The sequence below is a fragment of the Balaenoptera musculus genome, chromosome 9, assembly GCF_009873245.2.
Source record: "Balaenoptera musculus isolate JJ_BM4_2016_0621 chromosome 9, mBalMus1.pri.v3, whole genome shotgun sequence".
Taxonomy (NCBI): Eukaryota; Metazoa; Chordata; class Mammalia; order Artiodactyla; family Balaenopteridae; genus Balaenoptera; species Balaenoptera musculus.
This window is the reverse complement of record NC_045793.1, coordinates 91971599-92075780: the sequence shown is the minus strand read 5'-3', so window position 1 is coordinate 92075780 and position 104182 is coordinate 91971599. Positions and strand designations below refer to the sequence as shown.

The following is a 104182-nucleotide window of genomic DNA, read 5'->3' as shown; positions in this document are numbered from 1 at the left end:
TGTGGCGCATGGGCTTAGTTGCTCTGTGGCATGTGGGAACTTCCCGGGCCAGGGATCGAACCCGTGTTCCCTGCATTGGCAGGCAGATTCTTAACCACTGAGCCACCAGGGAAGTCCCTCTTGTGTCACTTTCTCATGACTCAACATCCCTAGTAGAAGTGCCCAGTTGGCTGAGCCTTCTCATGTGCCCTGGCTGCCAGGGAGTGAGAAGAGAGAATGTCTGCCCCCTTGGGCTCTGGTAGTGGGAGGGGAATTTTGCCTCCACCTACCTTGGACTCTTCCAAGGTAGGAAGGATTTTGCTTCCAGGCATCAATGAATGACAAATTTCCATTCTAGCCCACCTCTGTGACTTCCTAATATCATAATACATTCTTCATCCCATCTTTTCTTCTAAAACAAAAACAAATGTTTCCACCAAAACACAGTGTTGCATTCACTCAGCCATCTGAAAGCATATCCCCGGTCTTCAGGGGAACCAGCCTAAGATCCCATCACTCACTCAGTGCATCCAGCTCTCAGGTGGTGTCTCCAGCTGAACTCTGTTCCTTTTCTACTTCTGTTACAAGTCTGTCTTGATGTACTGAATTCATAAATCAAAATGATAAAGTTCACTACCAACATATGCTAAGTACAGAATAGCAGTGGGGAAAGAGATTAAAAAGTTAAATATATTTTCTATTTCATAATAAAAATAGAAGTACCTATAAAACATCACATATTGAGAAACACAGAGTGAGGTCGCAGACTTCTGTAACTTCTCTAGAAGCTGTAGTTGGGATTTCTGATCTTTATATTCTGTCTTCAGCAAGCATCTCTTTGCCAGGTAGAGTGACCCAAACCTTCTTTCCTGAGGATTCTGAGCCTTGGAAGGTCCTGCACGAATGGAGGAGATTGCTCTTACATTTTTCCCTGGGACATGGCAAGACTAGACTGTCCGGATTCTAGCCGCTGTGCACCAGCGGCTCTATTTCCCTTTAAAAATCGAGATCAATTACCCCAGACAAAATTATAATTTACCCCCACCCCCCCATTTTTTCGTCTTGTTTATCCTTTAGCATGAGAAGCCTGAAAAACTGGGAAATGGTATGTATTCTAGTCAGTGGAACAACTGTTGTGCTGTCAAGTGACGAGACTTCCTTAGAGACAAGAGCCCAGAGTCATAGGTACAGGAGGTAAAATTTTGCCTGTGAGTCATTTGAATGTAAGTGTGAGCAGCATCACACATATTTCCACTCTTGGTTTTAGATCCATGTATTCTGCCTATACGATGCTTCATCAACTTTCCTGGTAGAAGGCATGGCTCTGCCTCCCATCTAAGGAAGATAATTTGATGTAAGTAGCTAAAAAGAAGAAGAATTAAATGAATTAGAGTATGTAAAGCGCCTATATATGATAGTCAACAAATAATGTGATTAGAAGATACATTTTAATTCTTCCTATAAATACTTACACACGTCAACATGCATCCATTTCCTTTGCCTCTATTATAATTATTCTAATAGTTTCCTAAATTTGAGTTGAGTGAACACTACATCAACTACCCAGCACTGGGAGGTCTGCTGAGGCATGAGAGACCAACACAGAGAAGGGTAGACTGAATTCTGACATCTCAGGGCAGGGGTTGAGGGAAGGGTAGGAGCCAGGAGCCAAGGTCACTGGGAGTAGTGACCAGGCTGGTAGAGACTGAGACTGGAAGATTCGATAGCGGGGGTGGGCAGATAGAACCTAAGACACTGACTGTGGAAGACAGAGCAAGATGGTGGACCACGGGCTGGGTAAGCCACACAGCAGGTGTGTGGGCCAGTAAGTGTGGAGAAACCCTGTTACCAGAGACCAGCTAGAAACATTTGCAACTTATCTCTGAGTTCATTATGAAGATCAGGAAAATCATTAGAGAAATTATGAATATCAGGAGACAATCGATGATGAGGTAGCTGGTGTGGTCCATTTAGGAAACAATTCTATGTCTTCTCCTAAATTAGAAACCAATCCCAGGTGAAAGGTGGCTCAGGGGCAGTAGGTGAGTGCAATTAGCCAAAGCCCCAAGGGGGCAAAATGAAGTGAAGGGAAATGGAAAGTAGATCCCGGCAAGAGCAAAGGAGCCTGATGGGGCACAGGCTGGAAAGTGCTGCTCGATATCCCTCTTCTTTCTTTTGGTAATAGAACTCCTCCATGGTTTAACCAGGCACACGGCTGCCTACTTAGACTCCATTTCTCAACCTCCCTTGCGGTTCAGTATGACCACGGGACTCAATTCTGACCAGGATGTTCGTGAGAGTGTTGAGTGTAACTACAAGGGCACAACCTTCAAAGGAACCTGTTTAGAAATAGACTCAGACACAGAAAACAAACTTATGGTTACCACAGGGAAAAGGGAGGAGAGGGAGGGATAAATCAGGAGTTTACGATTAACAGATACAAACTACTATATATAAAATAGGTAAACAACAAGGACCTACTGTATAGCACAGGGAACTATAGTCAATATCTTGTAATAACCTACAATGGAAAAGAATCTGAAAAAGAATATATATATATATACACATATATGTATAACTGACTCACTTTGCTGTACACCTGAAATTAACACAACATTGTAAATCAACTCTACGTCAATTAAAAAGAAAAAGTAAAAGGAAGCTGTTTGCCCTTTGTGGTAGGCAGAATAATGGCCTCCAAAAGATGTCCATGTCCTCATCTCTGTAACCTGTAAGAATAGGTTATATTACATGGTGAAGAGCAATTAGGCTTACAGGTGGAATTATGGTGCTAATCTACTAATCAGCTGACCTTGACGCAGGGCAATCAGCCTGGATTACCCAGGTGGGCCCAATGTAATTATAAAGGTTTATAAACGTGGAAGGAGGCGGCAGAGAGAGACGCCAGGCTGGGAAGGGTTTGGCCGATGCTGGTGGTTTTGAAGCTGGAAGAAGAGGACCCTAGAAGCTGGAAGAAGCAAGGAAAAGGATTCTCCTCCACTGGTTCCACAAAGAGAGCACAGCCATGCGACTCCTGGACTTCAGCCCAGGGAGACCTGGGTCAGACGTCGAACCCACAGAACTGTAAGGTAAAGTCATGTTGTTTTAAGTCCTGTGTTTATGGTGATTAGTTACAGCAGCTATAGGAGACGAATCCACCTTCCATTTGTTTTTTCAGCCTTCAGCTGGGCCAGAATATGGTGAGTCAGATGTAACCATGTAGAAGAGGATGACACTGGTGAAACAAGGTAAAAGCAGTACGGGTCCCTGGACGGCTGTACCGGTGAGGGTTCTGGCAGGAGACAAGGGCATAAGCTGGACAGTTTAATAAGGAACTGTTGACAAAGATGTGGACAGGGAGAAGGAAAGCCATAAAGGACAGCAGGCCAGATCCAGCACCAGGCAGGGGGCTATTGCCACCGTTGGACAGGGGTGAGGAGAGAGGGTGAAAACAACAGACTAAAGATGGAGTGCGTAGAAGGGGCATTCAACAGGACCTGTAGGGACTTCCCTGGCCGTCCAGTGGTTAGGACATGGTGCTTTCACTACGGTGGTCCGGGTTCAATCCTTGGTCGGGGAACTAAGATACCGCAAACCGAGAGGGGCGATGAAAAAAGAAAAAGCAACCTGTGATCTCTGGTTGAGGGATGTAGCCAACTGTGACCACTCTGCGGAGAGTCTTGGGGCATAAACACCCTGCAGTCCTGCCCCCACCCCAGGTCTGATCTCTTGCTAGTGCTTCCCATTAGCTGAACCAAGGAACTGGGTTGATGTGTCCAAGTAGCTCCGCCTCTGGGGGCAGGGGGAGCGGGGGCACGTCGGTCTCGAGAGGTCCAGTGACCTTGTGGTTTAAAGCTGTCTGTGCCTGACTCCCCTGGACTACCTGCCAGCTTGAACTTGTATAAGGTAGAAAAGCAAACCCCTCCTATTTATGTCACTATGATTTTGGTCTGTGTCAAAGCAGCTGAACCAGCGTTCTCACCAGTATCTTCGCGGTGCTAAGGGGACTCTAAACCCTCTCCAGACTGCTACAGCAGTCCCCTCTCTGCCCCGCATTAGGGGGACAGGGGCCCAAGGGTCAGGTGATAAGTGCAAATCCTGGTTTGTCCCCTACACGATCTCAGGTGATTCACAGTCTCTCTGAATCTTAAGTCTTTATTTCCTTCAGCTGTAAAATGCCAGTGAATAGACCTGGGCTCCCCACCAGGATCACAGAGCCAATTCGAGTGAAAGGGCTTTGAGTAGAGTGAGGTGTTACTGAAATCCTTTAAGAAATAATGACTATCCCGTTGTAATTGGTACACCTGTATTTCCCTTCCACCGTCGCTCCTGTAGTGTTGTCCTCCGTGAAATCCTAACTGTTATCTCTCCTCCAAACCAGCCCTTTCCTTAAGGGAAACCTCACTTTACCCTGCAGTCCCCTCTCTCTGGCCTGGTTCACAGCCCTTTCTCTGAAGCTCTCTCTTCTGTTGCCAATTGGCTGATAAACCTTCCCCGCCTAACCCGAGAGTAAGTTCCCTGAAGACAGAGTATGTCTTTGGCCACATCAGTGTCCCTTTTAGAACTCGGCACAATGCAGAACCCGCTAAATATTTGCTCTCTTACACATTAGTTTCATAAATCGACTCCAAAGTGTTGGAAGTCGGGCATTCTTTGGACCACTGCTGACTTAGAAGTTTTTCCACTGTAATGTGAAACCAGCTCACCCTATGGGTCAACTCTCTAAACATGTATTCGAGAATAATTCAAACCTCTACTTCCATATTTGGAGGAAACACTGCCACATGGGAAGAATACATAAGACAACAGAAATCCTCTTCCGCGTCTCCCTCCCCCTCGGTAACTAACCCGCTCCAGAGCAGCTATTGCAAATCCTTCCCCCCACCACCTTTTTCTGGAAACTCCTCCCCCACTAAAAGCTCCCCCCAGGCCAAGCGCTTCACTCTCTTGTGTTGCCTCCTCTGCCCTCAGATCTAGTGTCTTTGCTTTGCTCTTGCTCGCGCTTGCTTTCCCCTGGCCACGTACGTGTGTTTATAGGACTGTTGACGTTTTCCAAGTCACAGGGCATACACGAGGGCAAGTCACTCCCCAGCCAAGGACGTCCTCACTGACAGGTGACAGCGCGCTTCCCAGGCAGAGCCCACTGAGCCGGGGGAAGCACGGCCTCTCCTCTCCACTCAGTCAGCCTTTGTCTAGAAAAAGTGACTGCGGTTAAGTGACTAAGCATAGAACGCTAAAGGACACGTTTGAGAACCTACTTTTATAAATATTAGATGTATAACGGTTTATATATTTATGTATACACTTCAAGATATATGCAAAATTTGTATAAATGCAACTAGAATCGGTAGGCTTCTCAGTAACCCTTAGTCATTAAACAAATCAGTTTAATCAAACTCTCCTGTGTAGGAACCGTCCCACTGCCCTCACCACCCCTTGCCCCCAACCTCACCCACCCTTCACAAACATGCCACACCCCTCCCCAAGCAAGCTTGACTAGAACTTTCTTTTTTTTTAACTCACTTTATGCTTGTAACTAAAAGTTCTTTCCCAGCCCTGATTCTCGTGCTTCAGAAAAGGGAACAACTTTGAAACGTGGACCGAAGTACTCACCGTCTTTTTCCATTATAAGCTTTAAGGCTCTTAGTAACGAGCTGCCTGCTTACAATTTCTCAGGAGTCCCCTGTTTCTTCTTTCATGTTCCGTGCCCTCAGCCCTCTGTTTCTTCTCTTGTGAGAGTAGAAGAAGGAGGATATTTTTTCCCTCTTCAACATAAAGCAGCCAAAGCAGACCTGCTCTTAGCACCTCAGACATCAGCACCTAGCTTTGTCTCTTCTGGGGAATAACTTGAACCGACATATAATCTTTTTTTTTTTAGTTGAAGTGTAGTTGATTTTACAGTGTTTCAGGTATACAAGTGATTCAGTTATATGTATATATGTATTATTTTTCAGATTCTTTTCCCTTATAGCTTATTACAGCATATTGAATGTAGTTCCCTGTGCTATACAGTAGGTCCTTGTTGTTGATCTATTTTATATATAGTAGGATGTATCTGTTAATCCCAAATTGCTAATTTATCCCTCCCCGCCTTGCCCTTTGGTAACCACAAGTTTGTCTTCAATGGCTGTGAGTCTATTTCTGTCTTGTAAGTTCATTCGAACCTACATATAATCTTTAACTTATCAAATTCTGAGTGCCATGGCAGAAGGCTTCTCCTGCTCTACCTACATGTCTCTGATTCAGCCTGCCACCTGAACGAACTTTGTTACATGAAGCAAGCTTACTACAATCTATATTAAACATTAATCTGAACATATAGGGATTTTGATCAGAGATACAAAGTGTCTTCTTCACTGTCATGGAATTTGTGATTTTTTTTTTTTTTAAACACTCAAGTGTTTGATTTACAGCGATATCTGACATAGTTCCACGTGCAACCATAGCTCTGTTGATGACAAGCACCAAAGGCTAGGGTTAGATGGTTGGTTGCATTTTATCTTACATTCACTAGGTAGTAATAGATTAAGGATACTGCATTTCAGAGCTCTCTCTAGTCATCCCAACGTGGCACCAAGAATTAAAATCTAACCTTAATAGTAGTGGTACTTTCCTGCAGTGAAGACTTTGAAATATTTAGCCCACAAAACGTTCTCAGTGGTGTAAAAAACCAAACAAAAAACCCCAATAATAAAATCCACCAGTGGAAGAGGTTACCTCTCAAGGGAAAAGATATAAAATGACTGTCAGAAATACTAGATGCAGCTGGGCAAACCCTTAGACACTAGATGCAGGCATCTCCGGAGCTCTCACACCTAATATGCTCCCTGACCCTGCCTCTTGCTCAGGAAAGAGGTTTAAGAAATCCCAAATGCAAGAGATCTAAACAATTGTCTGGTCCCATCCCCTCATTTTGTGTAGAGCACCTAGGTTAATTTAGCCAGGGTCACACAGCTAGTCGGCAGAAATGCCAAGGCAGGTGTGATAGGAAATACATCCCTCTCTCTCGCCCTCTCTTTCAAGACCACTTGCTCTTTTAACTGGTCTTAGGCTCTACTTAATGGGCCATCAAATCCAGCAAAAGTGGCTTGTCTTAGAAGTTAAATATTTTTAACGTTAATATTTCACAGAAAGTCTTCCTTTCTGCTTGGAAAAAAAAAAAAAAGGTCAAAGTAGCTAACCAAATAGAAATACTTTATCCTTAATGTGTGAACAAAAAAGTATACTCTTTTCAAACTAGTATGTCTTTTGAGAGAATATCCAACTCCATGAGCATATCATTGTAGTTATTAAACACAATCGACTGAATTATTTTCAGTCCTCAAAACTCTCCATGTAGTTTAAAAAAGAAATAGGACTACAATGTAACATAAGTACAAGATAGGCCAAATTTTAGGTATGAAGCTTTATTATATCTAAAATTTATTACAATATATATTTAACAAATTCATTTGATCATGTAGGAAAAGAAAATAAACCTAACTACTAAAAGAACTACTTGTTTGGGAGCATTAGTTCTATATGATATAAAAATTTCTAGGACTCTGTAATAACCAAACAGCCATCCAGATTATTACTTCTGTGAAAGTACATATCTAAATTAGTCCATGCTTTTTTTCCTAAAGTATAGTTGATATACAATATTGTGTTAATTACTGCTGTACAGCAAAGTGATTCAGTTATACATATATATATATACATTCTTTTATTTTTTCCATTATGGTTTATCATAGGATATTGAATGTAGTTCCCTGTGCTGTACAGTAGGACCTTGTTGTTTATCCATTTTGTATATAAAAGCTTATATCTGCTCACCCCAACCTCCCAATCCATCCCTCCCCCAACCCCCTCTCTGTTGGCAACCACCAGTCTGTTCTGTATGTCCGTGTTTCTGTTTCATAGATAGGTTCGTTTGTGTCATATTTTAGATTCCACATGTAAGTGATATCATACGGTATTTGTATTTCTCTTTCTGATTTACTTCACTTAGTATGATCATCTCTATCCATGTTGCTGTAAATGGCATTATTTCATTCTTTTTTATGGCTGAGTAGTATTCCATTGTGTATATATACCATATCTTATTTATCTTTTCCTCTGTCAATGGACATTGAGGTTGTTTGTATGTCTTGGCTATTGTGAGTAGTGTTGCTATGAACATAGGGGTGTATGTATCTTTTCAAATTATGGTTTTCTCTGGATATATGCCCAGGGGTGGGATTGCTGGGTCATATGGCAACTCTATTTTTAGTTTTCTGAGGAAGTTCTGTACTGTTTTCCATAATGACTGTACCAACTTACGTTCCCACCAACAGTGTAGGTGGGTTCCCCTTTCTCCACACTCTCTCCAGCATTTGTTATTTGTAGACTTTTTGATGATGGCTATTCTGACTGGTGTGAGGTGGTACCTCATTGTAATTTTGATTTACATTTCTCTAATGAGTGATGTTGAGCGTCTTGTCTTTTTTTTTAATACATTTATTGATTGATTGATTTATGGCCGCGTTGAGTCTTCGTTGCTGCGTGCAGGCTTTCTCTAGTTGCGGCGAGCAGAGCTACTCTTTGTTGCGGTGCAGGCTTCTCATTGCAGTGGCTTCTCTTGTTGCAGAGCACAGGCTCTAGGTGCACGGGCTTCAGTAGTTGTGGCACATGGGCTCAGTAGTTATGGCTCGCAGGCTGTAGAGTGCAGGCTCGGTAGTTGTGGCACACAGGCTTAGTTGCTCTGTGGTATGTGGGATCTTCCTGGACCAGGGATCGAACCCGTGTCCCCTGCATTGGCAGGCGGATTCTTAACCACTGCGCCACCAGGGAAGTCCCTTGAACATCTTTTCACGTGCCTACTGGCCATGTGTATGTCTTCTTCTGAGAAATGTCTATTTAGGTCTTGTGCCCATTTTTCAGTTGGGTTGTTTTGTTGTTGAGTTGTATGAGCTTGTTGTGTATTTTGGAAATTAAGGCTTTGTCGGTCGCATTGTTTGCATATATTTTCTCTCAATCTGTAGGCTCTCTTCTTGTTTATGGTTTCCTTTGCTGTGCAAAAGCTTGTAAGTTTGATTATGTCCCATTTGTTTATTTTTGCTTTTATTTCTATAGCCTTGGGAGACTGACCTAAGAAAACATTGGTATGATTTATGTCAGAGAATGTTTTGCCTATGTTCTCTTCTAGGAGTTTTATGGTGTCATGTCTTAAGTCTTTAAGCCATCGTGAGTTTATTTTTTTTGTACGGTGAGAGGGTGTGTTCTAACTTCATTGATTTACATGCAGTTGTCCAACTGTCCCAACACCACTTGCTGAAGAGTCTGTCATTTTCCCATTGTATATTCTTGCCTCCTTTGTCAAAGATTAATTGACTGTCATTGCTGAAGAGTCTGTCATTATTCATATGCTCTCTATTCTGTCCTTTTGATCCGTATGTCTGTTTTGTGCCAATACCACACTGTTTTGGTTACTGTGGCTTTGTAGTATTGTCTGAAGTCTAGGAGGGTTATGCCTCCTGCTTTGTTCTTTTTCTTCAGGATTGGTTTGGCAATTCTGGTTCTTTTATGCTTGCATATAAATTTTAGGATTATTTGTTCTAGTTCTGTGAAAAATGTCATGGGTGATTTGGTAGGGGTTACATTAAACCTGTAGATTGCTTTGGGTAGTATGGCCATTTTAACAATATTAATTTTTCCAATCCAAGAGCATGGGATAGCTTTCCATTTCTTTGAATCATCTTCAGTTTCCTTTATTAATGTTTTATAGTTCTCAGTGTATAAGTGTTTCACCTCCTTGGTCAGGTTTATTCCTAAGTATTTTATTTTGGGAGGTGTGATTTTGAAAGATATTGTACTTTTAACATTCCCTTTCTGATATTTCATTGTTGGTGTAAAGAAATGCAACCGATTTCTGTATGTTAATCCTGTATTCTGCTACCTTGCTGAATTTGGTGATCAGTTCTAGTAGTTTTTGTGTGGAGTTTTTAGTATTTCTATATATAGAATCATGTCATCTGCATATAATGACAATTTTACCTCTTCACTTCCAATTTGGATAGCTTTTATTTCTTTTCCTTCTCTGATTGCTGTGACTAGGACTTCCAATACTATGTTGAATAGGAGAGGTGAGAGTGGGCATCCTTGTCTTGTTCCAGATTTTAGCAGGATGGCTTTCAGCTTCTCCCCATTGAGTATTATATTGGCTGTGTGTTTGTCATAAATAGCTTTTATTATATTGAGATATGTTCTCTCTATACCCACTTTGGTAAGAGCTTTTTTTTTTTATCATGAATCAATGTTGAATTTTGTCAAATGCTTTTTCTGCATCTATTGAGATGATCATGTGGTTTTTGTCTTTTCTTTTGCTTATGTGATGTATCACGTTGATTTTGCATATGTTGAATCATCCTTGTGAATTCGGGATGAATCCCACTTGGTAGTGGTGTAGGATCTTTTTTATGGGTTGTCGGATTTGGTGTGCTAAAATTTTGCTGAATTTTTGCATCTTTATTCATCAGAGATATTTGCCTTTGTCTTTTTTGGTGGTGCCTTTCTCTGGTTTTGGTATCAGGATGATGGTGGCTTTCATAGAATGTCTTTGGGAGTGTTCCCTCTTTAATTTTTTGGAAAAGTTTGAGAAGAATTGGTATAAGTTCTTCTTTGTATGTTTGGAAGTATTTGCCTGTGAAGCCTTCTGGTCCTGGACTTTTTTGTAGGGAGTTTTTAAGCTACAGATTCTATTTCACCTCTAGTGATCAGTCTGTTCAAATTATTTCTTTTTGATTCAGTTTTGGTGGGCTGTATGTTTCTGGAAAGTTGTCTATTTCTTCTAGGTTGTCAAATTTGCTGGCATATGATTGTTCATAGTATTCCCTTATGGTTTTTTGTATTTCTGTAGTATCGATTGTTATGTCTCCTTTTTCATTTCTTATTTTATTTGGGTTCTCTGTTTTCTTGGTGAGCCTGGCCAGAGGTTTGCTAATTGTGTTTACCCTTTCAAAGAACCAGCTCTTGGTTTTGATTTTTTTCCTATTGTTTTTTTAATCTCTATTTTACTTATTTCCTCTCTGATCTTTATTTCCTTCCTTTGGCTGACTTTAAGTTTTGTTTGTTCTTTTTCTAATTCTTTTAGGTGGTAGGTTATATTTATTCGAGATTTTTCTTATTTTTGAGGATGGCCTGTATTGCTGTGAACTTCCCTCTAAGGACTGCTTTTGCTGCATCCCATAGATAATGTATGGTTGTGTTTTCATTGTCATTTGTCTCAAGGTATTTTGTAATTTCCTCTTGGATTTCATTGTTGACCCATTGGTTTTTTAGTAGCATTTTGTTTAGTCTCCATGTAATCGTTTTATTCTCGTTTCTTTTTTTTTTTTTTGCAGTTGATTTCTAGTTTCATGCTGTTGTGGTCAGAAAAGATGCTTGAGATAATTTCTATACTCTTAAATCTGCTGAGGCTTGTTTTGTGCCCTAGTACATGGTCAATCCTAGAGAATGGTCCATGTGCAGTTGAAAAGAATGTGTGTTCTGGTTTTTTGGATGTAATGCCCTGAAAATACCAGTTAAGTCTAACTGTTCTATTGTATTATTTAGGATCTCTGTTGCCTTATTGATTCTCTGTCTGGAAGATCTGTCCATTGATGTGAGTGGGATGTTAAAGTCTCCTACTATTATTGTATTCCCATCAATTTCTCCCTTTACGTCTGTTAGTATTTGTTTTATGTATTTGGGTGCTCCTATATTAGGTGCATATGTGTTGATGAGTGTAAAATCCTTTTCTTGTATTGATCCTTTTATTATATAGTGTCCTTCTTTTTCTTTATGGCCTTTGTTTTAAAGTCTATTTTGCCCGATATGAGTATTGTGACCCCTGCTTTCTTGTCATTTCCATTAGCATGAAATATCCTTTTCCATCCCCTCATTTTCAATCTATGTGTATCCTTTGCCCTAAGGTGGGTCTCTTGTAGGCAGCATATTGTAGACTCTTTTTCTTTTAATCCAATCTGCCACTCTACCTTTTGATTGGAGCATTCAGTGCATTGACACTTAAGGTAATTATTGATAGATATGTATTTATTGCCATTTTAAACCTTGTTTTCCCATTGATTTGATTATATTTCTTCTTTGTCTCTTTTTCTTCTTGTTTTTCTTTTTTTGGTTTGATTTTCTTTTGTATTATATTTATGTTGTCGTCTTTTTGGTTTTTGTGAATCTATTGTATGTTTCTGATTTGTGATTACCCTGTTTTTCAAGTATATTAACCCCTTCCTATCTTTACTTGCCTTCGACTGGTAGTCATATAGGCTCAAACACATTCTAGGAAAAAAAAAAATCTACATTTTCTGGCTCTCCTGATGTCCTCTTTTACATCTTCATATCCTTTTACTGTTCAATGTCTTTTTTTTCTTGATTCTCAGTTAATTGAGCCTATTAAAGTTATCACCATACTGTGAACATTCTTAAAAGGAGTAGAAATGGAAGTTAAATGGAGCCCAAAAAATCTAGCAAACAAACTAGTGTTTGAGGATTCCAGGGATTCATACCATGGGAAGAAGCTCAAATCTTGGAGAAGCTGTATAAACATTCCATATCTAAAGATAAACACTTAGGATCTTATGACCTTCAGGTTTAGCTTTTTGTTGGCCATAACTGCATTATGACTCATCTAGGAAAGGCAAGATATGAATGGGAAAAACCAAATATTCAGGATTAAGGGAACAATTGCTTTCATTTGGAAAGAGGAAGTATAACCTTTCTTATGAATAAATGTAAAAAAGTCAATCTATTTAGATATGATTGATACGTTACAATTTTTTATTTTTAAAATCCCAGCTCCCTGGTGGTCCAGTGGTTAAGACTCCACACTTCCACTGAAGGGGGCACAGGTTTTATCCTTGGTCAGGGAACTAAGATCCCACATGCCGCACGGCCAAAAAAAAAAAATCCCAGTTCTGTTCTTCAACTCTCTAGACCACCATCATACATGCTAAACAGCAGATACAGAAAAATATGTATACTAAATTTTCTACTTAAACTCAATTTTCTTTCAACCTACTATGGGAGGCACATTTAATAATACAGACAATCTTAAAGATTTAAATTTTGACATAAACACACTCTCTAAGAAAAATCTACTTTTAACTGTGAACACAGCTTACCATATTTTGATTAGAACATAGGAGCAAAGGAAGTGGTTAAAAAATTAATCATGGCTGTTGTAACACTGCATTCAAACCCAGATAGACCATGACACTTCCTACTGAACTCAAAGTCAAGTTTCTATGGGAGTACCTGCATATTTTAAGGAATATCTGCAAGATTGATTTGTTTTTCCTCAGTCTCGGCTGGCCAGAAGACTGACCCTTTTCTTAGAGATATGAACATTGTCCAATATCTCCGTCTAGGTTGTAAAGTCTGTTAACGTGACCTTCACTTCTAAACAGAGAGGGTCACTCTTTTATGCAACCACAGGAATGCAAATACTGGAAGCTATCTTAATTTTGATTTTTTAGAACAAGGGCTATATATGTTCATTATGGAGAAAAAAGAGGAGAACTATCATGTAATATTTGGGGCTGTACACACAGATAATTCCTGGGTGACACCTCTTTTTAATCTCAAGAAATATGAAACATATACTTTTTTCATAATTGGAGCCTACTTTTTCCTTCAGTTGTATCCTAGAAATAGGTCCAATCTTTTTAGGCAACGGAGTATCCCATTACAGGGGTCTAGCATGATTACTTAACTTATCCCCTAGTGAGGACCTTTTAGGTTATTCCCAGTTTTTCTCATTGCAATAGTGTAAACATCTTTATATGCTTAATTTGACATATTTTTCCAGAGTCAATTTGATGTATATATTAAATTTTAATACATTGTTCAGATTGCCCTCCAGAAAGGCACAATTTTACCTTCCCCATAATCACTTATACTAGTGCCCTCATGAGTTTGATTACAGATAAGACTTGGGGACATTGACTTAACCATGTCATCACCACCTCGCAGCTTCTCACATGATTGTGAAAGTGTAGTCACTTCTTGGTTATCCTTGTGTAGGTTTACATTCTCCACATAATAGTACAGAGCAAGTGTATGTTAATACTGTATATTGATTAATCCTTCATGTATCTAAATCAGAAACTGTTTACTTTTGTTTATTTCCCATGGTATAAAATGAAATGTACTATATGCTCTTTTAAAGTACTAGTGTGTATTGAGTATGACTCATTTTGGCTAAATAACTACCTGGGAATGATTTCTCCCCAAGAAGCACAATGGACATAGTGCCAGGTGTTTACTGAACAAATGCATGCAACAGATACCTGCTGAGGGTTGTGCTCAGTGCTGGGGAAATTAGGATGCTCTGAAGGTACTTGGAATTCAACCCACACAGAATCTAGCCATGCACTAACCATTTATTTCCTTAATACCCATTATACACCTACAGTGTGTTCTGTGCCGTGCTGGTGTTGGGGGTACAGCAGCGAGTGGGAGAGAGGGTGTGCATGACCTCATGAGTGGCACATCTGTTCTAGAACAATCTAGCAAGGGCTTCTCCAATAGGTGTATGTCCAAGTATTGTACCTGGGCAGTGGCATTGAGAAGCTTCCACAGGTGAGGTATCATCAGAGGTAGACTTTGAACATAAGTAAAAGCTGGCTTGGCAGAGAAGAGAGAGAGGCATTCCAGGCAGAAGCAACAGTCTGATCCATAAAACAGGGTCTGGGTTTGGGGACTGGTGAGTATACGGAGGCTTAGTGGGGGTGGGAGACTGATATCCTGAGAATGCAGAGATGAGAGAGATTGTATTGGAGCCAGATTACAAAGAGCCTGTTTAGTGTGCTAAGGCACCTGAACTTTTAAAAAATATTTTATTGAAGTATTTTTGATTTACAGTGTGTTAATTTCTGCTATACAGCAAAGTGATTCAGTTATGTATATTCTTTTTCATATTCTTTTCCATTATGGTTTATTATAGGATATTGAATATAGTATACAGTAGGACCTTGTTGTTTATCCATCCTGTATGTACTAATTTGCATCTGCTAATCCCAAACTCCCAGTTAAGGAACCTGAACTTTGTACTCCTTTTACAGATAAGGAAACTGAGGCACACAGAAATGTGACTAACATGGTCCCAACTTAAGAGCCTTGTAATGTTATTCATTAAACTCATTAGTGACTAGAAACAATGAATTTTAATTCTGTAGGTCTTTGAATTTATATTTCAAGTTAAGAACCCTGATTTCGTCAACATTTATAGCACACTTCATTCAAAATATAACATTTTATACTTCAAAAAAGACTTTTGGTTCTGTTTTTTGTTTTTAATTATACCAGTTGTACACAAATAGTCTCCTTACTTAAAAAAAAGTTAAAACATTACAGATAAGGCATAAGTTCCCTTTAACTCCCATCCCAAATACAATCCCTGTACTTTCCTTCAAGTTACCCACTATTATCTGTTTGCTCTGTCTCCGTCTAGAACTTTATCATTGTCTACTCGTGTGTATATGTTTTCAAAAATAGAGAACTGTAATGTTCTTCCTTCATCTTAGACTTTACCCCTTGCTGATCTTTACCAATAGCGTGTACAACTAAGACAATCCTGGCCTCCTCAAAATGTAGAATATACACCATTAGTACATAGCAGAGCTTGGCACATAGTAAATGCTCAAGAAATCTTAAAGAATAAGAGATATATGTCACTGCTAAGGCTTAAGGTACTAATTAGGCAGATGGGGGAGTTGCCAGAGTCAAAGGTCAACAAAGTAGTAGGGATTGTCACCACCTGGATTAAAACATCCTCAGAGTAGATGACTCGATTGTCAGCTCCGTATTCCATGATTTCCAAATAGGATCCCTGAGAAATCATGCAGTCCTCGAGGTTGATGGCAGCATTTTACTAGCCATCTTGAAAAGGGCAGACACATGCTCCAACTTCTTTGTCTGGCAAACAGCCCAATATATGAGATGGCACTTAATCCTGGAGTGAGACCTAGTGCTGACTTGTCTCTGATGTGATAAAAACACAGCCATTGTGCTCTGGGTGGGCTGGCCTTCCTAAATCTGATTAGCAGCCTTGGCGGCGGCAGTACAACAGCCATAATGAAATAAATGCTCTCTTTCCAGAAGTGCAGGCTTATTCCTTTAGAGGAACTGCAGTCGTGGCGTTAATGCGTCTAGAAAGCCAAGGGCGTAGTGGTTGGGGGAGATGAGGCAACACTGTATCTCTTTGAGAGTGGAGATGACTTTCACTAGCATTTCCATCACTTCTGAGATGTGCTCAGAGCAAAGATCCCATTTTCCCAAGGTAAAATTACTGGATTGAGAACTAGAACCTGTTCCTAGTACAAGCCATGAATATTAGTGGAACATTTAACTTGCTAATTAAATCCAGTTTCCTGGATCACTCTATGTAATAATTAACAACCCAGAACTATGAGAGAGGTTTGCAGCCAGCAAGTAGATTAGACTATCGCTTCAAGCCTCTGGTACAAAGATATTGCCTGAACCTTGCTAGGTTCAAAATATAGACTAAACAAGAAGTGCTTTTTCATTCAATAAGCATTTCCTAAGGACCCACTAAGTGCCAAGTATGGGAACTCACAGGGAGATGCAGCAAGGACTTCAGAGGCTCACTAGGAGCTGAACTTGACATTTCAAATGGAGAAAGAGAGAATCTGAATTTTTTTTTAAAAGAGTAAAGGAGGATTTAAAAAATTAAAATATTGGAATACAGAAAGTCCTTTTTTCCCTCCTGACTAGTGCTGAATTTCAGCATCCTTAAAAAGCTGAGGACGTAACACTACCAGCTAAGATAAAATTTTCAAGATAATCTTGAAAATACAATTTTAGGTGGATTGCTATAAGAGATGAACTTCCTTTTAATTAAGGAAAGTTTTTCTAAAACTTAGTAACCATCAACCACTGAGTGTTAGTTGCCTACTCAATTTGACATTGGTGACTTTCAATAAACATTTAAAAAAAAGCAGTCTTAATACACTTCATTTAAAAAAATTTTTTTTAAATTAATTTATTTATTTTTGGCTGCATTGGGTCTTCATTGCTGCATGCGGGCTTTTCTCTAGTTGCAGCGAGTGGGGACTACTCTTCGTTGCAGTGTCTGGGCTTCTCATTGTGGTGGCTTCTCTTGCTGCAGAGCATAGGCTCCTCTACCGTGCGGGGTTCAGTAGTTGTGGCACGTGGGCTCAGTAGTTGTGGCTTGTGGGCTCTAGAGCGCAGGCTCAGTAGTTGTGGCTCACGGGCTTAGTTGCTCCGCAGCATGTGGCATCTTCCCGGACCAGGGCTCGAACCCGTGTCCCCTGCATTGGCAGGTGGATTCTTAACCACTGTGCCACCAGGGAAGTCCTACACTTTAAGTTTTAGATGTCAATGTGTTTTTGTCTAAGTATCTTATATAAAATATCTTAAGTATTTCTATAGTAAATGGTTGTAGTCATTTCTTAAACTTCCAATTATACAAATAAAAATGTTTGAATGTAACTATTATAGGTGACAAAAGCTAACCAGAGAAACAAAAGCCTTTACTTTTGAAGGCCTTAAATCTTACCTGTGAATTGGCAAGTATTTGTATTTTTTTTAATTCTTACTGCCCTTCTTTAGTTAGGGCACTCATGAATGAAGGTAAAGATAGGATACGCCAGAAAAATGAAACTTGGGCTCATGACTAGTATTCAAATCTTAAGGTGTTTAATTGACTACATTTAAGTTAATCCTGCTATAAATCTAATTTTTTTTTAATTGTAAAAGCTTTCCTGAGGCTCTCTAGCCCAACCTCAGACATTAATCTCTCCTACTCATTTTTAAATGAGGTTAGCAACCAGAAGTTAAAAATCCACAAACAATGAACTGAGAGAGCTTGCCCCATTTAGGGTGTTTCTATGGCATTCATGTTAAATATAGGTTAGAAATTAAAGAAAAAAAACCTTGGAATTCATGGGCATAGATAGGGAGGCACTTTGTTTCTACCCATCTCCTGTTGGATCTAAACTATCATCTTGCTACTTACTGGGAGGTGAAATGCAATGTGTGTGCAGCCTTGCAGAAAACCTGTAAAGAGCATGGATGAGGCCTGCCTACACCTATTTTAGCGACTATCTTACAACACTCAAATATTGACTTGGGTACTCTCTCACTTGTGACATTTCTTTTTGAGATATCTAAGAATAGACAGGTGACTATTTTTTTTAAAAATTAATTAATTTATTTTTGGCTGTGTTGGGTCTTCGTTTCTGTGCGAGGGCTTTCTCTAGTTGCGGCAAGTGGGGGCCACTCTTCATCACGGTGCGCGGGCCTCTCACTGTCGCGGCCTCTCTTGTTGCGGAGCACAGGCTCCAGACGCGCAGGCTCAGTAGTTGTGGCTCACGGGCCTAGTTGCTCCGCGGCATGTGGGATCTTCCCAGACCAGGGCTCGAACCCATGTCCCCTGCATTGGCAGGCAGGTTCTCAACCACTGCGCAACCAGGGAAGCCCCAACAGGTGACTATTTTTAAGACCATATTGATAAAAACCTGCCGGAACCAGTCAGGATAAATTAGGTTATGTTGCAGTTAAAACAGAAGACAAAAACCTCCCAATCTCAGGCTAAAAACAGCAAAGATTTATAACTCTCTTATACTACATATACAGAAAAATTTATTGGCTAAGGTAATATCTGCTGGCTTCAGGCATAGCTGGATCAAGATAATCCAGGGTGATCCTTAAGGATTTGTCCTATTGCATCCCTTAGTTCTGCTTTCCTCTGTGTTGGCCCCAATCTCAAGCAGCCTCTACTAGTTCCAGGCAGACATCCATATAACTCCAAGTCTAGGGAGAGAGGTATTCTTCTCTCCCATGAAAATTCCAGTAATTCCCATGAAAATCCCACAGGTCGGGCTTCCCTGGTGGCGCAGTGGTTAAGAATCTGCCTGCCAATGCAAGGGACATGGGTTTGAGCCCTGGCCTGGGAAGATCCCACATGCTGTGGAGCAACTAAGCCCGTGTGCCACAACTACTGAGCCTGACCTCTAGAGCCCGCAAGCCGCAACTACTGAGCCCCCGTGCCGCAACTACTTAAGCCTGCACACCTAGAGCCCGTGCTCCGCAACAAGAGAAGCCACGACAATGAGAAGCCCGTGCACCGCAACAAAGAGTAGCCCCAGCTCACCGCAACTAGAGAAAGCCCGCGCACAGCAACAAAGACCCAACACAGCCCCCCAAAAATAATAATAATAATAAATCTATTTAAAAAATAATCCCACAAGTCACCCTAACTGGAAATCTTGAGTTGCATACCCATCCCTGAACCCATTACTGGGAAGAGGGAGATGGAAATGCACTGATTAGCCTGGAGCCCATGGAGGGATGAGCCTCATCCAGTGATGTGGGTTGAAAATGTGGAAGGACTAGTCACCTCAAATCTAGGAGCTGTTTCCTGATTAAGGGATGTTAATGCAAGCCCAAGCAGCAGTTTCTATTGTATGGGTCCCAGACTGAAAATGCCTGACTCAGCCCCTGATGTTTTCCATATTATATTACTAGTGACAGTAATAATCCTATGTGCTCTCTAAATGGCTATAAGTAAGGGTTATTCAATTTTAGTTATTCATCCAACAAGTAGATATTGAGTGTACAGTACACCAGAAACTCTGCCACCTTATGGGAATACAAATTCCACTAAAATACAGTCCTCGCCCTCAAAGAGCTCCCGGGTATTGGGGCAAGGGGAGGACACTCAAAACTACAAATGACTCTCCTGCATATTATAAGTATGTAGAAGGTACTGTGACTTTTGTCCTGAAATTTACTAGTCATCGAACCTACTTTTCTAGATGAATTCTGAAGCTTGCAAAGTACACTTAAATTTAATTTTCAAAACAGCAAAAACCTAGTAATTTTCACGAGAACAGTGTTAAGTAAATAGCCAGGTTTTAGGACCTAACGATCGAAGTCTAAAATGTGATGTCCTTGTTTCACTGTCAACCCAAGAATTTAAAATGAGACACATAGGTGGCATTCTAAGATGATAAAGGTGATCTTTTTTTAAAAATTTATTTATTTATTTATTTTTGGCTGTGTTGGGTCTTTGTTGCTGTGTGCGGGCTTTCTCTAGTTGTAGAGAGCGCGGGCTACTCTCCGTTGCGGTGCGCGGGCTTCTCATTGCAGTGGCTTCTCATTGCAGTGGCTTCTCTTTGTTGTGGAGCACAGGCTCTAGGTGCATGGGCTTAGTTGCTCTGCGGCATGTGGGGTCTTCCCAGACCAGGGGTCGAACCCATGTCCCCTGCATTGGCAGGCAGATTCTTAACCACTGCGCAACCAGGGAAGCCCTGATAAAGGTGATCTTGAAAGCACCTCTTGGATTTTTTTTTGAACAAAAACAATGCCTCAGGGCAACAACTGTCACACATTCTTTTGAGATGGAACAGCCAACAACTGGCAATCCCATCTGCCATTCAGAACTGCTGTAGAACTGTCCAGTAAAGACTGCCTTATGAAGCACATACTGCCAAGTAAGTCAGTTCAGGTATGGGACAAGAGGCCCCTGTCAGCAGGAGTAAAGTGTTGATAGCCTTCACTAGCAAAGGGGATTCATTCCTCCTAAACTGTAATATCTTCAGAAATCAGAGGAAGTTGAATGAAATATAACAGAGAGAAAGAATTTGTTCAGCAGTGAAATTGGGAAGCATTCCTAAAGTGAACTCAAGTCTGGTGGTGATAGCCTTTTGTCTTGGACTGGAAATTTGTTAGGCAAAAGTAGATATTTAAAGATTTAAGAAGGTTTTTAAAACATGGAGACAAGTCTTGATTTACGTTGATTCCAGAAGCATTTATTGAGCACCTAAGATGTGCCCCATGTCACATGAGACAATGTTTATGCACAAAGGAATGTTACACGATGATGGTATTTGTCTCACTGTCTACTGGGGGAGATAAGGGTATAAACAAATAGTTACAGGATTATGTCACGTATGCTGTAACAGGCTTTTACAAGGTGTTGGTAGACAGAGTCCAGACTGGAGAAGAGAGAAGGGAGGAAGTCATGTTTAAGTAGAAGCGCTGAAGATGTGTGGTAGCTCACTAAGTTGATAAGGTCAAGGAGGGTCCAAGGAGCAGAGAAATGAAGGTATAATATAAGGAGCATGTCTAGGGAACTTCAGGAGGCTAACGTGGGCAGGGGGAAACCATGGAAAGCTTTTGAACGAAGGAGTGATGTGATCAAATTGTGCCTCTGAAAAATCCTTCCGGCAATGTTATAGAGGGTTAGGCTGGACAAGGGAAGAGTTTGGCAGTAGGAACACAAGCCAGGAGGTTCCTGCTGGCTTTCAGATCAGATGTGAGGAGAGACTGAACGAAGGCAGCGTGATGAGGTTGGAGTGATGGGGACATGATGGCTAGTTGCCACTAGAGTAGAAATGATGGGACCTGATGAAGGAGATGGACATGTTCAGTGTGATTCCCAGGCTGAGCTGACTTCAAGGGTGTGTGATCCGTGCAGCCTCACAGGGCCTCCCGCTCAGAAGAGTCCCTACTGGCACCATCTTGAAATCACTGATAATTTTTGAATAAGGGGCCCCACGTGCTCATTTTCCTTTTGTATTGGGTCCTGTGAATCGTATGGTCTGTCCTGTCCCCAGGTTTCTGCGTTCAGCTAAGGCGGGGATCATGGTACTGGTAACTGCAGCTGGAAGCAGAAGAGATGGGTGGAGGGATGAGTTCAGTTTTGCAGCCCATGTGCCTATGGGTCATCAAAGTAGTGATGGTCAATAGGCTGTTAGAAATTAGATGTAAATCCCAAGCAAGGTACGTGCTAGAGTCATCCATGTGGGGCGTACCAAGGCCAAGGTGGTAGAGCCCCAGGATGTGGATGAAAGGGTGTAGAGGAGAAAGAAGCTGGAAACGGAACCTTCGGGGGCAAAAATGTGTAAGGGATCAGAGAGGGAGAGAGAAAATGGGGGTGGGGGGAGGAGTCAGAGTCCTGTGGGAAATTTTTAGAGGGAATTGTGTCCTGGAAGCCAAGGAAAAGTCTTAAGAAGGGAAGAATCGTGAGGAACACATGCCACAGAATGATCAAATAGGGACACTGTCTATTGCATTTGGCAATGAGAGGGTTGGTGGTCATTACGGAGACCAGTGGTGGAGATGGAAGCCACATTCCAGTGGGATGGAGGAGAAACCAGGAGGAAACAAAAGTGAGTGCAGACTCTCCTTTTAAGAACCTGGGCTGTGAAGTCAAAGGGAGGAAAGGAGGAGAGGGGTGTGGAGAATAAAGCTTTTTAATTTTTTTTTTTTCCTCTTAAGACGGGGGAATCGAGCAGGTTTGTGTGTGAGAGAGCATTGCTCTCAGGAGGTGAGATGAGGGCGCACTTTCCAGCGCAGAAGTACAAAAGGTAAAGGTGGGAACTGAGACGGACACATTCATAGATGGAGTGGTCAGAATATATGCACGCAAAAACAAACAAAAACCAACAAATCTAATTTTTTCAGTAATGGTAAGTTTACCACTGTAGGTGAAGTGTTAAGGCCCACAGGGGGCTTTAAGAGAGTGTTGAAGGTGCTTGCCCTCTGGGAGAGGACACTGACCGGCGACAGATAGAACTGCCAAGTAGCAGGGAGGGTTCAGCTGCTGTGAGAGCAGAGGCCTGTCTCCCAAAAGAGGCAGAACCGAACGCTGCCTGCAATTTGTATGCATGAAAAACTGTAATAAGCAACTTTGGCCCAGGGTATCAAAAGTTCCACAAAGGGAGAAGACATTTGCTTGTGAATCTTTTTTAAGTTCGGAAGACCCTCCATCACAATATTAGACCGTGGCAAGGGCACCCGCTTTCTTGGTGTTCAGGGCTGCCCAGACAGCACCAAGGAGCCTGAGCATCAGGTAGAGGCAAAAATCTCCAGAGGCTGCAGCAGGGCAAGCCTTGATTTGGTGAATAATTAATGTATCACCGAGACCTAAGGCCTCCCTCCGTGGAAAGGATGTAGATAAACTCACAAAGCAGCTTACTCTATGGTCTAATGATTAAACTTCCCTGGGCACTATTTTATTGCAACTAAGTTAAAAGCTGACCAGCTGGCCACTTAAACGCTTCTCTCTGGGGTGATTAATTAGGAAACCAAATCTCCTGATTGGACTAACAACTAACTATACTCCCCTCATTCCAGGGAGCACTTTTGCCGGGAGGACTAAAGACAGCTCAAGGTCTGATTCCAGCCATTGCTAAGGCAGCAGAATTGGGTTAATGCACAGGAGGGGTGGCAGAATCACACCACCAGCCTCTCTTCCCTCTCCAACCCCTACGAGATGGGTGAGCGTGTATTTACCCCTTATTTAACCAGACAGGTCACACGCAATGCTGCTGGAGACCCGACATTAGAGGCTTGCTCGCCCACCTCACCATTTGTACACCATGGAATTCCTCTCTGGAATTTGCGAGGTTGTGCTTTGTGGAGATTGTGGACAAGTGCGTCTCATGAGAGACCTCCAGCTTCGTGGCTGAGTCGACCTTTTCACGGTAAGATGGGAAAAAAGCGTCACTACCAAGAGCGGCGTTCGAGAAATTACCTGAATTCGAGCCATACGTCTGGATTTAGGTAAAAAGTAGATTTAAAAGAAAACAGAATTAGATGGGTAATTCAATGCTGTGGCCACCTGGGTAGCAGGGACTCCAGGCAGGTCCTGAGTTGGTGCGCAAAGGCAGCGGAGCGAAGAGCACTTTCCTTCGAATGAAGACATCAGAGGTGGCGCCCAGCCCGGGCTCAGCAATACAGGGGGCTTCTCTGCTTTCTCAGGAGCAAACCTGCCAGGTCGACCCTCTTTCTAAAGGGTTTAACCGGCCCTCCCGGGGCGCTGGGTGCCGAGAGTTTATAGCCTTGGGCACCTCTTCGTGACTCACTCCTTACAAATGTAAATGCACGAACGCCCCGTAGGTCCCGACCCGCCTCCTCACCCATCGATCTGAACACCTCCCGCCCCCGCCCTGCGCACCGCTCGGGACGCGCACCCGGCGGCCGCCCCGCAGCTCTGTGCTGGGAACGTTAAGAGCCACAGCCCCACCGCGCCCACAGATGCGCCTTAAAACAAAAGAGGCGCCGGGGGAGGGTTGGACCTGGCCCTCACCCACTCCCCGCCAAGTCGGGGCCGCCCGCCGCCCGCCCCCTCCGCCCCGGCTCCGCGTGTGCGCATGAGCAGAGGCGCCACCCTCGGTTCCTCCCAGGGCGAAACTTTCTAATTCCCTTCTTTGGGCTCCGGGGCTGCCAGGAGCCGGGAGAGCGCTCGCCCCGCCGGGTGAGGAGAACAAAGTGGCGGCGCGATTTTTCCCTCCCCACCCCCCCGCTTCCGTGGGAGCGGCAGGAAATGCGAGGGCCCCTCTCCTCTCCCTGAATATTTGCCTTTTTTTTCTCTCCCCTTCTTCAGAAAGGAAGACGGCGGAAAAGAGCCGGCGGCTCGGCGGCCGTGTCCTCCCCTCCTCTGCCGTGTCCTCTCGGCTGCAGGGACTGGCCATGGGTCGGCTCCAGATGTTCGCGTTCAGTTTCTTAGGTAATTCCGAGGAAACGGTGGGGGAAGGGCGTGGGCTTGGACGCGGGGAAAGAATAAACCAAGCCGTTGGTCCCAGCTTCGGGGGAGCCTGGGGGATCGGGAGAGGGACCCGGTGGAAATTCTGCGCTGGGATTAAACGCCAGCGCCCTGGGTGGTAGCCGGGGACGGCGTGCGAGGACCGCAGGCGACTGCATCGCGGGGGACTGTGCCAGAGCTCCGGGTGCTCCCGCGGCTGCCTCTCTGGGCTTTGCATCTCCGGCCCTTTCTCGGTGGGTCTCTCCGTCGCTGGGGTCAGGCTTCGTGGGGTGGAGGGCTCGCCGGGAGCCCATTTTCCGGGAAAGTGCCCCGAGCTGAACGCAGGCTTCGTCCTGGGAACAGATTGGGGCCATGTGGCTTTAATTAACCATCGCGGTTTGCCCCCGGATGGCGCCAGAAACAGCTGGACCGGGAGCGTCCCTGGAATGACGAATTGTTGAAGCCAATCCAAAGCCGCAGGGACTGTCCACCGGCCCCTCGCTCGGGAAAGTGGCGTCCCCCGCGAGCCCCACCATCCCCCGTCCCCCGGCGAAGCGCCCGCGTCCTCGGAGCGTGCATGCACACACACTCACGCGCCCGCACGCTCGCAGATTTCCGCGCACACACTCGCGCTGTCACGCCGAGGATACGCAGGCTGCCGCGTGCACGCGGGTTCACAGACACACACGTGCGCGAGTACGGGTGTGCGGCGTTTGGCCACCTGCCTCCCTGCGCCCAGGTCCAGGCGTGTCGAAGTGCCCGGAGCTGCTTCCCGGGCAGATTAGGGTGGGCGCGAGTGTCGGTGGGTTTCTTGGGAAGTGATGCTCTCGGCTGCTGGACAAACTTGGCGTCTCTGTTTCTGTCTGAATCCTCCTCTCCACGTCCTGCCTTCCCGGCCTCGCTCTTCTCTCCATTGTGTCTCTTTTCTGTGTATCCTGCTTTTTTTCTGAATCTCCCCTCTCCCCGCCCGCCCCTGCTTATTCCCTTTGCTGGGGCCCGCTCCCTGCTTGTGCCCTCCCCTGTCGCCTGACCCTTCCACAGCCCTGTGCGGAACTGAAGTGAGTGCCCAAGAACCCGAGTTCAGCTACGGCTGCGCGGAGGGCAGCTGCTACCCGGCCACCGGCGACCTTCTCATCGGCCGAGCACACAAGCTCTCGGTGACCTCGACCTGCGGGCTGTACAAACCCGAGCCTTACTGTATCGTCAGCCACCTCCAGGTGAGGGGGTGAGATGGCTCCAGGCTCTGCGCGCGCCTCCTCTAGTCCAGACCGAAGGGGGAGGCCCAGGGGACTCTGCATCCTGCCAGCGATCCAGATAGGAAGCGCCGCAGCCAGGGAGTCCCGGGATTAGGCTGGTAGCTCACCCTTTTGCACTGTGGTGGCTCACAGTTTGCACAGTTGCATCCGCCAAACATTTCCTGCCGCTGCCACGGTCAGTGTGGAAAGGCAGGGCTGCAGACAGGTCTGGCGGCCCCTGCCCCCAAGCCCTGACCTCTAAAAGACCCGTGTCTCTTTTTTTGTTTGTTGGTTTGTTTTTTAATCCTTTCCTGTTTGGAAATGTATATAAAAGGTGGTTTAACCTCTTCTTTTTTATGTACTGAGTGGTGATCTTGGGTTTTTCCCAAATCTTTAACTTGGATAAAGAGTATTCCAGCACTGATAGACACCTTGCAAGGTCACTCCAGTCATGGAGAAAAACACTCCAATGTTTTTCTCTCCTCATTTGGTGCTGTTCCCATCTACTTCCATTAGATAGCAGGATCAGATGCTTGCTTTTTCAAAATGCCCTGGTTGCCATGGTACCCGATAGAGGAGGACCAAAATGAAATTTCTGAGTGTTATCTGTTTCTAAAAGTAGACCCAGATCTTAGCTTTCAAAGGTCACGTTTTTAATAAAACTAATTTTAAAAGAAGACACAAAGCATAAACGACCCGGAATCAGAATCCCTTTCCTTGATTTTGAAAAGGGAGGCAGGTATCTCTGGCCTCTAAAGCCAGCATAGGGCTTAGTCTCCTGCGCAGGGCAAGTGCCAAGCCACTTGCTCTAAACTTGGTCACTGCACCCACCTTCAGATCTGCCCTTCAGGAGTGGGACAGAATACCGTGTGGTTTGCACACAGATGCCTTCAAATGGAGTCACGTTTACAAAGCAGAAGGAGAGCCCATTCTGGAGACCTGATAAATTAAACCAAAGGAATGTGGTAAAGTGGATTCCACTTACTTGCTTCCAGGTTTATACGGAGATGTCTAGACTGCTTCCTCCTGATTAGAAGGGAGGCTGTAATTAAACTTTTTTTAAGTTCTGGTAATTGTTCTCCAGTATTAGTTTCCTTGGCTACAAGTTACTGAAGGCAGTTGATGTTACCTTTTCTAATATTAGCATGTAAATTTTACCTAAAATATTATGCTAACATTTACCTCCGAGGCCAGGACATTCTGTAAATAAATCACCAGATCCTGAAACCAGCTTTGACCAGAATGAGAATTGGACTATTTGCCTTAAAAGCAAGTAGAGCCAGACTCTCTGGTTTATGTGATTAGCCATGAAATTGTGGAGCACTCTTCACAGATATTAGAGCCTAAAGAAAGGCACTGGGTGTGTACTTCTCTCAGACGTTGAACAGGTGAAAAATTGAGGCAGGAAGCGTAAGTATTTTGTCCAGGGTCCCATTGTATTCCTGACTTCTGGCTTCTATTTTCTAGTTGGTACATCTTGCCAGTCTCTAAATCCTTTTGGGAGGAAGGTGATAAGTAATAGCTAGCTAAATAAATACAGACATAAAAAGTACAGTCAGTTGATACTGTCCTTATAAGAATATCACCCTTGCTTAAATGTTGTTTGTAAGATGTGTGTGGGTCTCTATAGATTTCCATCTCAGTGTCACTTTCAGACCTAAGAATAATATGCATTTCAGAAAATCTTAGAGAGCAAAGCCTTATGTGGAAAAGGGAACTTTAAGTGATGCTGTTATTCACTGTGATGGAGTGCAAAGAGGGCTCTTTTGGCTGTGACCCCCATTTTAGGGAAAAGGAAAATGACAAGAGAGAAGTTCAAAGCTGCTCTAAAACCTAAAGTATATTTTCAGTTCGGGTCCAATTTGGTGTTCTTTGAATTGGTCCCAGTTTTCAGTGCTCTCAACATGAGAGTCTGGTGTCCTTCCTGAATATTCTGAGCAGTTTGTAGGCTAGCCTGCTCGCTGCCACTGTGAATTCACTGCTGGAGCAGAGGAGAAGAAGCTAAGAAATCTTTATGTGTAGTTCCCAAAGCTTCTTAAATACGTCTGCCTAATACTTGGTTTCTGCTTTATATAGGTTTTCGAAAATCAGGCCAATTGAACTGTTCTCTTTTTATTTTCAGTTTGCTTTATGTCAGCAAAAATTCTCTAAAACTTCCTCTGCAGTTTGCTTCAAGAGTAAACTTCTCCAGCTGTTCACTGAGATTAAGACTTAAGCCTAGAAGTTTCATTTTGATTAAATTAATAGCTTGTGGAAACAATGCCTTCTTCTACTTTTGACCTTGAAGTTGCAAGAGAAGAGGAAAATTTCAGGAGTATTTCATACTCAGTTAAGTTAAAAAGTGAAAGACATATGACAGGTCATTTAAGTAATTTTGGCACGTGCATTTTTCTTGAAGCAAGTAGGATGGGTTTTTGTATTGTGGGCTTGATTTTTGGCGTGTGTGTGTGTGTGTGTGTGTTTGTGTGTGCGCGCGATTGCTTCCTAGACTCATAGAACTGACTTTCCTTTCAGGAGGACAAAAAATGCTTCATATGCAATTCACAAGATCCTTATCATGAAACCCTGAACCCTGACAGTCATCTCATTGAAAATGTGGTCACGACATTTGCTCCAAACCGTCTTAAGATCTGGTGGCAATCCGAAAATGGTACGTGGTTGGTATGGGGTTAAGTTCCAAGGAGTGTGATTGGTCACCTGGAAGGGGTTTACGGGCTCCTGGGTGTTTGTAATTACGATTGGTTTCTCTATCCTGGAATTCTGGCCTTTGACAGATTTACTGCCTGAAGCACTAACTTCTCTTGGTAAAATCTGATCCTTCTTCCTGAAGTATGCACTTCCTATAAGAAAGAAGTCTTTCATGCGAGACCAAAGGAGTATTTCATAGTCTTCATCCTGAGGGGGCCTTGGGGAGCGTGGGCATGGGCCGGGGGCAGTCTGGGGAGGGCGTGGGAAGGCCCTGCACTATCTCAGGCCCTTATTCCTCCACAAAACAGCATGTTTCATTTTGATCAACCCCAAAGGAAAGGGCAGAATCAACACCCACCACCTTCCTTCCATCTAGAGAACATTTAATCATAGTACTCTGAATACACACTAGATGTAGTTTTTCAGACTCAACGTGGATAATGACCCCAAGTCAGCTTTTCCAGTGAGTGTGTGAATCCCACCGTTTTTCCTTTCTTTGCCTCTTGGGTTTTGGTTTAATAAATTCATCAAATATGATGTTACTGTTGTGGTACAACTAAGCCCAAATTAGTTTTGCATTTGTTTCAAACTTGAATGCTGAAATTTGAGGACTAAAGGTAGAGTTAATGTGTTTGTCATTAACAATGTTACCATTAGATCTTTTGTTTTTAATTTATTTATTTTTGGCTGCATTGGGTCTACCTCGCTGCGCGTGAGCGTGAGCTTTCTCTAGTTGCAATGAGCGGGGGCTACTCTTCATTGTGGTGCGTGGGCTTCTCATTGCGGTGGCTTCTCTTTTTGCGGAGCACGGGCTCTAGGCGCGCGGGCCTCAGTACTTGCGGCATGTGGGCTCAGTAGTTGTGGCTGGAGGGCTCTAGAGTGCAGGCTCAGTAGTTGTGGCGCATGGGCTTAGTTGCTCTGCGGCATGTGGGATCTTCCCAAGCCAGGGATTGAACCCGTGTTCCCTGCATTGGCAGGTGGATTCTTAACCACTGCACCACCAGGGAGGTCCTGACCATTAGATCTTTTTTTTACAAAACATTTATGAGAAAGGACTCTCAAAGAAGTGAATCTAAGCCTGGGCAGAGAAAGCCTGGGACATCTGAAACCACATAGAGCTTATGACAAATGTGGGACGTTTCTGACTGTCCACGTTTTCCCAGTGAGACCGAAAGACAATTAGAAGAAGGATGCCTCAACATCAGTATCAAGTTGATAGCCAGTAAAATAGTTCGTCACGTGCTGTTGTTCTAGAGGAGGGTTTTTCTTGGTTACATCAGGAGTTAATCAGTCTCTACAACTTTGAGTTTGTGGGACAAAAGAGGCCAAATGCCAGAAAGAAGGGATTTTCAAATAGAGGGGTTTGAGGGCGCTGTCACTCTGTCACAAGAGATCAGGTGAGATTAGATGGATGGAACTTAGTTTTAGAAAGTCAGACTGTTACTGTCCCGTCTCATCTCTCTGCTGTCTGATAGGTCACAACTGAAGACTTTCTTTATGAATGTGATTTTATCTATTTTCTGTATGTTTTGTCCAAGATGAGCTTTACGTGACGTGTTAAATTATTAGTGCTCAGGCCCAGAAACAGTCTTGGAATGTGCAGCTACTTTTAACTTACCCCTCACGATGCTTTATTCCTAGGTCCGACAGAAATCAAGTACACCATAGAAGAATGATCTCATTTCTTTTCTCCATGGATTTTTCTTCCCATATTAAAAAAAAAAAAAAAAACAAACCTGCAGTGCTTTGTCAGGTTAGGAATCTAAAATGGAATGTGCTTTTTAAGCCCCCATTGCCAGATACGTTCTTATGTTACAGAACTGGTCCTAGTCTTGCTCGTACTTTACACTATTTCGTTATCTCTTCATTTTAAACAAATAGTGCAGGTTTTTAAAAGCCTGGGAAAGGAGAGGCAGATAGTTGCTTAGCTAACCTTGTCGCTCAAAAAGAAAGGCGGAGAGTAGGTTTGTAGTACGGTTCTTTCTAATAAGTTAGATAAGGTTAGTTAGCACGGCTATAATGTTTTTCTTTAACATTCCAACTAACTCATATCCGTTCCAGTGACCACTTCCCCCCCACCCCCATCCCCAACTGACTTGGCATTTGTCCAGTGGGAGAGCTTATTTCAAAAGTTCTACTGATTTCCTGAAAATACACCAGCCTGTGACATGATTCATCCCGACACATTCCTATCTTCCTGCATTTAAGACTTCTTTTGCTTCAGAAGATGGACCCCCAAAAGCTCTCTCGAGCACAGGAAATGTGGAAAGGTCTCCTTCATTAAACAGGCAGGCTTGAGGGCCCAAGGGATTGGGGAGGAGGTGCTTTCCGTCCCTGGAATTCCAGTGGATTGACCCCCAGGGCATAGTGCAGAGGCTCATTTGTTTGTTCAGGCTTTCCCCTGAAAGGGAAGATGTTAGTATTTGTTCTGGGCCAGTTTATTTATTTGACCCATTCTTTGTCTCTTTGGCATTGTTTCTCAGTTGTGGAAATGCACCCAAAGGCTTCTCCATCAGGGATAGGTTTTTCTAAATTGTAGTGTAACTCACAAAACGTGGTGGACTCTTATTTGTTTTCTTTGCTGCTGCACAGAAAAAAAGGAATATTTGTGTTTCGACTGGAAGAGGATTGTGTTCCTGGGCTTCAGACAGCAAAGCTGAACCCCTACTGTGCACAGGAAGTGCCCACTCTTGTTTCCCCTTTGAGAGTCCCTTGGCTTAGTGGGTTGGGGAGACTTTTCATTTTTTTCCTAAGCAAAAGATGTCTTTCTTGACAGCAACTAAAGGCTGTCATTCTGACATTCTGCCAGATGTCTTGTTCCAGGGAGCACATTCAATACGTTGAACTCCAGAATGATTTATGAACAACTGAAGAATCATTCTGAGATGTGCTCCATCACCTGAATCAAGCCAGAGTTTTGTCATTATTTATCTTATCTTCAGCTTAAGATGGACTGCAGAGAGAACTTCTATGAGGAGCCTAAGGATACTTGAAGAGAATAGTCTCAATTGTTCACAGATGTTCCTGTTTACCTTGCTGTTTCCTTTTGTCTTTTCAAAAAAATCTATAGGCGTGGAAAATGTAACTATCCAACTGGATTTGGAAGCAGAATTCCATTTCACTCATCTCATCATGACCTTCAAGGTAAGGAATCCCTAACTTTCTCACAAATTCCCCTTTCAAAATGGATGGCTGTTGCGAGTTGGCCTCAGTGGGAACCTAAACATTATTGTTGCTATAAATTGGGATAATTGAACAGCTTTTCAACATGGACATGAAGAACTATGCTTAACAGATAGTCTCTCTTCATGGCAATAAGTAGAGAGAGCCACTGTTCTAAGATGATTGGACTGTAAACTTTTAATTAGATATCTGTTTATTTCCGCATGGAGACAGGCAGCTTTGACTTGCTCCCAAATCACAGTAAGACATCTGGAGAGTAAGTCCCTGCTCCCTTGGGTTGATGTTTTAATGCTGACTTTGGTAAGTGAAAAGGAAGTGTATTATCTTTAGTTTTCAAGGTTTTGCAAAATATGTGGGAATGGTTTTTGAGTTCCTTAAGAAATGTGCCTGCCTTCTTCAACGTGGATTTTTCCCATCGTTTTTCTTTGAGAGATGTAAAATGACTCCAGGACTAGGGAATGTCTGTGTACAAAGTCCCTTTGTTTCTTCTTAAGCAGCTGCCTGGAAATGACAGGCTTCACATGGCTTAAAGTACATGTTGGTGCACACAAAACCTATAATTTACTTATTGCTTCTCAGATTAAAATCACTTTTGAATCGTTTTCAGTTGGGGGCCTTATCTACACCTTCTCAGGTTTGGAAAAGGTGCCAGGGGTAGGTTTACAGTGTGGGCGGGTAGCCATGAAAGTCTTGCTTGTGTCCTCTGCCTAAGTCTGGGAGGCCAAGGGCCAGGGGTGGGCGTGGAAGTCACATCGTGACTAGGAGGGATGCTGGGCTGCTGGCCCCCAGGCCTGAGCTCTTCATCTCCTTGCTCCTCCACGGGAACGTGCTGTTGCTGGTGGGGGTGGGCGGGGGGCAGGTTTACACTGTGGCACCTGCTCCTGCGAGGGATGGGGAGGACTTTCCCTGAAGCACGCCTCGTCCCTTAATTGGCCACGTGCTCAACCTGGCAGTTAGAATTGAGACTCAACTTCGGATGTTGCCTTCATGTTATGGGACACCTAAAAATACTCAGAATCGTCTTTATTAATGTTTATGGTCCTATCTTTTACTTTGTTCGTTTTTTCCTTTTAAAAGGTAAAACTACCTTTTATGGGTAGTTCGTTTATATCCAAAAGTCGGGTGGGCACATATCCTGTAGTTGAATACTCATTCAAGTGAATACAATGGGCCACAGATGAAATTCTGCGCAGAAGTGCTGAAAGACAAACAGAGGAGGTGGTGATTAAACTGAGACCTAAAGAATGGGTACAAGTTGGCAGAACTCATCCTTTGGGCTCCTAGTTCACGTGTGAAAAGCAACATCTACAGCGTTGCACAGACTTGGGTGTGACTCCCCATTCTGCCCCTTGCTGGCGTGTGTGGCCAGAGCTTCTCCTTCCTCTTTGGTAAAATGGGAAGAAAAATAACGCCTGCATTATAGGTTGTGTGGCACACCCCTCTGCCCTGGGGGTAGGGATGATCGTAAGAAACTGCCTTAGATTTTAAAGATAGCATGTTCCTGCTCTGCGCTGTCCGGAAGCTCCAGTCTTGTAGGGGAGAAATACGTACTTGCAAATAACTTAGGATACAAGGTAGGATGTGCTCACTGCTATAGCAGAAGTTCAGATAATGTACATCGGCAGGGAGGAGAGTGAGATTCATTTTTGCCTGGGATAAAGGAGAAAGCTTTACGAGGAGAGGACTGGGATTGCACTTGACCTGGGCCAGGAAGGGTGAGCAGGATTTTAGGGAGAGGAGGTAGAAGAAAAACCCTTCTTGGCAGTGTGAGAGCAAAGCTCTGGTGGTGGGACAGCTCGGGCAGGGTTTGTTCAGCACGTACTATGTAGACGTGCCTTGAACTTGGGCTAGTGAAGGGAGGAACGGGAAGTAAGATTACAGCCAGAAGGACCTTGCTTCCTTGCTGAGGAGTGTGAACTTTATAGAAAATGGGGAGCCATCAGCAGGAAATGAGACCTGTGTTTCAGGAAGGGAGCCAAGAGGAAATGCAGAGGAGGGCCCAGTCCCACGTCTCCCCTTGCTGCCCTCTCTGCTACCCTCTGCTACCGTTGCCTTTGAGAGTCATTGCCGAGAGGAGGAGCCCCTGTTTTCTAAGGGAGTCCGTCGGACCCTTTAGAATCAAAGGCTCAGCCATGAATTGGAGAAGGATTAGAAGCAGAACAGCAGAAGGCAGGGATGAACGAAAAATTACTGAGATGTCCAAGCTGGGGAACTAGGAGGGTGGTGACACCATTGAGTGGTGAGGACAGGAGCGGGGTGAGGATGAAGAGTGTGTTTATTCCTTTTTGTTTTTAAATTTATTTTATGGAAGTATAGTTGGTTTACAATGTTCTGTTAAGTTCTGTACAGCACAGTGATTCCGTTATGAAAACAAATGTATATATATGTATATTATTTTCCTTTATGGTTTATCACAGGACACTGAATATAGTTCCCTGTGCTATACAGTAGGACCTTGTTGTTTATCCGTTCTGTATATAATAGTTTTCATCTGCTAATCCCAAACTCCCAATTCCTCCCTCCCCACCCCCCTCCCCCTTGGCAGTCACAAGTCTGTTCTCTATGTCTGTGAATCTGTTTCTGTTTCGTAGATAAGTTCATTTGTGCCATATTTTAGATTCCACATAATAGGTGATAGCATATGGTATTTGTCTTTCTGTTTCTGACTTACTTAGTATGAAAATCTCTAGGTCCCTCTGTGCTGTCGCAAATGGCATTATTTCATTCATTTTTATGGCTGAGTAGTATTCCATTGTATATATTTACCACATCTTCTTTATCCATTCATCTGTTGATGGACATTTAGGTTGCTTCCACGTCTTGGCTTTTGTGACTAGTGCTGTTATGAACACAGGGGTGCATGTATCTTTGAATTATAGTTTTGTATAGGTGTATGCCCAGGAGTGGGATTTTGCTGGATCATATGAGAGTGTGTTTATTCTAACTCGTGTTTGCGTGGACATGGCTGTTTACTAAGTGGATTGGATTTTCTTAGGGTAGCAAAACCCAGTTAGCATATCCACAGTCTGTTTTTGTTCATAGCCAAAGGCTTCCAAACTCACAGCTCTTTTGTTTAGTATAAATTCAGAGGCAGCTATGCAGCAATGTGAGGCCTGAGAAGCTCAATGACTCAGCAGTGAACCTGGAAAGGCTTCCCTTCTGTAGGTAAAATGTGTTGTCCCAGTTTCCAGCAGCTTCCTAACTTCACAGGAAATTGGATAACTCGTCAATGGCCTTTTGGGACTCAGAAGGTTCCAGAAGGGAGAGAGAAGGAAGCACAATCAGGACTGGCTCTAAGGCTTTTCCTCTCTGCTGTCTTGTGCCACAGAGATATCAGGCTAGTCTCTCTCCAAAGTGTTGCCACCCACGAGGCAGGTCCCCTGGGGACTTTGCCCTGGTTCATTTATTGGGTTTTTTCCCCCTTTGTTTAAAATTTTTAGTTTAATACTCTCTTGGGTTTAATAAAGTATCATTTTCTTATATTTCTGAAAAGGTAAAAAAAAAAAACCTGAGCAACTAGTAAATGTATAAGTCAAGGAATCTGTCGAAATGTGACTTTCCATTTCCTTACCCTTGTCTCCTTTTATCTGCGAGAAAGACCATCAGGGTTATGAAGGATGGTGCAAGGAGAGCTGGGCATGTACTACTTTTCACCCTTACTTGTCACCCAGATTTCTGTCAAGCATTTGTTTTATTTTTTTTTATGGTCCTGTTCAAGTTCTTGTATTGGTCGTCTTGGCCCCCAACATTTACTCTCTTTAAAAAATTTTTAAATTTTTATGTAATTTTTAAAGGTTACTTTCCATTTACAGTTATTAGAAAACATTGGCTGTACTCCCTGTGTTGTACAACACAATACATCCTTGAGCCTGTCTTATACCAAGTAGTTTGTGCCTCCCAGTTCCCCGCCCCTCCATCGCCCCTCCCCCGCTCCCCACTGGTAACCACTAGTTTGTTCTCTGTATCTGTGAGTCAGGCACTGGTTTGAATTCAGAAGTGAGTGCCTCTGTTGAGGTTCCGTTTGCTGAGTTGCCTTAACTTTCTTGATCTTCCTCCATCGTCATCTGACTGCCACTTCCCGAAAGGCACTTACCCTGTTCATCGCTGTTGAAGCTTTTGCCTATTTTTAGTGCTAATTCTGCTTCATCTCTAATTTCCTGTTGCCCCTGTTCACCACACCCGCCTAAATCTCCATCCTGCCTCCGTTTCCAGAATTCTTGTCTTTTTCCTCCTTCCTCTCTGACATCCATTTTTCAGGCTTCTATTACACCATTAGCCAGTGAGGCAAAAAAGATCTTCATTCAGCCTGGATTTGAAAGGTCTTCATTCAGTCTGGATTGAAATCTCTCTGCCAATAGCTGGCGAGTTAACTAATGTCTCTGAGCCTCGATTTCCTCATCTGTCAGACAAATGTGTTGTTAAGGTATATTAGTTTGCCAGGGCTGCCATAACACAGTAGCACAGACTGGGTGGATTGAACAACAGAAATGTATCTTCTAGGATTCTCAAGGGACAAAGTTTGAGATCAAGGTGTCGGCAGAGTTGGTTTCTTCTGTGGCCTCTTTCTCTCCTTGGCTTTTAGATGACTGTCTTCACCTGGTCTTCTGTCTGGACCTGTCTGTGTCCTGATGTCTTCTTCTTAGAAGGACACCAGTCATATGTGATTAGGGTCCACTCCAGTGACCTCACTTTAATTACCCCTTTAAAGACCCTATCTTCAAATACAGTTATAATCTGAGGTACTAGGGATTAGGTCTTGAACATCAGAATTTGGGAAGGACACAGTTCAGCGCGTAATGGAAGGTTAAATGAAATAATGTGATTGAAGTTCCCAGCACCCCTCTCTTGTCTTCTGCTAGCCCTTTGTTGATGTTGGAGCACTGACTTGGCTCTCTTTTATCTTGTCCTTTTCTTTTTGAGGGGAAATTAAATATTTGGAGGTTTCAAATACTGTATGTATACAGTGCCTCCCAAATCCATGTTTCAAGTTCCATTCTCATAGCTGAGTCCAAGACCACTGTTTCCAGTTCTCCAGTGGGCGTCTCGATTCTGAGACCTTGCACGTAACTAGACCAAAACTACATGCCTTTGCTTCTCTTCTGTATCTTTGTTAGCAGTAGCACACATGCCCACCTACCTAAGCTCAGGGGTTCCTGTTTCTTTCTTCTCCCTCCCTTTCCACTGGAATCAAATTGATCACCAAGTGCAATTCAGCATATTTTACTTCCAGTAAATTTTCAGAGCAGTCAATCCCATCCCTTTATCGCTATCCACACTGTAATGCTTGAGTTAAGACCTTCATCTCTTTTCTGTCACTTGGTTCCCTTGTCTCTTGTTTTGTCCATGTCCAATAACTCTGCCAGAGTTGTTTTTCTGAAGTGCAATCTAAGCATTTCATTCTGTTCACTTAAATGTTTCAGTATTCCCCTTCATTGCATAAAGATAAAGTAAACCCCTTAGCATGGCAACAAATTCCTTCCCAACCAACCCCTCCTGCCACCTGTAACCATCTCTACCCACTGTCCAGAAAACACCCAGTTACCGTTTTAAGATAAGTTTGATGCCATCTTCTCTCTGAAGCATTCCCTAGGGGTGTGTGTGTGTGTGTGTGTGTGTGTGTGTGTGTGTGTGTGTGTGTGTGTGTGTGTGTGTATATGTATGCGTGCGCATGCTAAAATATATGTAGCACAAAAATTTGCTTTTTTAACCATTTTTAAATGTGCAGTTCTGATGGCAGTAGGTATATTCACAATGTTGTGCGACCAACACCACTATCTCCAGAACCTTTTCATCACCCCAAGTAGAAACCCTGTACCCATTAAGCAATAGCTCCTCATCACTCCGTCCTCCCAGCCCCTCTTAACCTCTAATCTATTTTCTGTCTCTATGTACTTGCCTATTCCATATGTTTCATATAAGTGGAATCACACATTCTTCTGTGTCTGGCTTATTTAACTTAGAGTAATGTTTCCAAGGTTCATCCATGTTGTAGGAAGTATCAGAATTTCATTCTTTTTTATTGCTGAATAATAATCCATTGCATGTATATATCACCTTTTGTGTATCTGTTTATCCACTTGAGTGGTTTCCACTTGTTGGCGATTGTGAATGATGCTGCCCTGACTGTTCATGTACAAGTGTCCATCTGAGTCCCTGTTTTCAGTTCTTTGGGGTGTGTAGCTGGAATTGCAGGATTCTCTAGCTTCTCGAGTTAGTAATTCCTTCCTCTTGTTTTCCCAAAGCACACCACATGTGACTCTATTATAGTGTGTGACGAATTGTTTTGTAAATAATTTCTGCCCATTCCTGTACCTCATTGGACAGCATTAGTTGCAACATTTAGACCCCTGTCTGGTACCGAGTAGCTGTCATTACACATCTACTGACTGATTAAACGAATGAATGAAAGAAGGAACACTCAAGCTAAGCAGTCATGTCATGGGCATGGTGGCTAAATGCACCAAAACTTGTATGCTATTAAGGCCTGTTTATAATCAGCTTCTAAAGAGAAACAGCTTACTAGTCTCTGGTAGGGTGGGAGAAAGTGCAAAATTTAGAGGCGAGACACTTTCCTGTGAAAAGAGGCTCCATGGAACAGCTTGAAATATTTGAAATCCAGCCACAGTCTGAAATACCAACCACATGCAGTCAGGGTTTGTGGCACACAATTGAATGATACTTTCCTCTGAGATTTTAAAATACAGATTACCAGTAAAAACGTCCAATGAGTCTCTTCCACCTTGCCTTTAGACATTCCGTCCAGCCGCTATGCTGATAGAACGATCGTCCGACTTTGGAAAAACCTGGGGTGTATACAGATACTTTGCCTATGATTGTGAGAGCTCGTTTCCCGGCATTTCCACTGGCCCCATGAAAAAAGTCGATGATATAATTTGTGATTCCCGATATTCTGACATTGAACCCTCAACGGAAGGAGAGGTTTGTTTGTTCTATTTGTTTTCCATTCTACTTACAAATCTAGTTTTTGATCATTGCAAAAATACCAATTCCTCTTATATCTATTTTTAGGTGATTTTTCGTGCTTTAGATCCTGCTTTCAGAATAGAAGATCCGTACAGTCCAAGGATACAGAGTAAGCTTGTTTTCAAATAAAAGCTTTGATGAAGAACAGCAATCATGGGAGAATGCTTACCCAGAGCACTGCTACCCAGAATCTAAATATCAAGTGCTAATTCCACCCTCTTCATTTCCTTCTTTCTTTGCAATGCTCTTGAAATTGGCAGTTATCAGTCCTCACTGAAGGGGAACACGTTTTGATAAGAGTAAAAGGTTTGTGTCATAAGACCCCAAACCATTATGCTGGTCATAATACCTTATTTATTGCTCAGTATCATATATATATGATGTGTGTGTATATATATATCGCATATATGATCTATATCATATATTATGCATACATATAATTATGTATATAAAGGTACAGATTAGGCCATTGTAACAAGGTGTCCCCAAAAATGCAGTGTCTCAGAAAAGTTGACTTCTCTCTTACGAAATCACCAAGAGAGATTTACAGATAAAGTACCATTCACTTGCCGCAAGCAGGCTTACCAGATAAAATACAGGATGACACCCGGTTCAGTATGAATTTTCAGATAAATAACAAATCATTTTTTTAGGATAACTGTATCCCATGTGATATTTGTGACTGGTACGAGCCTATTCCATGCAATATTTGTGGTTAGTATAACCATGTGATATTTGGGACATATTGCTACTGCAATGATTAATTGTTTATCTGAAATTTAAATTTACTGAGCACCTTGTATTATTATTGCCAAATCTGGCAAGTGTAGCCATTAGGTCACCCAGGTTCCCAGGTTCCCTCTGTCTTGCAGTCTGTATCCACGTGGTTAGACATGGATCAACCCCACCCTATCCTTGTCCCAACCTGTGGGAGGGGACAAGTAAAGAGCAAGCGACCTGAAGCCATACGTCACATCCGTTCACACCCCATTGGCCAAAATTAGTCCCCTGGCTACACCGCAGGAGATGTGAGATGCTCTAGCTGGTGGCTGTGTGTGCTCTCAAACTCTTGGCTAGGGCTCTTATTGTCAAAAGAAGAAGAGAAGAATCCTGGGGGAAAATTTGAGGTCTCAGCCATATTCAATGTGCTCATTAAGGTGAGGGTTGCAGTTGCATTTCACAGGTGAGTCCGCTGAGGCTCAGAGTTGGACTCACACGCATAAGGTGACGGGGCTGTTTAATGAGAGATCCTGAGCGCATGTGTTGTGATTCTTAGATCAGAGTGCTTTCCAGCATCCAGCAACCAGGCTCATGTCTTTACACAAATACATTTTGATCTTCTTGGTAGGCAGAATGGGCTTTGGAGTCCGACACAGCTGGCTTTAAGTCCCAGCTCCAGCATAATTAGAGCTCTGTGACCTTGGGCAAGTCATTTACTTACAACTTTTTTTTAGCTTCTACTTTTTCATCTGTAAATGGAGATAGTCATATTGACCTTCTGGTTGTTGTGGACGGAAAATGAGTAACGTATATAAGTGACTCACCAAGGTGCCCAACGCATAGAAAATGTTGGGTCCGTGAAGCTGCTGCCACTGTTGGTGTCGTCACTGCCATCAGCTGTCACTCAGGCCTTCTGTAGACCGGGTCCTGCACCTCAGAGTGAGGATAAGGCCCCCTCTCCAGCTACTGAGGTGCAGTCAGTTGAGCAGAGGTGGGGTGAGGTCTTGCTGGTCTTTCTCAGTGGAACATGGCCCTCCTTTGATCCAAAGCCCTGTGGCACTTCCCGGCTCACAGCAGGGGAGAGTAGAATGGAAGGAGTCCAGGGAATATTGCCAGAAAAGTGCTGTTTCCCCACTTAAGTTTACATATGGCCCAGACCGTGTCTGGTCTGTAATTTACTCAGTCATTCTGTTATCAAACAAATATTTATTTATTTTAAAGTTTTATTTTATTTTTTAAATTTTATTGGAATATAGTTGATTTACAATGTTGTGTTAGTTTTAGGTGTACAGCAAAGAGATTCAGTTACACATGTACATATATCTGTTATTTTTCAGACTGTTTTCTCATATAGGTTATCCCAGAATATTGAGTTGAGTTCCCCGTGCTATCCAGTAGGTCCTTGCTGGTTATCTGTCTTGCATATAGTAGTGTGTGTGTGTTCATCCCAAGCTCCTGATTTATCCCTCCCCCACCCGCCGCCATGTTTCCCCTTTGGTGAGCAAAAGTTTGTTTTGGATATCTGTAAGTCTTTCTGTTTTGTAAATAAGTTCATTTGTATCATTTTTTAAAATTAGATTCCACATATAAGCGATATCATATGACACATTTGTCTTTCTCTGTCTGACTTACTTCGCTTAGTGTGATATCAAACAAATATTTAATGGTATATCCAGCCCTGTGCCATTTCTGAGTGAGCTCTGGGAGGCCTGCCCTCCCCGCTCTCAAAATCCAGTTGCGAGAAATGTCCACACAGTCTCCATGACCAACACCTCCTGGGTCCGTAAAAGGACTCACGGTCTGTTCCTTTTGGGTGAAATTTGTGGGACTTGGAGAATGTGCTGCCATTATAATTCTATTGTCTTTGGCTGTTAAATGGCGTCAGAAAACCTATTCCTATATTAAAGAAGCATCCACTGTAACAGATCATGCTTTGGATTTACTTTGTAATCAAGGGAACAATATCTCTTTAGTTTTCCCTATTGTTGAGGCCTCCGAAACTCACTTCAAAAGTGATTGTGCCTCTTATAACAGCAGTCAATACGAGGCTTAGCTGTTGTTAAATATGGCAGGAGAGAGCGAGGGAGCTTATTTGCTCTGCTGAGGGCTTCCACAGAGATCACTCAAGGGCTTCTAAATACTCCAGCTGCTCTTCAAGTTTGTTGTTTGGCCTCTTGTCAATAGGCGCTTGTGCTCATATTGTGCAGGAGGAAATGTTGGCATTCAGAAATTCCGTTCAGTGAAGTAGTACCACAGTTTCTCTGTTTAGTTTTTGATTTTACAAAGAGCCTAAGTTGAATGCATGGACTCATGGGCTTTCTCTTTCAACCCACAGCTATTTCTATACTCTTCATTGTAAGCTATGCATATATTATAAGTATTTAAAATTGTATGTGGGCTTTGAAAGTATCTGATGCATTGGGCCAATGCCCCGTTGTCCCGTGTTGTAAATTTTAAGAATCTATCAGCAGAAATGAACGTAAAGCTTAGGAGCAATTTTAGGCTACAGAGCTAAAAGGGGAGGACGGGTGGACTAATCAATCTTTTGGGGTCCACTTCAGCAAGAGCCACTTAGTGATTAATGAAAACACTGATGGAAGAAGATTGAAGATTGAATGACTCTTGGTTTATCAAGTTATTAGAGAATGTAATTGACAGCCCCGCTTCTGTAATAAGCATAGGCCTATAGACCCAGGAAAAGGAAGAAAAGATCAAATAAGAGACACTGGTCTAGAAGTAACTTCTATTTAGGAAAAAATAATTTGCCTCAACATCCCAATACTAAGCTCCTTTATCTTCACGCCACTGTATTATATTGGTAATTATATTGGTAAACTGTAAAACTAAGACCCAGAAAGTTGTAGATTGTAACGGTGCTTCCAAACTTGGTTGAAAAGTCAGGTCCTGGATTGTGGTTATTCTATCGTGTTAAATCGATTTTAGTAACTTGGACTTCACCTAAATGGTGGGAAATTTCAGATAGCATTTTCCTCTCCAAAGATAAACATGTCTCTAACTATCTTATAATAATAATGAGAATTGGAGTGGTTTGATAAGCTCTTTCCCACCTGAATGGAATTTTCTGATTTTGAGACTAATTGCTGTGGGAACCAGATGGTATTGCAATAGTTTAGATTACTGTGTGTTCAGTGGCTTCTGGCAATCATGCAACCGCATTTTTAAATTTCTCCGCCTCCACACTTCTTCCTGAGACATCAGTCTGCCAACAAATCCATCACAGAACATATGTTCTTGTTAAACTGATGAGAAGGGAATAACCTTTCTTCGAGAGACTGTCACATTATGTTAACCTTTATCATTACGTGCATCTAGATCATGCAAGGGGGGGGTGGGTAAGCTTAAGCCATTTTTATTTGTCATGCCTTTCTATAAAGAGAAAAAAACCAAGTTGTCTAATTGCAAAGGAAGTCTTGCTTCTTTGATCAAACTTTTCATATTCTTGGTGACCTTCATAGATCTCTTAAAAATCACCAACTTGAGAATCAAGTTTGTGAAACTACATACTTTGGGAGATAACCTTTTGGATTCCAGAATGGAAATCAGAGAAAAGTACTATTACGCGGTTTACGACATGGTGATTCGAGGAAACTGCTTCTGCTATGGCCACGCCAGCGAGTGTGCCCCGGTGGATGGATTCCACGCAGAAGGAGAAGGAATGGTAAGTACACGTTCCAGGCAGCTTCCTCCTTCATACGGGTGATTCTAAAAAGCAGATGGAAGCTAGTAGTATTACCTTAAGCCTTTTTATTTGGGATCTTATTTTTCCAGACTGCTATTTAGTCCTTTGTACCATTCCAGTGGCTGATTTTTTTTCTTTTTCCTTTTCTGTTTGCTGATTTTCTTGGACTACGAGAATGTAAAGAATACTCATTTCGTAGACACCGAATTTTTGGAAATTGTCCCTGTGGGCTGCTGCTACAGTAGATACTTTAGTCAGTAAGGATTAAAGAGTTTTCTACATGACAGTCACATCTTCCTTTACTTGAGGGAATATTAAAAACCACAAGCATTCCAGCCTGCATGCCAGAAGGCATAAATTGACCCCAGGCCAGAGAACCTGGAAATTTGAACCTAGAACCACGGGACACCATTTAGGAGTCAAATGGACTTTGTTTCTTGATCTTCTAGTTTCATTCTTTTCCCACTTTTATGCTGTGTTTTCAAATTATGTAATTTTAAAAATAGGGGACTTGGGTAACTTGCCAAATGGGTAACGTTAGGATATTTTACCAGTTTCTAAGTGAATTGTTAATTCTTGTTAGAAGAGACCAGAGTTTAAGTAATTTGCCAAAGGGCCTTAAGTAAGTACATGGCAGATGTGAATTGAAATCTCGCTCTCCTGACTGCACCAGGGCCTCCACTGGACTGTGGGCCTTGCTTCCTTTTTTTTTTTTTTTTTGAAATTAATATTTTTATTTATTTTTTTTGAATTTTTGTATTTTATTTTATTTATTTTTTTATACAGCAGGTTCTTATTTGTCATCCGTTTTATGCACATCAGTGTATACATGTCAATCCCAATCTCCCAATTCATCACACTACCACCACCACCCCCCGCCACTTTCCCCCCTTGGTGTCCCTACATTTGTTCTCTACATCTGTGTCTCAATTTCTGCCCTGCAAACCGGTTCATCTGTACCATTTTTCTAGGTTCCACATATAATGCGTTAATATACGATATTTGTTTTTCTCTTTCTGACTTACTTCACTCTGTATGACAGTCTCTATATCCATCCACGTCTCTAGAAGTGACCCAATTTTGTTCCTTTTTATGGCTGAGTAATATTCCATTGTATATATGTACCACATCTTCTTTATCCATTCGTCTGTCAATGGGCATTTAGGTTGCTTCCATGACCTGGCTGTTGTAAATAGTGCTGCTATGAACATTGGGGTACATTTGTCTTTTTGAATTATGGTTTTCTCTGGGTATATGCCCAGTAGTGGGATTGCTGGGTCGTATGGTAATACTATTTTTAGTTTTGTAAGGAACCTCCGTACTGTTCTCCATAGTGGCTGTATCCATTTACATTCCCACCAACGGTGCAAGAGGGTTCCCTTTCCTCCACACCCTCTCCATCATTTGTTGTTCGTAGATTTTCTGATGATGCCCATTCTAACTGGTGTGAGGTGATACCTCATTGTAGTTTTGATTTGCATTTCTCTAATAATTAGTGATGTTGAGCATCTTTTCATGTACTTCGTGGCCATCTGTATGTCTTCTTTGGAGAAATGTCTATTTAGGTCTTCTGCCCATTTTTTGATTGGCTTGTTTATTTTTTTAATATTGAGCTGCATGAACTGTTTATATATTTTGGAGATTAATCTTTTGTCCGTTGATTCGTTTGCAAATGTTTTCTCCCATTCTGAGGGTTGTCTTTTCCTCTTGTTTGTAGTTTACTTTGCCTTGCAAAAGCTTTTAAGTTTCATTAGGTCCCATTTGTTTATTTTTGTTTTTATTTCCATTACTCTAGGAGGTGGATCAAAAAAGACCTTGCTGTGATTTATGTCAAAGAGTGTTCTTCCTATGTTTTCCTCTAAGAGTTTTATAGTGTCTAGCCTTACATTTAGGTCTGTAATCCATTTTGAGTTTATTTTTGTGTATGGTGTTAGGGAGTATTTTAATTTCATTCTTTTACATGTAGCTGTCCACTGTTCCCAGCACCACTATTGAAGAGGCTATCATTTCTCCATCATATATCCTTGCCTCCTTTGTCATAGATTAATTGACCATATGTGTGTGGGTTTATCTCTGGGCTTTCTATCCTGTTCCATTAATCTATATTTCTGTTTTTGTGCCAGTACCATGTTGTCTTGGTTACTGTAGCTTTGTAGTATAGTCTGAAGTCAGAGAGCCTGATTCCTCCAGCTCCGTTGTTCTCCCTTAAGACTGCTTTGGCTATTCGGAGTCTTTTGTGTCTCCATACAAATTTTAAGATTTTTTGTTCTAGTTCTGTAAAAAATGCCATTGGTAATTTGGTAGGGATTGCATTGAATCTGTAGATTGCTTTGGGTAGTATACTCATTTTCACAATGTTGATTCTTCCAATCCAAAAACATGGTATATCTCTCCATCTGTTGGTATCATCTTTATTTTCTTTCATCAGTGTCTTATAGTTTTCTGCATACAGGTCTTTTGTCTCCCTAGGTAGGTTTATTCCTAGGTATTTTATTCTTTTTGTTGCACTGGTAAATAGCAGTGTTTCCTTAATTTCTGTTTCAGATTTTTCATCATTAGTATATAGGAATGCAAGAGATTTCTGTGCATGGATTTTGTATCCTGCAGCTTTACCAAATTCATTGATTAGCTCTAGCAGTTTTCTGGTGGCATCTTTAGGATTCTCTATGTATAGTATGTCATCTGCAAACAGTGACAATTTTACTTCTTCTTTTCCAATTTGTATTCCTTTTATTTCTTTTTCTTCTCTGATTGCCGTGGCTAGGACTTCCAAAACTATGTTGAATAATAGTGGTGAGAGTGGACATCCTTGTCTTGTTCCTGATCTTAGAGGAAGTGCTTTCAGTTTTTCACCATTGCGGACGATGTTGGCTGTGGGTTTGTCGTATATGGCCTTTATTATGTTGAGGTAGGTTCCCTGTCTGCCCACTTTCTGGAGAGTTTTTATCATAAATGGGTGTTGAATTTTGTCAAAAGCTTTTTCTGCATCTATTGAGATGACCATATGGTTTTTATTCTTCAGTTTGTTAAGATGGTGTATTACATTGATTGATTTGCATATACTGAAGAATCCTTGCATCCCCGGGATAAATCCCCCTTGGCTCTGCACTGGGGCCTCCACTGGGCTGTGGGCCTCGCTTCTTGACGAAAGGTGTGCCTTGCTTAGTTGATGTTGGCCTTTTCAAAAATTGTTAGTCCTCATCTAAGAAGGTGAAGGTGCAGGACTGACTTGCATTCAACAGTCTAAAACTTCTGCCTTCCCTTTACTCTATATAGAACCTTTATTGCACAGATAAAGTTGAATTTTTAACAGAGCCTGAAGGGAGAATATGTCCTTCTAATCTTTTTGCTCCATGTTTCAGAGAATGCCAGGTAGATGATATTTACTTCTCAGAGTAACAAATCCTGCGTGTAGCTAACCTCATGTAGTCATGTCACTACCATGCGTCTCACAGTACGTTGTACTGTTGATTCAGATGCCGTAGGGTCCTGTGGTATGGGCTTTGGGACTGGTTTTCAGGCTACGTAAAACCACCTTGTAATGAGAGGAATTTAGTCTTCTGCTAACTGCACTCTTGTCAAGGTGGATTCAGAGTGGACCTGTCTGTCCTGTTTCTGAATTCCATCCTGTACAAACTAGTGTTAAGGTGAGGGATCCATGTACGTGCATATTTGCTAGACGGAAAGAATTGATTTATCATTTATGTGCCTTGGGCTCAAGTGTGACTGGTGGTGTGGTGTAAAAGAGCACATCGTGGTCCGTTCCTGAAGCAAAATAATCTGTATCTTTTTCCGACATTTTATATTTCTTTCCTTAAAAATGTAAATGTGGTAACTGATTAATTCTTAAAATCTCATTTTGGGTTGAAAAAACATTTTTAAGTGCTGAGCCGGAAGTCAAAAACCAAACAAAGCAAGCAGAGAAAACCTGTCTTTTGTATGGCATGGGGTAAAGCTTGCAGTAAATTGAGTTGGTTCCTGGTGGTGTGTACACATTTAGTTCTCCATTATAACTTTTGTTGATTTCTATTATAATAGATTTTTTTTAACTGTTAAGTAACTAGTTTGGTTTTTAAAAAAATTTTTAAGGGACTGATTTTGTTCTTCTGTGTTTTTCTCATCAATACTTCAATAAGAATATTTATCGAGTACCCATTATATAGCAGGAACTGTTCCTAGAGTTGGGAATTACAGCCATCAATAAGACAGGACTCAACTGGGGGGAAGGGACAAAATAAAAACAAACCCTCATTGTGGTGTGCTACAGATGAGGATTAGTATCAGAAAGGGTTGATATTTTCCATTGATTGTGGGAAAGGTCTGGCCGTTAGTATATCTCTTCCTTTGCTTTTTTCTGTTTTCGTAACTTTCAAGGTTCACGGGCACTGCATGTGCAGGCATAACACCAAGGGCTTAAACTGTGAACAGTGCATGGATTTCTACCATGATTTACCTTGGAGACCCGCCGAAGGTCGAAACAGCAACGCCTGTAAAAGTAAGTCTCAGGCAAAAGGATGTTCTGAATCAACTCAGACCCCGGTATCCATTTTTGGAGTAGAGATGCTGTAACGGTACACTGGTCTGCAAAAGGAAGAAAAGTTACTACCCTTTTCCCAGCCTCACCCTGATAATGCTAGGAAGCCACTATCCAGTCTATTAAATTAATCAATTAGTATTTGACCAGCACCTATGTGTTTGGCAGATTTAGTAGAAGACAGAGATGCCATCCCTGACATTGTACCTGTTTTTTTTTTTTTTTAATTAATTAATTTATTTTTGGCTGTGTTGGGTTTTCGTTTCTGTGAGGGCTTCCTCTAGTTGCGGCAAGTGGGGGCCACTCTTCATCGCGGTGCGCGGGCCTCTCACTATCGCGGCCTCTCTTGTTGCGGAGCACAGGCTCCAGACGCGCAGGCTCAGTAGCTGTGGCTCACGGGCCCAGTTGCTCCGCGGCATGTGGGATCTTCCCAGACCAGGGCTCGAACCCGTGTCCCCTGCACTAGCAGACAGATTCTCAACCACTGCGCCACCAGGGAAGCCCCAGTTGTACCTGTTTTTAAGGCAAGATGACCACGAGCGAACAGTGAATGAAAACAATCGTGTGGTGGATCAATAAGGTCTAAAAGAGATGGAGTATTTGTCAGCCTTGTTTCTGTGCCAACCCAGCTGCAACCTGTGGCATCGTTCCATCCACCCATCCCTCCCGGTGCTATTCTCTGGGTAGAGGGGGAGTTTGAAACACCACCACCGTTCTCCACACACACAGTGATTCTGATAGACTATCATCCCTGCGAGGCGTGCTGTCTCTGCCCCCACTGAGGACTGTTCTGGGAGCTCAGAAAACAGTGAGGGCTGGAGTGGTCAAGGTTTTGTTAGTAAGGACGACCAGCTGGCCCTTAACAGATAGTTAGGATTGTTTAGGTAAAGAGAAGAAAGCGCAGGGGGGCAGGGGGGAGGTGGAAGGGAGTTCAGATAAGGAGAACACAAAACACAAGGCTCTAAGGACATTCTCACGACACCAGGGTTTAATTCATGATTCTGGGGTTTAATTAAACCAAGGTATCCAGGGCACGACGACACAGTCCCTCCCTACAGGACGGATAAGGCCAGTGTGTGGAGCCCCGTGAGGGCCCCAGTGAGAGAAGCTTCATTGTGAGAAGACAAGAGTCGTCGATGGGGGTTGTTGAGCGTGAGAGAGAGATGGTTAAAGCTGGGTTGGACCAAGAGGACTCTGCTGAATGGGCTAGAGGAGGGACAGAATGACCCAAGAAGGCCAGCTGGATGGCTGTTAATGGGTCTGATTAACAGAACCTGGCCCGCTGTGGTGGTGTGAATGAGGAGCAAGGGAATCCGGCCTTCATACCATGTTCCTCAAAGCTGGCCGCCCAGACAGGCTTCCCCAGGAACATATCGCCTAGAAACCCCTCTGGAGGGATGTATTCCCGTCCCACCCTGAGCATGACCCAAACGCTTTTCCGTGCAGTGTGGCCTTCCTGTGAGTGAGCCTCCAAGGGGACTTCCCCCAGAACTTTTCAACTTTTTATAACCCATTCTCTTCCAAAGAGGGCAAGTGAGGTTATTTCATAAAGGTCACACTCGGAAGGTTTCCAGCATGGCTTAGGATTTACACTGATGTCGTAAGCAGATGCGTCCTTTTCACCACCAGCGCCTTCTTGTTAATTGCCATTTTGCCTGAACTTCGTCCCCAGTTTCCAAAATGAGCTTCCTTCCGACCAACCCCATCCTCCCCCGGTAAGTAGATTGAAAAGGCTTTTCCTGCCGTCGGTCTTGTCTCGCAGAATGTAACTGCAACGAACATTCCACCTCTTGCCACTTCGACATGGCGGTCTACTTGGCCACTGGCAACGTCAGCGGAGGGGTGTGTGATGGCTGTCAGCACAACACGATGGGGCGCAACTGTGAGCAGTGCAAACCGTTTTACTACCAGCACCCGGAGAGAGACATCCGGGATCCTAATCTCTGTGAACGTATGTGGGGAAAGGTCACGGGGGGGGACCTGTTTAGGTCAGCTTTCAGCTTGAATAGTCTGGTAGTCACCATCCTTCTCTTGGGACTCAGATCCAGCCTCATTTTAGCTGCTGTATAGGATGCCGGGGGTGGAATTTACTTAGTAGTTCAGCCTTTTTGAGTCTTATTTTGTGACATTTGGAGGGATGAAGGGAACATGTGTATTTCTACATACACACACATTGTGTTACCTGATGCTTCTCATTCTCCTTAGAATGTACCTGTGACCCAGCTGGTTCTCAGAACAAGGGAATCTGTGACAGTTACACGGATTTTTCTGCCAGTCTCATTGCTGGTCAGTGTCGGTGTAAATTACACGTGGAAGGAGAACACTGTGATACCTGCAAAGAAGGCTTCTATGGTTTAAGCACTGAAGATCCATTTGGTTGTAAATGTAAGTACATGTGTTCAAAAAGTTTGGGAGTTCTCATGTGCACGTAATTCCCATTTTACTTTGCAATTCTTAATCCAGTCGACTACTACAGACTCACTTGGTTTGTGTTTCTTTACTTCATTTTATCTTTAATGAAGCTTGTACTTGCAATCCTCTGGGAACAATTCCTGGCAGGAATCCTTGTGATTCTGAGACTGGTTACTGCTACTGTAAGCGTCTGGTGACAGGACAGCATTGTGACCAGTGTCTGGTAGGTAAATCGTAATTACATGGGAGGGGTGGTTTGTGAATATGACGTTTCAATAGAGAACAATTTTCACAGTTGTAGGTTCTACCATCACCCTTTTATGTAAATATTAATATTAAAAGCCACGAGTAGACAATTCACAAAAGAGGAATTACTAATGAATAATTTTGACAAGATATTCACCATCGCCGTTAGAGTTGCAAAATAAAACCACGGTGAAGTACCATCTTTACAGACAAAACTAACAAAAGTTTTTTTTAAAAAATAGGAATGCTGACTATTAAGTGAGGACATAGTGAGGGGCAGGTACTCGTGTGCTACTGACGGAAATACAGACTGGTTCATACTTTGTGAAAAGTGTTTTGGAGATGTGTATCCATAGCCTGTGGAAATGTGCATCCCCTTTGACCCAGTAATCCCACTTCTGGGAATCTATCCTAATGAAATAATCAGAAAATTGGACAAAGATGTATTCACCAGAAGACTCATTGCATCTTTTATTAATCATAACAAAAATAACTTGGAAGCAACAGTAGGGAAAATAGTTAAATAAATTTGGGTGTTTCTATGCAGTGTGATATTTGGTTGCCATTGAAAATGATGGTAACATGAGGAAATGCTTATGCTGGTGTGAAAAAAAAAATAAAAGAACACAGGATGTGAGTAGTATCTTGACTAGGGAAAAAGTTCATCAAGAAAAACAAAATCTGGAAGGAAATAGACCAAAAAGTTCACTGTAGTGATTCTGGGTGGAGTAATTATGAGAGTAATTTTTAAAAGTTATATTTTATATCTTTTAAAACATTTTTGTGATTGCTTTCATATTACTGTCTCACTGCCAGAGTAATTCCAATGAAGAAAATTGGCATGTTTGCTGCTAGCTCACGTTAATTCTTGGATGAAGGCTATTAGCAGGGCGAAGAAAGTGCTCTGATCTGGGGTTACCATGTGGGTATGTGCAACCCTCTCTGACCCCAGTGACCCAGAGCTTGGGTTCTTTATGCTAGAATACTCCTACTCATACCTATTGTAGGCTTTCTGCTTTCACGGTGCAGATAAACGTTTGGTGGAACATCCAAAACACGCCATAACTTGTCTCTTGCTGAGTCTATTGTGTAATTACAGGAACCCCCCTTTAGATGTTTAATCTTTTGTTCTGCAGCCAGAGCACTGGGGCTTAAGCAATGACTTGGATGGATGTCGACCTTGTGACTGTGACCTTGGGGGAGCCTTAAACAATAGGTGAGTGGAGCTGCTCTGACACTCTTGCGCTCAGTCACCCCCAGGGTCCTTGCGACCTCTAGGACGAGGGTGACGTTCGGTGTCTCTTAAGAAGATAGGCAGAGTGCATTCACCTTTGCTTTGAATGCCTGATAATCACTTTTACCTGTGCTCTCAAGGTTTTCAAAGGTTTATTCATTCCAAGAGTTAGCTTTGAAGCCTTCTCTAGTCTTTATGTTTCTTGGGTTTTTTATTTTGGTTTTTTTTTTGTTTGTTTTTTTAAAAAAAATTTATTTATTTATTTATTTTTGCTGTGTTGGGTCTTCGTTTCTGTGTGAGGGCTTTCTCTAGTTGGGGCGAGCGGGGGCCACTCTTCATCGCGGTGCACGGGCCTCTCACTGTCACGGCCTCTCTTGTTGCGGAGCACAGGCTCCAGACGCGCAGGCTCAGTAGTTGTGGCTCACGGGCCCAGTTGCTCCACGGCATGTGGGATCTTCCCAGACCAGGGCTCGAACCCATGTCCCCTGCATTGGCAGGCAGATTCTCAACGACTGCGCCACCAGGGAAGCCCTTTATTTTGTTTTTTGATGTTTCTTTAGTTTTTGTCTTTTTTTTTAAATTGAAGTATAGTTGAGTTACAATATTGTGTTATTTTCAGGTGTTCAGCACAGTGATTCAGTTATATATGTATATATTCAGTTATAATAGTGTATATTCAGTTGTATATATATGTTCTTCAGATTCTCTTCCCTTATAGTTTATTATAAAATATTGAGTATAGTTCCCTGTGTTATATAGTTGGTCCTTGTTGGTTATTGTTTCTTGGTTTTTAATAGTGTTATTTGTTTTGTATTTTACTTTTCGGTATTTTTTAGATTATGGAAACAGTGTATGCCCATGGTTTTAAAAAAAAAATTCAAACAGTTCAGACAGGTGTCCTGCCTTTTTTCCCCACCAAGTTCCATTGCCTTGAAGTGCCACTGTTAACAGTTTCTTGTGTCTCTCTAGAAATTAATAATAGTGCTCAAAATACCTGTGAAAATGACAGTTTTCTTCCTCTCATTTCTTTTGAAATAACATGTTAGGTGTTACTTTTTAAACAAGTACAAAGGAATATAGTCCATGATTTCCTACTCAGCTTAACAGACTTTAAAGTAATGTATGTATGTACATTACTCTGCAACTTGTTTTTTTAATCTAAAGATTTTTTTTTTATATCAGCATCTATTCATCTACCTCTTTTTTTTGTATTCTATCATGTGATAATGCCATGATTTATTGATTTCCGTTTTTTGGTTTTTTTTCTTTTCAAAAATGTTGCAGTGAATATCCTTATTGGTAATCTCGATGAATGTTTGTAGACATATCTATAGATTGGGTTCCCAGTGATGGAAGTGCTAAGTCAAAGTACATGTGCATTTTCTATTTTACTAGAGGATGTCAGATTGTTCTCCAGACATATGGTGCTAGTCTATTTTCTTCCCAACCAGTTACAAAGTACCTTTTTCCCCAATCCCCCACCAGCAGCTGGTATCATCAAAACTTTTATTTTCACCAGTTTAAAAGACAGAAAATGCAGTCCCATTTTGATTTGTGTAAAGGCTCTTCATTTTGTTCTTCACTATTTCATTTTTTCCAACTTGCCGGTACATTAATGAAAATTACATACAATAATTTTAGTGACTTAAATATGTTGGTATTCCTTGAATTGGTGAGACATGATCCTCTCCTCAGAATGATCAAAGTACACAGTTTGGCAAGATGTTCAATTTGTGGGAGTTGGATTAATTACCTTTGAGTCGTCTCTGTGTGTTACTGGATCAGATTCAGAACATCTGGTAAAAATAGCATAAGTGACTGTTGGGAGGATAGACAGATGTTTCCCTGTGGCCCAGGATCTTCCCCGGGAGAATGTGCTGAATTTGTTGAGTAAGCCTCATGGATTCAAAAACTGACTCTCTTACAAGAAGATTTCCCAACACTGTAGTAGTCTGCTTGGGCAGGAATGAGATTTTAGGCAGCAAGAACATGTTCTGTTTGGCCTCCGTATTTGGATTTGTTCTGTTCCAGATCGTGCAGTAAACTTGGGACAGCATGTTGCCTCCGGAACTCCAGGGTGAATGTCTGTTCTTAGAAAACCTCCAGAGGGGAGGAAGCAAGGATAATTCCATAAAGGAGGAAAGCGAGACCAACTGCTGTCTCTGCTGATGAAATCACTTCCCTGACTTCCCTTGGTGACCCCCAGAACACAAGCTGATGATTCCTTTAGTAACTGATTCCTCAATTCAAAGCTGTCGGCACTCCAAAAATGCTTCTCGGTTAGAGGAAAGTGGCATACGTCACTCTCCAAATTATGTCCTAAACTCAGGAATGTCCTGTGTTCCTTTACCCTAAACGGTTTTTGTTGCTTACACTCCCTTCCTCTCTCTCGCTCGGCCACACATGCTTCCTGTCTCTAAATGCACCCACGCACAGCCCCTGGCCTGCCCCGAATCTCTCCTGCAAAAAATGTGCAAAAACCAGAATGTGCTAGTCAAGAGAGTTTGTGAAACAAAACATTTTAGTGAAGTTTTTTTTTTTTTTCAATTTTGATTGGAGTAGAGTTGCTTTACAATGTTGTGTTAGTTTCTGCTGTACAGCAAAGTGAATCAGTTATACATGTATATGTATATCCTTTAGTGAGGATTTTAAAGTGGGTAATTTGATCTTTCTAGCATGATGGATGAAATAGATGCCTTACTTTTGGCATCATTGGTGGGGGAAGAAAAGAAACTTTCAAGATCCCTATAGTCTTGTGACTCTTCAGTGTTTTATAGTCATCCTTTTCAAGGTTGTTTTTCCCCACAGGACTTTAAGAGTCCCAGAGAGGTGACAGAGGCTCTGTCTTCTAAAGCACGAATTCTTCTAGAATGCTTGGTGCATAACAGACGCTCAGGATCATACTTGCTGAATGATTGATTTGTTGCAGACACTCATAAATATCTTCCACCTGACAGTATTATTGTACTTTGCTTTGCCTCAGACACATGTTGAATAAATGTTGACTGAATAAAAGAATTTGAGAAACAAAAGATTTTTACGATATAAAAATTAAGCATGCCCTCCTCGGGAGAGGCAGTCTCTAAATCAATCCCAAAGCATTCCTTGGTTACTTTGGCCAGGGCCAGATTAAGTGTAAAGTCATGAAGTGGAAAAAGTTTTTAAATGTTTTTTTTAATGAGCTGAGTGGCTTTTGGTAGAACAATTAAAGTGTGTAATCCATGCCTATTATATTGACAGCTAGTCTGAACTTCGGAATATTTTAAAGTAAGACCTAATTGATTTAAATAATGTGACTCAAACCAGGTTAATGACGTTTTTGCCTAGTAGATAACCTGCTTTTTTTTTTTTTTTAATTATTTATTTTGGCACATCGTGTCTTAGTTGCGGCACGCGAGATCTTTGTTGAGGCATGCGGGATCTTTTGTTGTGGCACGCGAGCTTCTCTCTAGTTGTGGCGTGCGGGTTTTCTCTTCTCTGGTTGTGGCACGCGGGTTCCAGAAGGCGTGGGCTCTGTAGTCTGCGGCACACAGGCTCTCTAGCTGAGGTGCGCAAGCTCAGTAGTTGTGGCCACGGCATGTGGGATCTTAGTTCTCCAACCAGGGATCAAACCTGCATCCCCTGCATTGCAGGGTGTTTACCGCTGGACCAGTGGGGAAGTCCCCTAACCTGCTTTAATGAATAAGAGTGGTTGCTAAGTAAATGCTGCTTGCAACTGTTTAAAACATTGAAAAATAGAAGCAGCTTGACAACATCCTCCAAAATTATTTCATCAGTTAAATTTAGGGCTTTGATATCTGGCTTGAAGCCTACCACTTTCTTCTGAAGATCTCTCCTTCTTAGGCTAAAGGCCCCAATCCTCCCTTAATGTGAAAACACATTACTTCTGCATCTTTGTTAGCACTCCTTCTGCTTTGTGTTATAGCTGTTTGTATTTGAAAGGTCTCTTTGGACAGGGATTGTGTCTCAGCTGTTTTTGCATATTCTTTTGTCCCCAGCCCAGTGATAGGTGCTCAGTAAATGAGGAGCTGAAATTTATTGTGCTTCGAAACCAGAGCAGAAGTTAATAGATATTTTCATCAATGTATGGGATAACTGTGGTGTATCTAACCCTTTGTTAATTGCTATGGCAGCTGGACATAAAGAGATTATCGAACATAGCTCCTACCCTTTAAGAACGTATTCTAGTTGTAGGGGAATTGGCGGTGGAGGTTGGGTGGAGGGGTGGCGGGGAAACTGCTCTGGATAGAATGGATGGTGCCGACTGCTCATCACGGGGGAACCAGCTCTTATTTGTAATCAGTATTTTGGAGGAGATTTCAGCGTTGAACAGAGTAGTGGTCCTTATGAGTGATGACTTTTATCCTTTAATGTTTTTCTTTTGCTTTATTTCTTAGTAGTAAAGTTGAGATTGTACAGTATTTTCCCTGCTCATCACTGTTTAAATGAGTTTTCCTTCCAAGAGTTGCCAATTGCTACATTTATGAGAAATCTGTGTTTTTGAGAAACGATCTTTTTATAAAATTTATTTTATCGACGTGTAGTTGATTTACAATGTTGTATTCATTTCTGCTGTACAGCAAAGTGATTCAGTTATACATTTCTATGCATTCTTTTTCATGTGCTTTTCCATTATGGTTTATCACAGGAGATTGAATATAGTTCCCTGTTGCTATACAGTAGGAACTTGTTTTGTATCCATCCTATACATAATGGTTTGCATCTGCTCAACCTAAACTTCTAATCCATCCCTCCCCACCCCCCCGCCCAGCAACCACAAGTCTGTTCTCTATGTCTGTGAGTCTGTTTCTGTTTTGTAGATAAGTTTATTTGTGTAGTATTTTAGATTCCACATATAAGTGACATCATATGATTTTTGTCTTTCTCTGTCTGACACTTCACTTAGTACGATAATCTCTAGGTCCATCCATGTTGCTGCAAATGGCATTATTTCGTTCTTCGTGGCTGAGTAGTATTCCATTGTGTATATATGTACCACATCTTCTTTATTCATTCATCTGCCAACGGACATTTAGGTTGTTTCCATGTCTTGGCTATTGTAAACAGTGCTGCTATGAACATGGGGGTGCATGTATCTTTTGTTTTTTTTTTCTTTTTAAGAATCGATTTTATTTTTTGGCTGTGTTGGATCTTCGTTGCTGCATGCGGGCTTTCTCTAGTTGTGACGAGCAGGGGCTACTCTTCGTTGTGGTGTGTGGGCTTCTCATTGTGGTGGCTTCTCTTGTTGTGGAGCATGGGCTCTAGGCGTGCGGGCTTCAGCAATTGTGGCTTGCGGGCTCTAGAGTGTAGGCTCAGTAGTTGTGGCGCACGGGCTTAGTTGCTCCGCGGCATGTGGAATCTTCCCGGACCAGGGATAAAACTCGTGTTTCCTGCATTGGCAGGCGGATTCTTAACCACTGCGCCACCAGGGAAGTCCACATGTATCTTTTTGAATCATGGTTTTCTCTGGATATATGCCCAGGAGTGGGATTGCTTGATCATATAGCAACTCTATTTTTAGTTTTCTGAGGAACCTCCATACTGTTCTCCACAGTGGCTGCACCAACTTACATTCCCACCAACAGTGTAGGAGGGTTCCCTTTTGAGAAATAATCTTGGCCTTTACCCTTTGAGGAAAAAAATAGGGCCTGTGTTAGGTTTCTGTTGCTGCCATAACAAATTACCACCACTTAGTGGCCTAAAACAACATAAATTTATTATCTTACAGTCCTGTATGTCAGACGTGGTCTCAGGGGACTAAAATCAAGGTGTCGGTGGAGCCACGTTTCCACCTGAAGGTTCTGGGGAGACTTTTTCCTGCTCATTCTCGCTGTTGGCAGATTTCAGTTCGTTTGGTTGTAGGATGCAGTTCCTGTTTTCCTGCTGGCTGTCAGCTGAGGGCTGTTCCCGGCTTCTAGAAGCTGCCCACATTCCTTGCCTCTTTCACCTTCACAACCAACAGCGGTGGGTCAGATCCTCCTCGTACCACAGCTCTGACCCACTCCTCTGCTTTCCTCTTCTGCTTCTAAAGATTCATGTGATTCGCTTGGGCCCACCTGGGGAACCCAGCATAATCCCCCATCTCAAGGTCCTTAACCTTGATCTCATTAGGAAAGTCCTTTGTGCCACATGAGGTAACATATCCACAGATTCCAGGGATGAGGATGTGGACATCTTTGGGAGTCATTATTCTGCCTGCCACGGGCCCTGATATGTTGTGTTTTGTGTCTTTATTCTACCTAACTGATCCAATGAATTGCACCTGTATCTAGTTACAGGGAAATTGGTGGGGGGAACATACAGCATTGTCAGATGTACCATTTCTATCTGATTTGGTTTTGCTTGAACACAGGAAAGAACAGTGGCACGTAATAAATCTTTTTCCTCTCTCTGGAGGAGGCGGGATTTGAGCTTTGGGGTGAAGGCACAGAGGTGGGATGACTGTGGCATGGTGAAGACCTGGTCTGATCTCGACCGTGTCTGCTCACGTTTCCCCATGAGCCCTCTTGGCTCCTGTCTTCCTGTCTTCTCTCTGCGGCCTTCAGGCCACCTCTGTCCTGGTGTCCCCTCATCTCCTCAGGTGAGCAGTGTCTTCCTCTCACCTGTCGTTCTTTGCTCTTAGCTCTGTGTGGGCACTGCCTGCATTTTGATTGGCTGTACTGGTCAATTGCTTTATTGTTTATCCCCCTTGGTTAGATTGGAAGTGCTTTAGGGCAGGAACTATTTTTTTCTCCCATTTTTCTTTCTCCATATCATTTTGCTGGAAATAATGGACTTAACAAGGAAGGTAGGATTGGTTCAGAAGAGAGTTGACAGGGACTTCCCTGGTGGTCCAGTGGTTAAAACTCTGCGCTTCCATTGCTGGGGGCACAGGTTCGATCCCTGGTCGGGGAACTAAGATCCCGCATGCTGCGAGGTGCAGCCAAAAAAAAAAAAAAAAAAGCTGACTGGCATGGACTAAAATGGGAGAGTTTCGACACCAGGAAGCACAGCTGCCAGGGCTAATGTCTGCTCAGTGAATTTTTGTGGAAGGGTATGAGGAGTGTGGCTCAGCTAAAGCCAAGGGTGGGCACCCGAAAGAGAAGCAGTTGTTTTCAGAGGAGGGGTTATAGAGGCCGCGGGAAAGCAGGCAGAGGCTTCGTGACTTGATAGAAGAAGAAACAATTGTGGGTTTTTGGGAAGGCGGGGCTTTGGGAAGGTTGGTTTAGCTGTGTAGCTGGATGATCTGGGCAGGGGAGAGAGAGAGGAACTGGAGAGGTCAGATCGGGAGGTGGTTGGAGTAACAGGTGTAGAACGATGACACAGGGGACTAGAGTAGCCGCAGTGACAATGAGAGGAAACAGCTGAGTTGAGAACCGTCTTGAAATAACACGTGTTATATTGAGGATAAAGGGAAGATTACGTCTCACCTACATCAGAGGGATTTTTTTAAATTGAAGTATAGTTGATTTACAATGTTGTGTTAATTTCTGCTGTACAGCAAAGTGATTCAGATATATATATATACACACACACACACATTCTTTTTTATATTCTTTTCTGTCATGGTTTATCATAGGAGATCGAATATAGTTCCCTGTGCTCTACAGTAGGACCTTGTTGTATATCCATTCTCTGTATGATAGTTTGCATCTGCTAATCCCACACTCCCAATCCATCCCTTCCCCCTCTCCCCCTTGGCAACCACAAGTCCGTTCTACATCAGAGTAATTTTAAATCTGCTGACAGAAATAGCAGAGCTGAAGATAAGTCGGTGTGTGAGGTGGCGAACAGTTTGGGACAGGATGAATTAGAGGTGACGGCTGGGCAAACCATGGAAATGTCCCATTCACGGCTGGAGGGGTACAACCAGAGCACAGTCGTGAGTAAGAGCTAAGAGCTGTAGGTGAGGGCCACCTGCATGGGGGCAGGTAAAGCCCCAAGAACGAGTTCACCAAAGGAGCGGGTGTTGAGTGGGAGCCACGCCCACCGGTGACAAGCGTTCAAGTGTGTGGACACAGGCGTGTGGCTGTGGAGCTGACATGAGGGGAATTCCCTACACGGGGTCAGGTCCTGGTGAGTTGTTTCTTCTTTACAACTGTGCTGCGGGTAAAAAAGCCTCTCGGGAGCCTGCCCGCTGTCTCTATCCTTGCCTTCCTTGGCTTGTTCTCTAGTAATGGACGGCATTGGGAAGAATCTGGGTGTTTTCTTCTTTGGTGGTTCACATTTGAGACATTTGTTCCCTCAGTAAACATGTGCTGGGGAGGAAAGGGATTTTCTTTTGTCCCTGTGATGTCATGTGTGACGCCTGAATTTTGGAAAATGGCTTTTGGTGGATTAGCTCGAAGGAGGGCTGGGTCCTGGTTGGAACAAGCTTTCCTCCTCTGGGAATTATCTACAGGATGTTGAATGTGCTCTTACCCCTGTAGGATAAAAACTATTCACATGACATAAAGGAAGAAGACTTCAGCTGGACCAGGACAGGGCTGTTTGGGGTGTTTTTAATAAAGCTCTGAGTGTTCAGTCTTCCTGTGAGTTGTAACTTGCCTTAGGTGTTTGGTTTAAAATGAACTTCGGGATGAGAAGAAAAAAAAAGAACTCTGGGAATAGGTTTAAAGTAACAATTCCAAATCACATCTTGACTTTAATGAAGTAAAAATGGATGCATGTAATTCAGGGTTTTTTCTTTTCTTTAGTTGAAGTATAGTTGATTTACAATGTTGCAGGTATAGAGCAAAGTTGTCAATAATTGTCCAACAAGAGAGGAAGTGATCAATGTCTTAACAGTAAAGATAGCAAACAACTGAGGCCTCAGAAGGCACCATTTGAGAAGAGGAGAGGGAGGGAACCACACAAGCCTTCATGAAGGGATGACCGTTGAAAAATCAGGAGGATTTGAAGACACAGTGCCTCAACTTTAATGAACACCTACTTTGTGATCAGCTTAGTTGTTGATGTGTCGCATATATCATTTCTCTTGCAAGGAGGCGGTGGCACGACGGAAAAGGTGGTTCCTTCTATGGGATGGGGAGTGATGGTCAGGAAACACTACAGCGGGAGGGATTTGTGAGCTGAATCTTGAAAGAAGAGTGGGTAGATAAGGGAACAGGGCATTCCAGGCTGCAAGAACAACACAAGCAAAGGGAAGGGGTCATGAGTCCCCCAGTGCATTGGAAAAACTCTTAAGTAGTTCAGTGTGGTTGGAGAGGTGAGGGCAGAGGTGAGGCTAGGAAAGTAGAGAAGAGCCAGATGGTGGGGGCCTGGTGCACCTCCCCAAGGCCATCGTGCCTGGAAGTGATGCGGTTAATGCATCTCATGAGGGTCATTCAGGCAGCTCTGGGGGAAGGTGGAAGTTCAGGTTGGGAAGTTGGAAGACTGTCAATAAGGATACCAATTAGAGGACTGTACCTGCTTTTACTGTGAGCGAGAGAGAGAAGAAAGGCGTAGCCTAGTCAGTGCAAAGCGGGGAGAGACGCACAAGGTGCTAGGAGGGGAAATCACCGAATTTGGTTCCTGATTGGCTATGAAGAAGGAATCTGGAGGAGAACTTCTGGTTTCTGATGTGGTTGACTCTGGGTGGTGGAGTCTTCTCCCCAACAGAGAACATGGGAGGGATTGGGTGCTGCTTTCTGGGATCTGTGATTAGCCTCTGGGACAGCTAAGTTGGAGCTGTCCTTCTGGGAGCTGGATATTTAGATGTGAGGCCCAGGAAAAGGGGTTGCATTTGCAAAAGATATTTCAACGCAAGAACATATGTGATAACTACAGAAAACCTTAACGTGGCACAGATGGAGCATAGTCAAGAGAGCAAGGGAGAGAAAACCCAAAGACCAGGTCACTGAGAGCTTTCAACCTCAGGAGTCTGGGATTAATTTGTAGGCAATGTTTTTTTTCCGTGTACTTATTTTCTGAAGGAAGTAAGAAAACCCTACCTGAATATTTCACCCCACTTACTGTTTAATGGCAAAGGTGGATCTGCTTCCAGTGGGTTCATTATGAACGTGGTGAGCACAGCTGACCAGCTCTCCTTCCTTTCCAGTTGCTCTGCAGAGTCAGGCCAGTGCGTCTGCCAACCCCACATGATCGGACGCCAGTGCAACGGAGTGGAATCTGGTTACTACTTCCCCACCTTGGATCACTACATCTATGAAGCAGAAGAAGCCAACTTGGGGCCTGTAAGTAGGGGGGTGCTTGCCAGGTGGGTAAAGCAGAGTACGGGGGGTGGGCAGTAATGGCATATACACATTTTGCAAAGAGACCAAGTAAGAAGCATCTTGTCAGTGAGCACAAAATAAGGGTGAGGAACAGGCCTTCTTGAGAACAGTCAGATTTAAAGCTAAGTAAATCCATAACGCAGAAGGAGACTTTGGAACATTCACTAATAAGGCTTTTGGTGTTTTTAGGGAGATGGGTTTTGTTTTTTTTTTTTTCTTTTTCCATTCTCTTCTCTACTGATGCGCCAGAGTTAGCTGGTATAGTAAATATTCAGAGAGGATATTGCTTCAGTTTTCTAATGCTGTGTAACAAGCCGTGCCAAAAATTAGCGGCTTCAAATATATGTCTGGCACTTCAGCTGGGGCAGCGGAAACAGCTGGAGGCCAGCTGGGTGCTGTTCTCCAAGCAGCTGTCTTGAGCTTCCTCACAGCATGGAGGTGTCTGGACAGTGAGAATTCTTACCTGGCATCTGGAGGAGGAAACAGAAACTGCCAGGTCTCTCAAGGTCTGGGCTGAGAAGTCCCAGAATGTCATTTTCTCACACTTTGCTGGTCACAAGGCACAAGGCCAGACCAGATTCGAGGGCAGGGGAACATAGGTTCCACCTCTTGATGGGTAAAGCCGCACACACATACATTACAGGGAATGAAGGGCTTCATCTCTGGAGGTAGCTAATCACAGTTACGGCATGTAATCCTGTGAATAAACTCAAATGCACACTTGAGTTAAGCAACTCAAATTGATCCATTCTCAGCCTTACAATCAGAATTCACTCATCAGTAGTGAACATTCATGGTTGTAACAAGTTTCCTCACTTGTACGTGGCACCTGAAACAAATGCCAATGAGAATGACAGAAATACATCCTCTAGATATCGGGCTAGCCTTGTGGAAACCTGGGACATACCTGGTCACTCCTGGGCTTGCTAGTAACAGCATTTGGGATGTTCTCTTTCCTTCCTTCATGCTCATTTTCCTGGTTATGTCATAGAAGGTATATCCTAAGCCTTAAGCCCATCTCCAGTGTTCCAAGACTACCTCAACCTAAAAACTAAAAAGAAACCAATTACCTGTTTATAGACCAAAAAATTATACAGTCTACTGGAAAATATGACTGCAAAAAATGGGTTTAATATCTACCGTTTTGGACCTTTGGGTGACTTCAGATTTCTTCGACTGCTACATTGAATTCCATTTCAAGTAAAGCATCGGTCTTGTCCCCTTGTCCTCAGGGGGTCAGCATAGTGGAGCGGCAGTATATCCAGGGCCGTATTCCTTCCTGGACTGGAGCGGGCTTCGTCCGAGTGCCTGAAGGGGCTTATTTGGAGTTCTTCATCGACAACATACCGTATTCTATGGAGTATGACATCCTAATTCGCTATGAGCCACAGGTAACCCCTTGGTAGACTAATGGGGGGGGGGGATATTGGTAGAAAAATCTTTCTTCTAATGGACAATGTGTCTCTGTGAATTGTGAAGGGTGCATTGTAATAGAGGGAACGCTCTCTGACTTTCTATGCTCCTTGGAAGTAAAACTGTACATTTTTCTTCAGTTTCACAAACATTTCGTGATCTCCTTGTTAGGCACTTAGCCTTGCTGAGAACTGAGGTGCTGATGAGAATGTGCCAGGTTCTCTCCTTGCCTTTATGGCCTTCCCTGCCCAGGGATGGACACATGTCCCTAACTGCCATCAAAGGTGGAAAGTCTAAAAGCAGAGACACAAACAGTGCTGCAAGATGAGAGGTTCATACCAGCCGGACTGGCCAGGGGCTGCCAAAATGTTTACTAAAGAGTCAGTTGTAGGCCTTAAAACAGAGGTGGAATTTTGACACAAGAGGAAGTAAGGAATATGGAAGGAAGGAAGGAAGCAGCGGAGAAGGGGGTGTTTTGAGCATCCTTCCACATAGCCAGGTAAGGGATATGGTTGGAGATGCTGTTAGGAGAAATGCTGGGATCAGTAAATGAACTTGGACTCTACACTAACAGGGAGCTGTCAAAGGGTTTTGGGCAAGGGATTGTCATTGTCTAAGCTGTGGGGTTTTTGGGGGTTTTTTCAATCTTTTTTGCTTTTAAGTCAGAGAAAGACGAATATCATATGATATCACTTACATGTGGAATCTAAAATATGATAAAAATGAACCTATCTACAAAACAGAAATAGACTCACAGACATAGAAAACAAACTTATGGTTCCCAAAAGGGAAAGGACGGGGAGGGATACATTAGGAGTTTGGGATTAATGGATGCACACACACTACTATATATAAAATAGATAACCAACAAGGACCTTCTGTATAGCACAGGGAACTATATTCAGTATCTTGTAATAACCTATAATGGAAAAGAATCTGAAGAAGAATAGATAGATACATATGTATAACTGAATCACTTTGCTGTACACCTGAAACTAACACAATGTTGTAAGTCAGCTATACTCCAATAAAAGATAATAATAATAAGCTGTGTTTTAAGGTGGATGAAAAGGGACGTTGGGAGAGGCAGGGAGAGCAGTGGGAGGCTGTTTCAGTGTCCAGGTGGGAAGGGGTTCAGGCTGGAACTGGGGTAATAGCTGAGGGGATGGTAAAGAGGGAGGGGAAACGCAAGCGAGCGTTTCCCATTTAAACGTGGCAAAAGATGGATGGATGGATCCATCCAAACAAACAGGCAGCAGTGAGTGGGCCAGCTCGGATGGTCTTTCCGATCATCTGTTTCTTACTGTAGCTCCCCGACCACTGGGAGAAAGCCGTCATCACAGTGCAGCGACCTGGGAAGATTCCAACCAGCAGCCGATGTGGAAACACTGTTCCTGATGATGACAACCAGGTGGTGTCCCTGTCGCCTGGCTCCAGGTCAGTGTGACAGTGGTTTGCAGCTCAACACAACCAATGTGCAAATTAATTCTTTTTCTGATGTCTCGCCTGGTGAGTTGTACAGTTACCATTTTGGGGCCAGAGCCAAACACGGACTGTTCCTTCCTTTGGGATGATCTACATGGAGCTTTGATGGATTAGATACTTAAAGGCTCACCTTTGGTTGTTATTTTTCTCTTTTGTTTCGGGGCAGGTATGTGGTCCTCCCCCGCCCCGTGTGCTTTGAGAAGGGTGTGAACTACACAGTGCGGTTAGAGCTGCCCCAGTACACCTCCTCGGACAGCAGTGTGGACAGCCCCTACACGCTGATCGATTCTGTAAGTGGAGGTCGTTTCTGACATGAGCAGGGAGGGCTGGGCAGAAAGCATGCATCAGCTTCCCCAGAGGGTTTTGTGGAGGGTAATGCTGAGAGGTGAGGCAGAGTCATTCTTTCTGCCTCTGAGGCGACTTTGCTTGTTTATTTTAATAAAACTCCACCCTCTGGAAAGGATCTACTCAAGACGATCCTTCCTGAAAATATGAAGTGTCTTAACAGTGACATTTCAAAACCCATCAAACTTTGTAAGAGGTCTCTAAACTTTTTCTGGCAAGAATATTTAAGAATGAAAAGGTTTTCACTTGACTCCATGAGTCTGTTTTTGTTTTTTTTTTCAAGAGTCAAGGAAGCACCTGGGGTTTTTATGTGTTTGCTTGCGTTAATTGATGACCTGGGACAACCCCGGTAAGAACAGTGTGGTGGTGTTTTCTTCCTAGCTTGTTCTCATGCCATTCTGTAAGTCGCTGGACATCTTCACCGTGGGAGGCTCAGGAGATGGGGTCGTCACCAACAGTGCCTGGGAAACCTTTCAGAGATACCGATGTCTGGAGAACAGCAGAAGCGTCGTGAAGACTCCGATGACCGATGTTTGCAGAAACATTATCTTTAGCATTTCCGCCCTGTTACACCAGACAGGCCTGGGTAGGTATTATGGCAGCTGCTTCTGCCCCTTCTTTCTCAAGAGGCGTGAGGACACTTGACATCACGAGGTACGTGGGCAGTCAGGTCCTGTAGTTCTGTGTTAGGCAGTCAGCCCAAAGGAAATAGTGTCTCAACTACAGTTGGTCTTTGCTTTTCTAAGAGTATGTTAGTGATAGAGCACCACTGACAATGGACTCAGTCATCAAGTAACACACAAAGAATAGGGGACCAGGGAAAGGTCCCTGAGACTTTCCATACGCAGGGTGGGGAGTTGGGATGGAATGACAGGAGCACTCCATAACTGAAATTGATATTTTGCTCTTTGAAAGGTCACTGGGCTTTTGTTGAAGGTCCTGTGATATTTGAGCTTTGAAGGCAAGGAGAGAAAACCTTAATGACCTCCTTCCTAGAAAAACCGCTTTTATCTGTCAACTCTGGCTCCTGCCACTTCCCTGGCACCCATCCGAGGGAGGATACCGCTTTAAATGGGAATTCTGAACAAGCCAAGGTGCTCATGGGGGTGGATTGGGAAGAGCCCGAGCGAAAGGACAGACCAGTGCAGAGCCAAATGGTACTCACTGGGCTCATCGCTATGGGGAGCACGGCTGCCTTGGGTCACAGGCTTTCTTTTTTTTTTTTTTAATTTTTATTGGCGTGTAGTTGAAACTAATACAACATTAGTGTACAGCAAAGTGAATCAGTTATACATATCCACTCTTTTATTTTTTTTGATTCTTTTCCCATATAGGCCATTACAGAGTGTTGAGTAGCGTTCCCTGTGCTATACAGCAGGTTCTTATTAGTTATCTATTTTATATATAGTAATGTGTATATGTCAATCACAACCTCCCAATTTATCCCTCCCCCGCTATTGCCTGGTAACCAGAAATTTGTTTGTAACCAGAGTCACATCTGTGACTCTACTTCTGTTTTGTAAATAAGTTCATTTGTACCTTTTTTTTTTTTAGATTCCACCTATAAGTGATACCATATGATATTTGTATTTCTGTGTCTGACTTACTTCACTCAGTATGACAATGTCTAGGTCCATCCATGTTGCTGCAAATGACATTACTTTGTTCTTTTTTATGGCTGAGTAATATTCCATTGTATATAGGGTCGTGGGCTCTTGCCTCTCTCCCCTGCAGCTTGTGAGTGTGACCCTCAGGGCTCCTTAAGTTCCGTCTGCGACCCCAATGGAGGCCAGTGTCAGTGCCGGCCAAATGTGGTTGGAAGAAGGTGTGACAGGTGTGCTCCCGGCACCTTTGGCTTTGGCCCCAGCGGGTGCAAACGTAAGTTGACCAGAAGAATTGTAACGTATTCGTTCAGATCATGAGTCATACTAGCATGGGTTCCATAGCTTCAGAAGGCATGCTGCCCTCTGGAAATTGACCACAGGGGCCCATGAGCGTTCTGCACTGGGCAGCGGGGGGACTGGCCTATGTAAGGGGTGTGTTTGCATTTAATGAGTTTTTCAGCCGGTCCCTCGGTTGCCTGTTTCCTCAGCTTGTGAGTGTCATCTGCAAGGATCTGTCAATGCTTTCTGTGACCCCATCACTGGCCAGTGCCGCTGTTTCCAGGGGGTGTACACGCGGCAGTGTGACCGGTGCTTACCCGGGTTCTGGGGCTTTCCGAGTTGCCAGCCCTGCCAGTGCAACGGCCATGGCGACGACTGCGACTCAGTGACCGGGGAATGCCTGAGCTGCCAGGACTACACCACGGGGCATAACTGTGAAAGGTACACGCAGCCTCTTGAAAGTAAAGAGAACGAGATTGGTTTTGGCTGAGCAAACAGCATCTTAGACAAACCACAGAATGAATCTCTACCAGTCTCCAGATGGCTCTTTCATTTCCGATCACCTCGGTATTTATTTTCTAGGAACTCATTCATTTATCCAGAACAGATTTAGCTTACACCCTCTGCGTGCCAGGCATTGTTCAAGGGCTGGGGGGGGATACAGCAGAGAACAGGACTGATGTGAATCTGCCCTCTTTTGAGAGTCTTTCTAGAGGTCACCTTAAGGCTGTATAGAAATCATCTCTCTGTCTCAGCAGATCCTGGCCTAGGATGAGAGTTGTGAAATGTTAATGCCTAATTTAGGTCAAAGTAGAAACCAAATCCAAATGGGGATTAGTCATTTTAAATGGTTTTGTTTTTTGGGAACATGTCATGCAGCTACAGTTTCCAGGAGCCCACATAAAATGTGCACAAGTAGATCTGTTCTCCAGTTAGCAGATGTTAATTGCATAATTATTATGGATGTAGTGCACTGCACTAAGGGATAGTAAAAATTGGACATAAAATGTGCCTCTAATAACATTACAGCCCAGCTCAGTAGATAAGGAACAGTCCATATGAAAAAATTACATCCTGACCTACAGCGTTCATTACTAATTAAGAAAGGCAGACGTGCTCTTAGAACCTGCTTTTTTTGGATTACTAGTCTCCACCTTTCAAGTCAATAAATCTTCTCTCTTCTAGTATCCATCCACATTATATGGGATTTTTGTTGTAAAAAAAAATTTCAGCAAGTGCTTCAGTCAGTGCAAAAGTTGCTCATCAGATGAAAGAAGTTGTTAGTGAAAACTGCATTGTTGGTTACCTTATGGCTTGAAGATACGCAAGGCAGCAAATACTGCTGGATGGTATTCAAGAATTAAGCGATTTCAGTGACTACTCCTTAGAGTAAAAGTCAGTCCTTCCAACCACAAATTGTGTTGTGAAAAGATAACAAGGAAACAGTTACACAAGATTAAGATGAAGAAATTAATATATTAGTGTCATCTTTGGTTTTCTCCCTTAAGTTTTTCATTACCGTTCTTTCATTGAGAGATGGAGAATATATTCGAGAGAGAGAGAGAGACAAACAGATAAGAAAATCAGATGAAAAAGGGGAAGAGATGGGTGGGGGGAACACAGGTCAACAGCGGTGGTTGTCCACAAGACCGATCAGAAATCAGGCCCACTGTGAATTTTATTTGTAAAGCATTTTGATTTCTTGCAGAACTCAAAAGGGTATAGGAAGAGAAAAGATTTTCAGCCCTAGTTTGGATGACAAAAGTGCATTAAAGTATTTCAGATGCTGCTGTCTAGCTTGAGCTGATTTCTCTTTCTTTTCCTCTTTCCGAGATGATCAATTTCAATCCTGTGAATTTAAAAAGAAGCTCTAGGCTCAGATTATTGCCGAGGGGGTTAGAGAAGGAGGAGACAGGAAATGAACACTCAGTTCTTACCATGATGTATTTGGACTTACTTCACCTAGAAAAACCTCATAGAAAACTTTCTCACAAACTGTTGCACAAAATTGCTTCATCACTGCTAATTTTCCCAGCACATAATTGGGGCACATGTTCTTGTATTGTGTCTGTGTCTAATTAAATAGAAGGTTAATGTCCTCTGAACAACTTTCCCCTTCTATTTCTTCATCCTTCCCCGCTCCCCATTTTAAAAAAATTACCTCTGCCTCAAAAAAGAAAGAAAGGAAAAAAAAAAAAAAACTGAATTAGAAGTTCCAGGCCCAGTTGTGCTTCTATCCTGCTTATCTTGGATGAGTTAGCTCACCTCTCCAAGTATCCAACTTTCTGATAGTAGAATAACTAAGTTGGATTAGATGATATCCAAACTTCCTTCAAGCTCTCATGTTATAGGAAGTAAACAAGTAACCTAATTACCAGTCATGTTGAAAAGCAGCATGACATACTAAAAGAATTCCTTGCTAAAAGTCAGGAGGCTGAATTCAAATCATGGCTCATTTATTCACTAGTTGTGTAAGCCTTGCCAGTCGTTTAAGCTCCATGGCTGCCTTATGTGTAAGGAGAGGAGATGGAACCTGTTGGGTTTGAGAACTGATAAATAACGTCTCTCATCCCTGAGAGGCAGACACAAGGGTCATGCATCTGGAGAGCATCCTTGTCGGCTTTATTACTGGTACAGGCTGGATTGCAGAACAAGGCACCGTGGGCTTGCTGACACAACGTCCCTCCCAGGCATAGGCAGAGACTGACAACCACGGGCTCTCTTTCCCCCAAGCCCCGCCCCCAGACTCCTTAATGCAAGGAGGGCAGCTACCAGAATGCTCAGGGCAGGCAGTAGGGTGCACTTGGGGAGATGTGCCTCTTCCTCTGGGGAGGAGTGAACGAGGGTCCGGGTGAGGCCAGAGGTGTCACCCTAATGCAGGGGTCCTGCCGTGGGGTCCCCAGCCTAGGAGCAGCAGCAGCAGCCCCTAAAGCAGAAACGAGGAGAGGGAGCCCAGCAATCTGTGTTTTAAAAGCCCTCCAGGGATTTCTGATTAGAACTAGTGTTTGAGCCACTGCTCTACTGGCAAGTGCTTCGTGTGGAAACGTGAGGAATGATGTTCCTAAACAGAGAATATGGTTTCTTAGACTCTTTCTTGCAACAGATTTCTTATAACTGGGGTTCATGACCTTCTCTCTTCGGCAACTGATGTAGGTGCTTGGCTGGTTACTATGGAGATCCCATCATTGGGTCAGGAGATCACTGCCGTCCTTGTCCTTGTCCAGATGGTCCTGACAGCGGACGCCAGTTTGCCAGTAGCTGTTATCAAGACCCTGTTACTTTACAGCTTGCCTGTGTCTGTAATCCTGGATACATCGGTAAGTGATGTGCAGACTTTCGGAGGAAAAGATGCGTCTTCACGAGGTTAGTTGTTAAGGAAGAAAAAAGATGAAGAGTGAGCCAATTTAGTTGCTTTTTTTTTTTTTTTTTACAATCCTTAATTAAAAGTAAAGGGAATCTGAAATATAGAAGATGTTCTTTTCCTGTTTGGCATGTGGGGTAGAGTCAATTTTTGTGTCTCTGATAATAATGTTATAATACAGGGCACAATAGCAAGCTCATTTAATCCGTAAGTCCCTGCTGACACTTTTCTGGTCTTAACCAGTTGAAAAGTTAATTTACATTTTACTTCTTCGTTTCCTTATCCAACTCCTAGTGGAAGAGTCTCAAAGTAGTGAAGTGGCCAAATAGGGGGCAGAAGGAAGAAAAGAATATCATCTGGGAGTCCCCAGACAACAGAACCAGTCAAAGCTAGATATATTCTTCATTGTTTACTATACTCACATTATCTGTCAACACTCTCAGAGTGTAGCTAGTTGTACATACAAACATTATTTCATCCTTGATGCCACCGTTTCAAATACTCATTATGCTTATCCATGGCTCAGCCAATTTGCATGTTTCAGGATTTTTTAAAATAATTTATTTTACTGAAGTATAGTTGATTTACAGTGTTTTAAATTCTGCTGTACAGCAAAGTGATTCAGTTATACATATATATATACATTCTGTTTCATATTCTTTTCCATTATGGTTTATCCCAGGATACTGAATGTTGTTCCCTGTGCTATACAGTAGGACCTTGTTTATCCTTCGCGATTCCTTAAGAAGGGAAATCGGTCATCCCGAGGGGCCCCATTTTTCAGGTTGCTCATGGAGGAGCAGGGATTTTCCAGTGACTATAAGCCTCGGGTTAGGATGTAACATCCAGCTAAGCTTTCCGCTGTGAGACCGTTGTTTCACTCCTGATCTGTCCATCCCTGTGCAATGAGGAGCTAACCTCCTGTGTGCTGGAGCCTCCAAACTCTCCCCGCCCCACCGCGGCCGTGGAGCCGGGCTGCAGCAGCACCGCTGCAAAGACGCGGCTTCCCCTCATGGCTAACGGCCCATTTCCCCTGAAGGCTCAGTCACCCGGCTCGGTAACTAGCACTCTGGGGACCGAGGCGCTGCCTAGGGGGGCCCTCTGGTTGGCGGGAATGTCGGGGGACCAGACCTTTCAGTGGGCAAAGCCGAAAGTCCCATGCCGGTTTTATTGGACAACAGGCTCCAGATGCGACGACTGTGCCTCGGGCTTCTTTGGCAATCCCTCGGACGTGGGGGGCACGTGTCAGCCTTGCCAGTGTCACCACAACATCGACACGACGGACCCAGAAGCCTGTGACAAGGAGACCGGGAGGTGCCTCAAGTGCCTGTACCACACGGAGGGGGAGCACTGCCAGCTCTGCCACTTCGGTTACTATGGCGACGCCCTCCAGCAGGATTGTCGCAGTAAGATGCACGTTCCCTCTGCCCGCTCCTTTGGATGACTTCCACTCTCTTCCTCCTCCTCCTCCTCCTCCTTGGGGGATTTTATTCTTCGGGGGTTTATCTCATCGGGGAAAATGCTTGTTCAGAGGGGTAAAATTTCACTGGTGACAAAAGAAAGATGAGGATGATTTTTTTTTTTTTTCTTTACATCCTCATTACCTGGCAGAGCTGAAGTGTCGAGCTGTGGCTCAGTGCCTGAAAGGGAACCAAAAGCTGTGTCGCTGTCCCCGTGATAAATGCCATCCCATAGAGTATATGGATTTTATGTTCTGCCCATGAACTTGCTGATGGGCTGGGACTTCCGCGTCCTAAATACACACTTTGGTCCGTACCTTTTCTTACGTCATTGATGGATAGAGCCTTCCAGCTTAAGGAAAAGAAAGAAGTAACATCTCTGAAGTCTCTGTTTTGGAACACATTATTTCTCTCTCATCACGAGATCTGCCAGCATTTCCTGCTGTGGCTGCACGGCCCCCAGGCCCCTGTCTTTGTTGATACAAACACGTGTGGAATGTTGAGGACCAGCAGGACCTGATTGCTTTAAGCCTTCCTCGCTTAAAGGGCTTCTCCCTGCCACGGCTCATACAGCCATGACTGTTCTTCCCTGCCAAGAGTTTGAAATCATTAGGTATCTCCGTTCCCACAGCATAGGTTTTATTTCCAGTTAAATCTTCAACTTTACAATGACTCACCAGCCGCTTATTAAATCAAGTATTTTGAAAATACTGCCGGGCAGAATGTGTCATTTTGCAGGTCTGCCTGGGAAATGTCAGAACTGCACGGGACATCATAAGAAGATGAAGGCCACAGTTTTAGATTTTTTTTTAATCCCCTCTGTTCTTTTCTCTACTTGTTTGCATTTCCAAGTCGAAATCTGGAGAGGGAAAATGGTAGTCATCTGATGTAGCTGACTTTGGCGTGATCTGTGTGTTTTCCGAGTGTGACTCTGTAAGTACGTCTGACCTGTTGTTCTTTTTTCAGAGTGTGTCTGCAATTACCTGGGCACCGTGCAGGAGCACTGTAACGGCTCTGACTGCCAGTGCGACAAAATCACCGGGCAGTGCTTGTGTCTCCCTAATGTGATCGGCCAGAACTGTGACCGCTGTGCACCCAACACCTGGCAGCTGGCCAGCGGGACAGGGTGTGACCCATGCGCCTGCGATGCCGCTCATGCCTTCGGGCCGTCCTGTAACGAGGTGAGGCGTTGTGGCCGGCGGAGGCCGTCATGGCATATGGAAAGATGACTTTGAGTCCTGGTGGCAGCTGTTTGGTGGCCGGGCCCCAGTTAGAGAAAGGCACCCCTCCATGTGGTCACAGCCTTGCACCAGGGCACGCAGCTTGGCAAACACAGCGCAGACTAGATATGCACCGTCACCGGTCCCCCTTGGCTGGGGCTGCGTAACTGTGCCCAGAGGCCCCATCGGGTGCACCCGTAGCACCGCAGCCTAGCGCCCCAGCTGAAGGGGTGCAGACTCGCTTTAGAATGGACAAGGGGGGCCGTTTTTCTTCAATACCTGGCTGCCGAATCAGGCTTTTTTCCCCTTAACCACACAGCCTGAAATGAACCACACAGTCATACCCAACATTGTAGAAAGTTCTCCTGTTCCCTGACACACACAGAATGGTGAGTGAGTCACAGGTGGTCCAGGCTTGTGAGCGATGTGAGGAAACATGTCAATAAAGGGAGACGTGCCCTGGGCCTTCCCAGCCCCAGTTGCAGAAGAGCGGTTAGGAGACACCGGCCTGGGGCCCTCAGCACCTGGGCTCAGCGTAAGATGCCCTGTTCCTGGTCAGGTGTGAGGCCTTCTCAGGCCGACAGATGGGTCCCCCTTCCCGTAACTGGCAGCCGGAAAAGGCAGTGCAGCCTGTCTGACCCGGCTCTGTCTTCTGGCCGCAGTTCACGGGGCAGTGCCAGTGCATGCCTGGCTTCGGAGGCCGCACGTGCAGCGAGTGCCAGGAGCTTTTCTGGGGGGACCCCAGCGTGGAGTGCCGAGGTGAGGCGCGGGCGCCGGGCTCTCGGGTGGAGTGGAGGCGACGGGTGTCTGAGGGAGCCTTCTGTCCAGTACAGCACGAATGAACTTGTCTATAAAAACGAGGTTTGATTACGAAAGAAACGCATGCTCATGGTTTAAAAACAAAAAATCCTGGAGGCATGTAGGTGGTAAAAAGTGGACCTGCTGGCTTCCAGCTCTGTTGCCCAGGGGTGAGGTTTGTCTCAGCACAGACAAGCATACATATGTACCCCAAATACACAAAGAATGGCTTTATTTTTTTATTATTTTTTAAATGGAAGTATAGTTGATTTACAGTGTATCAGGTATACATCAGAGTGATTCAGTTATATGTATGTGTGTGTGTGTGTATAAAAATATACTTTTTCAGATTCTTTTCCTTATAGGTTATTACAAGATATTGAGTAGAGTTCCCTGTGCTATACAGTAGGTCCTTGTTGGTTATCTATTTTATATATAGTAGTGTGTATAAATGTGAATCCCAACCTCCTAATTTATCCCTCCCCCATCCTTTTCCCCCTCGGTAACCATAAGTTTGTTTTCTATGTCTGTAAGTCTGTTTCTGTTTCGTAAATAAGTTCATTTGTACTGTTTTTTTAGATTCCACCTATAAGGGATATTATATGATATTTGTCTTTTTCTATCTGTCTTCCTTCACTTAGTATGATCATCTCTAGGTCCATCCATGTTGCTGCAGATGGCATTTTTTCATTCTTTTTTATGGTTGAGTAACCAGAATGGCTTTTAAAAATGCTTTTAACCAAAATGTGCTCATATTCACCATCGAGTTCTGCAAATTGACTTTTTCCCCCTCTGAACAGTATGCTGGGGCCAGCTTTCTTGTCTGCACAAGCAGAGCTAAGTGTTCTGGTAGGATCGTTTGATCCCAGTGTAACAAGCAGGTGGTGCTGACACTTAAAGCCCTCGGCAGGAGTGTACTGTCCTCGTCAGTGGGGACAACAAAGGAACAGGTGACAGGAGCGCCACGTCTGTTAAATGTGACTGAAACCCAGATTCCCACTTAGGCTTATGATTAACTAGGACTGTGAGGGAAAACTTGATGTTTTCTTAAGAACAAAACTTGTTACAATCATGTGAATCAGAAGGATTGCTTAATTTTTATGCTGTTGCAATTTTTTTTTTTTTTTTTGACCTGCCAGGTTATTTTTAAGATCTTCAAGTAAAAGCGTTTATGGGAAAGATTTTAAATGACTGTTGCTATTCTGTATTCCTCTTCTTTCTTTCCTACTTGGGTTTTCTTCCCTATGTTTTAAGTTTATAACTATGGATAAACATCTTCTGTAGTTTCTTACTTGCTCTTTGATACATTTTCTTCATTACACATCTGATATTCTAGGTCCCTGTTGGACTCTACATTAAAAAAATATATATCTTTTTCTTTTTTGGATACAACTGTAGTGAGAAATAATACAGATCTGCAAGTTAGCGGTTCATTCAGAATATGCTGTCAAAAGTCACAAACCTAGATACTACATGTTCTTTCAGAGTCAACTCATCTGTTCCTTAACAGCCAGAAGACTTCAAACAGTGGACACGACCAGAACCAATGGCATATGATTTGTTTTTTTTCATTCGAGATGTAGCCAGAAGGGTCTGTACTAACATCTTAGATGAGATGAAGGTTTGCTCCACAGAGGAGATATGAAGGCTGTGTTGATAAGTGTGCTTTAATTCATCATCCTTCAGTCCCGACGTTGGTTCTTTTCTTTTTCTTTTTTTTTTTTTAATTTATTTATTTATGTATTTATTTTTGGCTGCGTTGTGTCTTCGTTTCTGTGCGAGGGCTTTCTCTAGTTGTGGCAAGTGGGGGCCACTCTCCATTGCGGTGCGCGGGCCTCTCACTATCGTGGCCTCTCTTGTTGCGGAGCACAGGCTCCAGACACGCAGGCTCAGTAATTGTGGCTCACGGGCCTAGTTGCTCCGTGGCATGTGGGATCTCCCCAGACCAGGGCTCGAACCTGTGTCCCCTGCATTAGCAGGCAGATTCTCAACCACTGCGCCACCAGGGAAGCCCCCGATGTTGGTTCTTAATGGGATCTGATTTTCTTACTTCCTTTAGAAGGTCCGTGACATTCAGTGGACCACTTGATTCGAGATGTCTCCTGCAAGTAAGATCCTGCTTAAAATCTGGTTTCTCCAGAGCTCTAACCACAATTCTGTTAAATTCCTCAATCTTGTACTGCCCCAAGAGCTTGATTTTCTCCAGATAATAGTTCTATCATTGCTTATAGCCTGATTCTGTCAGCATGTGTCATTGGCAAAATAGCTTTGGCTGCCAAAGCTTTCTGACCTTTTGCTCCGTCTAAGCTTTATTAGCATGGAAAACCTGTTTCCTGGAGTCAGAGTCAGTCAGAGGATTGTTCATTTAATACTCAGAACTTTACCCCTTAACCCTTTAATCTTCAAACTTTCGCCTCTAAATCTGCCAGAGACATTGTGGCTTATAAGAACAGTGTCAACTTGCTCAGGTCAAAAGTTAGATCATGTTTTAGAAACTTTGCAAAGAGAGGAGTCCACGGCATCCATGTTTGCCAACTTCTTTGTTCGTTTTATCTGGAAGAAAGGTCAGCCTGTTACATAAGAAACTATGGGGACCCAAAGGCTTTCGACACTCTGTGGAGAAAGCTCGTAACTGACAAGGCACCCAGAGAGGGTGAGAACTGAGTGAACGATGGGGGAGTCCTGGCCAGCTGCGGACCTTGTGCACACAGGATGGCAGTCGGAGCAGGACCAGTATAATATGATGAGGGCAGGGACAAAAATTCAGGAGTGGACAGCGTTCAGGAACAGAGTCACCAGTGAAAACGGGAGGATAAGAACTTGAAGGGACAGGGTCCAGCGACCAGCAGGGACAAGAATAGGTGTCATCTGAAATTAGGTGGAACTATGGGGAGAAAAATGTGACCACTTTTCTCAAATTACATCATTCATTGCCCAAGAGTCTTCAGTTTCAAATCATTTAGTTGAACAGGGCACAAGTTTAGACTTTCTGGGGCCACCTCGCTAACAATATGCTTATAGAAAGACTTAGGTCATAGCTAAGTAGTCTCCTTATGGAAAAAAATGGAGTTATGTCAAGGACAAACGAGTTGAGCCTCCAGCTCATGAATTGTTGAATGTTCCCATTGTCCTGGCGGGTTGGGGCTCTTGGCCGATGGTGCCGAGTCTGAACAAGCCCATCACTGTGCTGGAAGGAGAGGATCTCGCCTACCCAGTCCTGAACGTGCCCGAGAAAGCCTCGGCCCAGAGCCCTGCCTTGTGCCCTGAGGACTGAAGGGGTCACAGGAGGAATCTTCCTGTTGATTGGTGGATAGCAGAAGCAGGGATCCTGGCTCTTGGAAAAGGCCAGTGTTTCTTAAACCCAGGCTGATTGGAAATGTGGGCCATAGGTGAGAGGCTCTGGGGAGTGGCATTGTTTTTCATCCAGCTTGTTTCTCATTTCAAACTTTTTTGTAGAAAATCGAAATACATTTTTTCTCAGACATAAGTAATTTTCTTTTTTTTTAATGCTTGTCATCTTTTCTCAGGCTGGGATTCATTTACAATCACCCACCTTTTTATTTCCAGGGTGGCTCAGGAAATCAGATTTAATTTGATTCTTCAGAGAACCACAGATCCTCTGTTAGTAGAGGGAAGGCTTGTCTACGGCCATGTGCCAAATCCAGCTCACAGCCTGGGCTGGTGAATAAAGTTTTATTGGAACACAGCCATGCCCATTTGTTTACATATTGTCTGGGGCTGCCTTCGTGCTGCAGTGCCCGAGTTGAGCGGTTGTGACAGAGCCCATAGGGCCTGCAAAGCCTAAATACGTACTATCTTTTATAGAAAATGTTTGGCAACTCCTGGGCCAGACAGCCAGCTCATTTCTGCAGGTGAAGTCATAGTCATTCTCCAACTTTCATTTCAAAACTGAACTTATAGTACTGAGGCCAAAAAAAAAGGTGGGGCTGGAGGAGGTAGAGAATTTAAAGAAAAAGAAAATCGCATTTCAGAGATGAAAAAGCATTTAAAGTAAAATAGAAAAGCCTAAGTAAAGTAAGTAAAGCTTTGGGCATGATAGCACATCCTGGGGTCCCTTATTGCTGTGAGGCAAGGTCCACGGCAAAAGCGAATAAACCGTCACCTGATTTTAGGATATAGCACTCTCTCGGTCCCCAGGCAAGTTCAAGCTTCAAAAGGAAAGAGGGGATCAACACAACCCTGAGTGACTGCCCACTGGGGTGCCCAGTGGGGAGTGGATGCAGCAGAGGAGAGCTGCTCCCTGAGAGGGGGGCTGGGGGGGGGGGCGGAGCTTGCAAGCTGTGGGGAAAGGGTAGGTAAAGTAGCAGGACCGCTGGAGGTGAGTGGTGCTGTCCTTTGCAGCATCAGAGGAGGGAAGCCCGGTAGGAACTGGAGTCACTTGGCAGGTGTCATGGAAACTGTCTTCGTGGAGAGTAATGAGGAGCTTTGGTTTCACCATTGGAGATGGATTTTCTTCAATGGGCAGGGGAGGTCTGCAGACGGGGAGGGGAGGATACAAAGAAAGCAGAAAAGTTACACCTACTGATACAGAGGCACATGGGCCGATGTTTCCCATTCTGGCATTCACTTGCTAACGCTTTCCTCTAGATCTCAATATCTCTAAAATGGGTACCATATTTTTCATCTGCCTACCTCTTAGAGAACATGTTTTATTTACTTTTATTTTTTTAATTGAAGTATCGTTGCTGTACAATATTATATGTTATAGGTGTCCAGTATAATGATTCACAATTTTTAAAGGTTATACTCCATTTATAGTTATTATAAAGTATTGGCTATATTCCGTGTTGTACAGGATATCCTTGTAGCTTATTTTATACCTAATAGTTTGTACCTCTTGTTTTAAATGAGGAGAAAACTTAGTAAAAATTGAGAGAACCCGCTGCCCACATAACCAAGAATATATTTATAGATGAAGGTAGAATTCTCATGGCTTGTTAAAATGATGACGGTCTCATTTTTAGAATGCTGTTCGTCATCTTCACAATTTGTTCAGCTTAAAAATCAGGCAACAACTTTTGCTATATACCCTCTTCTTCTTCCCAAGAGAAAGTTTTTGATCCTCTGCCAGATGATCCCATTCCTTAAAGCCACGTTGAGCTGCAGGTCCCCCTGGACTCCTATGCCTTTCTCTGAAGAGAGGAGAAAACCCATTGGCCCCCGTCAGAGACAGCCTGCACATTAGCTGATTTTTCCCATCCCAGTGAATGTGAGAAATGATTGATTGGAGAGTCTCCTTCACAATTTTAGTGTCCTTGAAGTTTTAAATTGTCGGGTGAGAACCAACCTTTACTCTTAGGGAAGGTCTTTTTACAATGTCCTAAGTGTGGGCCTTCTAGTTCTTGCCTCCCAGGTGACCCCATTAGAGAAGCAGTTCTGGAAACTCAATAAGGGAAAGAAGCACGTGCCCACCGGCACTTTAGCAGTTTCCCAGCTTCAGTTTGAAATGAAAACCTGATGCGTTTTAGGTAGTCATTTGGTACCCTTCCAGTGAAAGGTCAGGATCAACTTTTTCAGTGATGAAACTGCAATCCAGCCATCTATGAAATTTGACTCTACTTTTCAAATGGAGGAGTGTTGTCAGCTGAGTGGGTCCTGGTCTCTGGAGGGCGCTGAAGCTCTGCCCCGCCTCTGCGATGCTGGTCTTGAGGGGAAGGGTCCAGAGCTCAGCTGGGACGAGAATTAGGTGGACTATGGGAAAAGAACATGACCGTTCTTCTCAAATTATGTGATTAATTGCCAAATATGCTTTCCATTGCTAATCTTTCAGTTGAAGTGGTTTGTTGGAGGGCACAGGTTTAGACTTTCTGGGACCACCTATATGCTTCTGGAAAGACTTGAGTCATAGCTAAGTATTCTCCTTATAGATAAAAAATGTAGCTGTGTGAAAGACAAACAAGGTAAGTCTTAATGGGAGGGCCCTTGCCTTCTAAATCCCCCAGTTTGGGGCCAATATTTTCCCCCTCAAAGATGCCCATGGCAGAATGAGAGCAAGACATGCCTTTACCAATGACCTCAATGAAAAATTGTTAGAGAAATTAAAAATAAATTTAACATATGCACACATCCCTTGCCCCCAGCATGAATCGAGTGAAAACCTCTTTAGGACTGAACTGAAGTGTACCTTTGCATTATCTAGGGGAAAGAAAGGTTTTCTAAGCACGTGCAGCATCTGCTACCGTTGTCCCAAGCCTAAGGGGGATGGTAAAATAGGACAGATCTGCTGGGCCACTGAGGCCCCAAACAGGGCTACCTGCTGGGGCTTGCGGGACAGGAGTGACTGACAGTCTGATTCATTTCACATGGCATCATGAAGGCCCCCCACTTGCACAGGTCCTGAGGTCTGTGCATCAGCTTACATGGGTTAACTCGAGGCTCATGATTGCTCCTCTCCACACACACATACACACTTAACAGGCAGAAGGGAGGAGAACAGCTGGGAAGGTAACAGTCAGTACTCCCCAAAATGGGGTGTAGCAGCCTTCAGCATCAGCATCTCCTGGCAACTGCTAGAAATACAAATTCTCAGACCTCACTGGCTCCAGATCTGGGAGTGGGGTGGAAATGTGTTAAACGAGTCCTGCACGTGATTCCGATGCGCGCCGGAGTTTGAGAGGCTAGGACCTAGATGACCCAGGTTAACTTACAGCTTTTTGGAAGATGACTAAATTTTATGAGATGATATGGAAATTCATTCCTAAAGTCTGAAGTTCTTCCCATCCTCCTGATTGTAGAAACTGATGAGGGCAGTGGTTTCCCCAAGCCTTTCCCATTCTTTTTCTGGGGTGTCATTAGGTATTCCACTAGAGAAAGATCCCACGGTCCAATGAGTCTGGGATATGACTGGGTAAAAAAAAAAAAAAAATGTGAAACAGGGTTGTTCCTGCAGAACTCCTATGAGTCTTTAATATGCTGTTTGTTTTGAACCTTCAAGAGGAGGATGTAGAATCTCCCGAACCTGCTTGATCATGGAACTCTCATTTCTGGGAACATCTCCTAGAACTAATTAATGGTCTAGGGAAAAGAGTTATCCACAGCTCACCTAAGCTGCTTCCCAATTCATGAGAATGCCCCAAAGAACACAGGAAAATGAAACATGCCTGGAAAGAAACAAAATGCTTAAGGAAAAAGAAGCTTTGTTCTGAAAACCTAAGGCACCAGGAAAATGCTACAGATTTTAAATCCTAAAGGTTGAAGACTGGAGTATTCCAAACTTCAGATTGTTTAAGAATCATGTTATTGGCAAATATGCAAAGACTAACGTAAGGCCATGACAACTTTTTTCCCATGGAAATATGATCAAGCAACACTCTGGGCAGGAACCACCAGACACTTGGACAGAGTGTTAAGAATAAAAACATTTATTGAGCGCTTACTCTGGACCAGACACTTCTCTGAATATTTTAGAGTTAAGTTATTTCATCCTGAAAGCAATCCTAGGAGGAGCTAGGTATAATCATTACCCCTTTTATGCGGAAAGCATGAGTCAGTTTCTGTCCTCCCCAGGGCCGCATAGCTGGGTGTGGGGAAGGCAGGATTCACCACCAAGCAGCCTGCGCTCTCATTACAAGGCTGTGCTACTCAGACTTGCTGCTTGAGATCGTGGAGTGTAGTTGGCAAACAAAGGCCAGGAAAAGCTTAACTAACAATACAAGGCAAGGTGTGAGGATGTTCAGGTGAACGGTCCAAGCCACAAACACGTCTTCCTGGCTTTGGAGGATAGAGGCGTTTTGCTTCTCAGGACCATCGGTGAAACCGGTTCTGGAAGATGTTTTATTAGAAAGTCTTTCACAGGCAATCACACCTATTGGCTCAAGAAGGGGTTTTTTTGTTTGTTTTTAATTGAAGTATAGTTGATTTACAATGTTGTGTTAGTTTCAGATGTACAGCACAGTGATTCAGTTATATATTCTTTTTCAGATTCTTTCCCCCATAGGTTATTACAAAATATTGTATAGTTCCCTGTGCTGTACAGTAGGTCCTTGTTGTTTATCTATTTTAAACGTAGTAGTGTGTACATGTTAATCCCGAACTCCTAATTTATCCCTCCCTTCCCTCACCTTTCTCCTTTGGTGACCGTAAGTTTGTTTTCTATGTCTCAGGGTTTATTTGTTCTGTAAATAAGTTCATCTGTATCATTTTTTTTTTTTTTTTAGATTCCACATATAAGCAATATCATGATTTGTCTTTGACTTACTTCACTTAGAATGATAATCTCTAGGTCCATCCATGTTGCTGCAAATGGCATTATTTCATTCTTCTTTGATGGCTGGGTAATATGCCATTTGTGCGTGTGTGTGTGTGTGTGTGTATGTATATATATATACACATCTTCTTTATCCATTCCTCTGTTGATGGACACTTAGGTTGCTTCTGTGTGTTGGCTGTTGTAAATAGTGCTGCTATGAGCACTGGGGTGCAAAGCTACCTAAGAGGATGATTCTGTTGGGCTTTGCCACAATTGACATTGCGTCTTAGGAGGATTATTTTCTTTTGTAGGGGTGTATGGATGTCTCTTGCGTGCCTGTATCAAAAGCGAGGTTAAAGGCTCGTTTGGCAAAGACAGTTGAACTCCAGTTTGCAAGTTGACCCTGTGCTCAGAGCTGAGAATGGAAAGATGGTTACAGGTGTACCTCTGCCCTTGGAGTCCACAATCTAGTTAGGGAAATAGGATCTTTGTTGTTTTTTTTTATCCCCACCTTTTCCCAGAAAGGATTTAAGGCCAGCGATAAGATGTGTGTACAGGCCTTTTGTTATTCAAACACTGTACAGATACTGTGAAATGTCAAGTGTTGATATAAAACCAAGTTAGTCACCTGAGCTTTGGGACTCTGAGCCAGGGTTCAATGGCGTAGGCCTCGTGATGGGTAATCTCAGCCACAGTCTGTTGGCCAAGAACACAGATTTCACCCTGTACCATTTGGTTCTGCCTAAGGTGCCCACCCTGTTGGGCCAGTGAGAGGTTGGGACTGAATGGCTCCCAAGGCCCTTTCTATCACTTCAGATGTTTTATGAGCCTATGCTGTTAGGGCTGGGGGTGGTTATCACAATGGCAGACACCCACCCACGAGTTAGATGATACTGAGTTGAAAGCCTGAGTTAGATGATACTGAGTTGAAAGCCTTTTAATCGGATACTTGGAATTCCTGAGACGGCTGCCTGATTTAATTTTTTTTTTTAATCAACTTTATTGCATTTCGTCAAGCATTCACTGTTCTGCTTTGTGACCAGGTAGAGGGATGTTGGTGTGTTGCTCATTACTGCTGTATCTCAAGCCAGAGGCCTCACGTCATCAGGCTGTCACCTGAATTGTCTGTCCTGGTAGGATCTACAGACGGGTCAAAAAAAGAGGGAGGCAAAGGCAGGACAGCTTAAGAGCACAGGCTATGGAGCCTGCAAAGTGCTGAGTTAGAATCCTGGCTTGGCCATTTCCTTGCTGGAAGACTTAGCAGTCATGTAACCTCTCTAAACCTCAGTTTCCACTCCATAAAACTGATGATTTTAACACCTGGATCCTGTAGGGTTATGGTGAGGATTAAATGACATGATGCACGTAAACCATCTGTACAGTGGCAGGCACAACGGTGTACAATGGTGTTCACTTAAAAAAACAATCGTCACTATTATTGTTAAGACATGATTAGCCAGGGTTGAGGTAACGCGTGTTCTGGAGGAAGCAGCTGCGGTCCCTGTGCAAACCGCTGGTAAACTGTCGTGGACCATTTACAAACCTTCCCATTGTAACGGTGACTGAGGATTCTAACTGCCAAGTCGCTGAGGCTGGGGCTCTAGTAGCTCAGCCAGCACTGCCGTCTCCCTTCTAGCCTGTGACTGCGACCCCAGGGGCATCGAGACACCGCAGTGTGACCAGTCCACCGGCCAGTGTGTCTGCGTCGAGGGTGTGGAGGGTCCACGCTGTGACAAGTGCACTCGGGGGTACTCGGGCGTCTTCCCCGACTGCATGCCCTGCCACCAGTGCTTTGCTCTTTGGGACGTGATCATCGCTGAGCTGACCAACAGGACCCAGAAGTTCCTGGAGAAAGCCAAGGCCTTGAAGATCAGTGGCGTGATTGGGCCTTACCGGGAGACTGTGGACTCGGTGGAGAAGAAAGTCAACGAGATCAGAGATGTCCTGGCCCAGAGCCCAGCTGCCGAGCCGCTGAAGAACGTCGGGAACCTCTTTGAGGAAGCAGAGTAAGTAGCTGATGAACCAGAGTAACAGCTCACGATGGTGTTTCCACTTGATGAATCCACAGCGTGGCCCTTCCACCAGGAGGCGTGGTTAGTGCTGTGAGTGAAAACGGGTAACTGGGCCATTCGTTTTCCAGCAGTCGCTGCTCTGGGCATGGGGGTGAGTGGACGCTGGCTCATTGTTGGGGACCAGAGTTGCAGAGACTGCAGTGCAAAATGTGTGAACGTTATATTCAGCACTCTTCTCTGCAAACAGCACTCTCGGGCAGTAGAATGGCCAGGATGCTGGATTCAGAGACAAAGGATCCATAACAGAGTCACAGCTGGGTTACTTGCTAGGCTTGTGAACTTGAATGACTCGCTCATTTCTAAGCCTCTCTCTTCTCTCCTGCGGAGGAGGGGAGGATAGTATTTACCTTTCCCTGACGGAGTAACAAAAGGATTGATCTATGAAATGGTAAGGTAATTACAGAAAACAGTATGAATTGTTATTATATGTTTTGCTACTACCAGGGAAAGTCCATTACCACAAATAAGACTCCTATTTCTAGGTTATTTCCACTGCTCAGCTGTTGGTCCACTAGAGCAGTGCTTCATTCATCTAATTATAACAAATTCTCTGTGATGAAAATTCCTCTTCTTAGCCCTTCTCTGGGTAATCATCTAATTGGAGAGTGTGTATTTTGCCAGTGGAAGCAGAGAGAATTGAGCAAAGTGATGCTGAACTTTCTCCCATTTTTTTCTCCCATTTCTCCCAGCTAGTCTTCTTTCCTGCTCTCAAACATTCCAACTCCCTTTGCCAAAAAGGACCACCCCCCCCCCCGACCCCAAACAGAATAACGTCTAAGCTAAAGGACAAAACAGGAAAGGATATGAAGCATTTGTGTTTCCCCAAATGCTATGGGTTTTTATTGTAGACTCACCATTTGGCATGAGCAAGGGGGTTGTTTCATGGCTAAGTCCTATACATTAAGGCGATATTATATCATGACAGAACTACGGTAACATTTTTGTGTGATGGGACTTTTAATCAGCATCTCTAAGAAGTGAGATGGCCTTTTCATCTCAGTGCTGTGTATGAGAAGCAGGAAGCTGACCGCTGACATTAGCTCAAGTACCTTGTAGGAGGTCCTTCCTAGACCTTCTAGATTTAAAGTAACTAGTCCCTTGATTTCAAGCCTCAGATCTCACGGCCAAGATCATGCGGTTGACCAGGGTGTTAGGCGATGTCTGATGCGGGGCCATAATGCACTTAGTGAGAAATTTAACCTCATTAAAAAGACCGTGGTACAGCTCAGCCTTCTCGCATGTAGCGATAACGAGCTGTGGAAGGCCCTGGTCTGAGTGCAAGCCCATTTAGGAAATGATTTCTTTGGCCTGGGTGTCATGCACCTTAAGGGAAAACAAGAAAATCTGGTATCCATCAAGAGCCTGCCAGAAGAGCGACTACACTCCTCAGACAGCCCTGGTCCTACCGTCACTCTTCACCTAATCAGACAGATTGTAATCACCTCGGGAACACCAATTTCATCAATCTTTTTTCAACACAGTATCCAAGGACGCGTGGTCTAGGATCCAAAGGGGCATTATTTACAAATATACAATGTGAGATTTGACTTTGTAAAATTATAACATTGTACGAGACCTGAGGAGAAATGAAAGCCTTCTGTGAATCAACCGATTAATAAAAGCAAAGCACTGAAAAAAAAGAAACTAGCCTCAGGAAAACAGCCATCAGGTTTACAAAATGTAATTTAACCCGAAATCCTTTTAAGCACTTTTTCTTTGAGTTGGGTCATGGTATTCTCTCAGCCTTAAACATCATTTTTCGATTGGCCCCCAACCTTTCAGCATCTCTGCATTTTCCCAGTTTTTTGTACGATTATATTCCTGAGAAGACAATAATACTCAGTTAGGTGATACCCAGGGGTAAGGTCTTCTCAAATATTCCTTTCTTTGAGATACATACACACATGCACACTGTATATACGAGTAATTTACAAATAGATGCCTAAAGTACAGCTTTGGAGACAGGAAGATACAGAACAAAATGCAGTTGGGTTTAGATTCCAAATGAAATATTGTGAAAGCTAAATGGTTATCATATTCCATTCTTACTGGTACTACCTTCTTTCTCAGGAAAAACAAAAGGGTTGCTTTGTTGGTGGAAGGAGGAGGCTCCTTTGATGGGACGTGGCTTGAAGGGGGTCGGGTATGAAAAGCTCCTTTGGGTTGCTCCCACTGTCTTCCTGGTGGCGGTGGGGCTTGCTTTCTGAATGTCCCATCTTGAAGGAGATCCCTGAGGTTCACATGAGAGCATTTTTGGTGGGTGGCTGGGAGGCATAATTGTACACTGGAGTCACATCTTTCGAGTTTGTGGGATTGTATGGGCTTGAAGCTGCTTATGTACAGAGCTGGTACTCCATGCTCTGGATCTGTGCTCATGTTACATCAGACATTCGGAATCCCTCCTGTAGTCCATCCGCCACAACACAGCTGAGTGGTGCTGCTGTGTTTTTCTTCAAAGTCTTGAAGAAAGAAAAATTATTAGATTTAACATAGTCTCTTAATGATAAGAATAAAACCAGTACTTAAAGATAAATTATTACAGACTACTGAATCAGTCTGAAATTACAGAGTAATGGATAAAGTATTAGTAGAAAATGTAAAATTGACACTTCAAGTTTTCCCTTTGGTTTATTTTCCTTAAGTAAATTTGCCCTCCTCTTTATAGGAAACTAACCAAAGATGTTACAGAAAAGATGGCTCAGGTGGAAGTAAATTTATCTGACACAGCTACGCAAAACAACAGCACGGCCAGAGAACTAGATGCTCTACAGACAGAAGCGGAAAGCCTGGATAACACAGTGAAAGAGCTTGCTGAACAACTGGAATTTATCAAAAATTCAGATATTCGGGGTGAGCATTTTTTTGTGCAAATACTTAATCCTGGGCAATGGATTTTACCACCTGTCTAACCTTTTATTTATTTTTATTTTTTTTAAAACATCTTTATTGAAGTATAATTGCTTTACAATGGTGTGTTAGTTTCTGCTTTATAACAAAGTGAATCAGTTATACATATACATATGTTCCCATATCTCTTCCCTCTTGCATCTCCCTCCTAACCTTTTAATAGAGCACTTTCAGAAGAAAATTAAGTGCTTTGTAGTCATTTTAAAGCTTTTTCTCATTGAGACTCTGGCACAAATGAGGATTGAAGTCCCCATTTTACAAACATGGGACGCGGGGCACAGAAGGGGTTGCGTGGAGCGAGCAGTGGTTGTTGCATTAGAATGGCATGTGTTTTCTGATTTTTTAATTTTTTTTCCAGTTAGTGGTTTACCCCCTTGGCTTCTCTTAGAAACGGGCTCTTGTAAAAAGTTAAGAAATTAAGTTGATACTTCTGCACATCATTTTATATTCAAGAATGTTACTTGGTCAGGAAATCACATTTACAAATCGTTTATTGGTATTGTAGGCCGTATTATGGGACCTTCCCTCCCCACAGCAAAAGAAAGTTAAAAATGTGTCACATCACCCTATCCATCCTGCTTTATGCATGATTGCTTATTTTTTTGGCTAGATCCTTAAAGCCAAAACACGTCAGGCTGTTTTATGTATATAATATTAGCCATTTTAGTGGATCTAAACAGTTAAATAACTGAGAAAAGGGAAAAATCATCTGGACATGTAATCTACAGGCTGCCTGACACCAGCTATTTAGAAAGAACTGGATGCTTGCCTGTGTGTAGGAACAACATCTGCATGATTGACTTAATTTTCTAATCCAGATGTTTGGCGTCCTCCAGAGCCAGAGTTAGGTGCTAACGGGACAAAGTGTATTCATTGATCATGAGAGGAAAGTTGTATTTCTTCATAAAGATTTTATTCCTTGAATTTTAAAACAAAACCATATGGTCAGTTTAGACGGGAAATACAGCCGTTGCTTGATGGGGAGATCGAGTACAAGGGGATTAACTATGGGCAATTTCATTTCATGCCCTAGGCGCCTTGGACAGCATCACCAAGTATTTCCAGATGTCTCTCGAGGCAGAGGAGCGCGTGAACGCCTCCACCACAGATTCCAGGGGCGCTGTGGAGCAGTCGGCCCGCACTCGGGACAGAGTGGAAGGCTTGATGTTGGAGCGAGAGTCCCAGTTCAGGGAAAAACAGGAGGAGCAGGCACGCCTTCTGGATGAACTGGCAGGCAAACTACAAAGTCTCGACCTTTCAGCTGCTGCCGAAATGGTAAGGTTTGAGGGTTTGGCCTCAAGGCTGCCATGCTACAGGAGAAAAAACACCCTGCTTTGTCTTTAACATTGTCCACTTTGCAAATGAGTCAGCAGGAGGGAAACTCCCGGGCTCAGTCTCTGGCCCACAGTCTGGGGTATCCGTGACCAAGCCAGATTAAACACAACAGTGTGTGGGTTTCCAACCTTCCTCTCTCCTAGAGGTTTCTCTGTGGTACAACCAAGAATCAGGACTACTATCCCAAGGCTGCTGAATTGAGTCACTGCCTTCTTATCTAAACTGGATCCTTTTTATACTGTGGACATTTTTTACTTTGTTTTGATTTTAAGTGCAAACTCCATCTCAGTGGAGCAATTGAGAATCATTCTAGGAGAGACTTCTTAAAAAAATTAAAGGGCGCTAAAGAATGTTTTTTCATGGGTGGGTGGGTGTTAGTTAAAATGCTCCTTTGTCCCTGTAACTTTACCTAGTGAAGACCAGCCTAGGAAGTGGATTCATTTCCCAGAAGCTTTTAAAAAGTAACTCTGAAGCCAAATGAAATTGAGTAGTGAGTTCAATGAAAATCAGGCAGAAAGCCAAAAAAAGCCAAACTAAGCCTGTTTCTTCCTCTTGCTCCCTTATTGTTTTTCATGGAAGAATACCTATCTGAGAGACTTTGGAGGATGTTTTTATATACTGTACCTTTATTTTATAAGGCTTCTGCTCTCTTAGCTTAGAACAGAGGGTCAGTACAAGGGGGAAGGTGGGTTCCTAGGAAGCTGTGAGTTCAGGCTTCACTACAATTTTGTCTTAGTAACAGTCCCCCGCCCTCTCGGCCTTCCCCCCGCCCGCCTTCTCCAAAATAGACAAAAACACACTGTGCTTTATAATTAATGCCTACAAGGTTATATTTTCATTATCTTAGGAAACTTGATGGCATCTAATGGAAATAAGGAGTTAGGAGATCTCCTGTCACCATTTCTTTAATAGAGAAAGCGGCCTAGATCAATGTGTAATCGCACCTGAGACAAAGCCATGACACGCGAGTGTGAAATGCCAAATCTGGCTTCCTTCCTTTCGGTATATTGGCTCCTTCCTTATAAATTCTAATTAAAAACTAGTCATCACAAACGAAATCTCTCCAAACTAAAATGCAAAGCAGATAAGCATGCTAAAGGATGTTTGCTCTGCAGCAGAGGGTGTCTTGGGAGCGGGTGGCTGCGGCGGGTGCCTCTGGCCACGGGAGCGGGAGCCCTGCCCTGGGCCTGCTTTCCGTCAGGGGCGTGGCCTAGGAACTGCTTACGCCCCTTCCATCTCCCACTCTGTGTTAATGATCCCGTGAGAGTTCCCTTTATAGAGTCTATACCACCGCTTATCCTGTAGAAAGATTTTTGCTCCTTTGTGTTTTTCAAGTACCTTTGGTTCTTTGTCTTTGTGTATATTTAGTTACACCCATGCTGGGTTTTTTTTAAGCCTGCCAGGCTGCTGAAATAAAACAGATCTTCTGGTGTGCTGTCAGATAGTTTTTAGAAAGCATCCCTAAGGTCTTAACGCATCTCTTCTTGATTAAGGCTCATGTTCTTGTACAGCATGCGGAATAAACGTTATTTTCTGAAGTTTTTTATGTGCTGTAAATCAGACACATTATTTTGAGATATAATGGGATTACAATTATTACAAAACTATTAGGTTAAACAGTTGACTGTATTTATTCAAAAACTACTCTTCTACTTATTAAAAGGAGTACTTGTTTGGGAATATCCTGTTAACTGTTTTTCACTGTAGTATAGCTTTTGCCTCTTTTCAATGTGACCATTTTCCACAAAAGGATAGCTCTGCATGTAATTTTTCTTCCTGCTCAGCCTTTTCCATCACATAGCAATCTTGTAATTTATCCATTTCCTGTGTATATTCTACAACCAAGCCCTGGTCTCTGGAAGTTTCTGGTAGATAAGAAAGGAGTCTGGCAGGGCTGTTGGGAGGTTATTTGGAAAAGTTATACCCGTACCTTTGTCTTCTCTCTTCCTCTCCCATGTGGAATGTTCCCCCACTTCCCCTGCTCAAATCCCACCAGCCAACACTCCTTCCCAAACTACAGTAATACTCAGTGGTCTCTGCTTTGCCTGCTTTCCTTCGTACTTGCAGCATCTGACCTATTCTTGGCTGTTTTACCTAGAATGATCCTGTCTTCCTTACTAGATGGGAAATTACTAAAAGGCCCGATAATGGGCCTTTTACATCACCCTTTTCACCAAAACAGTTAACATGGTGCTAGGTCTAAAGAAGGTTCTCAATACTTTTTTTTTGGTAAACCCTACCAGTTAGGAGAAAGGGGACGGGACACATTCTTTGACTTTCACATTGGCTGACTTCAGCTTGATGGAGCAGATAACATTTGCACCCTGCACAGAACCCATATGGCATTCCAGTTCATTAGGGTAGAAGGTATTGATGCGGGGCTGTAAATCATTGTTTCCTTGGAAATAAGCAGGTTAGCTCACCCCTGGGCTCTGCTCTATCCTGAACACTGTTTTCAAGCACCCTCGCTGAGGACCACCTACACGCTCTCTGGGGCCACCCAGGCCCAGCACAGCTGTTGGCTGCCAGCGGCCTCACTCTGCACCCCGTGCTTGTTCCTTGGCTCGCTGCAGACGTGTGGAACACCTCCAGGAGCCTCCTGTTCCGAGACCGAATGTGGCGGCCCAAACTGCAGAACCGACGAAGGACAGAAGCAGTGTGGGGGGCCTGGCTGTGGCGGGCTGGTTGCTGCCGCACGCGGCGCCTGGCAGAAAGCCATGGACTTCGACCGAGATGTCCTGAGTGCCCTGGCTGAGGCGGGACGGCTCTCCAAGATGGTAATTCAACGGAGGGGCTGTTTTGTTTGCTTTCCGTTATGGACTGGAGGATCTGAATGGGACACATCAATTCCAAGTGCTGACTAAAACGAAAAGGCCTAAGTTTTTGTGAGGTCAGGGAAAGAGAGGAGGAGGTTTTATTCACAGATGGTTTAAGAATCTGCTTGTTTCTCACAATAATTTGAAATAACCATGTTACTAACTATGGGTCTAGGGTTATGAATACCTCCAGCTGTTATTTCAATTGAGCCTTTATTCTTCTGAAGTGACATGAAGTATTAACTTCATGTTAACTGAAGTATGTAGGTTGGTACCTGAGAAAGAGACTAAAGAACATCTTACACACCACCAAATGTTTTGGAGGAATTAAAAACAACTAGAAAAAAATGTTATACGCTAGCCCTAGCTAGGTAAGACTGTTGTATAGGAATGGGTATAGTGAATACTTTGTCTATACAAGAATATAATATGGTTGAATGGGAGATGTTTGTTTCTAAAAGCCGTGACTCCAAATACTTAAGTTTTTTGACGTCATTTTCTGGACCATTTATAATATTCTCGTCTGTTTTAGAAAGAGTGACACTGTTCCATGGGTATTTTATTCCGCATACATAGGTCTCTGAAGCAAAACTGAGGGCAGATGAGGCAAAGCAGAATGCTCAAGACGTCCTGTTGAAAACCAACGCTACCAAAGAAAAAGTGGACAGGAGCAATGAGGATCTGAGAAGTCTCATCAAGCAAATCAGGAACTTTCTGACCCGTAAGGAGCTTTTTCATTTTACTTTTAGACATTTCTTCCTGTCTTGCAATATACAACAATTTTTTAAGAGTGTTTGAGAGGCCATAATTCAAATCTGCACTGTAGATAAAATCAAATTCTTGCAGGGAATAAATACTTCCAAATTTTTAAATGTATCTGTATGTAAATAACCTCTAATTTATGCTGATATAGACACACCTGATGTGATACCCAAGTAACAAATCAAGAAGTCAAACATACACTATGAGAACTGAATTTGGAATTCGTGTTACAGATTACATATAATGTGTGATTAGAACCTTAATTTGAAGTAGAGCTTTTTTGGCATTGTCCCCAAAGCTTTGTAATCCTATTATTTATAGTATATTATACTTATAGTTAGTTACATAGCTCTATACCTTAAGTGTTCTGTACAGAAATAGAAAATCTGCGGGATTTGTGGTCCAGCTCATAAATGTTGCAGGTCACAGTTTGAGTGTTACCAGTCAGGATAGTTTTGGCTGCAAGTTAAAGAAAACTCTCAACTGAAATGGACTTAATCAAAAAACGGATGTATATTATAACACATAGTAAGTTCAGTAGTAGAATAGCTCCATCGTTCTAGGATCCAGGCACTTCTCATCTTTCTGTACTATCATTTTAAGCATATTAGCTTTGCTCTCAGGCTAGCTCCTCCCAGTTACAAGGTGGCTGCCAAAGTTCCAAACTTCACATAAAGACACAATAATAGCTAACGGAAGAAGAGACCACCTATTCCTTTGTTGTATCATTTTTAAAGGGAGGAAATCTTTCCCAGAAACCTTTGGGAAGTCACTTCCATAAAGCTCATTGGCCAGAAATGAGTCCCATCCCCATGTATAGAGGTCCCTGACAAATGGAAAGGGATTACTGTAATTGGCAGGCTAATCAGTATTTAACTCTGAGTTGATAAGCTCACCTTACCTTAGACGTTGGTACCTGAGTGAAATTAGTATGCTGTTAGCAAGGAAAAAGGGAGAATGGCTAATAAGTAAGGCGCCAACAGTATTTGCTAAGGATATCTTATGGAATATTCTGTGGAAACCATCATTCAATCATATATTATCCTGTGCTTAAACCCTTAGGGCTCCATTTTTGTGTTCTTTCACAGTTTAAAAGAAAAAAAAAAGCCTGAATTATCAATGACATATTTATAGTTTAAACTCTGGTATTTTTTTGACCTCTTTTCACATTTGACATTTGAAACTCCATGGCTTCTTTGATAAGGCAACTATCCTGATTCTCTTGTTTCTGACTGGATTTTCTCCCTTTCCGTAGTTTCCTGAATCCAGATAATTTATTAGGAATTTCAACACTTACATCTGCATTTACAGTAGTTTCCTAATCTTTCAACCTCAACTGAAAGTTTTCATTGCCTTTTAGAATCAAGACCCAGCTTTTTTAACCTGGCCTGTATCGTTTTCTACAATCTGAACCATTCGCTTCACTCAACTTCCACATAACTTGCTCTGCCCATCCTGCCTCTCCAGCCAGAGATGTTCTTTCTTCTGTCAAATCCTGTTATCCTTCAAAACCTGATCCGTTCCTCACCCTCCACAGTTTTACCCGACGACCCCAGCCTACAACCAACTCCAGTAGTACGCACTGTCTGCAGTACTGTTCCTGTGTGTAGGTCTCATCTCCCCAACTTAGATTAAAAACTCTTAAATAGGAAGTACCTTTGTCTTGGTGTAACCCCACCATGCTGATCACATAGTAGATGACCAATAAGTGGTTGAATGAGTGAACCATCTATGATTTTCACCTCTTCACGGGAACATCTTTGCTTTTAACAGAGGATAGTGCTGACCTGGACAGCATTGAAGCAGTTGCTAACGAAGTACTGAAAATGGAAATGCCCAGCACCCCACAGCAGTTACAGAACTTGACAGAAGATATTCGTGAACGAGTTGAAAGCCTTTCTCAAGTAGAGGTTATTCTACAGCAGAGTGCTGCCGACATTGCCAGAGCTGAGATGCTGTTAGAAGAAGCTCAAAGAGCCAGGTATCTGAAGACAGTATTATGGCATTTAGGGGGGACTTTGTGTATCTAGCATTAAGTATTTCTCCATGTGAGTCTCTCGGGGTCATTTCAGGAAGGCTTTTCTTTAAAAGAAATGCTGTCTTCTGAGAGGAAGTACTTTTTTCATGTTCACATGTAATATACTGTCTCATTCTTTTACTCAGCAAAAGTGCAACAGATGTTAAAGTCACTGCAGACATGGTAAAGGAAGCTCTGGAAGAAGCAGAAAAGGCCCAGATTGCAGCAGAGAAGGCAATTAAACAAGCAGATGAAGACATCCAAGGAACCCAGAACCTGCTAACTTCGGTAAGAGACTGCAATCATTATTACCTGTGGGAGAAAACACACGCGCATATACTCTTATCAGAAAAGAAGCGCATTTGACAGTTATCTATGAAAAATCTTACAATTGAACATTAAAGGAGTCCTTTCAGTAAATCTAAACTACTCCCATAGCACAAGGTGCTAAAAGTGTCATTTTCAAGGAAGAAAAAGGACTCTAAAGACAAACATTAAACCCCCTTTCATTTTCATCCCCACAGAAAGCCTAAGAAAGATAAAAAGAGTTTCCTGTTCCTTCAAGGAATCACACAGATTCTATTTAGTATGAAGCACACTCTTACTTAATATCCAGTTTTAGAACATCTCTGGCTGGAGACAGAGGACGAACAGAGCAAGGTTTTGCAGCCCAAAAGCAACTACATGTAAGACCGGTGCCTCAAGATTTATGAGGTGGTCATTAACAAAAACTTTGTGATCATTCACAAAACGTCTGCTTCTAACACCCAGTTTTAGAGGAACGTAATAGAGCTCTTACAGCTAAACGATCTCTTTTGTTCAGAATGCATGGGAAATCTATAAGCAAAATACCCTAGAGCCTACCAAATATTAAAGATACTAAGAACTTTTCACATGGATTTAGTGCATTATTCTAAAAACTTCTCTCTTAAAAGTAATGCACACTAATTCTGTTTTTCACTTTTCAGAAATCAGTTCTAGAGGCAAATTTTTCCTTCCAATCTTAGGAAAGTTCATTTGTTATGAACCTGGGTAAAGAAAACTGATGACTCATTTAACCCCTCCTTCTGTTCTCAGAATACACTTTGAAGTTAGATGCTCTTATTACTTGCTGCTATCCCCCTTCTCAAGCCAATGACCCCTAATGTTTAAAACCTTGGGAAATGCCTTTTCAGCCTGCTTTCCCTACCAGTAGTTGATAAAAGCCCATCTTCCCCTATTCCATTACTCTCAGTAGAATGAAGCTGGACAGTTCCCAAGCCACCTTCTTACATTATGAGCAATTTAAGGCCCTTTCTTCAGGCTACTTGTTCAAGTTTAGAAAAATTATGTTTTCCCACCAGACTACGTTCTAACCCTTTCAATTACTGTTTTTTCTGTCTCTAGGTTTTTCAAATTTGTCAGTGTGTTGTTAACATGTTAATGAACTTCAAGTGACTTTAAAAAAATGACTGTTTTGAAAAGCAAAATGGAAACTATTAATCAAATTGTAGGTGTGATATCTGGCTTGTTGTTGGAAGTTAATAATGGTGGGCAGAAATGTTTCAGGTTAATGGTAAGAAAAAACAGAGCCTTTACCTAAACCACACTAATGAAAGCTTGTCACAAACTATTTGCCTACTTAAAACTATAAGGGTTATCTTGTAAGAATAGTCCCTAAGAATTGTTTTCTAAGTTATCTAATGGGTGAACTCAGATCAAGAATCATTTGGTTTGAAATAGTTACAAATTCTAGCATATGCATATACTGACCCATTAGTTACATTGTTATTCAGAGTAATTCTGTGGAATAGACCCATCCTTGAAGATCATTTTTCAGAAAAATTAGGTGCTCAGTGAAACTGGTTCTTCTGTTGTGGGTCAGGCTTACTTTGGCTAGCTTTAAAAACAACGGTTACTGATCAAAGTACTGATACTTTGAAATGAGAGCAAACGTGGACCCTCACTAGTTGCCCAGGTAAGATACTTTTTCCCTAAATAATTTTGAGCACTTACAGCTTCCAGCTGTAACATTCCCAGACCTATGCCATCTCACAATCCTATAGTAACTTCTCAGTTTTAACATTCCTGATTTCCATGTCGTTTCTGAAGTACTGTAACCTCTGCTACTAGAGTTTAACATTTACAGTTGATAGAAAAAAACTAAAAGTGACTGGAAGTTATAATTTTTCCACCCATAATACTTCAGAAAAAGTTGTGTGGCTATCCCTCTACTCACATCTGCTGCTTTGTGAACACTGTTTAGCCAAACTCTGCAGGTGTTCTTAAAGTGCTTTCTCAATACATCAAGCTGTCTGGAGGTGGTTCAGTAAGGAAAAATTTTACAAAAATTTCAGCCTAGACCAGCAGAAGTACTGAAAGAATGAAGTTAATATATGAGATGTAGCAGAGACTATTTTAAACTTGGGCACTTTATATAAGCTTTCTTGAAATTTCTTTTGTTCTAGAGCAATGTCATAGCTTTTTAAATCTTCCTCTACACTGTAGTCATAGCACTTGCTACCACTTCTTGAATTAATGACTTGCTGAATGATGACGCTTTTAGATCGAGTCTGAAACAGCAGCTTCTGAGGAAACCTTGTTCAATGCCTCCCAGCGCCTCAGCGAGCTAGAGAGAAATGTGGAAGAACTTAAGCGGAAAGCTGCCCAGAACTCTGGGGAGGCAGAATATATTGAAAAAGTAGTATATACTGTGAAACAAAGTGCAGAAGATGTTAAGAAGGTAAGTAAATCTTTGTAACTTCACAGCTATGTGGATAAAGGAGCAACTAGTCTCCTCCATGCCTTCCTTGGAATAAGGGACATGGACCTCAACATGGTTATTCATCAGAAACATCCCAAGTGACCTGTTTTGAAATAGCAGTCTTCAGAGACACAGATGGAAAAGAACGGGAGTGGATATAAAAGTATCCATACACGTGATGTAGGCCCTCAAATCCAAACTTGGATAAGGGTTTAGAAAAATGAAATTAACTTAGGCCTGAAGGCTTAAAACAAGCATTATTGAGCTTGTATTTCAATTAGGAAGACCTTTATGGCAAACAGTAAATTACCTGGCCATTTGAGAAATCTTTCAAAGCAGGCTAGAAAATGCTTAAAGAATTCGTAACAGACAACAGCTAGTAGGGAACCCTTATCTCACCTCTTCTGTGCTCATCTGGAATTAACCACCTCTTGCTTCTCACTGGAGGGTACTATATTTTGTAGAGAAAAGTCTCAAGCCCAAATTTCTCACTACAAGCCAAGTAATCCTTGAGACACATTTAATTTCTGAATTTCTGTGAGCAAATATGTAAAGAAACCTTTTTAAACTTTTCAGAGGAGTGTTGAAACTTTTAAATGAATAGTAGGGTGCTATAAACTGACATGAAGTCAAGATTTTTCCTAGAAGCGACTGTAGCTTTTAGGCATTACATACAGGTGACTTCCCTACACCTATGGTTTGGGGAAGAGAACAATAAGTAAAGTTTACTGCCACATGTGTCTTTTTTCATTGTGGTCTAGTTTCCTACAGGTCTGAGAGCATAAATCTCCCAAGTAGTCTTCTTACAGAATATTTTGCATCAATATTAAATTTCATTAGAAATAAGAAAACCCCTTGACATGAAATTCCTATATCAACAGAATTACAACCATTTTTCCAAACCCACATTAACCCCACTTGTGCTACAATCTTGCCCTTCCTTCCTTTTGTTAAATCTGCCTTTTCCCTCTGATTTCCTGATAGCAAGTCTCTATCAACCCTGAATTAGTCACAATCAAGATGGTCTTACCATTTTTTCAAAATTGGCTTTTTTTGATCTCTAAATATTTGGATCTCGGCAAACCTACCTCTGAGAAACCCTAATTCTCAAACTCTCCCTCCATGCATCCTCCTACATCTCCATAGAAAAGTACTAATCCCCAAAGACCTACCCACAACTCCAACACGTCTTTAAGGTCTTTCATTTTAAAAAACCATGCCAATGTTGTATCTGATTCCACTGTTTCAAGTTGGGTAGCCTGAAGCCTGAGTACCCTTGGTAGTGGCCTTTATTTAATTCCAGAATGCTTGCCATGCAAGTTAATGTCATCCAAATTTGCCACGGTTTACCAGTCTTAAATGTAACTACTGACACTATTACCTCTTTGTGCCAAAATGTGGAACTGCAGACTCTGGACGGTGAACTTGATGAAAAGTACAAGAAAGTAGAAAATATAATTGCCCAAAAAACTGAAGAGTCAGCTGATGCCAGAAGGAAAGCTGAACTGCTACAGAACGAAGCAAAAACACTTCTGGCTCAAGCAAACAGCAAGCTGCAACTCCTGAAAGGTAGATTATTTTTTTCTTTCACTTAAGACTCATAATTTTTTAGTTTATTTAAATGGTAAACATCTATTCACTCTGTCTCAAGCACTTAAATAGAGCCTTATAGGCAAAGAGGATCAGTACTTGATTTTGAGATCATCATAGTAGTGTAACTGCTCAGACCTTTTTATCTCCCACAGATTTAGAAAGAAAATATGAGGACAATCAAAAATATCTAGAAGATAAAGCTCAAGAATTAGTAAGACTGGAAGGAGAAGTCCGTTCACTCCTAAAGGATATAAGCCAGAAAGTTGCTGTTTATAGCACCTGCTTGTAACAGAGGAGGAGGAAAAGATGCTAACATGTGACCAAAGCAAAATCACTACAGTTTAAAAACTGACTTAATGATCTTCAAAATAAAACTCATAACCTATTTAATGTTTTTAATCGCCACATTTTGTATGGAGTTAAATAAAGTACAGTGCTTTTATATAAATATATATTCAGAATAATTCTTAAACTCATTGTTACTTTTCCTGATTTAGCATTCATGAATCCCTTTAACAAAGAATGTTATTTTCACTGTAAAGATGGATTTAAAAGCAAACTGATTGCCTTCACAGAGATGCTAATTTCTCTTATGTCTATAAACAAGTATTAGTCATCTGGGTCAATATCCTCTACAAATCCACCCCTAAAATCACCTCCCAGTTGGATTCCCAGGTGGAGATTAAAGAGGAAGGAAGTAGCCTGAGCTACCTTCACCATTTCCCTGGCTGCTCAGTTGCTCCAATCTCCAAAACTCCTGTAAGTATTCCTTGCTCTAGGCAAGAGAACAACAAAAGCAACTTTTAGGGCAGTGTGACTTGCCACCTAACAAACAAACAATAGAACAATTAGACTTAATTGATATCTTCAGGACATTACATCCACCAAAAAAGCAAAATACACATTCAAGTGCACATGGAACATTCTCTATGATTGACCATGTACTAGGGCACAAAACAAGCCTCAACAAATTTAAGAGTACAGAAATTATTCAAGCATGTTTTCTGACCACAATGGCATGAAACTAGAAATCAACCACAGAAAAAAAAGTTACAGGGAGACTAAGCACCTTGCACCTTGCTACTGACAAACCAATGGGTCAACAATGAAATCAAAGAAGAAATTTAAAAAAAAACCTCATGGCAAATGACAATGAGAAAACCACCATACAAAATCTATGGGATGCACCAAAGGCAGTTCTTACAGGGAAGTTCATAGCAACCCAGGCCTTTCTATCTAAGAAACAAAAAAATCTCAAACAACCTAACCCACCACCTAAAACAATTAGAAAAAGAAGAAGAATCAAAACCTAAAGTCAGCAGAAGGAAGGAGATAATAAAGATCAGGGAGGAAATAAATAGAGATTAAAAGAAAAAAAATCAATAAAACCAAGAGCAGGTTCTTGGAAAGGGTAAACAAAATTGACAAACCTCTGGCCAGGCTCACCAAGAAGAAAACAGAAGACACAAGAAATAATAAGAAATGAAAGAGGAGAAATCACAACTGATACCACAGAAATACAAAAAACCATAATACTATGGAACAATTATATGCCAACAAATTGGACAACCTAGAGAAATGGACAACTTTCTAGAAACATAGCCCACCAAAACTGAATCAAGAAGGAATAGAGGACAAAACCATACTTCAAAAAGATATATGCACCCCAATGTTCACTGCAGCAGTATTTACAATGGCCAGGGCATGGAAGCAACCTAAATGTCCACTGACAGAGGAATGGATAAAGAAGATGTGGTGCATATATACAATGGAATATTACTCAGCCATAAAAAAGAATGAAATAATGATATTTGCAGCAACATGGATGGACCTAGAGATTGTCATACTGAGGGAAGTAAGTTAGAGAAAAATATATCACTTATATGGGGAATCTAAAAAAAATGGTACAAATGAACTTATCTACAAAACAGAAAGAGTCACAGATATAAAAAACAAACTTATGGTTACTAGAGGGGGATGGGGGGGAGGATAAATTGGGAGGTTGGGATTGACATATACACATTACTGTATATAAAATAGATAACTAATAAGGACCTACTGTATAGCACAGGAAACTCTACCTAATACTCTGTAATGACCTATATGGGAAAAGAATCTAAAAGAGAGTGGATATATGTATATGTATAACTGATTCACTTTGCTGTACAGCAGAAACTAACACAACACTGTAAATGAACTATACTCCAGTAAAAAAGAAATAGATAACTTGAACAGACCAATCACTAGAAACGAAGTAGAATCTGTAATTTAAAAAAAACCTCCCTACAAACAAAAGTCCAGGAGCAGATGGCTTCACTGGGAAATTCTACCAAACATACAAAGAAGAACCTACACTGATCCTTCTCAAACACTTCCAAAAAGACTGAAGAGGAAGGAACACTCTTAAAGACTTTCTATGAAGCCACCATCACCCTGATACCAAAACCAAAGAAACTACCAAAAAATAAAATTACAGGCCAGTATCTTTGATTATGACATAAAAATCCTCAACAGAACATCAGCAAACCAAATCCAACAACACATAAAAAGGTCACACACCACAACTAAGTTGGATTCATCACAGGGTCACAAGGATGGTTCACATATGCAAATTAATCAATGTGATACACCACATCAACAAAAGAGAAGTCAAAAACCACATGATCATTCAATAGGTTCAGAAAAAGCACTTGATAAAATTCAACATCCATTCATGATTAAAAAACCCTTACAAAACTGGGCATAGAGGGAACATATCTCAACATAATAAAAGCTATTTATGACAAACCCACAGCCAACATAATACTCAACCGTGAAAAGCTGAAAGGTTTCCGACTGAAATCTGGAACAAGACAAGGATGCCCACTCTCACCAATTTTCTTCAACATAGTATTGAAATCCTAGCCACATCAATCAGACAAGCAATAAAAGGTATCCAAATTGGTAGGGAAGAGGTAAAATTGTTTTATATGCAGATGACATGATACTATATTTACTGGGTTGGCCAAAATGTTTGTTCAGGTTTTCTGTAAGATCTTACAGAAAAGCCCAAACGAACTTTCTGGCCAACCCAATAGGAAACCCTAAAGACTCCACACAAAAACTACTAGAACTGATAAACGAATTCAGTAAAGTAGGCGGATACAAGATTAACATATAGAAACCAGTTGTATTTCTTTACACTAACAATGAAATATCAGAAAAGGAATGTAAACAAACTATCCCTTTTAAAATCACATCCAAAAAAAAAAAAAAAACACCTAGGAATAAACTTCACCAAGGAAGTGAAAGACATATGCTGAGAACTACAAAACATTAATAAAGGAAATTAAAGATGATTCAAAGAAATGGAAAGATATCCCATGCTCTTGGACTGTAAGAAATAATATTGTTAAAATGGCAATACTACCCAGAGCAATCTACAGATTTAATGTGATCCTAGAACAAATAATCCTAAAATTTATGTGGAACCATAAAAGACCCAGAATTGCCAAAGCAATCCTGAAGAAAAAAGCTGGAGGCAAAACCCTCCCAGACTTCAGACAATACTACAAAGCTACAGTAATCAAAACAGTGTTATGTTGGCACAAAAACAGATGGATCAATGGAACAGAATAAAGAGCCCAGAAAAAAACCCACACAACCTATGGTCAATTAATCTTTGACAAAGGAGACAAAAATATAAAATGGGAAAAAGACAGTCTCTTCAGCAAGTGGTGCTGGGAAAGTTGGACAGCTGCATATAAATCAATGAAGTTAGAACACACCCTCACACTATGCACAAAAACTCAAAATAGCTTAAGGACTTAAACATAAGTTGTGACACCATAAAACTCCTAGAAGAGATCAGAGGCAAAACATTCTCTGACATAAATCGTACCAATGTTTTCTTAGGTCAGTCTCCCAAGCCAATAGAAATAAAAACAAAACTAAACAAATGGACCTAAATCAAACTTACCAGCTTTTGCACAGCAAAGGAAACCATAAACAAAACGAAAAGACAAGCTACAGAACAGGAGAAAATACTTGCAAACCATGTGACGGACAAGGGCTTTATTTCCAAAATATACAAACAGCTCATACAACTCAACGACAAAAAACAACCCAATCGAAAAATGGGAAGACCTAAATAGACATTTCTCCAAAGAAGACATAGAGATAGCCAATAGGCATATGAAAAGATGCTCAACATCACTAATTATTAGAGAAATGCAAGTCAAAAGCACAATGAGGTACCACCTCACACCAGTCAGAATGGCCATCATTAAAAAGTCTATAAATGGGCTTCCCTGGTGGCGCAGTGGTTGAGAATCTGCCTGCTAATGCAGGGGAAACGGGTTTGAGCCCTGGTCTGGGAAGATCCCACATGCTGCAGAGCAACTGGGCCCGTGTGCCACAACTACTGAGCCTGCACTTCTGGAGCTTGTGCTCCGCAACAAGAGAGGCCACGACAGTGAGAGGCCCGCGCACCGCGATGAAGAGTGGCCCCTGGACTTTCCTGGTGGCACAATGGTTAAGAATCTGCCTGCCAATGCAGGGGACACGGGTTTGAGCTCTGGTCCAGGAAGATCCCACAAGCTGCGGAGCAACTAAGCCCGTGCACCACAACTACTGAGCCTGCGCTCTCAAGCCCAAGAGCCACAACTACTCAGCCCACATGCCACAACTACTGAAGCCCATGCTCCTAGAGTCCGCACTCCACAACAAGGGAAGCCACCACAATGAGAAGCACGTGCACCACGACGAAGAGTAGCCCCTGCTCGCCACAACTAGAGAATGCCAGCGCGCAGCAATGAAGACCCAACGCAGCCAAAAATAAATAAATTTATTTAAAAAATAAATCAATAAATTTATTTAAAAAAAGAGTCTATAAATAACAAATGCTGGATAGACTGTGGAGAAAGGGGAACCCTCTTACACTGTTGGTGGGAGTGTAAATTGGTGCAGCCACTATGGAAAACAGTATGGAGGTTCCTCAAAAAACTAAAAATAGAGTTGCTATATGATCCAGCAATCCCACTCCTGGGTATATACCCAGACAAAACTATAATTTGAAAAGATACATGCACCCCAATGTTCACAGCAGCACTATTCATAATAGCCAAGACATGGAAGCAACCTAAACATCCACTGACAGATGAATGGATAAAGAAGATGTGGTACATATGTACAATGGAATACTACTCAGCCATAAATAATAATGAAATAATGCCATTTGCAGCAACATGGATGGACCTAGAGATTATCATACTAACTGAAATAAATCAGAAAGAGAAAGTATCATATGATATCACTTATATGTGGAATCTAAAATATGACACAAATGAACCTATCACCGAAACAAAAACAGACTCACAGATAAAGAGAACAGACTTATAGTTGCCTTTACAACTACAAGGGGGAGGAGGCGTATGGGAGGGAAGGAATGGGAGTTTGGGATTAGCAGAGGCAAACTATTATATACAGGATGGATTAACAACAAGGTCATACTGTATAGCACAGGGAACTATATATTCAATATTGTGACAAACCACAATGGAAAAGAATATGAAAAAGAATAAATATATGTAGAACTCAGTCACTTCGCTGTACAGAATTAACAACACTGTATATCAACTATATTCCAATAAAATTTTTTTAAAAAATACGAGTATTGCCACCTAAAACAGGGCTAGGGCTGCTGAGGGGAACGTTTAAATTAAGTTGAGCCAAAGTTTGGGGATATTACTGCTTGTGCACAGTGAGCAGTGCTACTCAAAGTACAGAAGGATGCTATAATTTCTCAGGTTTTACATTGAATTTTATTTGATTTCACAATCAGATAACAGTTATTCCACAGGATAAAGAAAATAGCTGGAATACAATTGCCAAGCCTTTGTCGACTTTATAGCTGAGTTAGCTGGAAACAGGCCAGGCCTTAAGTGGTTTTTTCACACATTCTTAGAGAAAAGGCTACTCTGCACCACGTAACAACAACCCACACATCCAACACAGCTGCATTTGAAGCTGGGCCTGAACAAAAGTTACGTTAATGGCTGTAATCTCAATAATAAGGCAACTTCCCTCTGGTTCCACACAGTTGTCACTTTTATTTAGATAGGAATTCTAATAACTAGCAAAGTGGTT

The 104182-nt window shown here is 42.7% G+C and overlaps 1 protein-coding gene and 1 long non-coding RNA gene across 2 annotated transcripts; one reads left to right on the top strand and one right to left on the bottom strand.

Annotated features, from left to right (window-relative positions):
• The first annotated feature begins 24137 nt into the window (after positions 1–24137).
• Positions 24138–98508, top strand: LAMB1 (laminin subunit beta 1). Its single transcript, XM_036863336.1, has 34 exons — positions 24138–24241; positions 24371–24493; positions 25550–25725; positions 28258–28393; positions 31502–31575; positions 38365–38553; positions 38644–38707; positions 42795–42997; positions 47393–47513; positions 49315–49503; positions 49758–49937; positions 50075–50187; positions 51347–51426; positions 61463–61598; positions 62870–63028; positions 64360–64487; positions 64702–64825; positions 65262–65466; positions 66615–66758; positions 66973–67204; positions 69917–70080; positions 71306–71530; positions 72551–72765; positions 73467–73563; positions 83448–83817; positions 86549–86733; positions 87824–88065; positions 90699–90902; positions 91518–91662; positions 93477–93684; positions 93867–94008; positions 96266–96442; positions 97873–98032; positions 98209–98508. Exons 2-34 carry the CDS (start codon positions 24457–24459, stop codon positions 98343–98345), a joined length of 5361 nt encoding a protein of 1786 aa, XP_036719231.1. The 5' UTR covers positions 24138–24241; positions 24371–24456; the 3' UTR covers positions 98346–98508.
• Positions 84861–93469, bottom strand: LOC118900722. The gene is made up of 2 exons (XR_005021215.1): positions 93360–93469; positions 84861–86342 (listed from the first exon to the last, which is right to left on the bottom strand). It is a non-coding gene; the product is annotated as an uncharacterized LOC118900722 (long non-coding RNA).
• Positions 98509–104182: the final 5674 nt, after the last annotated feature.

What these genes read in the sequence shown, in the direction of transcription:
- LAMB1 (XM_036863336.1), top strand. Translation starts at nt 24,457, where the DNA reads ATGGGTCGGCTCCAGATGTTCGCGTTCAGTTTCTTAG. An exon ending in AACCCTCAACGGAAGGAGAG is followed by an intron (nt 38,554 to 38,643) that starts GTTTGTTTGTTC and finishes ATCTATTTTTAG; the next exon opens with GTGATTTTTCGTGCTTTAGA. An exon ending in CCTACACGCTGATCGATTCT is followed by an intron (nt 64,826 to 65,261) that starts GTAAGTGGAGGT and finishes TTTTCTTCCTAG; the next exon opens with CTTGTTCTCATGCCATTCTG.